This window comes from Dipteris shenzhenensis, chromosome 31, assembly GCF_047967505.1.
Source record: "Dipteris shenzhenensis isolate YYH24624 ecotype China chromosome 31, Dip_SZ_1.0, whole genome shotgun sequence".
Taxonomy (NCBI): Eukaryota; Viridiplantae; Streptophyta; class Polypodiopsida; order Gleicheniales; family Dipteridaceae; genus Dipteris; species Dipteris shenzhenensis.
In genome coordinates this window covers 3,777,107-3,921,285 of record NC_141626.1, presented here as the reverse complement: position 1 = coordinate 3,921,285, position 144,179 = coordinate 3,777,107, and the positions used below count along the sequence as shown (strand labels likewise).

The following is a 144,179-nucleotide window of genomic DNA, read 5'->3' as shown; positions in this document are numbered from 1 at the left end:
TGTGAATCATCATAGAAGATAATCATCTTGGATGATTGCCATAATATCATAGGCATTGAAAGACCGCTAAACTAATACAAGAAACGGCGCCTCTAGTGAAAATCCAATTTGGATAAGATAAACGAGCGAATTACATCACCTAAGCAAGAATATCAACCACAATATATGGGTCCGCCCATTGTCGCATCTATGTCGCAGAAGGGACCACTCAACATTTCCGCGTTGGCGCAGCGTGTTAATTCCTGGAAAAAGTTGCTGAAATCGGATGATTCTACCTGTTCATCCCCCTGAAATATGCTCATTATATCGTTGTCGTTTAAGAGATATCCATCCCAAAATGGCTGCTCGTCAATGGCGTCGATCTTAATAGTTTGCATCGCAAATCCTTTGGGCACGTGAACTCCGTCACCTTGGTCATCTTTGGTGATCATATGCCTGCCGCCGTCCAGCAGTGGTTTTGCCTCGATCGTGTGTAGCTTCTCTGAAGGTTGCGCTGAGGGTTCGCGCGCTTGGACTCCACCTTGGCCAGACTGACGTTTTCTTGACCTAGGTGGGCGGGCGTGCATGCTGATTATAGAGAGGTTGTACTCTTTCCTTTTCCTTCTGTTGTTACTTCGCTTTCCTTTCAACACAGGGTAGCTGCTAGCGTCCTCGTTCTCCTGCACAAAAGAAGAAACTGCCGCTATCGAATCATGCTGGAGTTGTTGCAGCATGGCATCACTGGCAACCTCCCTCAGAGACACAGAAGCAGAAAGTGCCGCTCTGGACTCAAGCTGCGGATATCGCTTCTTCCTCCTGCGCCGTCCATCCAGAAGAAAATAGTTGCCTCTGGGATGGAGCAGAAGGCAGGAGGGGCTCCGGCACATATAGCGAGCCTGCAGCTCGTGCTTGGACGTCCCTTTGTTATTGAAGTAGCGGAACTGAACGTAGGTGGTCATCAAGCAGTCCGGGCAGGAGGGGGAGAGCCTCTTAAAGTGAAGGTAGAGCTGTTGCTGCAAGCTCTCGGGGAGCTCGGAGAAGATAACGCCAGGTAATTTTCTGGTAAGGACAATGTTGTGCGCAAGGGCGGAATCTGCGGGTGCCATGGCCTGTTGCCAAAGGTTCGATGTGATGAAGAGATTGCAGGAATCGCAGGAATACCTTCATGAGTAAGACGTAAGATGAATATGATTGCCCTGCACGGAAACTCACCGATATAAAGCGAGCGCTTAAAAAGCCCCCCGTCTTTTATATCTCCCTCTATTCTAGTCTCTCAACCTTGTTTTTAACGTCGTTTAAACTATTGCTGCCTTTCCTAGTGGCTCTCGAAATTTAAATTCAATTAATTAGTTGCTAAGCATTATCATTTCACTCCGCCTCTCTTGTCCCGGGCTGGGGGAGAAGCTTTTCAAGAAGCTGCTAGCGGCAGAAGAATCGAGAGGCGGAAAGCTAGTAGAAAGATCTAGAAGCTGTGCATGCATTAATTTGTGGGTGGTTTCCAAACCTTACCTTAATACTTTCGTTCGACACATTAATTTGGGCGTCCAACCTTCCCTTAATACCTTTGTTCGACGTGCACGGCAACTAATTGAGTGAATTTCCCACTTTTCCACGTTGGGGGACCATTAACGTCGTTTAAACTTGCAATATAATTACATCCTTGGCGAGATTCAATAGGGCCGAAAACACGCATATATTAATTGATTAGTTGTTGTGGAGGGGGGGAGGGGGTGGTTGCATGGCATTCCATGTGGCAAAGCGCGACGTAGCGACTGGGGTGTGGTAGCATCTAGAGATTTTCGCTAGCGGCTTAAACGGGGTCTCTAGTAAATGATTGCAATCATATTTTGGTTTCACCCCGATGCGCTCGAGGATAAACAGCTCACTTCGGAGATGGAGCTCGCGGTGGAGGTGTGTGAAAGGGAGGATGAGGGTGAAGGCGATGGCCAGGCATTTTGGTGTGCTAAAAACGAAGGAAGGGGAAGACGATGCGGAAGCTAAGCCTTTAATGTCGATGATGGAGTGAAGACCAAGGATAGGTAGTGTAGGCTGTATTTCACACTGAGGTTTTGCTCTGGCGTTGACGTTTTGTTTCAGTGTTGTAGGAGGAAGGAGAGGATGGAAAGGTCCAGAAAGTCGAGTGGCAAGCCTAAGAAGACGGGCGCTCCTAAGCTTTTTGAGTTGAGTGTCACCGTGGGAATCAAAGGTGGTGATGTGGATGTGGGTATACTTTCCATTGTCGAGAAGTTTTTGCAGGAGGCTTGTTTGTCGAGATTCTATGCAGTGAAAAGGGGAGATGCAAGGTACATGCAGATGGTAATCCGTATTTCTGCTCGAAGCATGCAAGCTGTGAATAAGTTGGTTCAAAAATATCTGAGTTGGGATGTGAAGCAGCCGAAAGGTGGGTTGATTATGTGTCGGGCTCTGAAGCAGCATTATATGCATACACGGGTGCTGCTTAAAGGATTACGGGCAGCCTCACGTCAAGAGTGTGTGTAGAATGTTAGTTTAGAGAATTTACAAGCAAGGATAGAGCTCTACGTGAGGTATAGCACAGACTCGGATCAAGAACGGTGTCTGTTTAAGTAAGTGAATATTTTTCATCGCTCGTTCATGTATCGGAAATTTAAGCTACGTTGAACATTGATAATTTTGGATTGGACCTTGCAATAATGAAATCAAATACAAATGTTTTCAACATTTTCTATCAGGTTGTCGTCCGTTTTTTAATCAATCATAGCCTCACTGGAATCTTTGTTGTGAGATTGATGCTCATCCTCTCAATCATCTGTGGCTTTTGCACATCTTCAATACATGTAAATCAAGGTCTCTAGAATTAGTGTCTGAGAAACCCATGAGGAACTCAAACTACTTCACATTCCAAACTCTTGTAGAAGGGGTATTGTCCAAAAGATTTATTTCTTGATCTTCCATTTCATGCTCCACTTTCCACTTTCACATCTTCAAATACATGTTGAATTTTAGGTGCAACTTGAACCATAAACCACCATTAGTTGTCTATTTGATCGGGTTGAGCGGCCACCTAAGATATGTTTTCATGCAAGCTTTAATAAAATCCAAGGGCAAGACAAAAATGCTTACTTGTGTGTCAATAAAAAGAATGTGTCAATAAGGTCATCCTAGATTTTTTTTAAGTCAATTATAATAAACGGGCACTTGGACCCTTCCTCACTATAGCTTGAGCACCTCAATAGACAACTTTGAACCATTATTAGTACTTTGAATTTTATAAAATTCACTTGCAAAATGTCTCAAGTATTGTTCCAATATAATCCTATGAGATTTGTATCCTTCTCACTAGATCTATTGCCTTCCAAAAAGTTGGCCATGACTCCTCAATCAAATGTATTGCACTTTATAGAAATTTTTTTCTACTTCATAGTTACTAGGTCATTTGCCCACTTTGCATTGAAGGAATGGTACTGCAAAGGTAATGGATTTTCGAGGGATTTTCCTTAGCATCTACATAAAGGTTGTAAATATGATCAATATGATTATATACCTCTAAATTAGAACCCTATGCAAATTCATCCTCCCTATCCATCACAACCTTCCCTCTTTGATTGGCATCTTCAAGAGCATCTTCTAACCAATTGTCGATGGTGCATTTACTAGGCATTTTTACTAACTTTGAGTAATAATTCCTACATCTGTTGGTCCTTCGCCATTCTTTTCCAGCCTCCTCTCTTTTAGCTCTTTCTTATTCATATTGTTCAATCCATTTCTCCACAATTGTATCGACAAAAGGTGTTCACTTTGAGTTGCAAGGAGACACTTGTCACTCATTTTATTTTACTTTCCCTTCCCTTGTCTAATCTCTCATATAGCCCATGGATTAATGGTATTATCCCAAAGTCAAGGAATCTTTGACATGAGTTGTCTAAGAAATTTCGTAATGTAAAACATTGACTTTTGCACGAGCCATCCTTCTCCCAAGCTACCCTCTCGTCTAACTTTTTGTCTTACATCCCTTTAAACATTTTCATAAATCTTTTCAAGAAATACATCCATTGGCTATGCAAAGTTCCTACATATGCCTCTTTATCTGCCAAGTCCATGAGTAGATGTAGTTGGATGTCCATAATACTTGTTGGAAATGCCTTTTCAATCAAACATATGGCCTTAAATTCCCATTTCTTGAATGGATGATTTCTTGATCTCTCACCTTTATTTCTCCTATATTTATCCATCAAATAACTAAGTTTTGCAATGAGAAGTAAAATTGGGCATGCACAATAGACCCTCTGACACAACAACACAAAGCAACTATGGACGCGCTTGATAGACACGCAAAATAGCGGGTGCATCTATAAGCGTTGCTTGAATAGAGAAATTACAGATGTGTCTAATAGCATGTCTAATAGCTCGTCTATTTGCACGTGTATTAACACGTCTATTAGCACGTTTACACTGAGAAAATACGAGCCCATCTAACATTGTGTTTATCAACACGTCTATTTGCATGTGTATTAGCGCATCTATTTGCATGTCTACACTGAGAATTAGACGTGTATTTAGACACTAAATAGAGAATACAGAAAGTGAGATTTCAGTGTACACACATATACAAGAATTAAGTGAGGTGAGGAGAATGAGACAATATATAAAATAGTTTTACCAGTATCAATGATGGGCTATGGTTCAATCTCATCCTCAATGAGATCAACCCTTGCCAAACTATCTACTTTAAAATCCAAACAAGTGTTTAGATCTATAAATACATTCAACCCACTACTACTTGTGCTACTCATGTGCTCATCAAAATCAGCATCACCAATGGTAGGCTCGTCCTCATGGGTAATGGCCTCAATATCTGTATCTCCTATCTCACGATCATCCTCCTCTCTCATATCATGTTCATCATCACCTCCATGGCCATGATCATCCTCCATACGCTCCATATTAGTAAATGTACTATACATCACTTTGGAACGTGGCATAATAGGTATGACATGCCACCATCTATTATTATCCACCATTGGTTGATAGACAACCTAATTTAAACATAAATATAATCATGTTATTTTCCTTGCATTGAAGGTATCAAATATTTAAAAGCGAGTATTTTTATATGTGTGCACATATCTATTCACATTGTTGCGGTAGTACTAGTGTGTCCTTCCTACTTTGCTAAAACTTTGTCGAGTCAATAGTTACAAAGCCACTTGCATGGCGTTTGATTGTTGCATTAGGACCTCTTTCCACCAAATCCTTAAACCACTTTACATCCAAAACATACACAAAGAAGCGTTGAAAGTCAAGCTTAATAATATCTTGGATTATGCCATAATAATCATCCATGGCTCCATTCGCTCCCTCAAAGCTGGCAATGACGCCGCAATCTTGTGTGTTTCTCTTATCATCAATCCGTTGTGTTCGAAAATGCTTGCCCTCACGCCATATAGCATTGAACATAGTACACTACATCAAGAAAAAATTAATTAAATAAGCAATCTAAATTATTGACCGCTCCTAACTTATGCATAACATTCTATATACCGACCTTGCTCATGCATCCCCTAGCACATTGTGATATGTATCCCCTCATCTTTCTCTGCTTTCTCCATTTCATCAAGTAGCCAATCCACATGAATATCCTTTGGAAGTGCTCTTAGATACTGAGGGTATGGCATACAAGATCCATGGTGTATACGAAAGAGGGCCCTTTATTCTTGTCTTCTTGCCTTTGCATCCTCGTATCTTGTCACCCATCTTTTCATCACATCACTATTAAGCACGCAATAGAGGTTGATACTATTATGCAACTTTGTGTCCATTACTTTGTTGCGTCCTTTCCCTTGTGGCACAGTAGAGGTCATCCTTAGGTCTTCATCATCTCTCCATAGTCATGGGAGAGAGCTATCCACATCAACAAGAAACTCAAAAATATATACAAGTGACTCTTGTACCAACCAATCGTCAGCCATGCTACCTTCGGGTCTTGCATTTTGTCTCACAAAGCCCTTCAAGGTCTTCATGAAGTGCTCGAGGAAGAACAACCATCGTGCATGTATAGTACTGCATATAGCAATCTCATCCACCAAATGCACTATAAGATGTCGTTGGCTTATGAGAATAGAACGTGGAAATGTCTCCTCCACTAAACAAACCACCTCCACTGACATAACTCGAGCATTCTCAAGCATGGTGGAATCTATTTCCTTTGAGCTCACATACCTAAAAGATGAAAAAGTACACCATATTAGCAATATGAACACCTTGCATGGAGCATTGATACGCATCATATTTTGTATCATGTAAAGTACCTCACAAGCTCGCCCATCTTGTAAATACAATCACGTCCTTTGATGCACTACGAGAAATGCTAGTAGATAGTATGAACTGAACCCACAAGGAGGTGGTTGATTAGTTGCTTATAATTATTCACTCACAAATTTGAAAGGAAAAAGATATTATGCACATAAAATACTTACTTGGAGCATCTTGTGCCAATCATGAGATTTCAAGCCATATAATTACTCTACAACTCTTTTCTTGCTCTTTGTAAAGGCTCCCTTCAAACACCTCATGCATCCAGTGGGAGTACGAATTGTAGTAATAGCACGCGTCACCACCGCCATCTCTAGCTTTGATAACCTCCATGGTGCACGAGGTAAAAAAACACGCCCATTTGGTCTCTCTTGTGGCCAAGCTTCACGCATCCTCCTTGTGGTACGTAGATTCTCCCTTATGCCTACGGAATCTCGTGTCCCATTCAAATGCTCCCAAATGGTAGATGCCACATTCTTGAAGATATTCATGGGATCAAGCAGGTGATTGATCTTGAGGTGGGACCAATATGGTAAACGATAAAAGATGGAGTATCTAAACAAAAGCTAGTGTTAGCGAGCAATCTTTATTTCCAACCAATATAGCACACAATAGTTATAAACCCTTACCGGCTCATGCCAAGTGGTGGAGGAGTCGTGGAACCATCCCAAATTCTCATCCAATCTCCCGCAGTGTGTGATTGTGGGAGGACTTCATTCCAAGGGGCAACATATCTAGGATGATCAGGTGGGAGAAATCGATGGTGATTCTCATAGATGACCTTATTCAATGCGTCTACCCATGAGGCAACTAGCGAAGGACCACAAACAGGACATGCATGGTAACCCGATGTAGTGAGACTTGAACAATAGATACAATTAGGAGTTAAAGGTGGGTTTAGGGTGCCACATCCTTTGCCTATTCATAATTAGGAGTGCAATGCTTACCTGAACACTCGCCATAGCCTGGGAAGTCATGCATCATCCACATCAAGACTGCTTTGTAGTTGAAGTCTCGTGACAAGGGAGGCCTGCTCACATCATGCACCTCGATACCTCTCCAAAGTATCTCTAGCTCGTCAATCAAAGGCTCCAAATAAACATCAGGATTTTTGACTTTATGTTTCCCTGGAATTATAAGGGACAGCATAACATGTCCTTTCTTAATAGCCATAGAGGGTGGAATATTATAATTCACCAATATCACTGGCCATACACTGTAAGAGGTGCTTTTGAGACCAAATGGGTTCACACTGTCCATACCCAATCCAAGTCTCAAGCTCCTAGGTTCTTCCTTGAAGCTTGGCCATGTGTCTTCAATATGCTTCCACGCAAGAGAGTCTACGGGAGTTCTCCACTTGCCATCGGTTATCGATGGGAGGAATGCCATGACATGAGCTCTGCAATGGATTTGCACTTGAACATATGTTGGATGTGAGGGATTATGGGAAAATGTCATAGAACCTTATGAGGCACATTCAAAGTTTTGAGATCTGCTCTATATCTTACCTCTCCACAAGTAGGGCACCCTCTTGAATCCTTATGTAGTCCACGAAACAAAATGCAATCGTTGACGCATGCATGGATGCACTTGTAATCTAATCCTCCAAGAGAGGTCACATGTTGCCTTGCCATATCTCTTGAGGTCATTAATTTATTCTCCCTTGGAAGCATTTTACACAATAGCCTGCACGTGAAGACCATAGATGAGGAAAAGCATTCGAGTAATTGACCCACTAGCATAATTCACCATATTTGCAAACTTTAAAGCTTACTTGAGTAATGCATTCAAACTTGCATTGCTCCATCCATAGATGGTTTGCAAGTTTAGTAACTTAAGGGAGGCACGTAGAATAGAGAATGTGCACCCCTCAAACAGTGGAGCCGATGCTGCGGTAAAAAGATAGTCCTGCTCCATGTTATCATCCCTCCCTTCGGATTGATGGAAATATAAATCCTGCACCATATCATCAAACACCTCCTCCTCCACGGCTTCATGAGGTAATGGTGGAGGGCTACTATCACCATCACTCCATGCATCCGTAATGGTCCCTCCTGAAGATCCCACCTCATATTGCCGACGCTTCGCCTACTCATGGTGAGCTTAGGGCAACATATGCGGGTGTGGCACTGCATCCTGTATCAAATTAAAACGGGATCATAACTCAAACATATGAACATTCATAGGTATCTCAATCAACCTTAACTCTTTAACACTTACTATGTTTACGGTCGCATCCCATTCTCCATACTTTGAGATGTGATTGAGTGTAATCCTGCATGCATGATACATGTTTCCTCGACATCCATCACACATACATTTGCTTTTTTACTCCAACCACATTTCGTGATGGTGGATACAGAGGGATTCATACTCACTGGAGCTACTTGTTGAAGATAAAGACATCCTACAAACAAACAACCCAAAAATATTTGCTTTTCTTCAAATATTTAATTTTAAAACTCTGTGGTGCGTCTAAAGGCGCATCTAAAACCGCGTCTATCTGCTCTATGGTGCATGTCTATAGGTGCATCTAAAACCACGTCTGCTCTGTGTATTTAGATGTGGAATTACACGTGCTTATAGACGCGCTTATAGAGGCGGTTTTAGACACGACTATAGATGCGGTTTTCAAATCTACTTTTAGCGCGCTTGCTTTGCTTTTCTTCACATAAGCTTCATGCGGCTTTCTTGCTTTGTTATTAACAGATCCACAGTCTAACACTTAAGAGGAAGGCACCCACAATTACTTCCAGGCTTACACTTAAGAGAAAGGCACCCACACGTACTTCCAGGCTTACAGGAGAAGAGGGTGAACAAGGAAGAGAAGCAACTTTGAAGAAGGACAAGAAGCTTCCATACCTCTATCCAAGGTAAGTCTCTTTACGGTTGATCTTCTTTGGAAGTTGCTCTCTTTGGATTTGTCCTTTGTTGTATCCAAGAAACGAATGATTTTGGTATCAGTGTTATGCTTTTGTGTCGAGCACGTGTCCTTTTCCACTTTTTAGAATAGTCTGTCTATCGGAGCGTGTCTATAGACGTGTCTCAGAGCGCGTCTAAAACTGCATCTACAAGCATGTCTATCGACGCGTCTAGCCTGATTATAGACACAGACAACTATGTCTATACATGTGCTGTTATACACAAAAAAAGATGCACTTCTCAGACGCGTCTATCCACATGCTTCAACAGTTTTAGATGCTCCCCTTCCCTTCCCTTCCTTTCTCTTCCCTTCCCTTCCCTTCTCTTCTCTTCCCTTCCCTTTTCTCTCTCTTTTTCTCTTCTTTTTCTCTTCTTAACTCATCAGTAATCTTTTTTTTTTTTTTCTTTTTTCCAGTTCATCATGTGGCCAGGAAGCTCTTCAAGCTCACTTGATCTCCAAGAGTCTATTTTTAGGGAGTTTATATAACCTTTTAGGGCACCCTCCCAGTCCTGCGAACTTATATGGCTACATGACGGGTACTCTAAACACCCCCCAGGAGTCGGCACTACAGAATCCAAACCACCCCAATCCCACACCAGCTGAGATTACCCCAACGGAGTTAGCACAGCCTAGCCGGCTACACAGCTGAGGCTCTTTCCCCATGCTGTCTTATGCCCCTTTCCCCATTCTATCTTATGCCCCTTCCCCCATGCCGTCAGGAGGTCCTTCTGTCTCGCAGAGCCGTCGATGTACTCCTGTGTAGTCGAGACTCGATTCTCCAGCTACGAGTGGTCCACGTAGTCCTGTGCAATCTCCAGCTACGAGTGGCGAGCATACTAGCTCGACACGACACGGTAGCAGGCATAGTAGTAGGGAGAGCAATGGGGGATGCATGGCATAGTGCTTTGGGAGGGGTGATGGTGGGGACGATGATGATTCAGATGATTTAGACATGCCTCCAGGTGATGGTACGATCTTCTATGACATCACTCAAACAAGAGGCATCTTGATGGATGCACGGGGGAAGGACATCATGGCCTTCATGCGCTCTGTAATTACTAATAATTATAGAGATTGCTTTATCCACTACAAAGACCAGCCAAAGAGTTGGCTGATGAGACCCTCGTTACTGTTCGCTCTAGGTATCCTAACCCCCCTAATCGTCAGTTCACATATAAATGGGCCAAGTCAAAGATTGTTACGATACTTGGCAATAAAAGATCTTTGCTTTAAGAGGCAGGCACTAGCGGAGCTTGCCAGGCTTGAGGGAGGTCAACCACCAAGGGGCCTGCCCCACACCGCTCCACAAGCATGAGTGGAAGAAAGCAATAAAGTCAGCGAGGGAGGACCCCAGTCTACAGCACGTGGAGGCACAAAGGACCCAGATGGAGCAATATGGAAGCATGCATTTTGGAGCAGGGGGTGTTGAATCACGGGAGGCCCAATTTGTAAGTATCGATCTCAAATTCTATTGCTTATGTAGTTTATTAGGAGGTTGTTTCTTTGTACTAACCCCTCTACAAATTGTGTTGTCTTGCAGCTTCATATCGTGGGCAGATACCCTACTCCTATCGAGACAACCTACCACCACCACCATCACAAAGGAGATACATGGAAGCACTTCTATCATGACAGGTTGAATATTGAGGAGCAGTATATCTGCGCTACTGGAGCGGCCCCCGAGGTATTTGAAAGTAATTAAATAATGTCAATATTATAAGTAAAGATTTGATTTTTTATACATTGATATATGTTGTCCCTTGTTTAGAGGCCCCTGCACAAGAAGACAAGGAAGAAGACGAGGAGGTGGAGAAGGGAGTGCAGAAGGGAGCGCAGAAGGGAGCAAGGACGTGGAGAACTTAGATTAGTCGTAGAAGTAGTGCTAGCTACTCTTTTTTGTACTTAAAGCCACTGGCTTGGCTTCGTGCCTCTTGTATATACACTCCTCTTATTTTTTGTACTTGAAGCCACATGACGTGGCTTAGCTTCATGCTATATGTACATACAAGCACTTTTTGAGCTTTCAATTCTCTTGTGCAACGTTCTATCAATTAATGCCTTGTGAACTAAACGTTTTGGAGTTGTAATGTTTTATTTGGAATTTCAATTGTTGGCTATAGACGTGCTTGCAAGAGTGCTAATTAAAATGCGGTTGGCTGTAAGAATTGAATTACACAATGTGGAAATGGGATTCATGTAACTACATAGCATACACAACATACACAGCATTCTGTAAATTTAAAAAATATTATGTAGCGCGTCTATCAGTGCGTCTATAAATGCGTCTATATATGCGTCTGTTTGTTCGAGTAGCATCTATTTGCGCATCTATAAAAGCATCTATAAGACCGTTTATAAATGTGTCTATACACGCATTTAACGATGCGTATGTTTGTTTTTTAAATTTTTTAGCAGAGCATCTATTTACACACCTATATGCGCGTCTATATGCACATCTGTCTGCTATATAGACGCGTCGTTAGATGCGGGTCTCTAGACGTGCAAATAGACACGCCCGTAAGTTTTTTTTTAGTTCAATAAACGCATCTGTGCGCATCTGTGGATGCTTTGTCTTGTTGTGTGACATACCTTATAAATACTCTGAGTTTACGATGCATCTTAGTCCTATATTGCTGCAAAGAAACTAAAAGTATATACTATAATAGCAACAATGTGTCTATAAATTTGAAACAAGAGATAAAAATGTTTTGAAATCAAGTGGAAATAATGTTATCTGTATCATTTTGTGTCAATCATGTGACTTCATATCACTTAGTTTTCCATTCAAAGTAAAGGCACCCTTTAAGTTATACATGTATCCAATTGGGGTTTTCATACCCGTGATAACACTTCTCACAACAAGAAAAGGCACCTATAGACGTGCACGTAGACACATTTTCTTAATTTTTTTAAAAACTTACGGGCGTGTCTATTTGTGCATCTATTGGAAGCATCTACAGACCTGCATCCAAAGGCACGTCTATATAGCAGACAGACGTGCATATAGATGTGCCTATAGACGCACAAATAGATGCCCTACTAGAAATTTTAATAAAATAGACAGATGCATATATAGATGCGCAAATAGACACCCTACTAGAAATTTTAAAAAAACAAAGAGACGAGTACATAAACGCATTTATAGACGCGCTTATAGATGCACTACAGAATATTTTTTGTTAATAAAACCAGAATTTTGTGTGGTTGAATAGAATGTTATGTATGTTGTGTATGCTATGTAATTACAAGAATCCCATTTCCACATTGTGCAATTCAATTCTTACAGCCAACCACATTTTAATTAGCACGATTGCAAGCATGTCTATAGCTGACGATTACAATTCTGAATAAACCATTACGACTCCAAAACGTTTAGTTCACAAGGCATTAATTGATAGAACATTGCACAAGGAAATTGAAAGCCCAAAAAATAAGAGGAGTATATATTAATTCATAGCTCAAAAAGTGCTTGTATGTACATATAGCATGAAGCCAAGCCACATCCTATGGCTTCAAGTACAAAAAATAAGAGTGTATATACAAGAGAGGCATGAAGCCAAGCCAGTGGCTTCAAAGTACAAAGAAGAGTAGCTAGCACTACTTCTATGACTAATCTAAGTTCTCTGTATCCTCGCTCCCTTCTTCGCCCCCTTCTTCCTCAGCTTCTCCCTCCTGATCAGCCGCAAGGTCCTGCAAGGCCCCTTGGTGGTTGACCTCCCTCAATCCTGGCAATCTTGGCTAGTGCCTGCCTCTTAAACGAAGCTCTTTTATTGCTAATATCGTAACAATCTTTGACTTGGCCCATTTATCTGTGAACTGAACATTGGGGGGATTGGGATACCTAGAGCGAATAGCAGTGAGGGTCTCATCAGCCAACTTTTTTGGATGGTCTTTATAGTGAATAAAGCAATCTCTATAGTTGTTAGCAATTACAGAGTGCATGAAGGCCATGATGTCCTTCCCTCGTGCATCCATCAAGATGCCTCCTGTCTGAGTGATGTCATAGTAAATCATACCATCACCCTCTGGCACATCTGCATCATCTGAATCATCCCCATCCCCACCACTACCCCCCCTAAAGTAGGCTACCATGCATCCCCCATCGCTCTCCCTGCTACTATGCCTGCTGCCCTGTCATGTCAAGCTAGTACGCTGGTCACTCGTAGTTGGAGAATCAACTCTCAACTGCACAAGAGTACCCTGGCCACTGATAGCTAGAGAAGCAACTCTCGATGGCATGGGAGTACACCGACGGCTCTACGAGGTAGAAGGACCTCCTGACTACAGGTGGGGAGAAGGGGCTCGGCTCTATAGCTAGTTGGGCTATCTTGACTCTATTGGGATAATCTCAACTGGTGTGGGATTGGGGTGGTTTGAAGTCTTTACTGCCGACTCCTGGGGGGTGTTTGTAGTACCCATCATGTATGTGTATAACTTTGTAGTAGTGGGAGGGTGGTCCCAAAATGTTATATAACTCCCAAAAGATGGCATCCCGAAGATCAAGTGAGGCTGAAGATCCTAACCACATGATGAACTGAAGAAAAGAAAAGAAGAAGATTACCATCGAGCATGCCCTTGTCATGAGATGCAAAAGAAAAAATAGAGTGACTGCCTGACATTGAGCAAGCATTTATGGATTCCTGCATTCTTTGAATAAGAGTGATAGAAGTCTATATCTGCTTGCTCAATGTCAGGCTATTGAAGCTTCACATGGGAAAAGAGAGGAAAAGAGAGGAAGGAAAGAGAGGAAAAGAGAGGAGAAAAAAGAAAGGAGATAAGACAGAAAAGAGAGGAGGGACAGAGAGAAAAAGAGAGAAGGAAAGAGATGAGAAAAGAGACAAAAATAGAAAGAAAGAGAGGAGATAAGAGAGAAAAAGAGAGACGAAAAGAGAAGGAAAGAGAGGATAAAAGAGAGAAGGAAAAAGAGAGACAAGGTGAAGGAAAGAGGGGATAAAAGAGAGGAAAATAGAGAGAAGGACAGAGAGGAGAAAAGAGAGGAAAATAGAGGAAAAGAGAGGAGAAAAAAAGAGAGAAAAAGAGAGGAGATAAGCGAGGAAAATTACCACAAAAAGAGAAGGAAAGAGAGGATAAAAGAGAGAAGGAAAAAGAGAGACAAGGTGAAGGAAAGAGGGAATAAAAGAGAGGAAAATAGAGAGAAGGAAAGAGAGGAGAAAACAGAGGAAAAGAGAGGAAAAGAGAGGAGAAAAAAAGAGAGAAAAAGAGAGGAGATAAGAGAGGAAAGAGAGAAAGAAAAGAGAGGAGGGAAAGAGAGAAAAAGAGAGAAGAAAGAGATGAGAAAAGAGACGAAAAGAGAAGGAAAGAGAGGAGATAAGAGAGAGAAATAGAGGAAAAGAGAGGAGTAAAAAGAAAGGAGATAAGAGAGAAAAAGAGAGGAGAAAAGAGAAGGAAAGAGAGGAGAAAGGAGAGAAAAAGAGAACGCAATCCCTTATTTTCTCACGAATGCAATCCCTTTCTTCAATCATGCTTTCCCTTTCCATCATTCATGCAATCCCTTTCTTCAATCATGTAATCCCTTTCCATCATTCATGCAATCTCTTTCTTCATTAATGCAATCACTTATTTCCATCATTCAATATGCAATCTTTTTCTTGGAAGTGGAAGTGAAAGGGAAAGGGGAAGGGAAGGAAAAGACAAGGAAAAGAAAGGGGAAAGAGAAGGAAAACACAACAAAGACTATCAGAGCATGTCTATAGATGCGTCCAATAGTGCATCTAGAGGCGTGACTGTTTGTTTTTTCAAAAGACAGATGCGTCTATAGATGCACTATTAGATGCATCTATAGACGCGCTTCGACAAATGCCTTTTCCTAAGAAATTAAAAAGGACATGCGCCCAATCACACTAGTACAAAAAACATCCATTCGACCTGCATACGACAAAGGATGAATCCAAAGAGAGCAACTTCCAAAGAAGATCAACCGTCAAGAGACTTACCTTGGATAGAGGTATGGAAGCTTCTTGTCCTTCTTCAAAGTTGCTTCTCTTTCTTCTCTTCCTTGTTCACCCTCTGCTTCTCTTTCTTCTTCTCCTTGTTCACCCTCTTCTCTTATGTGCTTGGGGATGATCATGTAAGCCTGGAGATGAGTGTGGGTGCTTATATATAGGATGTCTTCATCTTTAACAAGTAGCTCCAGTGAGGATGAATCCCTCCGTATCCACCATCATGATATGTGGTTGGAGCAAAAATTCAAATGTATGTGTGATTGATGTCAAGGAAACATGTATCGTGCGTGCAGAATTACACTCAATCACATCTCAAAGTATGGAGAATGGGATGCGACCGTAAACATGGTAAGTGTTAAAGAGTTAAGGTTGATTGAGATACCTATGGGTGTTCATGTGTTTAAGTTATGATCCCATTTTAATTTGATACAAGATGTAGTGCCACACCCACATATGTTTCCCTATGCTAGCTCATTGTGAAGAGGCGAAGCGTCAGCGATATGAGGTGGGATCTTCAAGAGGGACCGTTACGGATGCGTGGAGTAATGGTGATAGTAGCCCTCCACCATTACCTCATGAGGCTATGGAGGAGGAGGTGTTTGATGATATGGTGTGGGATTTATATGTCCACCAATCCTCAGGTAGGGATGATAGCATGGAGCAGGACGATCTTTTACCACAGCATCGACTCCACTATTTGAGGGGTGCACATTCTCTGTTCTACGTGCCTCCCTTGAGTTACTAAACTTGCAAGCCATCTATGGATGGAGCAATGCAAGTTTGAATGCATTACTTAAGTAAGCTTTAAGGTCTATTTTGCAAACATGGTGAATTATGCTAGTGGGTCAATTACTCAAATGCTTTTTCTCATTTATGGTCTTCACGTGTAGGCTTTTGTGTAAAATGCTTCCAAGGGAGAAAAAATTACCGACCTCAAGAGATATGGCAAGGCAACATGTGACCTCTCTTGAAGGATTATATTACAAGCGCATCCATGCATGCGTCAATGATTGCATCCTGTTTCATGGACAACATAAGGATATAAGAGAGTGTCCTACTTGTGGAGAGGCAAGATATAGAGCAGATCTCAAAACTTGGGATGTGTCTCGTAAGGTTCTGCGACATTTTCCCATAATCCCTCGCATCCAACATATGTTCAAGTGCAAATCCATTGCAGAGCTCATGTCATGGCATTCCTCTTATCGATCAAGTGATGGCAAGTGGAGAACTCCCGCAGACACTCCTACATGGAAGCATATTGAAGACACATGGCCAAGTTTCAAGGAAGAACCTGAGAGCTTGAGACTTGGATTGGGTATGGACGGTGTGAAACCATTTGGTCTCAAAAGCACCTCTTATAGTGTATGGCCAGTGATATTGGTGAATGATAATCTTCCGCCCTCTATGGCGATTAAGAAAGGACATGTTATGTTATCCTTTCTAATTCCATAGAAACATAAAGTCAAAAATCCTGATGTTTATTTGGAGCCTTTGATTGATGAGCTAGAGGTACTTTGGAGAGGTATCGAGGTGCATGATGTGAGTAGGCCTCCTATTGGGATAAAGGCCAATGGCCTAGGATATACCCCTTTGTACCATACATACATAATAAGAGCTTACCTTGATCTGGGTGAGTTAGCACCCACGATTTTCGGTGTTCTCCTTTTCTTTGTTGCTCTCCAATGAGACCTCTCCATCAACTAGTATCACAGCTCACAGTGTATGGTGGTGGAAAGCATTCTTTGCCTTCGATGTACTTGGTGATCTCCCGGAGAGGCATTTGCAAATGAGGTCAGTGAGGACATTGCCACCACGGAGATTGCCAAGGATTACAAGGGACTTCCATGCATCGGTGGAGATCTCATCTACAAACCTGTGGAGTTTTCGTTCATGAGTTGCAGCTTCATCTTTGTTACGTAGTAGTTTTCTTGAAGAGTAATGCAAAGCATAGGACAGTTTCTCCTCTTCAAGAGCAGCTCGTCTTTCACTATAGAAGCTTTAGAAAAGCTCTCGGGATCCTGTTTTATCTTCCCACAAGCTTGTTGAACTGCTTCTCAACTCTCAAGGGACAAAATTGAGCTGTACACAAGGAGTTCTCAAGGTTTTCTATTGCAAACAAGATGTTCTTCAGCTTGCCTTGCTACAGGAAGAGTTTCTACAATAACTCTAGCCTAGAATGATCCAAAACCTGGCTGTAATGAGTTGTGTTCTGTGAGTTATCTATGCCACATGCTATTCTTATAGAACTGCAATCGAAAAATCTCAGGTACACATGGTTGTGGGTTTATTTCCTGCATCTGGAAGCTTGTTTGAGATTTTCTCAAACTTTGGATACTAGCTGGGCACCTGATCGACAATTCAGAGCATTGTAGCAAGCTTGGAGGAGTTATAAATGGTAGTTTTAAGCACATGCTAGCAGGCTGGAAATTTCTTCAAGCAGTTTTTTGACAGTCCAGTACAGTAAAAGTGTTCTTTTTTGACATTGGAAGCTCTAAATTGAGCTCTATTAGGCTCTAAAAATTGTTTTCTATATATTCTAGCCTTCCACAGAGCTAGAAGTTCATTTGGGAACAAGCCATAGTCGCTACATTGCCATCTACAATGGTTGGAATTGTTGTAGGAAGCCTTGCTTTGTCATTTTGGAAGGTCACTTATAGCGTGTGGAAGCACCACAAATCTTGGATTGAGGACAAGCGCATCCAACTTATCAAGGTTCACACAGATGAGAACCCTATAGATCTTCTTACAAAGAGTCTTTCCTCAGAGCGGTTTGCACGTTGCAGAGTATTGATGGGTGTCAGATGACATTAGGATGCCCATCTTCTCCCTTAAAGGCGCATTGGCCTTTAAGTGGGAGGTTGTTGGGATAAAGATCAATGGCCCATGATCTACCCCTTTGTACCATACATAGATAATAAGAGCTTACCTTGATCTGGGTGAGTTACCACCCACAATTTTTGGTGTTCTCCTTTTCTTTGTTGCTCTTCGATGATAAGACCTCCTCTCCATCACCTCCCTCATCCATAAGACTTCAACTGCAAAGCAGTTTTGATGTGGATGATGCATGACTTCCCAAGCTATGGCAAGAGTATTTAGGTAAGCATTGCAGTTTTAATCATGAGTAGGCAATCAATGTGGCACCCTAAACCCACCTTGAACTCTTAATTGCATCTATCGTTCAGGTCTCACTACATCGGGTTACCATGCATGTCCTATTTGTGGTCCTTCGCTAGTTGCCTCACGGGCAGATGCATTGAATAAGGTCATCTATGAGAATCGCCATCGATTTCTCCCACCTGATCATCCTAGATATGTCGCCCCTTGGAATGAAGTACCCCCATCGTCACTCACTACAGGAGATTGGATGAGAATTTGGGATGGATCCACAACTCCTTCACCACGGCATGAGCCGGTAAGGGTTTGTAACTATTGTGTGCTATATTGGCTGGAAATAAAGATTGCCTACTAACACCACCTTTTGTTTAGATACTCCATCTTTTATCATTTACCATATTGGTCCCACCGCAAGATCAATCACCTGCTTGATCCCATGCATATCTTCAAGAATGTGGCATCTACCATTTGGGAATATTTGAATGGGACATGAGATTACATAGGCATAAGGGAGGATCTACGCACCATAGGGAGGATGCGTGAAGCTTGGCCACAAGAGAGGCCAAATGGGCATGTCTTTTTACCTCGTGCACCGTGGAGGTTATCAAAGCTAGAGATGGTGGCGGTGAATCGAGCTATCACTATAGTTCGTACTCCCACTGGATGCATGAGGTGTTTGAAGGGGGCCTTCACAAAGAGTAAGAAAAGAGGTGTACTGCAATTATATGGCTTGAAATCTCATGATTGGCACAAGATGCTCCAATAAGTATTTTATCTGCATAAAGTCTTTTTCCTTCCAAATTTGTGAGTGAATTAGAAGCAACTAATCAACCATTCCTCATGTGTTCAATTCATACTACCTACTAGCATTTCTCGCAGTGCATCGAAGGACGTAAAGGATTGTATTTACAAGATGGGTGAGCTTGTGAGGTACTTTATAGGATACAAAATGTGAATATTGTATTTACAAGATGGGCGAGCTTGTGAGGTACTTTACGGATGCAAGGTGTTCATATTGCTAATAATGCGTTCTTTTTCCTTTCTAGGTATGTGAGCTCAAAGGAAATAGATCCCACCACGCTTGAGAATGCTCGAGTTATATTAGTGAAGGTGGTTTGTTTAGTGGAGGAGACATTTCCACTTTATATTCTCATAAGCCAACTACATCTCATAGTGCATTTGGTGGATGAGATTGCTATATGTGGTACTGTATATGCGTGATGGTAGTTCTTCCTTGAGCGCTTCATGAAGACCTTGAAGGGTTTCATGAGACAAAGTGCAAGACCTGAATGTAGCATGGCCGAGGGTTGGTTGGTACAAGAGTCACTTGTATATATTTCTAAGTTTTTTGTTGATGTGGATAGCTCTCTCCCACGACTATGGAGAGATGATGAAGACCTAAGGATGACCTCTATTGTGCCTCAAGGGAAAGGACACAACAAAGTAATTTTTTTTCGCAAAAAGTAGTGCTAGCTATATTGCTTGAAAACGAGAGTACAAGAAGACCTAAAGGCCAACTGGCTGTAATCACAAAATGGATACAGCTCGTGGTAACAAAATATAAAAAATTACAAGCCTCTCAGGGCATAATCATCTGAGTGTGGACAAACAGCCATGGTGGGGGCGAGTAATGTCACCGAAGACTCTGAGTAGAGTGCTAGAAGAAAAGCTCTTGATGGTCCCAGTCGCGAAGGAAGCACCATCTCTTCTCCTTCCCTACCCGGAAGTCCCCCTGAATCTGATCCCACTAACCCTTGAGCGTGTGAATGATCGTGCTCCAGATGTCTGCTAGGGTCTAGGTAGCAAAAGAAGCCTGATCTCCTAGGGTCTGTGCGCATCTGGAAGTCCAGATATGCCAGCCTACAATACTCCCTATGATCTCCCAAACTGGGTGCCGAGTCATCGCTCCTGCATCTGTCTCTGTCAGATGCTAGGGGAAACTTTCCATGTATGCCTAGGTGGCCTGCGTGATGAAGAAAACTGGATCTTGTCGAGAGAACTCATAAGCCAAGTGGTGTCCCACCTCGGTGTTGCACCAGCAAACGGCTCCCCAAGTGACTGGTCCTAGCTCGGGTGCAGCCCTCGCTAAGATCCCCATGACTCCCTTCCACACTGTCTGAGCATGTGAACAGCTCTAAAGACAGTGTTTCAGGGATTCCTCCTCCTGAAAACACATCTGGCAGTGCCCCTCCTGCCCCATCTGCCTTAGCCATCTCCCCACTGGTATCCCCTTATGGAGCACCATCCAAAGAAAGTAAGAGATCTTCCTCGACCGCTAGCTTGCCCAAAGAGTCTTCCAGAGTATACGAAGAAAGACTAGAGATATCTTTTGGGCATACTAGCTATGTGCCTGGGTAGGTAGCTTGCGCTAAAGAACCCCAAGAGCATGCCTACCGGTGCACGCGCTATATGAGAAGAAGGGGGTAGGGTTCTTTGAGGTCTCCAGTGGTGGCCAGCGCCACTCCCCTGGGTCCCACTCCAACTCTGTCAAGGAGCGGCCCTCCCAAATCCAGAGTCTCCAGTCCTGGTCCTGCATAACCAGGGGGTCCATATGCCATGCTTTCCCTTGCAGCCTTATGATGCGAAGGCGTCGCCAAGGAAGCTGGGGGGTCGATCACAGCCTCTCTGCTCTAGAGACGACTACCATCGGCGATGGAGAAGAAATGAATCGAGGAGTCTGAGAAAAGGCCTGTGACCACCAAAGGAATGCCGTGGGGTGTGAACTGCCCTAGCCACCTCTCATCTCCTGGGAGGAGCTGTCTAGTGATCCTGGGAATCCTCCAACCTATAGGAATGGCAGCATTAATCTTCGCTCGCCGAGCTTGGGTCCCACGTGCTATACCTACTACTACTGCCAGCTCATTTGGCCCAACTGGCTATAGATGTCCCTCCAAACCCGGAGCGAGCACACAGGCCCACGCACCCAGAGCACCCAGGGGATATGGGATCTCTCTCCAAGCTGGCGACCTATATCATCTATCACTTGGCTGTTCCAAATCAGGAGCTATCTGTCTATCTCCTCTCGGCAGCTGGAGGGGAACCTGGGAGAGGCTGTGCCACAGCTTCCTCCAGACCAAGAAGAGACTACGGAGGAAGGGGGAGCGGGGCTAATTCAGTGGGGCTGAAGTGAAAATCCACTGGATAGAAGGCTGCCAATCACCCCCTCTCTAAGGGATACATGCGCTGAGACCATGTTGAAGCAAGAGCTTCCATGTCTGCCCTCTTGGGGTTAGGCTGCGGATGACTTGAGAGTGCTCTCAACGGAAGCAAGAACGGAAGAAGGAGAGAGAGAGACAGAGAGCCACACAAGTTTGGTGGGTGCAGAACCACCCTAATCTTCTTTTTCATTCATTTATATATGTGTTTGAGTATTGTACATAACTGGGGTAAAGGCACAGTGACCTTTAACCCCCACAACCTCCCACTTAAAGGACAATGTGCCTTTAAGGGAGAACAACTAGTGAGCATACTATCCAATGCCCATCAATACACGACAATACTCAAACCGCTGACTAGGTAGACTCTTCGTCAGCATATCTGCAGGGTTATCATCTGTATGTACCTTGACAAGCTCTATGCGCTTGTCCTCAAGTACCTCCCTGATGAAATGGTACCTGACCTCAATGTGTTTGGTCTTTGCATGAAAGACCAGATTCCGTGCTAGCTGAATAGCACTCATGGAATCACTATGCAATGTCGGTACACCTGTATGAATCCCCAAATCTCCCACTAGCCGATCAAGCCATATAGCCTCCTTGCAACCCTCTGTGGCTGCAACATACTCAGCCTCTGTGGTAGACAAAGCAATGCACTTCTGTGCGTGAGACATCCACGACACTGCACCACCTGCAAAGGTGAACACATAACCAGAAGTGGATCTCCTACTATCCACATGCCCTGCATAGTCTGAATCTGTGTACCCAAGTACACGCATGTCTCCTTTACCAAAGCAAATGCACATCTCCTTGGTACCCTTCATGTACCTCATGATGCACTTAACTGCCTCCCAATGCCTCTTTCCTGGATTAGCCATATACCGGCTAACAACTCCCACTGCAAATGCAATGTCTGGTCTAGTAGCTATCATAGCATACATAAGACTCCCAACTGCTGATGCATAAGGAACCTTGGCCATCATGGCCCTTTCCTCATCTGATTTGGGACTATTTGTATGACTCAGTTTCACATATGGAGGCAATGGAGTACTCACTGCCTTCCCCCCCTCCATATTGAAACGCTGTAATACTTTTGTAACATACTCTTTTTGTGAAAGCCAAAGGAGTTTCCTACTCCGATCACGTGTGATGCACATACCAAGAATATGACCTACACGTCCCAAATCCTTCATATCAAAGGCCTCATGCAACTTGGCCTTTAATGCATCTAGCTCATAAGTATTCTTGCTAGCCAATAGCATATCATCCACATATAGTGCTAAGATTATCAGGCTATCATCCACATATAGTGCTAAGGATAATAGCATATCATCCACATATAGTGCTAAGATTATCAGGCTATTATCCTTAGACCTTTTAGTGTAGAGGCAGTGATCAATTTCACTCCTTCTGAGACCCTGGGACCGAATGAAAGCATCAAACTTCTGATACCATTCTCTAGGTGCTTGCTTAAGACCATAGAGACTCTTCTTCAGCTTGCAAACTAAATGCTCTTTGCCCTTTTCTTCAAAGCCTTTCGGCTGCACCATGTAAATTTCCTCATGCAAATCCCCATGCAAGAACGCTGTCTTGACATCCATCTGCATAAGCTCCATATCCTCTGATGCCACTAGTCCAAGCATGCATCTAAGTGTGGTCATCTTCACAACCGGAGAGAATATCTCATCAAAGTCCACACCCTTCTCTTGCTTGATCCCTTTAGCAACCAAACGGGCCTTGTACCTAGGCACATCATCACCTATGACCTTCATTTTGTAGACCCATTTACATGGCAATGCTTTCTTTCCATGTGGCAAAGAAACCAAGTCCCAAGTCTTATTCTTCATAAGTGAACTCATCTCTGATTGCATAGCATACTCCCACTTGCGTTGATCCTCACGCATCATAGCCTCTTTGTAGCAAGAAGGCTCCCCACAATCAGTAAGCATCACATAGTCTACCCCTGGAACAAACCTATCAGGTGGTCTAGACACTCTAGATGATCTTCTCAAGGGCATTTCAGCTTGCTGTCCCATTTGCATATCAGCCATATTTGGCTCATCATTTCCACCAATAGATGATCCATCATCTACCCTTGATTGTCACACCTGTGGGAGTACTTGATTGTACCATTTCTTGCATATTTGGTGCATGGACAGCTTGCTGTCTATCAACATATGCAGGAGGATTCACATCCTGGAAAGTGATTCTCCTCATTTCCACATCCCTCATGGGTGCCTTATGCATCTTCTTCTCATTGAAGACCACATCATGGCTGCGTATGATCTTCTTTGCTTCTGGATCCCAGAGACGATAGCCCATCTTTCCACTTCCATAACCCAGAAAGATGCATTTCCTAGACTTAGGATCTAGCTTCTTTCGAAGCTCCTTTGGCACATGTGCATATGCCTCACACCCAAATATACGCAAATGAGAGTAAGAGGGCTTCTTGCCACTCCATGCATCTTCAGGAATACCACCATCCGAACTCTTACTAGGTGATCTATTGATCACATGCACTGCAGTCTTCATTGCCTCAGCCCAAAAACCACCAGAAAGACTTGCATTGGAAAGCATGCATTGCAACCTTTCTTGAATGGTACGGTTCATCTTTTCTGTAACTGGATTTTGCTCTGGAGTACGAGGGGATGTAAGCTCCCTCTTAATCCCACGAGTATCACAGAAATGCTGAAAGTCATGAGAGAGATACTCTCCACCATTGTCAGTCCGTAGGCATTTAAGCGTTCTACCTGACTGATTCTCAACCAAGGCCAGCCATTTCTGAAATACCTGGGACACATCACTCTTCCGAGCTATAGCATAAGCCCACACTTTCCTAGTTGCATCATCAATGAATGTTACATAGTATTCAGCCCCGCCTAATGACCGTGTAGGCATGGGACCACATACATCTAAATGCACCAAATCAAGCATTTCAAACTCTTTCTTTTCCCTTCCTTTATGGGCTGATTTAGTCTGCTTCCCATAGAGACAATGCTCACAAAATTCAAAATCAGAGAAACTCAAATGCGGTACATAACCCAAACGGCATAAGAGTTTCATTCCATTCTGGCTCATGTGCCCCAACCTGCAATGCCACAAAGAAGTGCTTGGCTGCTTGGTTATTGCAACAACATGATCAAATACCCCTGATACATGTAAGGGATACAAAGTCCCACACTTGGCACCCCTGGCCAAAAGCATAGACCCCTTCTAAATTTTCCAACTCTGAAAGCCAAAAGTGGTGTGAAAACCAACATCATCTAGTTGACCCACTAAAATAAGACTCTTGGTCAACTTAGGCACATGTCTCACATGTTTCAAAACAAATGCAGACCCATTTGCAAAAGAAAACTTTATGTCACCTGCTCCCACTATGTCACATGCATAGTCATTTCCAAGATGCACACAACCTGTCTTTCCACTATCATAAGTGGAGAACCATTCCCTATGGGGAGTAACATGGAATGAAGCACCAGAATCCAAAATCCAATCTTGGGAATATGCATCATCTGAAGTGGTAAGCAACTCTGCAGATAAACTAGACATGAAGAGAACATCATTGTCACTATCATGTGTGACTGCATTGATCTCCTCGATCTTCACTTTTCCTTTGTCCTCCCTTGGACTCTCTTCCTTTTGATTTGCACCCCAATTTGCATTCTTTTTCTTATTCCTTTGCTCTCTTTTTAGCTTGTAGCAATCCTTTTTCATATGGCCCTTCTTGCCACAATGGTAACACTCAATGTTTTGTGCCCTGGATTTGCTATGAGACTTCCCTCTTTCTTGGGACTTCCCCCTGAACTGTGATCTGCCCCTTTGCACATTTAAGGCTGCATCTTGCTTGTTGCCATCCATAGACTTCCGTCTAATCTCCTCGGCCAACAAGCTACCCACAACATCATCAAATTTCAGTACTCCACCAGGTGCAGAGTTACTGACAGCTGTACGGAAGGTATCCCATGAGGATGGCAATGAACATAAGAGAAATATTGCCTTAGTCTCCGCATCAAAATTCATCTTCTGAGCCTGAAGCTGGCTGAAAATAATATTGAATTCATTCAAGTGAGAAGCAATGGAGACCCCTTCCTTCATTTGTAGCTCAAACAACCTCTTCATGAGGTAAACTTTATTAGAGGCAGTTTCCTTCTCATAAGTGGCACACAGTTTCTTCCACAAATCTTCAGTAGTCTGCTCATTTACTACTGTGAAATAAACTGACTCTGCAAGATGAAGTCTAATAGTAGACTTTGCTAATGCATCCAACTCATTCCAATCATCCTCAGACATATCCGCAAGCTTAGCTTCAATACCTGCCAAGGGTTTAATCTGCTTCTTTTGAATAAGCACATCCCTTATCTGTTCTTTCCACAAAGAAAAGTTTGTCCCATCAAACTTTTTAATGCTGAAAAACTCCTTTTCAGACATGGAAGAGGATGCCATGATGCAAATGAAACAAAATCCCAAATGCTAGTGCTTGCAAGAGAGAATCACACCAAATACCAGGTGCACCCAAATGTGTATGCCATAGTAGAGTGAAATATCACCAAAACTCAAAGCTCAAAGCATCAAAAGATGCATCTGACTCATGTGCATATACTATGCATCCATATGAGCAAATCTGGCCCAAAAGAAAATGCCAATAAGTGCCAAATGACTCAAGCATAAACACCGTCCACTGGCATATGCATCAATAATATCTCATCCAAGAGAGCATAGCACTATCAGTGCATCACTTGCAATGTGTCAAAGCTGTCCCTCAGCATAAAATAGCATCCATGTACAAAGCGTCCATAAAAAATAGCATCCCACAAGGCAATTTGGGCCTATTAGCGCATCCAATAAGGACCACAATGCATCTAAATGGCCTATAAATCATCCATTGCAATCCAATGCATACCACGAATGAGCACACACTGCTCAAACTGCAACCAGAGTGATCTGCATAAGGTATGCTCAAGAAATCATAGTCCCACAGTAATGACCGCTACTGAAAATAGAACCTGAGATGCCTCAAAACATGGGCGCCATTGCATAATCGGACTCGGAAAGAAAATCTGCAAATATCTCTCTTCTGCCAGAGCTCCAAAATCCCAACCGATGAGTGAGAAATGGGAGTCAACACTTATCCACTGCCATGTGGCATATATCTAAGGTTTCAAAACCTTAGAATGAAAAATGCATAACAGAGAGACGAAATCGAATACACAGAGATTTATAACTCTGAAAATCCTCCACCGAATCATGCAAGAACTGATAGGTAGGGGTTTTTGGGCGTCCGGAACGCAATGGGACAGACGGTTTTGGAAACCGTGGTCTCAATCACTGGGTCCAACACACGGACTGAAAAACGTTTTTGGAAACAGAGCTGTTTGTAAACTCCACCGGAGTGCGAATGATGAGCAACGTAGGAGTTTTAGGACCTCCTGAGTCCACCGGAACTGACAGATCTACAAATGGTTGCTCCAAACTTGAGTTCCAACACCCGGGCAAAAAACGCAGGAACTGACACAGTGAGTCAGAAATCCAATGAAATGACCCCAAATTCAAGAATGAAGGTGTTTCCAAGCTCCTGAAGTAATGTGGACACCAAAAGCAAGTAATAGTTGCCTCTACAAGTCAATACGGAGTCTCTGTCATCGAACGGAACAGGGAAAAGCTCAAAAAACGACTTTTTCTTTGAAAGCTCTTAACAGGCTCTCAAAACCACTTCACAAAGCCAAAGTGACTTTTCCAAAGGTTTCTCCAAGGTCTCTGCACACTCGGATGCAAGTAAAGTCACCCACAAACCTTCCCATAGAGCTTCTCCTTCCTCCCACAGAGCTGCTGAGCTTCCAAGCATTCACGCGCGCTCAGCTAGATCACCCGGGCTCTGATACCAGTTGAGAGTGCTCTCAACAGAAGCAAGAACGGAAGAAGGAGAGAGAGAGACAGAGAGCCACACAAGTTTGGTGGGTGCAGAACCACCCTAATCTTCTTTTTCATTCATTTATATATGTGTTTGAGTATTGTACATAACTGGGGTAAAGGCACAATGACCTTTAACCCCCACATGACTAACTTGCCAAGAATGCCTTACTCTGAAGTTCTGGATCTATGATGCCAAGACCGCCCTCTGTCTGGGTGAGAATCACCGTCTGCCAGGTGACCTGGGCTCTGGTGGTGCCAGAACCGTCTGAGCCAGACCACAGAAAGTTCCGCACCAGTTTTCTCAGCTGGGCACCAGCAAGATGCCACATACCAAGCAGTGGCTAGAAGGACCTGATTGACCACAAGGGCCGTGTCTGCCAGAGATAGCCGAGCCATGCTCCAGAAGGCTAGCTTCTGTCGTATGGAATCTAGAACTGCCGATAGGAACTGCTGAGCTAGCATGGTACCCAGCCCTACCTAGAATCCCAGGTAACGTGTCATCTGTCCTCTAGGGATCTAGTGAAACCCCAGGAAAATACCCCACTATGAGCTGGCTTCCGGATCCGTAAGAAAACCAACTGACTTATGCCAGTTGATTTTCGCCCCAGCGGCTAGGTAGAAAACCTCTAGAGATAGTCTCACTCACTCTAGTGACTTAATATCATCCTGCACATATAGGACCATGTTGTCTGCATACTTGGAGTCCAGAAGTTCTTCTTCGTCCCTGATAGGGAGGCACATCCCTCAAAGACCAGTGGTACAGGCTCGTAGGAAGTGAGTCATGGCCTCCGCAAAAAAGAGAAAGAGGTAGGGCACAAGCGGGCAGCTTTGACGTATAGAGCACCCGAGGGTGAATCTCTCCCCCATCCTACCACTGATGATAACTCGGCTGGAGGCCGATCTGTAGAGGCTAGCAATACCTCTAATCCACTCGTCTGGAAAACTGAACTGAGAAAGTGTGCCCTCCAAGAAGGACCAGTCTACCTTGTCATATGCCTTCTCAAAGTCAAGAAGGAGTATGGCTAGGTGCTAGCCACTATGCTGGGCCCACTTCGTCACCTCTAAGAACGTGAAGATGTTATCCAAAATGTTGTGATCCTGGACAAAACCAGTCTGGGTATCGTGGATCAAGTCATGTAGCAGGGGTCGGATGCGGCTACTGATCATCTTGGCAAGGATTTTATAGGCAGTCGGAAGGAGGGTGATAGGGCGCCATTGTCTGATCTCCTGATGGTCCCCCCCTTTGGGGATGAGGCAAATCAAGCCTGTCACAAGGCTCTCTGGCATCTGTCCACTGGAAAAGATATGCTGGAAGGCTGCGAGCAGGGGCTAGTGGATCTGCTCCCAAAAGGGCTTCCAAAGGATATTCATGTGGATTGGCTACTTGATGAAATGGAGAGAGCAAAGAGAGATGAGGGGATGCATATCACAATGGAAGAATGGAAGTATGCTAGGGGATTCATGAGCAAGGTCAGTATATAGAATGTTATGCATTAGTTAGGAGCTTTCAACAATTTAGATTGCTTATTTAATTGATTTTGTCTTGGTGTAGTGTACTATGTTCAATGCTATATAGTGTGAGGACAAGCATTTTCAAACACAACAGATTGATGATAAGAGAAACACACAAGATTGCAGCGTCATTGCTAGCTTTGAGGAAGCCAATGGAGCCATGGATGATTATTGTGGCATAATCCAAGATATTATTAAGCTTGACTTTTGACGCTTCTTTGTGTATGTTTTGGATGTAAAGTGGTTTAAGGATGTGGTCGAAAGAGGCCCTAATGCAACAATCAAACGCCATGCAAGTGGCTTTGTAACTATTGACTCCACAAAGTTTTGGCAAAGTAAGAAGGACACACTAGTGCTACCGCAACAATGTGAACAGGTATTGTACACACATAAAAATACTCACTTTTAAATATTTGAAACCTTCGATGCAAGGAAAATAACATGATTGTATTTGTGTTTGAATTAGGTTGTCTATCAACCAATGGTGGATAATAATAGGTGGTGGCATGTCATACCTATTACGCCATGTTCCAAAGTGATGTATAGTACATTTACTAATATGGAGTGTATGGAGGATGATCATGGCCATGGAGGTGATGATGACCGTGATACGAGAGAGGAAGATGATCATGAGATAGGAGATAGAGATATTGAGGCCATTACCCATGAGGATGAGCCTACCATTAGTGATGGTGATTTCTATGAGCACATGAGTAGCACAAGTAGTAGTGGGTTGAATGTATTTGTAGATCTCAACACTAGTTTGGATTTTAAAGTAGATAATTTGGCAAGGGTTGATCTCATTGAGGATGAGATTGAATCGTAGCCCATCATTGATATTGGCAAAACTATTTTACATATTATCTCATTCTCCTCACCTCACTTTATCTTTGTATATGTGGGTTTGCCAAAAAGCATTGATATTTTTGTTAAAATTACGTGCTTTGGTAATTATGGCAATGTTAGGAAAGCAGTGATGAACATTTATCAGCCTGCACCAAAATTTCACTTTCTATATTCTCTGTTTTGTGTCTAAATCTGCATCTAATTCACAGTGTAGACGCATTAATAGATGTGCAAATAGATGCACTATTAGATGCATCCGTATTTTTGCTATTCTAACAGTGCCTATATTTTGCACATCTATCAAGCGCATCTATAGTTGCTTTGTGTTGTTGTGTCTTCACATAGATCTCTTTTGCTTTTTGCAACACCCATGGTGCCTTTGGTAAAATCAACTTACTGGCACGGTTCTATTTTGACTGGAAGGCTCTTTTGGTTTGCATCACACTCCAAGTTCTCATGCTTTCGGGCTATCTCTATGCCCAATCATATGCTTCCATATACTTTTTATCACATTTTTCAATATATGATATGGGTCCAATAGATATGCCTACTTTATGTTGCCTCCAATAAGAAAGAGTGTAAAGTATGAAAAGACGTTGCATGCTAGGAGGTGTTTTGACTTTTGGATCATGCCAAAGTCACTCTCCTGATCTCTAAATCTCACGAGTGGAGGAATAGGATCTAGTTTTGCCTCACCAAAAGATGGATCTACTCGATATACTTGGTCCATCAAATCTACTTGTGCTTCTCATATACCTTCTTTGAAATATTTTTCGAGTATTGACCACACAAACTATCTCCACAATTAGGATATGCATGGTATTCAGACACTCTGAGATTGTATTAAAATAATAGGACACAAGAAAACAATCTTGAGAAGTGCAAGAAGAACACAATCAATGGCAATTTGATTTTGGTGAATTGAGAGGAAAAGAACTTTCATACTTGATCAATCATGCAAGTTAGGATAACCATGCATTGTCCACATTAGAATGCCTTTTAGTTGAAAATAATGCTGGCCTTAAGGCTTTGAAATGTCATAAACCTACATGCCATTCCATAAAATTTTGCAACTCATTTAACAAAGAGGCTAGATAAACATCCATTGGGTACACATCAATGACTACTGTGACATGAAGTTGGGGGTAATAAACTTCACGCACCTCTTCACTTCCTGCAGCATTCGAACTAACTACCATATACTTATCATTGAGAATAAGACATTAGAAAGAAGCTTTTATGCCAAGATACCACACCATACTTTCCTCCCTTAGATGAGAATGAAGATGGTAACATCCCAAGTGATGTTGTAGTCAAGCATAGGGAGAAGGAAAGGATCAGCAGAGGCCATAATCTCAGCGAGCCGGTCTGCACCAAAGAGAAGAGCGATACGTTGTTGAAAGAAGATCTTGCGGCTCAATATGACATGAACTGATATATATCGAGGAGTTTCAAGGGGCTGATTAGGTCGGATGGGTAGATTCCGAGGAAACATTGCACCTCCTTCATAGACACCTTTATACTTAGCTCAAAACACTCTACAAACTGTCATTAGACACAGAGGTCTATAACTTTTAGTAGAGACACGATATCAAAGAATTAAGTACACAAAGAGATGTGCCTTGAGATGGGCTTCGCGCTGATATAAGTTTCATTGAAAACAGACAGACGGTTGAAGAGATATGAACAGTTTACTGGAAGGGGGTAAAAACTATCATGAAAACAGACTGTCAAACACAGAGACTCATAACTTTTTACAGCAGTATTTGATTCAAGATTTAATTCTATACAACATGCGCCTTGAAGAGAGCTTCGCGCTGATATAAATTTCATTACAATCGGACTAACGAGTAGAAAGTTATGAGCAAAACACTAATAGGGGGTCAAACTGTCTGAAAACTACCCTCCACCCAGGCTAATTTCGCCTGAGTAGGATGCTCCCTCAGGACTCCACCTTTATCAACGACCCACCCCTCATAGATTTCGCCTAGAAGAGGGGAAGAAGTTTGCATAGTGGCTCGAGAAACAATGGACCATGTGTGCACAGTGAGCAGCCGAATAGAAAGAACTTTTAAGGCTTTGAAAGAAAGAAAAGGAAAGAGACACTCAAGAGAGAGAACCTGAAGTGACCTTCATTACAAATAGAGTGAGAATCCACCTCAACACTATAAACACAAGGGAGAAGAAGAGGTTTCATACATACAAGAGGGAGCGGAAGCTCCAAGACTACTCATAGAGAGAGAATAAACTAGAGAGAGAAGGACTCAAGAGTCTACATAAGAGAATATCTACAAGAGGAAGAGAAGGCTCATGGAAGAGGCTTGGGGAGACTAGAACTACAGCAACATAAGGCCCAATGGTGGAAGAGATTCTGATGAACAAGGGAGAGGAGGGCTCCTTTTATAGAGATTTTGTTACCCTCCTTCACCCATTTACAATTGCTGCCTGTAGATTCCTTTCCCCATCAATCACATAAGCACGTATGTCACCATCCATGTCCTTTTTGGCTACTCTTGCCATGTGTCCCATCAAAAGATGCTCAAGACTCTTAAAATATTGAGAAAGTCAAGAGTCTCCTCACATGGAGCCCATAGGGACCCTCTCTTTTCCACATGTCCACATCCTCCTTATTCCACATAGGAATTCTAGAAGGATTCCTCTTGACTTCACACTCCTCCACATGCCTTCCACATGCTTGGCATGTGGCCTCTCTTATATTATTGGAACACATGGACATGAGCCCACCTCTTTATATGACTCACTCTTCCTATTTTCTAAAAAACTCCATAATATCCCATACATAAATAACTCTCACCCCATACCAAGGTATTTATAATTCATACCTATGGTATTTACAATGAGCCATTCCACTCATCCTCTCAATCCCATACAATATCATAGAAAATAGAAATAAGTGAGAGCCGCTAGGCTATCACTTGATACTCAAACTCTTATCAAACATAGAGAAAAACAATATCAATGCCAAGTTAAAAATATCAATTTTTGGCGTCACATCTTTCCCCCCCTAGCAGATCCTCTCTAGTACAGAGAGGGTCTGCTGGCCCTCAAGGTGGTCGAGCATAGAAGAATTTAAGGCGATACTCATTGGTGCATCCGGGTATCACCATGCCATCAACATACTCAAGCTGAAAGGTTCCATTCGTGAACTTCTTTTTGACTCGATATGGTCCCTCCCATCGGCCGATAAACTTTTTGTCTAGCCGCTTGTCCAGACGGCTATCAAATCTCATTACCAAATCTCCTTCTATAATATCTTTCTTCTTGCATAATTTGGTGTCAAAACGAGCCTTGCGCCTTCTTTGAGAAGATTCCATGTTTTGTAAGGCCTGTAATCTGTATTCATCCAAGGCTTCTAGCTGTACCAAGCGTTGAGCATAGGCATCCTCCTATCCTTCTATTCTTGCAACAGCTGTGCGAAGACTATGTATCTCCAATTCAATGGGTAAAATGGCTTCTATTCCATACACTAGTTGGAATGGTGTAAACCCATTAGCTAGCTTGTGTGTGGTTCTGTAAGCCCATAAAACTTCTGCCAAGTGCCTATCTCAATGCCTTTTCTTGGTGTCAACAAGCTTTCCCATTGAATTGCACAACAATCCATTTGTTTTCTCAACCAAGCCGTTACATTGGGGATAGTATGGCGTGGACATGCTATGATTTATCTTTAGCTTATGCACCACATCTTCAATTAGTTCATTTCTAAAAGAGGTTCCTCCATCAGTGAGAATTTCCAAAGGACAACCAAAGCGTGAACAAATTTGATCAAAGAGAAATTTTGCAACTATGCTTGCCTTGCTATTGACTGTGGCCTTGGCCTCTACCCATCGAGTCGCATAATCTGTGGCCACCAATAAATAATGCTTGCCCTGAGATGAGCGAGGGAGTGGTCCCACAAAGTCCAACCCCCACCTCTCAAATAGTCCATATGCTGGAATAGGCTTCAAGGGCCCAGGAATCAACTATCGCCTTCCAAACTTTTGGCATACTTTACAACTTCGACACCATTCATATACATCCTTATGGAGGCGTGGCCAAAAGTATCCTGCATTAAGAATTCTCCTAGCTGTGCTTGCTGAAGCAAAATGACCAGAGCATTCATGACACATTTCTAGGATTCTCCTAGTCTCCATGGGATGGACCACCCGATGGAGCACCTTATCTTTTCCCAATTTATAAAGAATGTCATCAACAATAGTATAGGGACAAGCCTTCCTTACCAATCTCTGCTTCTGTTGTGGAGTTAACCCTTGAGGAAACATGCCTTCTTCCACATATTGCTGAACATCTTGCAGTTCTAGCCATCCAGTGTCTACCAAAGAAACCACCCCCTGGTCTTGTACTACAATGGCTTGAGTAGCTAACTCATCTGCCCTTTGATTTTCTTTTCTGTTTATATGAACAAACTTGCAAAAATCAAACTGACTACATAGTGCCATAGCCTTTTGATTAAGCTCCTTCAAATGAGGACTTCTTGTCTGGTAATGCCCTTGCATTTGCTTTATAATAAGCTGAGAATCTCCTCTTACTTCCAATTCTTTAACTTGACTTTGAAGACAACCCTCCAAACCAAGAATCAAAGCATTATACTCAGCTGCATTGTTAGTTGTGATACCTAGAAGCTCTTATCCTCTTGCCCATACCTCTTGACCTTCAGGATTCATCAAGACTATCCCCCTGGCTCCTTGTTGGCATGAAGGACTAAAAGCCCCATCAAAATACAAAACAAAAGTTGTTGGTGGTGGACCCTTTTCATCTTTAATGTTCTCCTTACATTCTTTTCTTCTCCTAGATCCTCCCGCCCTGTGAGCAAATCTGCCATAGTGGACCTAGTGGTATTTTTAGTGACAAAAGAGAAAGAGAACTCTTGAAGCTCTGACAACCATTTTGCAAATCTCCCCCCAGGATTAGGCTTGCGAACTAGATATGCTAATACAGACTGAGAGGTAAGGAAGAAAAATGGTCGAGGTAATAAATAGGAGCAAAACTTTCTGACGGAAAACACCAAAGAGAGAGCTTGTTGCTCCATTTCTTCATACCTTGTTTCCACATCTGTAAGCTGTCGGCTGGCATAATAGATGGGTTGCATTCTACCTGCCTCTCCTTTTTGTAGCAATACAGCACTAACTGAATGCAAAGATACACTTGGATTTACATAAAAGTCTTGAGACCAATCAGGGGGCTTCAATATTGGGCCCTTACTCATGGCCTCCTTAAGTTGCTGGAAAGACTCTTGTTGCTCCATACCCCATTGGAAAGAAACTCCTTTTCTTGTCAACAAGTTCATGGGATGCACTATCTCTGTGAAATCATCACAAAAGCGTTGATAATACTTGCTCTTTCCTAGAATTCTGCGAACACCAGTGACACTCTCAGGACTTGGCAATGCCATGATTGCTTGAACCTTGTCAGGATCCATTTGCAGGCCTTCTTGAGACACAATATGCCCCAACAAGACTACTTTTGTTTGAGCCAAATGACACTTGCTAGGATTTAGACACCCTTTTGCTTGATCAATCCTAGCTAAGGCCATCTTTAACTTCTCCATGTGATCTATGCACCGAGAATAAATGCAAAAATCATCCAAAAACACCCGTATGAACTTTCCCAAGTAAGGCTCCAGGACTTGACTCATGAACCTTTGAAATGTAGCTGGTGCATTGGTCAACCCAAAAGGCATCACTCTGTAAGCAAAAACTCCCCAAGGTGTGATAAATGATGTTTTCTTTTGATCTTCCTCCCGAATATGAATTTGAAAGTACCCAGAATACCCATCACATACAGAATACATCTCATGCCCTGCTACTTGGTCTAGTATTTCATCTTGGAATGGCAAAGGAAAATGATCCCTCTTAGTGCATGCATTCAAAGGACGAAAGTCCACATAAACTCGCCACTTATTTCCTTTCTTTGGTGTGACAACTACAGGAGATATCCATTCTGAATCATCAACAGGAAAGATGAATCCCACCTCAAGTAGTTGTGTTACCTCTTTCTTTAGTGCCTCAGCTTGGATCACCCCCAATCGTCTTAAGCGTTGCACAACTGGCTTGCTTTCTGGCTTCAACTCAATCTTGTGCTCCACAAGAGAGACTGGCCGAACCTGTGAATAGCTTGTTGCAAAGAGACATGGAAAATCATCTAGCATATCTAAGTATTGGAGCTTCTTACTACCTGATAGAGAATCACCAAGAAGCTCTTCATTGTGTTGGCGTCGTTTAATGTGCTCCACATCCTCCACATGAAGTGTCTCTACAGGATCTTCTTGCACCACCACCTTGTTCCTTCCTGACTCATCCCGATCAGCACCAAGACAAAGACCAAAGGCCACTCCTTCCACCTCACCCTCTGAGTTGGACTCCTTTGGAGCTACACCCTGTCTCTTCTTCTTCATCGGTTAAGTCAGAGCTTGAACTCTCTGATGTTGAAGACTCCTCCTTGACAACTTCCTTTTTGTGGCTTCTGATGTTGTAGCGCACCTTCTTATCATCTCCCTACAAAATCAATTCTCCAGTATCCCACTTTTGAACAGCCTTCACCTTGCGTAGCCAAGGCCTTCCCAAAATCAATGGATAGGCACGTGCATCTGGCTTGGTAGGGATCACCTGAAAAGTAGTCGGAACAGAAATTCCACATACATCCACTTCTAGATTCTTCACAACTCCCAAGGTCTTAACCCTAGTGTTGTCAGCCAATTTGATGCGATAAGGAGAGGTAGTACTAGAGTATTTTAAATCAGCATCAATCATGGTCTTCTCACTCATGACATTAATCGATGCACCTCCATCAATGTACACATTAGAAATCACTTGACCATCAATGATCACATCAACCACAGGTACATCATCAGCAACATCTATATCTACCTTTTGAACAACAGGAAGGGCACTTTTCTTCTTTTTTTTCTTTGACACTCTTGTGCTTGCTAGTTTTCTCCATTCCTTCCGTAGTTTTGGAGACAAACTAAGTAATTGACCAAAGGTGATATGAGCTTCCTTTTCTTTAAGGTCGGACAACAAGTCATAGCTTCCAATTCCTTGTCCTAAAGGAAAGTCTGACTGGCTAATTCTCCTTCTAGATGCCTTCTTTTTCTTACTATGGTGTTCCTCTTCCTGATGTTCCTCATCTACTTCTTCCTTGCTTTCTTCTTCTTCTTTTGCTTTATCACACCCCCGTTTAGCCATCATTACCTCTTTTTCCTCATCCCCTGAAGAAGCTTCTAACAAGGATACTTGTTTTTCTTCTTTCTTTCTCAATCTAGGACACTCGGGGCGATAGTGACCTTTTTTATTACATTCATAGCAAGTGACCCCACTCCTATCTCGAGGCCTATCTTCACTCTTTGGTGCTCTAGGTTGTCATGCATTAACCAAATGCAATTTCAAATCAGCAAACTCTGCCATCAATTGGGAGATATTATGATCTAACTCAGAGGACTTTGGTACCTGAGGAGTGCTCATTACCTCCACCTTAGAAGTTGAAGCTGTTGAAGACACAAAAGAGGATTCGATCTTTAGAGAAGCTTCTTTCTTGGTTGCAATGTGAAGCGCCTCCATGTATGTTGTCGGATCTTTAATCATTACTTTTGAGCGAAGACGAGGCTCCAAAGCCATAACAAATTTGCTCATCTTTAAGTGCTCCATCCCTGAGAGACTTTGAGGGGCCGATGATGCCAATGCCACAGCTCGCAAAGCTGCCCTTTCATACTTTGTCCATAAAGTTTCATATCAGATTGCCAACGCAGAGAACAACTCACCCTCTCCTTGACAGAACCGGTCCAACTGCAACATCAAAGCATTTGGCGACTCCACTGCCCCAAATCTCTGCTTCATTGCTGCCACCACTTGGTCCCAGTCCTCCTTGGTAGAGTCTGGCAAGGTCTCATGCCAACTCAAGGCTACACCTTCAAGAAAATCAGGCAAAATCTCCGCCCGATCCTTCATGGACCATCCAGAAAGCCGGCATCCTCAAACAAAATCCCGAAGATAAGACTCCGAGTCTTCCCCTTGGATCCCTCAAAACACTGGAATCTTCACCATGATGAAACACAAAAAAGAAACACCAAGATCCAAATAATATCCCAAACAAGATATGAACAAGATCCCACAGAGCCTTAGTACACCAAGACCAACTTATTATGCATAACCACTTGTTGAAACCCTCCATAATGTGATCCTCAACAAAATCTTCAAAAATAAGTGACCAACCAGCACCATGAAAACATTGTGTATACATGTATTCTAGAATCACCCTTTTCACAATAGGAAGTGCACATAAAAGCTTCAAGATCTTGTAATCTTCATCATTTGCATAGCAAAAGAAGTCAAAAGCATTAAGAATCACCAATCCACTGTTATAGTCGAAAACTACCCAAAGACTCAACTCTTCTTCACACCAAGCTGCCAGTGCATGGATCAATCCCCAATTTATCATTGTGCCTGCTGCCGGCATTGTCGATTCACCAACATATTCAACAATGCAAACATAAAGGATATGATCATGGTGACTGTGCGAATAGCTTGAGCATCACCTTCACAATCTTCACGTTCTCTTAAACGGGTTGCAATCTCTTCTAACGGAGTTCTTCTAGGCATCATCTTTATCTCATACAAACACATGCCTCTTCTAGGCATAACATGCAATCAAGTACACTCGAGACCGTTTAGTAAGGTGGGATGAATCCAATACCAAACGTACCCGGCGTCTCCACCAAAAGATGTGACATGAAGTTGGGGGAATAAACTTCACGCACCTCCACTTCCTGCAGCATTCGAACTGACTGCCAAAGATACTTATCATTGAGAATGAGACATTAGAAAGAAGCTTTTATGCCAAGATACCACACCATACTTTCCTCCCTTAGATGAGAATGAAGATGGTAACATCCCAAGTGATGTTGTAGTCAAGCATAGGGAGAAGGAAAGGATCAGCAGAGGCCATAATCTCAATGAGCCGGTCTGCACCAAAGAGAAGAGCGATACGTTGTTGAAAGAAGATCTTGTGGCTCAACATGACATGAACTGATATATATCAAGGAGTTTCAAGGGGCTGATTAGGTCGGATGGGTAGATTCCAAGGAAACATTGCACCTCCTTCATAGACACCTTTATACTTAGCTCAAAACACTCTACAAACTGTCATTAGACACAGAGAACTATAACTTTTAGTAGAGACATGATATCAAAGATTCAAGTACACAAAGAGATGCGCCTTGAGATGGGCTTTGCACTGATATAAATTTCATTGAAAACAGACAGACGGTTGAAGAGATATGGATAGTTTACTGGAAGGGGGTAAAAACTGTCATGAAAACAGACTGTCAAACACAGAGACTCATAACTTTTTGTAGCAGTATCTGATTCAAGATCTGATTCTATAGCAACATGCGCCTTGAAGAGAGCTTTGCGTTGATATAAATTTCATTACAATCAGACTAACGAGCAGAAAGTTATGAGCAAAACACTAATAGAGGGTCAAACTGTCATGAAAACTACCCTCCACCCAGGCTAATTTCGACTGAGTAGGATGCTCCCTCAAGACTCCACCTTCATCAACGATCCACCCCTCATAGATTTCGCCTAGAAGAGGAGAATAAGTTTGCATAGTGGCTCGGGAAATAAATGGACCATGTGTGCACAGTGAGCAGCCGAATAGAAAGAACTTTTAAGGCTTTGAAAGAAAGAAAAGGAAAGAGACACTCAAGAGAGAGAACCTGAAGTGACCTTCATTACAAATAGAGTGAGAATCCACCTCAACACTACAAACACAAGGGAGAAGAAGAGGTTTCATACATACAACAGGGAGCGGAAGCTCCAAGACTACTCATAGAGAGAGAATAAACTAGAGAGAGAAGGACTCAAGAGTCTACATAAGAGAATATCTACAAGAGGAAGAGAAGGCTCATGGAAGAGGCTTGGGGAGACTAGAACTACAGCAACATAAGGCCCAATGGTGGAAGAGATTCTGATGAACAAGGGAGAGGAGGGCTCCTTTTATAGAGATTTTGTTACCCTCCTTCACCCATTTACAATTGTTGCCTGTAGATTCCTTTCCCCATCAATCACATAAGCACGTATGTCACCATCCATGTCCTTTTTGGCTACTCTTGCCATGTGTCCCATCAAAAGATGCTCAAGACTCTTAAAATATTGAGAAAGTCAAGAGTCTCCTCACATGGAGCCCATAGGGACCCTCTCTTTTCCACATGTCCACATCCTCCTTATTCCACATAGGAATTCTAGAAGGATTCCTCTTGACTTCACACTCCTCCACATGCCTTCCACATGCTTGGCATGTGGCCTCTCTTATATTATTGGAACACATGGACATGAGCCCACCTCTTTATATGACTCACTCTTCCTATTTTCTAAAAAACTCCATAATATCCCATACATAAATAACTCTCACCCCATACCAAGGTATTTATAATTCATACCTATGGTATTTACAATGAGCCATTCCACTCATCCTCTCAATCCCATATAATATCATAGAAAATAAAAATAAGTGAGAGCCGCTAGGCTATCACTTGATACTCAAACTCTTATCAAACATAGAGAAAAACAATATCAATGCCAAGTTAAAAATATCAATTTTTGGCGTCACACTACCAACATCAGATGCCCCTTCTTTATGGTCACCAATAGAGGAATATTATAGACTATGACTACCACTGGCCATGTGGACCGCTGAGCATCGACCATGATGTGGACTGATGCCCAAATGGATTAAAACCATCCATAGCCAATCCAAGATGCAAATGCCGAGGCCTAGGCCCAAACTCTAGCACTTCTTTTCTAAATGTCTCTAGCCTTTCCATCCACAAGGCCCTTAATGTTCATTCTCTAGAATGGTTGCAATAATGCTAATCCATAAGTCCTACGAACAATGACCCACAACAAACTAGGTCCAAGATGCATGTATTGCAGTACCTTTCGAAATCTTATCTCATTGTGTGTCTTGCAGATATCGAGCCATATCGAGATGCACCAAATCGTGGATAAGTTGTAGAGTGCTCGTATGTTTCTCTACAAAGAATGCAATCATTGGAAGCAAAAATTTGACTTATAATCCATTTGTAATGATGCAAGTATTATCTTTGCCTCCTTTTTTGAGTCAAGAATTGTATTTCCTTTTGGAATTAGTATTTGAAATATCTTGAGACATCAATCCATTCAAAATCAAATTGGAATTACATGCAATGAAACTATGCATTAGAGTAACTTAGAACTCTTACCAAGAAAGAGGGATGAAATGCTAGTGTCAGACCATCCATAAGTTGCTTATAAATTTAGGATTAGAAGAACGGTTGCAATATGATATTGCTTGCCCCTTCATATAACATGGTGCTTGCTTCATGTCATGATCTCTCCTCTAAGTTATGGGCAAATGCATGATTAGATGTAGTTGTTTTTTGTGAAGTTCAGGAAATATATTTATGGCTAACTTGCTCGATTGATAACTTATGCATTTCTCAATGGAATTTGAAAAACTTGGTGTCTAAACTAACCTATGACATTCTGAACCTGAATTTGAGATCAAAATTTTACAAAATTGGCATCTAGAATGAGATCATTAAACTATTTCAAATGCTTAAAACCTATGAAGCATTCACCTTGGACTGTATAGTATATCCAAAAAAAAATTGAAACATCAAACAATTGTTCTACATATATATGGAAGCAATTGTTTATTTGAAAGTGCACTACTTGAGCTTCCCACAAAAGGAGGCAACCAATTGAGAACGTTTGCGATGGTCTAGCAAGTCTTCAATATTGTGGTACAATTGTGTGCATACATTTGAGGGCAAGCTCAATAACTTGGCATGAGCCGGTAAGGGTTTGTAACTATTGTGTGCTATATTGGCTGGAAATAAAGATTGCCCACTAACACCAGCTTTTGTTTAGATACTCCATCTTTTATCGTTTACCATATTGGTCCCACCTCAAGATCAATCACTTGCTTGATCCCATGCATATCTTCAAGAATGTGGCCTCTACCATTTGGGAACGTTTGAATGGGACATGAGATTCCACAGGCCTAAGGGAGGATCTACGCACCATAGGGAGGATGCATGAAGCTTGGCCACAAGAGAGGCCAAATGGGCATGTCTTTTTAGCTCGTGCACCGTGGAGGTTATCAAAGCTAGAGATGGTGGTGGTGAAGCGAGCTATCACTATAGTTCGTACTCCCACTGGATGCATGAGGTGTTTGAAGGGGGCCTTCACAAAGAGCAAGAAAAGAGGTATACTGCAATTATATGGCTTGAAATCTCATGATTGGCACAAGATGTGTTGAGATATGGTGCCATGAGCACATAGATTAAAGGACTAAGGTATGGTATAGGAAAGAATTAAAGTAGCCACCCTAAGATGTGGACTACATGATGTGGAGATGTGGATTGAGGATATCCACAAGGAGAGATGTGGATGAGAGGATCACACATGTGTTGACTATTCAAAGGGCACTCTTTATATAAGAGGCCTATCATGTATGATTGATTACACACACACACACACACATTGCAAGAGATATAGATTTGCTCTCTCCCTCTCATGTCTTATTTAGTGTGCTTTGAGCCACCTTAGTTCTTCCGCTGATCTTGTGTGCACTAGGTTTAGCATGATCCTACATTCTTTTGACATGGTATCAGAGCATAGGTTGCCCACAAGCCTAGGTAGTTTAGAGTGAGTGGCACACTCTTATCTTGATGTTAGGGAGAGTTTGTGAGATTATGTCCATGAGATAGTTTCAGTTCATGGTGGATTCTTGAGTGTTCATTAAGAGCTTTGAGATATTGAGGTTCTTTTGAGTGTTCACTCAATTGGCTGAGAGAGAGATATGAGTTCTATATTTGAGAAAGAAAGAAAGAGAGCATTGCTCTGAGGACTCGTGAGTTTTGAGGGAGAGAATCAATGGAGGGCTTAGGAGAAGTAAACGAGACTCTATGTGAGAGACTATACAAAGAGCAAAAGCAAAACTAAGGCTCTAAGGCCTTCCATCGACTTCAGCCGTTGCCATCTCTGAGCGCCCACGTTTTTCAGCAACACCAAGGCGAACGGGCTTCCATGCTACAACAGTCCTTAGCTTCAGTGCCCGCACCTCGATGGCTTTTAAGTCGGCATTCTGGGAGGTTTGCGAGTTAGAAGAGAGAGGCAACGAAATTGGGCATGGCCGCTCGAATCCGACTTAGTTTTTTGTTCGATCCTTCTGGCTGGCTTGCTTGCTGCAGGTGATGCAGAAACTATACACGAGCTACTGGCCTCAGATGATCTACAGTGAAGAAGCACGAAATAGCAGAGCTCCTGCAACAAAGCAACTCTTCAGCCCAACAATGCTCAGCTGCCATCAACGTCCAACCTCCTCCACAGCAACGAAGCAACCAGCCTGAACCGCAGGCACCTAGCACCCATTCATGGCTCCTATAGCTCACGGGCCAGCATACGGCTCCCACTCCATGAACGACAAACTCACGGGTTGCCACAGACCTCTCCAACCAATGAGCGCCTCCTCGACGAACCTCTGCCATCAAGCTTTCGACGACCATAGCGGTAGTTCCATACCTACAGCACCATCTACACAGTACACAGCCATGCTCCATCACAGATCCACAGCCAAAGGTCGTCGCCCATCAGGTACGTGACCTTCAACGAGGCTAAGAGCAATGGCAGCGACCAAGCCACGGATCCTGGTTCTGCACCGACGCCATCCTCATTACATCGTAGACGAGATCTCTGCTGAATTATCTCTTTACAAAGTCCTAAGGTCTCCACGATTGACACATGGCAAAGATAAAACTTAACCACAGCTAGGGTGGTTCAGTTAATGGGGTTAGGTTCAGTTACTTGGACCATAGTTAGGTTTGTTTGAACTCTAGGTTAATTCAATTTAGTTAAAAGTATGCCACGTGGCATAGGGCTACCTTAGCACAATAAACCTTTGCCAAGCACGATTTGTAAGCTGCATGTGAACAGCATGTGACACATCATCAAAGGCCCCTCTTCTTCACAGAATCTTTGACAAGCCGTAACTTTCAATCCAGGAAGAATTTGCACGCGCTCCAAAAAGGAAAAGTGATCGTCTTTTCGAGCTCTATGCGCCTGTCATGTCAGAATCATTGTATGCAATTAGACACTGCCAATATTGAAAGAAATGAATTGGTAAGACCTTTGCAACAAATGACAAATCAAAGCATGAATGCAAACATCGATGTAAAAAGCAAGCCGAAAGCACAAGTGTATGAGATGACCATAGCCCGAAACATGGCATCCACACATAAAGCATGAAGGCACATGGAAGAACAAAGCATCATGCATGACATCAATGGAATGTATTGAGAAACAAAAAACCTTGCCAACCTTGCCTATATTTTGTAATCAAACCTGACCACCTGAGAGTAGCTATGAAAGCACCCAGGGGAGGTATTGACATGTAAAATCCACACTTGACCACCTTAAGTAGCAATGCATGCACTAAGGGGAGGTGATGGAATGTAACTCACATCTGACCACCTTGCAGTAGCCAAAGGATCATGGCACCAAGGGGAGGTGTTGAGATATGGTGCCATGAGCACATAGATTAAAGGACTAAGGTATGGTATAGGAAAGAATTAAAGTAGCCACCCTAAGATGTGGACTACATGATGTGGAGATGTGGATTGAGGATATCCACAAGGAGAGATGTGGATGAGAGGATCACACATGTGTTGACTATTCAAAGGGCACTCTTTATATAAGAGGCCTATCATGTATGATTGATTACACACACACACACACACATTGCAAGAGATATAGATTTGCTCTCTCCCTCTCATGTCTTATTTAGTGTGCTTTGAGCCACCTTAGTTCTTCCGCTGATCTTGTGTGCACTAGGTTTAGCATGATCCTACATTCTTTTGACAAGATGCTCCAAGTAATTATTTTATGTGCATAAAATCTTTTTCCCTCCAAATTTGTGAGTGAATTAGAAGCAACTAATCAACCATTCCTCATGTGTTCAATTTGTGGGGATTAAAGGTCACTGTGCCTTTACCCCGGTTATGTACAATACTCAAACACATATATAAATGAATGAAAAAGAAGATTAGGGTGGTTCTACACCCACCAAAACTTGTGTGGCTCTCTGTTTCTCTCTCTCCCTTTTTCATTCTTGCTTTCGTTGAGAACACTCTCAACTGATATAGAGCCTGGGTGATCTAGCTGAGCGTGTGTGAATGCCTGGAAGCTCAGCAGCTCTGTGGGAGGAAGGAGAAGCTCTGTGGGAAGCTTTGTGGGTGACTTTACTTGCATCCAAATGTGCAAAGACCTTGGAGGAACCTTTGGAAAAGTCACTTTGGTGTTGCGAAGTGGTTTTGAGAGCCTATTAAGTGTTTTCAAAGAAAAAGTTGTTTTTTAAGCTTTTCCCTATTCCGTTCGACGACAGAGAGTCCGTATTGACTTGTAGAGGCAACTATTGCTTACTTTTGGTATCCACCTTACTTTAGAAGCTTGGAAACACCTTCATTCTTGAATCTAGCATCATTTCATTGGATTTCTGGCTCACTTTGTCAATTCCTACGTTTTTCTGCCCAGGTGTTATAACTCAAGTTTGGAGCAACCATTTGCAGATCTGTTAGTTTTGGTGAACTATGTTGCTCATCATTCGCACTCCAGTGGAGTTTACAAACACTTCTGTTTCCAAAAACATTTTTTAGTCCATGTGTTGGACCCCATGATTGAGACCACGGTTTCCAAAACCGTTTGTCCCATTGCATTCCAGATGCCTAAAAACCCCTACCTATTAGTTCTTGCATGATTCGGTGGAGTATTTTCAGAGTTATAGATCTCTGTGTATTGGATTTCGTCTCTCTGTTATGCATTTCTCATTCTAAGGTTTTGAAACCTTAGATTTATGCCACATGGCAGTGGGACTCCCATTTCTCACTCATCAGTTGGGATTTTGGAGTTCTAGCAGAAGAGATATATTTGCAAATTTTCAATTTGGAGTCCTATTATGCAGATCACTCTGGTTGCAGTTTGAGCTATGTGCGCTCATTCATGGTGTGCATTGGGTTGCAGTGGATGATTTATAGGCCATTTAGATGTATTGCGATCCTTATTGGATGCACTAATAGGCCCAGATTGCCTTGTGGGATGCTATTTTGCTAGATGCTTTGCACATGGATGCTATTTCATGCTAAGGGACAGCTTTGACACATTGCAAGTGATGCACTAATAGTGTTATGCTCTCTTGGATGAGATATTGTTGATGCATATGCCCATGGACAGTGTTTATGCTTGAGCCATTTGGCACTTATTGGCATTTTGGATTGCCATTGCAGTTGGCATTTTCTTTTGGGCCAGATTTGCTCATATGGATGCATAGTACATGCACATGAGTTAGCTCTATCTTTTGATGCTTTGAGCTTTAAGTTTTGGTGACATTTCACTCTATTGTGGCATACACATTTGGGTGCACCTGGTACTTGGTGTGATTCTCTCTTGCAGGCACTAGCATTTGGGATTTTGTTTCATTTGCATCATGGCATCCTCTTCCATGTCTGAAAAGGAGCTTTTCGGCATTAAAAAGTTTGATGGGACAAACTTTTCTTTGTGGAAAGAACAAATAAGGGATGTGCTTATTCAAAAGAAGTAGATTAAACCCTTGGCAAGGATTGAAGCTAAGCCTGCAAATATGTCTGAGGATGATTGGAATGAGTTGGATGCATTAGCAAATTCTTTTATTAGACTTCATCTTGTAGAGTCTGTTTATTTCACAATAGTAAATGAGCAGACTACGGAAGATTTGTGGAAGAAACTATGTGCCACTTATGAGAAGGAAACTACCTCTAATAAAGTTTACCTCATGAAGAGGTTGTTTGAGCTACAGATGAAGGAAGGTGTCTCCATTGCTTCTCACTTGAATGAATTCAATATTATTTTCAGCCAACTTCAAGCTCAGAAGATGAATTTTGATGCGGAGACTAAGGCAATATTTCTCTTATGTTCATTGCCATCCTCATGGGATACCTTCCGTATAGCTGTCAGTAACTCTGCACTTGGTGGAGTACTGAAATTTGATGATGTTGTGGGTATCTTGTTGGCCGAGGAGATTAGATGGAAGTCTATGGATGGCAACAAGCAAGATGCAGCCTAAACATGCAAAGGGGCAGGTCACAGTTCAGGGGGAAGTCCCAAGAAAGAGGGAAGTCTCGTAGCAAATCCAAGGCACAGAACATTGAGTGTTACCACTGTGGCAAGAAGGGTCATATGAAAAAGGATTGCTACAAGCTAAAAAGAGAGCAAAAGGATAAGAAAAAGAATGCAAATTGGGGTGCAAATCACAAGGAAGAGAGTCCAAGGGAGGACAAAGGAAAAGTGAAGATTAAGGAGATCAATGCAGTCACACATGATAGTGACAATGACATTCTCTTCATGTCTAATTTATCTACAGAGTTGCTTACCACTTCAGATGATGCATATTCCCAGGATTGGATTTTGGATTCTGGTGCTTCATTTCATGTTACTCCCCATAGGGAATGGTTCTCCACTTATGATAGTGGAAAGACAGGTTGTGTGCATCTTGGAAATGACTATGCATGTGACATAGTGGGAGCAGGTGACATAAAGTTTTCTTTTGCAAATGGGCCTGCATTTGTTTTGAAACATGTGAGAGACATGTGCCTAAGTTGACCAAGAGTCTTATTTTAGTGGGTCAACTAGATGATGTTGGTTTTCACACCACTTTTGGCTTTCAGAGTTGGAAAATTTAGAAGGGGTCTATGCTTTTGGCCAGGGGTGCCAAGTGTGGGACTTTGTATCCCTTACATGTATCAGGGGTATTTGATCATGTTGTTGCAATAACCGAGCAGCCAAGCACTTCTTTATGGCATTGTCAGTTGGGCCATATGAGCCAAAATGGGATGAAACTCTTATGCTGTTTGGGTTATGTACCGCATTTGAGTTTCTCTCATTTTGAATTTTGTGAGCACATTCTCTATGGGAAGCAAACTAAATCAGGAGTTTGAAAAGCTTGATTTGGTGCATTCAGACGTATGTGGTCCCATGCCTACACGGTCATTAGGTGGGGCTGAATACTACGTGACATTCATTGATGATGCAACTAGGAAAGTGTGGGCTTATGCTATAGCTCGGAAGAGTGATGTGTTCTAGGTATTTCAGAAATTGCTGGCCTTGGTTGAGAATCAGTCAGGTCGAACACTTAAATGCCTATGGACTGACAATGGTGGAGAGTATCTCTCTCATGACTTTCAGCATTTCTGTGATACACGTGGGATTAAGAGGGAGCTCACATCCCCTTGTACTCCAAATCAAAATCCAGTTGCAGAAAAGATGAACCGTACCATTCAAGAAAGGTTGCAATGCATGCTTTCCAATGCAAGTCTTTCTGGTGGTTTTTGGGCTGAGGCAATGAAGACTGCAGTGCATGTGATCAATAGATCACCTAGTAAGAGTTTGGATGGTGGTATTCCTGAAGAGGCATGGAGTGGCAAGAAGCCCTCTTACTCTCATTTGCATATATTTGGGTGTGAGGCATATGCACATGTGCCAAAAGAGCTTCGAAAGAAGCTAGATCCTAAGTCTAGGAAATGCATCTTTCTGGGTTATGGTGAAAGTGGAGAGATGGGCTATCGTCTCTGGGATCCAGAAGCAAAGAAGATCATACGCAGCCATGATGTAGTCTTCAATGAGAAGAAGATGCATAAGGCACCCATGAGGGATGTGGAAATGAGGAGAATCACTTTCTAGGATATGAATCCACCTGCATATGTTGATAGACAGCAAGCTGTCCATGCACCAAATGTGCAAGAAATGCTACCACCAAGTACTCCCACATGTATACAATCAAGGGCAGATGATGAATCATCTATTGGTGGAAATGATGAGCCAAATGTGGCTGATATGCAGGTGGGACAGCAAGCTGAAATGCCCTTGAGAAGATCATCTAGAGTGGCTAGACCACCTGATAGGTTTGTTCCAGGGGTAGACTATGTGATGCTTACTAATTGCAGGGAGCCTTCTTGCTATAGAGAGGCTATGATGCGTGAGGATCAATGCAAGTGGGAGTATGCTATGTAATCAAAGATGAGTTCACTTATGAAAAATAAGACTTGGGACTTGGTTTCTTTGCCACATGGAAAGAAAGCATTGCCATGTAAATGGGTCTACAAGATGAAGGTCACAGGTGATGATGTTCCTAGGTACAAGGCCCATTTGGTCGCTAAAGGGTTCAAGCAAGAGAAGGGTGTGGACTTTGATGAGATATTCTCTCCAGTTGTGAAGATGACCACACTTAGATGCATGCTTGGACTAATGGCAATAGAAGATATGGAGCTTATGCAGATGAATGTCAAGACAGCTTTCTTGCATGGGGATCTGCGTGAGGAAATTTACATGGTGCAACCGGAAGGATTTGAAGAAAAGGACAAAGAGCATTTAGTTTGCAAGCTGAAGAAGAGTCTCTATGGTCTTAAGCAAGCGCCTAGGGAATGATATAAGAAGTTTGATGCTTTCATTTGGTCCCAGGTTTTAGAAGGAGTGAAATTAATCACTGTCTCTATGCTAAAATGGCTAAGGATAATAGCCTGATACTCTTGGCACTATATGCGGATGATATGCTATTAGCTAGCAAGAATACTTATGAGCTAGATGCATTAAAGGCTAAGTTGCATGAGGCCTTTGATATGAAGGATTTGGGACTTGCAGGTCATATTCTTGGTATGTGCATCACGCGTGATCGGAGTAGGAAACTCTTTGGCTTTCACAGAAGGAGTATGTTACAAAAGTATTGCAGCATTTCAATATGGAGGGGCGAAAGGCAGTGAGTACTCCATTGCCTCCATATGTGAAACTGAGTCATATAGATAGTTCCAAATTAGATGAGGAGAGGGCCACGATGGCCAAGGTTCCTTATGCATCAGCGGTTGGGAGTCTTATGTATGCTATGATAGCTACTAGACCAGACATTGCATTTGCAGTGGGAGTTGTTAGTCGGTATATGGCTAATCCAGGAAAGAGGCATTGGGAGGTAGTTAAGTGCATCATGAGGTACATGAAGGGTACCAAGGAGATGTGCATCTACTTTGGTAGAGGAGACATGCGTGTACTTGGGTACACAGATTCAGACTATGCAGGGCATGTGGATAGTAGGAGATCCACTTCTGGTTATGTGTTCACCTTTGCAGGTGGTGCAGTGTCATGGATGTCTCGTGCATGTTTCCATATACTTTTTATCACATTTTTCAATATATGATATAAGTCCAATAGATATGCCTACTTTAAGTTGCCTCCAGAGAAAGACTGTAAAGTATGAAAAGACGTTGCATGCTAGGAGGTGTTTTGACTTTTGGATCATGCCAAAGTCACTCTCCCAATCTCTAAATCTCATGAGTGGAGGAATAGGAACTAGTTTTGCCTCACCAAAAGATGGATCTACTCGATATACTTGGTCCATCAAAACTACTTGTGCCTTCTCATATACCTTCTTTGAAATATTTTTCGAGTATCGACTACACAAACTATCTCCACAATTAGGATATGCATGGTATTCAGACACTCTGAGATTGTATTAAAATAATAGGACACAGGAAAACAATCTTGAGAAGTGCAAGAAGAACACAATCAATGGCAATTTGATTTTGGTGAATTGAGAGGAAAAGAACTTTCATACTTGAGCAATCATGCAAGTTAGGATAACCATGCATTGTCCACATTATATTTCCTTTTAGTTGAAAATAATGTTGGCCTTAAGGCTTTGAAATGTCATAAACCTACATGCCATTCCATAAAATTTTGCAACTCATCTAACAAAGAGGCTAGATAAACATCCATTAGGTGCAGATCAATGACTACCAACATCAGATGCCCCTTCTTTATGGTCACCAATAGAGGAATATTATAGACTATGACTACCACTGGCCATGTGGACCACTGAGCATGGACCATGATGTGGACTGATGCCCAAATGGATTAACACCATCCATAGCCAATCCAAGATGCAAATGTCGAGGCTTAAACCCAAACTCTAGCACTTCTTTTTAAATGTCTCCAGCCTTTCCATCCACAAGGCCCTTAATGTCCCTTCTCTAGAATCGTTGCAATAATGCTAATCCATAAGTCCTACCAACAATGACCCACAACAAACTAGGTCTAAGATGCATGTATAGTAGTACCTTTCAAAATCTTATCTCATTATGTGTCTTGCCTATATCGAGCCATATCGAGATGCACCAAATCGTGGATAAGTTGTAGAGTGCTCGTATGTTTCTCTACAAAGAATGCAATCATTAGAAGCAAAAAATTGACTTATAATCCATTTGTAATGATGCAAGTATTATCTTTGCCTCCTTTTTTGAGTCAAGAATTGTATTTCCTTTTGGAATTAGTATTTGAAATATCTTGAGACATCAATCCATTCAAAATCAAATTGGAATTACATGCAATGAAACTATGCATTAGAGTAACTTAGAACTCTTACCAAGAAAGAGGGATGAAATGCTAGTGTCAGACCATCCATAAGTTGCTTATAAATTTAGGATTGGAAGAATGGTTGCAATATGATATTTGCTTGCCCCTTCATATAACATGGTGCTTGCTTCATGTCATGATCTCTCCTCTAAGTTATGGGCAAATGCATGATTCGATGTAGTTGTTTTTTGTGAAGTTTAGGAAATATATTTATGGCTAACTTGCTTGATTGATAACTTATGCATTTCTCAATGGAATTTGATAAACTTGGTGTCTAAACTAACCTATGACATTCTGAACCTGAATTTGAGATCAAAATTTTACAAAATTGGCATCTAGAATGAGATCATTAAACTATTTCAAATGCTATAAAACCTATGAAGCATTCACCTTGAACTGTATAGTATATCCAAAAAAAATTTTAAACATCAAACAATTGTTCTACATATATATGGAAGCAATTGTTTATTTGAAAGTGCACTACTTGAGCTTCCCACAAAAGGAGGCAACCAATTGAGAATGTGATGATCTAGCAGGTCTTCAATATTGTGGTACAATTGTGTGCATACATTTGAGGGCAAGCTCAATAACTTTTTCTCATTTTGTTGGAAAGACAAACTCTTTGAAAACTTTTACAAACTTTGACATCTGGTCAAATTTGTAGCTTACTTCACCCATAAATAAATACACTATAAAAGCTAAATTCATACATATGAATTCTCTTTGAATAACTCCCACAATATTTATCATTTTGCATTGGTTATTTTTAGAGTCAAGCATGTCAAAGATGGCTCCATTCCTTAATCCATAGCATCAAACCCGCTAGTGAGCCATTTTACCTTTTTCTTTTTTCAGCCATTTGGGGCCTCTTTGCACTCATTTAGGGGACATAGATGATCTCCACATGGTGCGATGCCATTTGTCATGGATTACAAGAGAACTAGACAAAGGCTTTGAGATGGGAAAGTTGATATACCTGATCAAGGTATGTGGAGGAGGTTGAAGGCCATGGAAACAATGATACAATATCTAAACAGCAACAATGGAAGACACATTTACAATGAATGTGGAGGGAGAGACAATGCCAAGAAAAATGTTTCCTTGCTTAGCAACTAGCCTTGGATGCAGTAGATGCACCCATTCGAGTAGCGCCATCAATACGAAGAACACGAGCTATGGTTTCAAAATTGGTGGGAGCATTTGAGACAACAATATCAGGTCATTTGTATTACTACAGGCTCGTGTTCTCAGATGATTTACTCTACCCCTGAGGATTCATTGAGGGTCCACTCTTCCAATGCCCTAGGAAGTGGACACCCAAGAGTTCATACTCTCTAACTTGAGCAATGGCCTTGACAATGTGAAAGGAGTGCATAGCTTAGATTAGATAGCTACAAAGAGGGTGACATTAACTATGTTATTTTCCTTTGAAACAAACATGAAATGGCTTGGGTGCACAACATTGAAGATGTTGTTCATTAGAAGGACTAATGTGATTCCTCTGTGATTCCAATGATTGGCAATCAAGTGGAAGCAATGTAACCCAATTTGAGAAACCTATGGACATCAACTTATGGTAAGAAAAGAAGAGTCTACCTAAGTGAGAAAGTCATCATCGCAGTGACATTGTTCTTGCACAATAACACAAGATTTTCTCCAAATAAGAAGGACATCTATAGGCTACACATTGGATGCAAGCACCACAAGGAGCATATCATACATATGCTTGACACAATGCAAGTCAACTTAGTCAAACTTTCGATGCTATCTTTGGCCGTCTTTGTTTCTCATAAATCATTATGATGGTTAATTTTCATTTGCATCTTATGAATTTTTAGAGAGAGAGAGAGAGAGGCAATATTCTTTTCCAAGTGCCAGTGGTTGAAATAACAACCACCATGCTGGTTCTATTTGGGGATTTATGTAAGTGTGATGCATTGAATGTGCTATATATGTAGTGTCATCTAATTGTCCCAATCCTAGCACATGAAAATAAACTCCCCTTATGTTGCTAGCTATGTATTATAACTATTCACAACAATTGTTAGTCACTTGAGATTCTATGCTTTCATAACTAGGGGCCAATGCATAATTAGATGTAGCCATTTTTTGTGAAGTTTAGGGTGATGATGGAGAGCTAATATTTGTTTGCTAGTTTCAACCACCATGTTAGGCATGTCGATTTGCGGAGAAAGATTGTCTAATTAAATCACGAGGCCTCATTTTATTGGGGAGGCTTGCAAGAGAGAGAGAGAGAGAGAGAGAGAGAGAGAGAGAGAGGGGAGCTTCTTGTCGAGGAGGAGAGAAATAGTTATAGAAGAAAAAACAGCCAATGGTTATGGTCACTATGCTCATTGTCTAGTAGTATTTTGTTGGTTAGTTTTCATTTGTATTTTATGAAATTTGGGGGGGTGGGGAGTGGTTGATATTCAACCAATGTGCTAGTTGCAACTGTTGAGCACTTTTAGTAATGTTTAGCAGCTTCACTTTTTAGCATACCCTATCACTTTTTCACACCCTATCACTTTTTCACACCATCTTCCACTTTAGATGTCACTTTTTGAGAAATCCAATAGCAATTTTTGTACCTTTATTCTACTCTCACTTTCTAGCACTTTTTGTCACTTTGTTCCACTCTATTCATCACCTTCTAAGCAATCCAATAGTATATGTTGGGCACTCAGTTGCTTTTTGTCACATTTTGAGCAGCGTAAAAGCAGTTCTTGAACACATATTAGCACTTTTTGAGCACTTCTTAGCCCTTTTTAAAGCTCTTATCTTATGAAATGAAGGGGAGGGGGAGGCACACACAAACACAAACATAGAGTAGAGAGAGAGAGAGAGAGAGAGAGAGAGAGAGAGAGAGAGAGAGAGAGAGAGAGGTGCTGGTTGAAATAATAACCACCACTATGCTAGTCAAAGACACCATGTTGGTTGAAACCATTGTGCTAGTTGCAACCTTAATCTGCATAGGTTTTCAATCTATATAGGTTTTATGAATACTCTTTATAATTTGTTGGATAAGTAGACAAAGTTGTATGTGAGATTTACGTTGTATGTGAGATTTACGTTGTATGTGAGATTTAAGGATTGGGTAGAGTAGCTTCAAACATTGCAAACCCTGGTATGTCAAGAGACTCAAAGACAGGAATGTGTGTTGTGGCAAACCGCACATATATGTTGACCTAGACCAGCAAGCTTTTCTACATACCATTTCTACATTTCGGATGAAAAAGGACATGACACATTATTTGTCTAGCATGCTTTTCTATTGCACTCAGATTGGTTTACCAAAGGCAATCCCCAAGGAAATATATTGGGTGTGGCCAGATGGTACGTTATCTCAATATATTTTTTCACCTAATTGCACTACCTGACCCATATATTCTAGGTTATAGTGATGGACACCTTCTCCCAAACACTATCCTTGGACAAGGATGCTGGGCATACATGGAAAGGTGATGATGCATCATATGTATCTATCTAAGAGACTTGTTGATCATGAACCGTGTATGCTGGCAAAAATGGATCAATCAAGGTGTCCACTCAATTTAAATCAACCCAAGGATTCTACTTTGCTGCAAGGTTTAGATCCCCCGCTAGTATAAACATATTGTGGGATTTCTTTGGAACCAGCCATGGCAAGGGGAAACATGACAAATGTGGCACCGTTATTAAGTGAGCTCTTTATCAACATCAGTTAATATGCCCTCAAGATATGTTGTAGGATGCCCGTAATGTGAAAACATGGCTTATATCTAAGCGATCAACAGGGGCACAATTGACATACAATAAACATAGCCTTAACAATAGCTTAGTGCACAGAGTGTTCCACAAGGTGTAGGTAAAGGAAGTAGAGATGAGAAAGAAATATGAATGTAACACCATTAAAGGAACATGAAATTTTCATAGCATATGGGGCTTTATAGACAACCATATTTGTCTCAAAACACAATAGCTTTTCTGCTTTTATAGCGCATGTGTACATCATGGAAAATTATGATGAGTGTGAGGACATTGCAACTATGAAACAATGGAAGCTATGACAAATTTGTTCTATACATGATGATTGTGCCAAAGGGACAGAAATTGGACCATAGTTTTGAGAGCAATTGAATGACCTCATTGATGTACTAGAAGAGGGGGATAACTTTGTAGTTAAAGCTGCATCTTAGGACAATGGGGAAGATGACCCATACTTTGTGTTGCAGTGTACCAAACCCAAACATAAGGTGATGGAATCATTTACAGATCATTGGCGGCCACCCTAAAAGAAGTTGGAAGTAGTGGCTGGAAGTATTTGGCACTAGAAGACATCCAAGAAAGGCCACATATATAGAGTCTTCGATAAGAAGCCAAAGACATTTGTCTACTCTCATCTAGTTAGAGATATAGTTTTAAATGCAAGTTGTGACTCTTGAAAAGGGTCAAAGGCTCTTGAAAATTGATTTAAGTCTACTCAAAAACACATCAGGGGGTGTATTGAAAGTGTCAACAACTAAGCTAGCCAGCTTTTAAATGATGAGAAATGACCGGACAAGGTGCTGTCAACAACTAAGCTATCTAGTTGTTAAATGGTGAGAAATGACCGGGCAAGGTGCTATCTAACCAAGGCCATTAGTTGTTGTTACAAAATTGTCATGGAAGCTTTGCCTCATGCTCATTTGTAAAAGTACCATCATACCCAAGCTATAAGGAAGAAGACCAAATATCCATCATCAAAGCAAGGCCTCAAATTTAAAGGATGGCCTAGAATTTCATTTTGAAGGGTAATTTAGAAGTTATCCTTTTACTTGAGATGTTTTTTATAATCAAGGGCAAGTCAAATCTCAGAAATCAAATTCCAAGTCCAAATAATAAGAAGGCTAGGATACAAGGCCATAAAAATGAACACAAAAAACCAAAGTGGAAATTCAATGATAATCAATCATCATATCGGTATCAATCATCTTAGTCAAACAAACATCAAGATGGTAGTTAAAATGAATGTCTCAAGTCACATGTAACCATACAAACAGCTTCCAAAAGGAGCTATTGATGAAAAACAAAGAAAAGAAACAGGTTGCCAAGTACAAGCATAAGCACCCGTTTACGGATCTCATGGCTCATCACCTATAGAGATTCCAAAATAGGAGCTAGCAACTATGATGGTGGTCTATATGCCTAGTGAATACCCCTTGTGAAAATAGTGTAGAATATGCATGTCGGCCAAGCCTACTGGTGAAAGCACTCCCGTCGACAGTCCTTTCGAGCCTGGAGTACCACGCTCCCAATATGGTGCACAAGATGAAGATGATATCCTACCAAATGGCTACTAGGGTAGCTGTCGAAGAAGTCATATGGCCTCCCATCACCGACTGCATCGAGCCACCCAGACATTCCAGTCAGTGATGCTAGAAATAGTCCCCCAAACACCATCCTCTAGGAGAGGTGGATGGAGGGTTGAGAACTGTGCTGTGAACCTCAATCCGGGAAAACTACTGCCCATGTATCATGTAGGCTGGCATGACAAGATCTATCGTAAATGTGTGGCCTTCCTCAATGAGCCAAGCCACCATCCCCCACATGAAATCCCTAATCATCTTGCACATGTTGGCAACAATCCTATGTAAGAAAACAATACAACGTCCGTGTTCAACAGATAATAGGATCTCATACGCAAGAGAGAAAAACACATAGTATGGAGAATCAAAAATTTGATTACTATAAAACTGATACAATAGATGGCGCTGCCTCCCAGCCGTGCGCTCCTGTGAAAAAAGCTTCGATGGCGAGCTAGAAACAGTAGAGGATGGAGGCTAGATGCTAAGGAATAAGGTTGTTGTAGCTAATGATGAAATGGGCTTCACAGGCTTGCTCTTATATAGCCACCAGTCATAGTCAGTTAGACCCAATTGGGTGACCGACCCAGTCCGCCTAAAACAGTCGACTGGGGGTTGGTCCCGAAATATGCCACCGACCACACGATAGAACCGGTGCATAAAATAGAGCCCCATTCGGGATCATCTGGGGCTCCAAAATGGGCCCCGCAACATGAGAGTGGGTTGCCCCGAGACATGCTCCTTCTACCCTCAGTGCGCTCAATCATGGGATGCCTTCCCGCACTTGCATGTAGCCTAGTTGGTAGTGTGCCAACTCCGTCTAGCCATCAGGCCACACATGGCCCCCATCTGGTGTCCAAACCAGGACCTACCAGATAACCGAGCTACTCAAATGCCTTCTCCTCATATGGGCGGCTTACAAGTAGAGTTAGCTGGTTCTTGAGTAGTTACACGAGAGTGGAGCATTGATATCTAACACCCCCCCTCACTGTCCACCTCAAGTGAACTCACTTTTTCAGCCCAATGCCAAGTCAATGAAGATGCCTCTCCAGTAAGTCTCTTCCAAGAGCTTTCATGAAGATGTCCGCAGCATTCTCTGTAGTTGGACAGTACACCAAGTCGACCTCTCCATCCATGATGAGCTCACGTACAAAGTGATATTAAATCTCAATGTGTTTTGTGTGAGCGTGGAACACAGGGTTCTTTGCAATCGCCATGCAACTCTGATTGTCACATGATAACTGCGTAGGCTTGTTCTGCACTGCACCCATGTCCCCTAAAATCCTCCTCAACCACACTTCCTCGCAAGAAGCAAAGCATGCTGATTTGTACTTAGCCTCGGTAGAAGAAAGAGCAACTGTAGGTTGCTTCTTGCTGACCCATGACACAGCTCTAGATCCAAGTGAGAAACAATAACCTATCACTGATCTCTTGATGGAGGAAATCGGCATTCAAGTACAACCATCAAGCTTGCATGATGGGCATGAAAATTAGCTTAATTAGAGAACGTGGACACTTATAATAAAGATGGTAAAAATCAACCATCGTGCTAGCACTACCGCATGGTCTATTGCAAGGGTTGAATGTATAGATTTCAAATGGGAATTTTATATGCTTGACCAATTTTCATGCTGGAAAAATTGGCCACCATCATGGCATTCAATAGGTTTAATTGGAGCATTACATTTCTAATCATGATGGTGGAAATTGGCCACCATAATGGCACTACCAAGTACTACTAAACACATGCATAACTTCTAACTATTCCCACTACCAAAATCAAATAGTGAGCACCAGTTTTAGTCAAGACCCTTGTAGCCTATGTTATCTCCAACTTCATGGCACTAGTTTTACTTAGGAGAATTGGTTATCTATAACTTAACCAATTCTATTATATTTGCATGAATTCTAGTTACCATGCATGTTTGATTACAACCACCGTGTGGTCTAATACAGAGATTGAATTATAAAATACCCTTAAAATTTATTGGGATTTTTTTATTTCAACCAAGAATTTTATATGCTCAACCAGTATTCATTGCTGAAGAAATTGGCCACCGAGCTAGCATTCAATAGGCTTAATTGGGAACTAATGTACACTTATAATAATGATGGTGGAAATCATCCCCACCATGCTCACACTACCACTTACTACTAGTTAGTGATCACGTGCGACTTCTAACTATTCCCACTATTAAAACCAATTAGTAAGCACTAGTTTTAATCAAGACCCTTGTAATCGATGCCCATTCTTGACCATGCATTAGCTTGGGCAAAGAAAAAGTGAGTGAGAAAACAATCCTCCACGCTAGGCTTAGAAACATCCTAAATCTCAAGAATAGGAAGAAAACACACAAGACTGGAGAGAAGAGGATCCATCCCAGTAGTAGGTGCAGACATATTTGTAGCACACCGGTAAGTGTTACCTAGCATAATGCCCGACCATGATCATCCTCAAGTTCCAAGTTATCAAGGCTTAGGGGCTATCTCATGTCAAGCACGATCATTCCCTTTTCGAGATCCATTCCACATTTTTCAAACCCCCAATTAGACACCAGATTCTTGGATTGCGACGATGCAGCAATATTCAAATAGATGAGGAGTGGGATCATAGAATGGTAAGAGAGTGAATATGAGAATGATCAAAGAAGCCTCAGAGAAAAAAAACATGGTCTCAAAGAATAGGCTTCAAACAGAGCTCCTATAGAATGATTTGTCGGGCATAAAGAAGTGCTAATCAATATGCAGTCCAATCCAAAAACCTTGGAAACTCAACTCTGTGCTTAAAGTAGAAGGTGTTGCATTACATTGGAGGAGACCCGGAATGAGTGACTGTGGCATCTGCCTCAACCTTTTTTAAGAATCCCCTCCTGTTCTTGCCTCGATTGACTCCCTTGCCTTTCCTCTTCAAATTCTATCACCAGCTTCCATGGATGTTCACTGGATGCAAAATTTCCAGGTTCTAGCCAAAGCAAATGGGACAAGCAAGCTCTATGGGTATGGCCTAAAGTTATTAGAGGGGCTTGTGTAGGGATAAGCAAGCTCTGTGGATATGGCAATGGAAGTGTGAGGAAGGGAGGAATCTATGGAAGATTTGCTTGAAGCTGTTATGAGCTTATGCACAGGGAGGCATGAAATTGTGAGGGGCTTTAGAGAAATTGTGAGGGGATTTAGACAAGCAAACTCTATGGCTATGGTGATGGGGGAATATTTTTTTGTGAGCTTTGCATGCAAGCTTTTTCATTTTTTTGAGAGTTTTTTTAAAGTTGTGAATGGAAAAGACATGAAAAGGAACACTAAAAACATACACCTTTGTGAGCTTAAAGGTATTCTTGCTATCTTTATTTGAGCCTCAAAGTAAGAATTTCATGTAGTGAAAAAAAAAAGAAATGAAATTGGGGGAACCACGAAGCTCCTTCTATCCAATTCCCTCTAAAACAACTTTCTGTAGCTCACTCAATTTTTTATATCCCTATGATAAACCCATTTTGTACACAAAATGATCAAGGAATGACTATTGGCAAAGCTCTTGCCCAAGCTCTAGGGCTCCTTTTTTTTTTGTCTTTGTTTAGGACAATCTTCCCCTTCACGTGAAGCTAATAAGGATGCCTTATTAGTATCATTTATTATGCTCTTATTGAAATTATTGATTATTAATAACTACTAAGTATATATGTTCAAACTATTGATATACAATGATGATTAGCAAAACATTATGTTCATTTTGTAGCATGATAAGTTCAAACTCTTATGAAACAAAGAAATTTCAACAAAAACTTGTTAAATATTTAGAATTTTGACACTATAACATAAGAAATGGCTTTGTTCATATCACACCGATCATATTGACTACAAACATGACCACGTTTGGGGTCATATCGACCAAGTTATGGCCAAAATAAGGCTTGTTGTCCAAGCTCCTCAAGCATGGCCATAGGCTACACTAGCGCTACCCCTCAAGTGCTAGGGGGCTTGGATAGCCAGTCTGAGTTTGGCCATAACTTGGACAATATGACTCCAAACATGGTCATGTTTGTAGTCAAAACGATCGGGGTGATATGAACAAATCCATTGTTAGAGTGTCAAAATTCTATATAATTAGAATTTTTTTGTTTAACTTTTCTATTGAACACTTACAATTGGCAGCTTTTAACTAGAATGGCCTTATTAGCATAAAGGTTAGCTTCTTGTCCATAGAGACCTCAAAGATTATCCTCATAGTTGTCTTGTGAAATGATTTAGAGAGCCCAAAGAGCTAGGTGGGGCTAGGACATCTTGTTGGCTTAAAGAATTTCATTTATCTTAAGAGACCTAAATAGTATCTTCACGATTTTCTTGTGACATGTGTTCAGGATTACATATATTATCATCAACACTTATGATTAAAGAGACATGAAAGGTCTTCAAGATTAGGATCTATTACATTATTCATGTGTGTGCCTTGGTTGTAGTGCTTGCATGGAATGCAAGATTGGAATGCTTGCCTTCAAATATGCAATGCTTTTTGTGCATGACCAAAAAGATGCTTTGAAGGCATGCTTCTATAATTAGTCATTGCATTGGTTTGAAGATCAATGATTTGAAGGTTTTTTTTAGAATGCAATTTTAAAATGATTACCTTCATATAAAAAATGCATCCTTCCAATCATTGCATTGATTTGAACATGTGCAAGCTTCTAATGAGTCAAATGCTTTCAGTAACCATTGCTTCAAAGATTAATGCATGTTTGAAATATTCTAAACATGAAACCACACAAGAATCTATCATTTGAAACCCTTACCCTCTTTTCTTGAGATCTCACACTCCTCTAAATCCATGTCCTATAACCTTGCCAACTGACCTTACTTCTCAAATGATCACAGATCAAGGGTTGTGTTATAAGTGTTGCTCAAGATATGTGACTCTTATATCATGTGAAGTCCCCCAAGAGCTATGTTATATAATGCTCTAAAAAATGACAAAAAAAATAAAGTCCCCCAAGCTCAGCCCAAGAAAAGCACGCAAAAAATAAACACTATGATGGTGAGGGAAGCGAGAGAAGCAGGCTACCGAGGCCTTCTAGAGGCCCGAGAAGTTCTTTCACCTGAAAATAGAGCTTTTGAATTTCAAAAAATTTCACAAAACTTCCCCAAACTCGATCCTTAGGTGATGTCTCTAGGAGAGCCAGTGCTACTCAGTACTTAACACCCATTTGAATTAGTCGTTGACATTTATATGAATGTAAAAGTTTTAGTGCTAGAATACCAGAAGAAGGACCTGGAGAAAAATTAGCCAATTGAAACTTGCTATCTAAACTCCCATAAGATTAGGCAGACATAATATAGCTAAGAATCTTTACATAATGCCCAAATAGCGATGCTGAAAACTTTAAGGATACAACTTTAGAGAAGATTAATCTGTTTCTGATGAAAGGATTACATGTAAAACAAATGCAAGCTTTGATTGATGTAGAATTGGACGAGGCTCGGGTGAATAGATGAGACCCTTGTCTATTCCCAACCTCCCATTTCTGCTCTACTAGAGAAAATCATGTTAGGTAGGTCCTAGCCCTCCCTCAATGTAGGGCCCTAGAAGTTTTTTCTACATTGGACTTGAGATTCACATGTGCACAAGAGTTTTGCAAGGTCTTTGCCCACTTCTCTTCCCAAAGCTTCAACCAAGAACACACCCCTTTTCACTGTCAACTTCTAGCCTGAGGCAAATCCAACATGGACAATGTAACAACTCAACTCCACTAGAAGCACTTTTGTAATCTCACATCTTGACCTAACCCCACCCTTCATTTCCACTGCATCAGCTCCCTATGCACCTTCTAGGCATCGATCAATCCTGCCATCCAATCCAAACTTGAAATTTCAGTAGGAACAGGATCACACCAATCATATCAAGACATATTCTTCGAAACCCCAATGCCTCTACCTAACCTTAATCTCAAGAAGCCATTATGTGTAGACCACCCAAGGGACCTAGCACTATTGGACAACCATTTGCACAATAGGGCCACATATTTCCTATCCACATCCAAAATCCCCATCCCCCCCACCAAACTTTGGGGCCTTAAATACAGAACAAGGAACATAATGCCACATATAGTTGTCCCTCTCCTCCACCCTCAAGAATGCTCTAAACATCTTCTCCACCTCCTACAAATTGTGTTCTCTTAAACTTCCAAATCAAAGCCAAATATGTCATCGATGCAAACAAAACATGCTCAAAATCAATGCCCTAACATTCCACCCCATGGTCACCCTAAACCATTGTCTTCATTTCAAACTGATATCCCTAAAACGATTGAACCTTTGCCTAAGATTTACCCCAAATCCCAAAGGTGCACCCAAATACTTAACATTCATCCCCTTCCCACCCATTTAACTAAAAAATCCTTCATCCATTCTAGCTTACACTCAGCATCACCCACAAAGCAAATGACTTAGTCCAATTGCCAGACACTTCACAGAACTTGTTTAAGACATGACACAAGTTACTCATACTATCCCTGCACTCAGTAGATAGTGCAATCATGTCATCATTAGCAGCAACAAATGGAGAGCACAATCTAGTCATCTGAAGGTAAGACTAGCCCTCAAATCCTTCCCTCGACAATCTCATTCTTTATTCCTTGGATCAATGGAATAATGCACAAAGTGAATAGAAGTGGAGCCAAAGGACAGTCTTGCCTCATCGACCAGCATAAATCAAATCTACCAAGAGCATCCCCATTGAGGCAAAGCACAGCTCAAGCATTCCCAAACAAAGCACACACCACTTCTTGAAAAACAAAACCAAAACCCAACTTCTCCATCACTAATAGCATAAAATCCCACCTGACTCTTCTATCATGGGCTTGTCAAATTCAAAGCCCAGTAAAATAGCCTTCTACCCAAATGAGACAGCAAAGTCTGAAACATTCAAAATATCTTCATAAATGTCTCTTCCTCTAATAAGCTAGTCTATTCCCTGCCTACAACCTTCATACAAATTTCTTTGATTTACAAGCTAAAGCTTTAGCCATAATCTTATAAAAGCTATTCAACATTGAGATAGGATGTTTGAGCTATAAAATCCACCATCTGCAATCGATTTTGATGTTTGAGTAACAACTTAACTCGCACATCACTCACATCCTCAGTCAACAGCCTCTCTCCATAAAAGGATCTACTAGAGCAACACAATCCAACTTAATAACGTCACAAAAAGCTACAAATAATTTAGCTCTCAAACCGTCAAGGCCTAAAGTAACCTATACTCATGCTTACCTCACCATCTTTTATAGTAATAATGCCAATAACTGTAGCGAATGTCAATAGGTTAGTGAGAGAATTTAAAAAAGGGTACAAATTTTAGATGGAAAAAGATCAAACAAAAAGCACACACCACTTCTTGAAAAACAAACCCAACTTCTCCATCACCAATAGCATAAAATCCCACCTAACTCTTCTATCATGGGCTTGTCAAATTCAAAGCCCAGCAAAATAGCCTTCTACCCAAATGAGACAGCAAAGTTTGAAACATTCAAAATATCTTCATAAATGTCCCTTCCTTTAAGAAGCTAGTCTATTCCCTGCCTACAACCTTCATACAAATTTCTTTAATTTACAAGCCAAATCTTTAGCCATAATCTTATAAAAGCTATTCAACATTGAGATAGGATGTTTGAGCTATAAAATCCACCATCTGTAATCGATTTTGATGTTTGAGTAACAACTTAACCCCAGCACATCACTCACATCCTCAGTCAAAAGCCTCTCTCCATAAAAGGATCTACTAGAGCAACACAATCCAACTTAATAACGTCACAAAAAGCTACAAATAATTTAGCTCTCCAACCATCAAGGCCCAAAGCAACCATACTCTGCTTACCTCACCATCTTTTATAGTAATAATGCCAATAACCATAACGAATGTCAATAGGTTATTGAGAGAAATTAAAAAAGTGTACAAATTTTAGATGGAAAAAGATCGAACAAAAAGCCCCTTAGCTTTACTCCATATTGCATCTATCTATGAGTCATTTTAGTAGATCCAATAGCCCACTAGATATTGCATTAATTTACTAGTAAACAATGTAGCTTACTTAAAGTAGGTTGTACATGCCTCATATTGATATTCAACAAATCATAAATATTGTTAGAGTCTCGAAACATGATCTCAATGCATGACTCAATAAGTTCATCATTAGCATAAGTAGAACAAGATAGCTTGATATGGTAAAAGTTGTGCAACCATTTCAAAAAAGTTAGTATCCTCTTCACGTTGCGATAGCCTTAGTACATGGTTCTTTAGATGATTGGAGATTCTTATCATGAAGATGATATGCTCTTTCAATGCTAGATTATCATAATCAATAACACATTCATACCTATTAGATTACTTAGTGCACATCATCTTTTCAATAACCTCGTTTAGTAACTCATATGAGCATATTGCAAAATGCATCATAATAGGAACCTTGTTAGTCACTTAAAAAGGTGCATGGAAAATAGAATCATATATTCAAGTGACAAGAGTAGAATTAGTGGTGCCTAGAGCAGAACTTGAGGGTGAAATTGTGGAAGTGGTCCTTGAAAATTGAAGCAATTCATGCTTGACAAGAAGAAAAGGTAGCATGGAAGGATCTTTCTTTAGCATGTGCAAAAAATTAAACCAAAGCAAAGCAATCCAAGCATCCGAGAGATGAACCTAGCATCTACAAGCAAGATTGGTAAGTTTCAAAATAATATTTAGAAAGAGTTTCACTGAATTTAGATGAGGATACGTTTGTTGGAAAATTTGTAGAGAGAAAGACACATAATTTTCTGACATATTAAATCATTTATACCACGTGGTTCAAATACTTAGATTAGGATAGGAGGGACTCAAACGTTTATATATCTAGTGGTCCAAATATAATGGATTAGAATTAGGGAATCCGAATAAAATTAGAGAGTCTTTTGAGTTACAGGAGATAATTCAATCTAGTTTTGAATTTGGAATTACCATCACAAAGAAGAATATCTTTCAATGTTGGATTATCATAATCAATAACACATTCATACCTATTAGATTACTTAGTGCAGATCATCTTTTATACAACCTCATTAGTAACTCATATGAGCATATTGCAAAATGCAAAATAATAGGAACCTTGTTAGTCACTTAAAAAGGTACTTGGAAAATAGAATCATATCTTCAAGTGACAAGACTAGAACTAGTGGTGTCTAGAGTAGAACTTGAGGGTGAATTGTGGAAGTGGTCCTTTAAAATTGAAGCAATGCATGCTTGACAAGAAGAAAAGGTAGCATGGAAGGATCTTTCTTTATTAGCATGTGCAAAAAAGAAACCCGAAGCAAATCAATCCAAGCACCCAAGAGATGAAGCTTGCATCTACAAGAAAGATTGGTAAGTTTCAAAATAACATTTAACAAAGTTTCACTAAATTTAGATGAGGATACGTTTGTTGGAAAAATTGTAGAGAGCAACATATGTAATTTTCTAAGATAGATTAAATCATTTATACTACTTGGTTCCAATACTTAGATTAGGATAGGAGGGACTCAAATGTTTATATATCTAGTGGTCCAAATATACAAGATTAGAATTGGGGAATCCGAGTAAAATAAGAGAGCCTTTTCTAGTTTTGACTTTGGAATTACCATCACAAAGAAGAATACCATACATAGAGAGTGAAGCTACAAGAAAATCCATGACCTTGATTGAGTGTGTGCCTTTTGAAATGTTGGCATATGAGACATATGCTTCCTAGAAACTTAGATCGGCATCTTTATAGCCTTTAACCTAGCGATTGATAGGTGGCGATATAATGGGTCTTGTGAGTGGGCAAAAGAAGAAAAGGCCAAGAATGAGGGAAACTTGTAAAAAGATGGCAATCTTTATAAGTGCTTTGACCTGCAATGAGATGGAGAGAGGATTACACAAAGTGATGTTGAAATTTTTTGGTGCAAGTTAGATATGACCATAGATGTTTGAAGGAAGTAGAGCAACATGTAAAAATGAGATGTTTTGTTCACCAAAAATGGTAGACAAGTCCTTGTTAGAATATTGGAATCGAGAGGAAGGTGCGAATACAAAATATAGCTTCCAAGGAGTACAAAATAGCTGAGTTAATAAATAAGGCCCATACATCTTTTGCCCAGACTACCCTTGCCCTGTTGTATATGAGTTCCCATAAAAGATGAATCTTGTGACCATGCAGGATGTTACCATCATGGAAAGATCACCATGTAGGTGAGGTCACATATTTTCGCACATTTAGTGATGCCTTCATATAGATAGGTGAAGGGATTGCCACTGGGGCACATGGGACTACATTTAAGGTTCAGATAAAAGGGATTCCATGCTTCCATGAGCCTTGGTGATTTGTGGGTAATCCTCCTCATGAAATGGATGCAAAGCTATGCAAGAATGTTCTGAGAGGAGGCAGTTACTAGTTAAGCACCCAATTGAACATATTATCCTAATAATGAAATTATAATCCAACTCTTGTATCAATTATTTGTCCTGAATATATGGTTTCTATTGTACCCTCACTAGGCACTCGTATATCTATTGAGCATATATCTATGGTTTCTTCTATGTCCTCACTAAGCACTTGTATATCAATTATGTGTTATGAATACATGGTTTATTTTATGTCCTCACTAAGGGCTCATATATCTATTGAGAAGTGAATATATGTTTTCTTTGTACATGTTTGTCATATATGTAAATTGTATAATGGTAGACATTTGAAATTTATCTTCGTACATACATGCATGTTGAACATTGGAAATGCATTGGAAGGGGTATGCAAGGAGAGATTTAAGAAAATGATGTGTTCATGGCCTGATTATATTATCAAAGTCATATTTTCTTTTTCCAAAGAGCAAATATATGTTTTTCTTATAGCCATGTAAAATTGTTTTTCTTATGGCAATGGAAAATAAAAAATTGTTATTAAAATGGCTATCTTTTTTTGGGAATTTTGTAGACTTTTATCGTTTGAGTGACTACTCTTTTTTTATGTAACCAAAGCATCCCTGAATGTGTGCAAGTATTAGTTATGAGCATATGGAGGAGAGTTCACGTAGTGGTGGAGGGTGTGAGGGGGGTGAACATGCAACAAGGGAAGTTCTTGAGGAGGAGTCTAGAGTCAGAAGGGCTCACAAGACATACAAAACTCTAAGACAAATGTGCACTTCGACTCCTATATTACTATATAGCAAGCCTTTATATTTCCAACCATCACCCTTAAACTGTGGGAGATTTTAGCACCTATCATCCCCTTTAAAAGATGTGCATTTTATCTGATTAATTTCTCGCATCTTTTTTTGTGTACATCCAATTAGGTACCCTAAAGAAGAAGCTCAATATATAATACTTTACATATGGAGTTTTTATAGATTTTGCCTTCCAATCTCTAACTTCTTGAGAGGTAATAGACATACTAAGCTCTAAATCAAGATGCCAGCATACAACCTCATAGCAATTTGTGATCTTATCCATAGAAGATAGTTGTCTATTAGGACACTTCAATATAGTTGTAGCATATCAAACACCTTGTTGCGTTGCCACTCAAACAAAGACAATTGGAAAAATACACTATTCCTCTACTTGGAAAGCATGTAATGGCATTTTATAAAAAATCATCCTTTGCAGATGAAAAGCTAGCCTAAAGAGGGACAAAATAGAGAAGGGGTATGGCAAGGAAATGATATTCTTAGCAAGTAACATATCATCTCGACCTTTTTAAATATATGGGATTTCTACTTGAAAGTTTTTACCTGCAATATTATATATATATATATATATATATATAGAGAGAGAGAGAGAGAGAGAAAGAGCATACATGCATTGTGCATGTGTGTGTGTGTGTGTGTGTTGGGGGGGGGGAAGCTTGTGTGTGATATTTTGTCATTTTAGCAATATCCTTATTTTACTCACTCTAGCAATCTCCTTTTTTATCTTGCTACCTCTAATAACATGCTGTCAAGAATTTTAACACCTATCCATACCCCAAGTACATGATATGGTTCTCACTATGGTTTTCACTATGTCTTGTGTTTTGGGTGGATGTGGGTATGTATTTACAATAATGGACCCGCGCATTGCTATGGCACAACATGTAAAATCTCTTGCTCTAGTTACACATCAAGATTCAGGCAATCAACCTAGCTCCTTGTGCTAAAATCACAACAACGCATTTGCTACTCTAAGAAACTGAGAGTTGAAGCTTCACATTCTAGAGGAATTCACGACAACTTGCAATGGATTTGGTGTTGGCAAGTGGAGCAATGAACCTAGAAGCAATGGAGTTCTTGATCCTATTGACGGTTTAATCCCATCTCATGGCCGAACACAGACCTAGTGGCATTTTAAGGCAATGCATCTATGCATAGGTTGTAAAGCTTTGAACGAGCTAGGAGAGCAAGCTTGCTACACTCAACCAATATTTTTTTGTGAGAGGTAAACATGTAGACATAATATCATGGACGAAAGGGTTGAAACCTAAGCAATATGCAAAATTTTAGCGAATTGCAGGTGCAATAAAGGGAGTGTGATTAACTACCATCAGATTTAATGCAGATCTAAGGAAGCAATTGAGAGAGGGAGCACCAAGGCATCCTTAATGCAACTCATGCAGTGCTCTGAGGGGCAACAGATCCAAACGACAAGTGTTATTACTGCTACTCTAGTCCTCTGCCTCTTTGGGGAGCCTTTAGAGGTCTATTCCAAGCTACAACGAGGTTGAAAATGGAATCTATAGGAGGGATTCATGGAAGGATAAGAGAAGATGCAAGATTGCAATAAAAGGGAAGCCATGGATGCCAGTGAGGGAGCCCGGTGGCGGGATACCTAATTCTCCCTAGAAACTTTGCTTTGATTATGCCACTTGTTTGGTTTTTGAAAACCTCTTTTTTGGAAACCTCTTTTTTGAGAGTTCTTTTAAAGGTGACACATGTAAAGAGAGCATCAGTTCTAGAGAGAGAATAGCAATTATTCTATATAGTACTGATAAGAAAAAACTGGCAAAAAGTGCATACTACTTTGCATAGCACATGCTTGCTATTAAACCTTGAGTGGTGGAACATGCAAAGTCAATTAGTACCAGAGGTATGATTTCAATAAGTGCATGCAGGACTTTTGCTATGTATCGCATTAATGAAGGGTCCTTTAATTCTAAGTATGTGAAGACAATGGCCAAGGAACATGTTGCATACAGTGGAGGTATATAATGGGTTAGCTATAAGAAGTTGTAATATTTTGCAATAAAAATTCTCCTATAGTGAGGATATCTGTATACAAACAACCACTTATTTAACAATCTTGGTTTGCCACCCCTTATGACTAGGATTGAGGATGATTTCGGGGAGGAACTTAATAGAATTGTAGATATGTTGTAATTTGAGACTTCTTTCATTTTTGACATATGGAATAACATATGCTTCATCTATGAGTATACTATATTGTTCTAATAAAGTAGGATAACATTTCAAAAAAAAATCTCGCATTTGCAACCAGCTAGACTTTTGGTTGACTATGAGCATGAGCTACTAGCGAATGAGAAAGGGAACCAAGCTATGTTTGGTTTTTAATATTTTTGAGAAAAAATACTAGCAATGTCTCCGTCCAATGCATTTCGGGCTTCTTCCATTGTTGATAGCACTAGTATGCTTGGTCTCCGTTGTCACTCGCATGTTCAACAATGCTAGTATGCTTGGTTTATGTTGTCACTCACAAGCGCATGTTTGCAGTAAATTAAAAAAATGATTTGATAGGATTTCCGAGAGATACATGAAGAGAAGTCAAATCTTTACTTGCTTCCTCAACTACTCACCAAAATATTTCTTGGTCATTTCTATATTATTACAAAAATAGTTGTATGACTATATAAATAGCATGAAAATGATATCATCATGTTCTACAAGATCAACATACTCATGTCCTAACCACCCTCTTGTGCATATTAGCACCGCTGAACATTAATATAAGTGAAACTTATATATTTTAGAAATGAAAAAATCTAAGAATTGAAATGAGACATAAAAGATATTAAAATTGTACATTAATATTGGATAAAAGAAAATGACAAATGCTCATATGCCACATGTCATAAAAAACTTGGTTATGAATATACCAGCACAAGTAAATATAAATCAAAGCCACATGTCATTACAAAATTGGTAATGAATATCTCAGTATATACCACTAAAAAAGGATATTAGCATGTTTTACAAGATCAATGGCTTGCACCAGCACAGGGATCAAGTTGCACAAAGGATAAAAATAACTAGTGGGAAGGCTCCTAGCAAGGCATACCAAATGAAAGCGATGACCACATGGTGTCATGTAGGCTTTTGTAGAGGTATAAATAGGCATGGAACAAACTGGACATTGACTACCTAATGCATCATCCACAACAATATCATCAACATGGAAACATTTTCCTCCCTCGCCAGTCAAAAGTGTAGTTGAACTTGCATTCAAAGAGCCAATTAGAAGACAGACACCCTACCTAACAATGCACTATCATGACTCTAGCTCATCAGATATCCAATGAGTAATGCATTCATGGCAAGTCTATCTTCTCAGACCTTGCTTAGCTCTTTTGCTTGTGCACGCATTTGTTCTTGTAGCCCAATCTTCGTGTGCATTGCTACTAATTGTGCACCTTCTAAATCCTTTGATAGTGTAACTCAGCATATAAAACTTTAGGAATCTAGTCTTACTCCTCTCTATCCCGCTTGGCATTTGGCCTACAGGAGGAGAAATCAATTCTCTATCCTGTCAAAAAATGCATATACAACTACTGGAAAAAGAATAGAGGAACCTCATTATGATATGGCGACCATCCATTCATCTGTCCGAAATTTGTTTCTGGCTGACATTGCAAATCCTCAGTGGTGCAAAACTAGGTCTTCCACTATCCATGCCTCTCATCATGAGCAGTAAACAAAGGCTTCACATGTGCCTTGCTCACCTCTTTGGCCACATCTTTCCACTCCAAGTCCTTTGTCTCTATCCACCTACTATTTTGCTATACACACACACACACATAATAAATTTGATTAGTAAATGTATCTCACACACAGAACACACGAACACACACACACATGAGTACTTCCCTAACTATGAATTATTCTTTTATGTACCCCCGTGACATCTTCCCTTTACACTTTCTTTTTAACCACCCCACATACCAAGCCTACTAATTATCTAATCCCTTCTTAACCCATGCACTCATTCGCTCCTTACTCCACTTGTGACTTAAACTTCACTTAAAAATCCATATGGTTGTCTATATTCCTAGGTGAAGCGCTAACAAGCCGGGGAAAACAGGCATTACCTGTCTACCCAAACGTAACTATGATGTTCTAACACCTAGTTTGTTTGGATGTTGGCAGTAAGTGGACCCCGACCTCGGACCTGGCTTGAGGATTCGACATCTTTTTTCAATATTATGTTTGTGAAACTCAATATTATTAAAAAATTCTTAATTTTGATTGAAACTTTTGCAAACTCTAGTTGCATTTTTCAACTTAGATGTCTCAAACATTTTTTCCTTATATGTTTTCCTTTTTTAACTTTTTATTCAATTGATGGAATTAATTGTATGACTCAATTATTGATGGGACTTTTTAATCTAAACACACACTTTGATTTCCCAACTAGCCTTTGGTCGGGCTAGTGCCATACAATTAATTCACATCCACCATTGGATAATTCTTTAGCTTGAATAATCCCTAGTTATGTTGTGATCCACCTTATTTTTTACTAACTCTTATATCTATTTTACAAAAGTAGTTTACGCATTTACTATTGTCATTATTAATTCATTTTCACACTTATCATACAGATCCACTTTTATTCACTTATTATCAGTAGGTGGGGAGTAAGTTCCATATGGTAGGCTTACTCTCCACCATGTGGTCTTACCCTCTGGGTTGGGGGTGGGCCACACACACACGCACAAAAAATAAATTTGATTAGTAAATGTATCTCATACACACAGAGACTTATTTCTACACACACACACACACATGCACACACACACACACACACACATGAATACTTGCCTAACTATGATTTATTTTTTTATATACCCTTGTGAAATCTTCCCTTTACACTTTCTTTTTAACCACCCCACATACGCCAAGCCCACTAATCGTCCCATACCTTCTCTAATCCCTTCTTAACCCATGCACTCATTCGCTTCTTACTCCACTTGTGACTTAAACTTCACTTAAGAATTCATATGGTTGTCTATATTCCTAGGTAAAGTGATAACAAGCCGGGAAAAACAGGCATTACCTATCTACCCAAACGTAACTATGATGTTCTAACACCTAGTTTGTTTGGATGGTGGCCGATAAGTGGACCCTGACCTTGGGACCTGGACTGCTTGAGGATTCGACATCTTTTTTCAATATTATGTTTGTCAAACTCAATATTATTAAAAAATTCTTAATTTTGATCGAAAATTTTGCAAACTCTAGTTGCATTTTTCAACTTAGATGTCTCAAACCATTTTTCCTAATATGTTTTTCTTTTTTTAACTTGTTATCAAATTGATGGAATTAATTGTATGACTCAATTATTGATGGGACTTTTTAATCTAAACACACACACACACGTGCGTGCGCACGTACACGCATGAACGCACGCACGCACGCATGCATATGAGCACACGCGTGCACGTACACATGCACGCGCACGCGCACGCGCGTACACACACACACACACACTTGCCGTGTCCCCTTGCCTAGCTTTGTGGATAGTTAGGAGATATGGGACCATGGCAAGTGCTATGACTATGCTCATGATAGTTAAAAAGGACTTATATGGGTTAATGGCTTATACTTATGGATCCATGGCCCTTAACCCCATGAAGTTGGAGTGATGAGAGATGTTGGGCCTCATAAAAAATAGATTATATATAATAGAGAGATAGAATGGCTCCTTAAAGGAAGGATATGAAGAAATAATGGTGAATACTCTTCTACCAGGTGATGAGGGAAAGTAGGATATAACTAGCTCATCACAAGGGAGCACATAATTGAAAGGAAGAGTCTAAAAGATGGACTATGCATGGATGGCAAATAGAAGGGGGATCTCGTGGATGAAAGGTGGCCTTGAGCTATTCCTTACTATTCATTAGTATTGAAAGCCCCTAAAAAAAGAGACCCTATAGCATTTATCGTTATTTTATTGGTGTTGATGTATGGAAGAGTAAACTTGTAATGGCTTTGTGGGGGAAGGGGAATTTAAATATTTATCCATTGCACTATTAGCGTATGTTGTGTAGGGATTGATAATTTTCCTTGGATCCTATATTTGCACTTTAAGACCCCTTGGATTATATACTTTGCCCAGGAAAGTATCCCCATGGACCTCTTGATATTTGAAATCCCATGAGGCCCCGTGGATTCACACCACATGTACCTAATATTTATTGCTGCACTACGATATCCGGCCCTGAGTGGTGGTACGGACAAACGACTTTGTAGACTTTTGGCGCGCAAGAAATCGTGCATTAACGGCCTGCTGGAGAGGAGTGTGCCTTCTGTATACCACCAATCGAGGAGGAATGCTGTATGATGAAGCTTTAGGAGGAGAGCTTAGAGCTCGTTCCCGCGTCGACCAAACCCAGCATTATTGCCACCGAATGCCAGACGATGCTCGTGCTGGTCATGTTCCCCCGTGTGCCCCCCGTCATTTCAGGTGCCCATATTCAGCAAATTTCAGCCGCGCAGCAGACACGATTTTCTACCACTCCAGCCGAGCGATACGACGCCGAACGGAATAAGACGAAAGGGATTGCATCATCGATGATGCAATTCCACAACTGCCAACGCTCTCCCGCCTGCCTACAACGGTCTTGGAGGGGCAACGCTGAACTTTTATACGCAGTTTGGTGAGAGGAGACCGTAACGCAGAGGCACGGAATTCTTGCATCCATCGAGCTTGGCGGGAGTTCGGATTTGTAACAGCAGGACATTCCATCGTAGGGCCCCAAACAAAATTGATCGTTTGCAGGCGGCTGGCATTTCGCTGGGCAATGCGGGGACCTGTGCCATGCCAGGCCACTGTATGCCTGCACCATGGCATATATGCCAGGTCTGTTCCCCGCGGGAACAGACTCTTAGAGATTGTGTGCTTCCCTCAAAACATATTGGATACTGTGTGAGTAGTAAAGGGAGTCGCTGAGTGTCGGAACCTTCTGGTGGGCTATCTACATGAGAAGCACTACATACGCTCGTCTAATAGCTGCGCCAGGCATGGAGCCATAGCTTGGTGTGAATCACAGCTTGCACACGACTACAAGGAATAGATGGATTCTGACAAGGTTAGGGCTAGGAGGGAGTGAGCAGCGGAATCCATAACTTTGAGAGGTGCGACGAGTTCTTAACCCTGCTTGTGGTGAAAAGCCACAATGAGTGCGCATATCCACCACCTCCTGTTGTTTTTGCTCTTAGCCCAACTCATGGAGATAAGCCACAACGAGTGCGCTTGGCCACCACTTCTTACGGAGCTAGCGCGAGAGGAGCGGGAGAGAAGCTGTGTGAGTAGCATGAGGACCAATTGTTGGCTCGGAGACGGCTTGCAGAAAGCTTACAAATGTTTAAAAAAACATGAGAGGCTCACTTACATTGATGTGCTCGCCCCATGCAATTGATGGCTCTTTTGGTAGCAGAACTATGAACTTTGTTACTAAACGGTTGTTAGTCGTTTCCATGACATCGGGGAACCACATAAAGGGCACATAAACCAGTCGTAGCGTAATATTGTCCTCGATGAAATATCGGTCTTGTTATGTAGAAGGTGACCCGTATAGAAACTCCGTAATTGTCACCCCTTGAGACGAGTTGGTTAACACACTAAGACTAGGTGGCCTTCATAGTGAAGTGATACCACCCCGTTGAGCCCATGCGTGGATGTGGATATGCTTGTTCTATCTGTAGACCTATATCTTATGGGATTGTGTTTGTTTGGAGGTCGGGGAAGGTCAGTTAGTCTCCGGGGCGGCCTGGTTGATCCCATTCTAGTGGATGGAAGTAGACGATTGAAACGGAGTGACTAGGAGGAATCTTCATGACCAATGATGCTGCAATTTTTCCCTTGAGCCATTCCGATTAGCAGATGGATTAACGTTAACTTGTGTGGGGTGATTGAAGGGTGGTTGTTTGGATGGTTCCTAACAAGCTAGTTGCGTGACTGTATAATGAGATCAAAGGGAGCACAGGGATTTGTTGTGGCATATCTCTGATAGACCTTTTTTAGAGTACATCAGTCGAGATTTGTTGATTCAACCCAATTAACCTTGAAAGCTGCTTCAAGGCTACAACAAGGTGCACTTTGCACGCAACAAAACCTTGAAGTAAGGTCTCTTATAAACATTGAAGTGAAATGGGGATTCTATGTACAAATTGTTCAACTAGACTATAAAACTAAATGAAATCTAGGAGTACAAGAATATAAATGCTTTGAAAAAGATATCTTTCCTTTGTGTGTGTGTGTGTGTGTGTGTGTGTGTGTGTGTGTGTGTGTGTGTGTGTGTGTGTGTGTGTGTGTAGTGCAAGACTAATGGCTCAAGGAGAGTTAAAAGGAAAAACTTTATCTACTATGGGCCCAACTTAAGAGTCATGGCATCGAATCCCCTAAGATTGTGGGTGACCCTGGGAAGCTAAGAACTATAAAACTTTAGCCTTGAGAAAACAAGACTACTTACTAGGCAAAGATTGATCTTATTGTGGTTACTAGATACTAGTTACTTAATAGTAACTAGTTACTAGCTAATTTATTAGTTAATTACTAACAACTAGTAAAATGTGGAGGTTATTGTTGTGGAGGAGTGGATATTATGGAGCACTGGTCATTACTAAGCTTAACGAGTGGTTGGCAAACAAATATTGACCACTAGTGACTTAACCGCATTTTTCTCAAAATCTATGGTTTTTTCGAGACAATAGGTTATATTTTGAGCATCACTTACCTTAAGGGGAACATATTAATTGTGCACATAAAAGTAATGGACTAGTATCCCATATTTATTAGATTGACAAACCTTGGGAGTATAGATGTTATGATCATGATGATATAATGACCATGAAGTATGTAGTATTTTCGGGAAATTCGACATGCTTTTATGTATTTGAATAGAAGACCCTTTGTTTTTAAATACTTTATTGGATTTTAGGAGGGAAATGGAGCACGAGGTACCATGGTGTGGAATTAATACCCATGGAATTGCTACCCAGAACATAACTCAAAAGGCTTTCTTTTACCCTCCAAGAGAGGCGAATCACACTGAGGGTAGTTGAGAAAACCATTAGCGGCATGGTAAGGCATGATCTACACGGTAGGGAATCCACCAAACCAGTAATGACGCCATGAAATTAGTAGTTGGCTTTTGGGAAACATGCACATCTGCATGGGTCGCGCAGTCTTAGACAGGTTTTTGGGATCCCAATGGGTTCTCATGCTCCCCTCTATGGTGTAGCCTATACCTCTTTTGGTTTGTACTCAACGCGGTGTTGAGAATTTTGAAACTGGACCAATGGATACATATACATACGGTTCAAAGAAATCTTTTAATTCTTTTCTTCTGGGTGGTACACATGGGGCTAGGGGTATTTCATAACTAGGTTGAGCAACAACTATAAGACCACCTGGGAGGAATATTTATTATTTGAACACGATTGAGTCCAATTAGCAGTAAGAAGAAATGAAAATTTTCAAGAACATTTCCGAGGATGAAACCAAGTTTTCAATAATAGTCTCCATGATAGGTATCAGAAAACATATCCAAGTTTGCTAGCTACTTTTCCTATTACGATATCAGTTGTGCCAAATGCATATTTGCAATATCAATGCAATGACCAACTAGATATCATTCCCCATTCTTAAGATGTCTCTGGTAATCCAAAGGATCGAGGAATGCAAGTTCTTATTATGGGTGGGTATTGGTTGAATTAGTTGATATCCACTTGAGTTGAAAAAATACACCCTCTAGGATTTGAACCTATGACATTAGGTTTTGGACAGGTCCATTCTACCGAACTGAAGTAAGGGTACCAAAAATCGTAACTTACAATAATGTCACTCCTTGGGAGTTGCCTTGTGCTCTCCCTGAAACGGATGTATTAGCTGGTTTTTTGATGTCCCATAGACATGCTCTTTGTTTTTCTTTCTTTTGTTCTCCCATAGACTTGTTTTTCTTTTTCTCTCTTTCTTTCTCTTGTATCGAGTCTCCAATGGACATAAATAATCATCATCATCATCTCTCTCTCTCATCTCTACCCAAGCTCCTTATTCTATCTTTCTTCTTTCCCCCCCAATTCTTCCCTCTCTCTCATCCATATTCGCTATCTTTTCCACCTTTTCGAATCTATACATTTTACCTGTCTTAGACTAATAAGTATTTCTCATCCTAAGAATATCAAAAAACAAATCCCATACTTTCCATAAATAACACACATACACGAACCGTGTCGAGAATATATATGCATTCAGGCATGTAAATTTTTTATCATTGATATGGAAACATATTTGTGTGCTGTGCAAAAAGTTGGGAGCGAGGATCTCAAAAATTATTATCATTTTTTATTGAAGGACAACTTTCTTTATAAAACTTTCAAGATTCAGCAACGCTAGTAAGGCCTCTTTTTTTCTTTGTCTTTTTCCTCTCCCTCATCATCTCTACCTCTTGCTGAACACTCATTGGTTTATTTGAGTGAAAAATCTCTCCAATAGCTTGAGAAGGGGGCCCTCTACCTCCCTTTTTGTCAAAAATTGAGTCTTGAATTTTTTCCTCTTTATGTGCGCTCTTTCTTTTCTTGCAATGAGTATCATCGTCCATCACACGAACCTCTTTTCCATTGAGCTCACCAACATAAGGTTCATCACCATCTACTTCATCTGAAAGCATGCAACTCCATCAGGATACCAAAATGCCCAAGAGTGCATTACACAGAAATTGTGAATAAAACACTAGTTACTTCACTGCTATATTGCTTGTCCTAGCTTTGAAGAATTTCGAGTATAGGGGTTTCATACCTAACATACATTTAAATTCAATGTCCCTAGGTATTGTGCCATCAATAATCTTGAGTGAATAAGCCATTTACTAGAAAAGTGAAGCATGGGCTAGCAACAATTGAGATGATTGCATGTAGCTCACTCACCTGCCGCTGCAGTATTGACTCTTGAAGATGCTGACATGGGATACTCGTTGTCAAATACAACAGCAACCAGCTGCTGTTTGAGGAATACCTGCAGGCATCAAACAAGTAGAATGCATTTTCAACATTGCAAAAAAATAGTATATTTTTTAACCATTAGTATGTGAGATATATGCAACTCACCCGAGTGAGAAGCTGTCTTGTTCTCACATGAAAAATCCTTAGAAACCTATCCAGACCTGCAAATCAAAACATGGTGGTGCTATTACTCATTGTTTAAAAATGAAGAGCCTCACAGACTAGGTTTGGGAAACTGCTAACTTACAGCTGAAAATTTCCCTTTCTCGACAGCATAGGAAAATGGAAGAATATCTACACATATTAACACAATGTGTGAATCCCTCTTATGGGATTTATTTCATTCAAACTTGAATGATGTCAAAAGGGCAGTAAACAATCCCAATATGAAAACTGCGCTCAGCTATATAAACTCATTACAACAAAATCCATTGACTAATCCAAGCAACCTGAAATGGTCTTATGTGCATTAGCCATAGTTTCCTAACTTTGCCACTCAGTTTCCCTTTCTTCCCACAATGTGGTCTCAGCACATTGAATTAAAATTCTAAAATTTACCGGAGCTAAAATCAAAATGTACAGCATCCGTAACCTTGGGCTTCAACTCGGCTTGTTAATTTATGCAGAATTCATACATTATAAGCATTCCTTCAACATTTGTAAGGTACGCACATCCTGCCCTTTGTGTTCATCAATTTTGTTTCCTCCAGCACCTTGACTACCTCAAGCTTCGACACTCTATGGCCTAGATTATGAAAGTAAAATAATTTCGAGGAATTCTTCTCTTTACGTTCATGAACTGCCAGATGATGGACCCTCATGGAGTCACATCGAGAGCTTGAAAGCTCATCTTTTTTTTCCAAGCAAGATCTACCTCAGGAGAAAAGGATCAGATATCCTAAAGCTGTTCTGCTCTGATCCCAGAATCATGAGCTACCTGAGCATGCTTTTTTGGCTTGCACACTTTTTAAAGCAAGGAATAGCCTCATAAAAAAAGGATGAGAAAACAGATCACATTTCTGTTGCAAAATAATCACCAATGTCGTCACCTAGTTAAAACAATGAAAGAAACCAAATCTTCCTCATTTTGCAAAGATTTCTCTCTTAAATCTCTCAACTGATGGCCACAATGATGCACAATGCACATCGTGTCTCTCCACACTCGTCATAACTTGCCACATTTCACTAGTCAATATCAGGGAAGAACATTCTCTCCACACTTCTTGGGTTCTAGCTAGTTAGTTTAGTTGCTGGGCTCAAGGCAGAAAGGCGTTGGGCATCATGGGATCTGTAGAGAGCTCATGCTATTGGTTGGGTGGAGCACGGGCCATCAGCAAAGGAGTTGATGCAGGTCGCAATCCTCAGTGGGTGAATTAGGCGGCTGATAAGGCCCTTCTCATTGCTTGCGAATTGACTCAGGAAAGGTTTCTTTGTCTTGGTGCAGGGGCACTCTAGCTCCCTTTCTGATAGTTGTATATTTGTTGAATTGTTATTGTAACAGTGTTGGCTGGTTACTTGTTAGTTTTACTGCCCTTTAATCTATTGAAGGCCGGTTTCATGGTTCTGTCACAGGGACATCACCAACTTCCTCAAGGGGGTGAGTCCGTGGTTGCTTTGATGAGGAGATATCACCATCTTTAAGGAGGTGAGCTTGTGCTTGTCTCTGGTGCAAGTATTGCTTGCTGTCATTGAATTGCAGCAAGGAGAATTCAGCAAGTATGTCACTTAGTGACGAGGATTGGGATAGGGGACAGGAGTCCTCCCAAGATGGGCAATCTTCGTTTGGGGGAGCTTCTGTTGATAGGCAGCCATATGGACCTATATCATTGAATGGACAGCCAATACCTATGCCAAATGGACAGGGTGCTCTACTGCAACAGTTTATTCATAGTCCTGGTGATGATTTGCAAGGCCAAGGCAATGGTTTTCAGCATGCAAATCAGGGACAGCAAGTCATTCCGCATCCCTTAGAGCATCCGGGATATTTTGGTGGTGGTTTAGTGTTTCAAGCAATGGCTGGCCAAGTTGGGAATGGTCAAGAAATGTTTGGAAATCACCCTATAGGTTTTCAACCTGGAATACAAGGTATGCAAGGGATTATGCTTGGGGGTATGCAGTCGGGTAAACTTTGACAGTTCAATTTAGCATCAGCAACCAACTGCTTTGCGTTAGTCATGCAAACAACTCGTTCCATACTCCCAAATGACATACTACATATGAGAGGCAAAGGCATTCCAAGGATAGTCAAGATCAATCTAACATTGTTCCCAAAGAGGGGCTATAGCATGATAGACCATTTGTTTGTATCCATCCTGCTCCAAATATAGCTGTTATTAACTAAAAGAAATCGTTTATTTGGCAACCTGCCATATGACATCTCATGAAAGGACAAACTCAGCCATAACAGGGGATGATCACAATGTGAGAAGGTGTACTCTACCCATATCCGGCAAGTGAGAGCATCATCTTGATGTGCATTTATCATGTACCAACGATCCAATCTTGCTTAATACGAAGAAAGGGCATTATGCTGAAAGGTATATCCAAGAAGCATATGCTTCAATTCCTTCCAGAGATCCACAAGGCTTAGCCGAAAGATAAATTGAGACCAATGACGACGCTCTAGAGTGAGCATGTGGGTGTTGCCAGTTGTGTTATCCCCCACCTGTGGTGCATTATTGAAATCCCCACACATAAATGCATGGTGCCTCCAGGGATACTGTTGCATTGCCTCCCAAATCGATGCTCTACAATGAGAAGATTGAGGTGCATAGACCGAGGCAAATTCAAGAATTTCACCTTGAATAAGACATTGCATAATTATCCACCTGCCCTCTTTATGATTCAATGCCACTAGAGGCTGAAGAGTATGTTTTATAAGAAAAGCAACACCAAAAAAAGAGTGCTCCCCAGCATAAAATATATCATAGCCAGCAAAATATCCTGTCCTACTTGCATACATATGCTGATTATGTTCTTGTAAAGAGACTATATCAAGCTGCAATTTATTGACATACGTCCACACAAGCTTCCATTTCCTTGTGTCACATAAACCCTGTTAGTTGAGACTCATGCATTTTATTCGTTCAAGCATATTTATAGAAATTGTGTAAGTACAGCTATGTACAGCTAAATTCTTACAAAGAACTAGATCGAGTCTGCATGTCTACCTCAAGATTTGGGCCTCTTCCTTGAGGTGACACAACAGCCTACTGAGAGGATAGAAAACCAGCAACTTCTTCTTCAGGGAAAAGAGTGCGACTTGCCCATGTGATACTGATTCCTGAATTTTCTTCAAGAGCATAACCATTGGAAGATGCAGCATTCCATGTCCGAGGAGGCAAAGGTCTCTTGGCCGAGACAAACTTCCTTGGAGTCTACCAGGTTTAAGTTCAAAGTTTTCCCCTAACTTTAGACTAAGATGTGGAGGGCGCTGAGGTGGAAGCATTGCCATTTGAGACAATCCATGCCTTTCCCTTATCTTGAGCTGCAATTGCTGGTTTATTGCCTCTATTTTTTACCATAGAAGGTCCACTACCATCCTTGTTTTGCATCAGAGAAGGCATGGCATCCGAAGGCATTTTATGCAGAACTAAAGGGCATTGTGAAGCCATGTGCCCAACTTTTTGCATTCAAAGCATGCTCCTGCAAATAAACCCCATTTGTAAGGAAGGGAGTAGGGACAGATTGGTTGGAAAGAGATAGAAGTAAGAGAGAGAATGGGGGAGGAGAAGTGAGAAGTGAGGGAAAAGGGTAGAAGGAGAAAGAAAGAAAGAAAGAAGTTTTATTAGTGTCTTCGAAAGATGGGTCTATGAGACTGAAAGAAAACCTGATACAAATCACAGTAAGGGTGGAGCTACTGAAACCAGCATCATCACCCGTGCTCAATCCTAAGTCTAATCATACATAATCAAATACATATGGATGTAACAATGAAAAGAAAAGGACTGGAGCGGAGCGGAATCCTCCGTATGTCATGTCCCCCTGGTTGGTGCATAGCCGGTGATGGGACGCTGGTGCCCGTCAAGGGGTGCCGTGCGTCTCGGTCTCCTGGACGAGGCTCGACGCAAGACCAGAGCCACCGTGACTCCCATGGGACGTATCTCGGGTCTAAACAATGACGGGAGGTCCCCCAGAGTGATCTGTGTGTCCCCTCGATGTCTCGTGTGTCGTGCTGCGATCGTCGGGTCGGGGTCTCTGTCACGTCGGCGGCTAGAGACTGGACAATCAATGTCACTCGATGGGAAGAACTCTGTGATCCTGCTCTGAGAGGTGTCTGATGATGTGGCCAAGCCCCGTCGCCTGAGTAAGTACTCTCTATGTCGGATTCCCTCGTGAATGAAGGCCGCGAGGCATCTCTGATCTGGGTAGGCGAGGAATCTGAAAAGGAGCCCGGAGCCGTCTCTGAAGAGGCAGTGGTAGCGACCTCGGATCTCGTAGTACACTGGGCACCTGAAAATAACATGCTCCTCCGACTCAACCTCCTGACAGTCGCACAATATGCATAAGCGATGCTCCCTAGGAATCCCCTCTGCTCTGCCGCTCTCTATGCGGAGGCAGTGTGATGATACCTGAAACTCTCCGATGGAGATCCGTAGTGAGTGAGGCATATGAAGCTCAGTGTACCCTGGTGGTGTGATGAATCCCTCCTCCGAAATGCGAAGACAGTAATCTCTGTAGAAACTCAGCTTCATTGGAAGCTCCCTCGGCTCCAACCAGGTCCTAAAGGTGTGTAGCTGCAGGAGATCCTCTCGAATGACCTGGTTGGTATGTGGCCCAATCGGGATGGTGGGTGGGAGTACCGGAGGGGCATCTAAACTGTACTGAAAAGGAGGTATCCTATCGATGTCAACCCTAGTCTCACAAACCATCTGTGAGTCCGTGCATACCAGCATCGCTCGTCTCCCTCTCCTGCCAACCTCATGGAGGTGTCGAGAGCCAACCATGGCAACCTCTGTCTCCCTGATGTGCAGTCCCCATATGATCTAACCCGGTGTAGATATGTGATGGTTTGAAAGGCTGCATCTAGCTAGAGTGGAGAAGCACAAAACTCGGCCTGAATGATGTGATGTGGTACAGACGGTTTCCCCTGGATCATCCGCGAGAGCATGAGGATTTGCAAGCGCTCCACCTGTGTCCACTCTATCTCTAACATGTCAGGCCCCCGAAGAGAAGAGCCTTGGTCCGAGGGTCCTGGAAGTGGGAGTGAAAGCACTATCTCTCTAGCCGAGCCAGTGAGACGTATCCCCTGCTCAGTCTGGCCTGCATCGTTGGTCTCCTCGTGAAGATCGGGCCGGAGAAGATGACCCCCAAGTAAGTGTATGAGGATACGATCTCAACTGGTGACCCACCCAAAGTAAAAGTAAATTGTTTCCGTTGCATGTTTGCTCGAGAGGTGTTAAAGATCATGACCTTGGTCTTGCCAAGGTTCACCTCCAAATCATGGGATAAACAAAAAGCCTGCAGTGCATCCAGGTGTCGCTGGAGTCCCTCGGGTGTGGATGACAAGAGTGCCATGTCATCTGCATAAAGAAGAATCCTGATGATGATCCTGGCAAGTGAGCAACCGGTCCCTCCGAACGTCCCCATGAAAGTCTCAAGCTCATCGATGTAGAGGCCAAACAGGGTCGGTGATAAGGGACAACCCCGTTTGACCCCTATGGTACTCAGGATCTCATATGTCCAACCTGCGCCTATACGAACTCGGCCCAAGACTCTCCCATACAGTGCCATGACTGCCCAGATGATCTCCTGATCAAATCCCAGTGTCTGTAGGCGTGTGATAAGACGACGAGCTCGAGGTACTGTGTCAAAGGCTTTGCGGAAATCCACAAAGCAAAGTATACCCTCTCCTTCCGTGATTTGGCCTCCTCAATGACACTCCTGAGTGTGAGTATGTGATCCATAGTTCCATGGTCTCGCCTGAAACCGGCCTGACCCTCTCCTCTGAGCCCTGTCATCTCTGCGAACAGGCTGACCGATGCATCCAATACAGCTGCATAGATCTTGGACATCACATGTCCAATCATGATAGTCCTGTAGTTACTCGGGTCCATGGGATCCCCTACCTTGTGGATGGGGGTGATGGTGTTGAGTGTCCCAAGTGCGGGGGAAGCCAAGGCAAACAACGTCATTGAATAGCTTTGCTAGGATTGGGGCTAACGTGTCGATCCCATATGCGATAAACTCAGTGCATAGCCCCTCGTGATCCTTAGCTCGGTCATTGTGCAGTTTCAATGTCGCGTCCTTGACTCCCCCTCTGGTGAACAACATGCAAGTGGTGGGACGAGGTATGTGTATGAGGTCTGGAGTGGGCTGGTGTGGGACATCATATAGATGGTGTGCATAAGTGTGCCAAACTTTCGTGTCGGTGAGGGGTGATGGGGACCTACGCTCAAGGAATCTCCGCCAAAAATCCTTAGAGTTGTTGCTGTACAAGATGTGCAGCAGCAACTCCTCATTTTGACGAAGAAAAGCCTGCTTCTTCCGACGTACGAGACGTCGGTACTTGCGTACTGTGTCTGGTGTGTTCGGGAGGTGACATCTGGTTTCAAGTCGGAGCTGTTGGCGATAAGCCTTGCACTCCGCATCGTACCAATTGTTGCAGGGTACAGAACCAAGAGGTGGTGGTCTAGTGGACCGTGTGGTGTGGGGAAAGATTTGGAGGGCAGCCTCGTGGAGTGTGCGACTAATCAGGGCAGCACGGTTCTCTATGAGTGATATGTGATCGATGTAGGTTAGGAGCGTGTTTAGGCGTCCAGAGTAGGCCGGTGAGAGGCTGTGATCAAAGTGTATGTAGTGGTAGGTGTTGTGCTTCCTATGTGGTGTGTGTGGTGTGGCTAAGCATGGGGTGGCAATAGTGAAGAATAGGTATGTGCGATCAGCTCCTGGAGGATGTGGTGCTACGGTGAAGTCGATGATACATGAAGTGAAGGTAGGGGATCCCATGATGTAATCTACTACACTAGTGCCCCCCCGTGTGGGAAGCAAGTAAAACCACCTCAGAAGGGCCATAGGTCGAGCCTGTTGTAGATGATGAGATCATGCATCCTGCCCAAATCAAGGAGTGCGTGTCCATATGGTGTAACAAGCCCGTGTCGGTCCAACGAGGTCCTAGTCATACCTGCTCCGTCTAGGTCCATGTCTGGCAGCCTGATATAGTCGTCTCGGAAGTCCAGGAGTGGTGCATGTCGTGTACTCGTCATGGCGTTGAAGTCCCCAACAAGGAGAACTTCCCCGCGGGTTGAAAGGTCTGGGATATCCTGATGTAAGGGTGCATATGGCGATGTCTCACCCTCTTCTTGTGCCACTCTGGCGAAGTGGGATGTGTCTGGCGGGAAGTAGCATATTGCTATGAAAAGGTCACGAGTGTCTGTGCATTGGATCCGGATCCACATGAATCGCGAGTGTGCGTCCTTCCTCTCAATGGAGATGGCTCCAGCGAGGGAAGACCTGTACAATATTGTGACCCCGCCTGATCCTCGGACTCCTCTTGTATCCCTTGTCTCATCCCTGAAGGCTGACTCCCATGTGTAGCCACTGACTATCGGTAGTGGACGCTCTCGGCTATGGTGTGTCTCCGTGTAAAAGACTATGTCTCGTCCTGTATAAGACTCCGAGAAGTTCCCTGGGTCTGACCATAAGGTGCCATTACAGTTCCAAATGGTGCAGTCTAGGGTCTCGAAAACCTGAGTCTCATAGGCCCCGTCTCCCTAGGGGGTACAGGTGGGAGCCCGACGGGTGCCGGTCAACAACCTACGATCTCGGACCATGGCCCATTTCCCCTTCTTGCGGGCAACATCCCGCTGTTGCAGAAGAACTCATCGCTCCTCAATCTGTAGTGGTGTCAAGTCCTCGTCCATGGACAGGGTGGGATGCTCTCGTAGAGAGACTCGACATCGGAGTGTCGCTAGACGAGCATGTGAATCTCTGAAGCGAATGACTAGGGGCTGCTCTCGGTTGAGGGTAGTAGGGGTAGCGGGGGGGGTAGTAGGGGGTACGGAGGGGTTAGCGGAGGGGGTAGCGCAGGGAGAGAGCAGGGGGTAGCGAGGGAGGGCGAGCAGGGGGTCCGTTGCGAGAGGAAGAGAAAGAAAAGGGTGAGGGGAAGAGACAGATAGAGAGAGATTGGGAGATAGAGTGAAGGCAGCACGTAGGAGGAAGGAGGTGGGAAATAGGATTATATGTCACATCAAAAAGGTGTACAATGAGGGGTGGATGGGGGCTTATATAGTCCCTCCACATTTTCCACCTATATAGCCCTTTTTCAGCCTTCATTAAAGCCATCCCTTCCCTTACAATTTCGCCCTCAAAATTTCCTGGCTCTCCCAAAAAAAGTGTACCAAAAAGCAACTACTTGATGAGATACTCTATGTAGACCTTGTTTCGAAGCACATGGCCTCTGAAACCCATGATGCGCTCCACGACATAGAGGATGTGACATTCCTCATCCATAGTTGATAGCTCAGGAAAAACTTGGACATGCTGTCCTACATGCGGCTTTAGCAAGGGAACATAGAAAACATTATGAATCTTGGAGATATTGGGTAGCTCCAACTCATATGCCACCTCTCCAACTTTGTGGATGATCTTATAGGGACCGTAATACCTATGAGGAAGCTTCGTGTTGGTGTTACCTTTCAGTGACACAACGGTTCTTATGGAGGCAAAACTGTACATAATCTCCTTCCTCAAAAGACAGATACCTCTTGCATTCATCCACATACTTCTTCTGCTTGGCTTGGGCATCCTGCATATTCTTCTTAGCCAATTGCAGAAGGTGAGAAAACTAGAGTGCCTCAAGATCTATGGAGCGCTCTAAGGCCTATGTGGAAACATGATGAAGAGAGTGCTCATGACATGTACCTCAAGTCAATTAGGTTCCAAGATAGATTAGCTTGGACTCATAAACAGAATCTTGAGTGTATGGATCCTCTAATCCACATCTCTCCTGTGGATATCCTTGATCCACATCTTCACATCTTGTAGTCCATATCCTAGGGTGGCTACTTTAATACATTCATATACCATACCTTTGCCTCTAATTATGTGCTCATGGCATCATATCTCAACACCTCCCCTTGGTGCCATGATCCATTGGCTAGTGCAAGGTGGTCACATGTGAGTTACAAGATCAAATCCTCCCCTGGGTGCTTACATGGCTATTCTCAGGTGGTCAGGTTTGATTTACAAACATATTGACTAAAGGTGGCAAGGTTTTTACTTCTCAATACAGGTTGTCGATGGTGTTCTCTTCTTTATCTGATGTAGCTTGATGCATGATGCTTTGAGCCTCAATGCTTATGTGTGGATGCCATGTTCTGTGCTATGGTCAGCTCATGCACTTGTGCTTTTGGCATGCTTTTTGTGTTCATGTGTTGCTTTTCCATTTGCAAAGGTCTTACCATGAGCTTCGTTTTGCTTCAATGGCAGTGTCTAATAGCATACAATGATTCTGACTTAACAGGCGTGTAGAGCTCGAAAAGTTGATCACTTTTCCTTTTTGGAGCATGTGCAAATTCTTCTTGGATTGAAAGTTACTGATAAAAAAGGGACCATTGATGATGTGGCACACGCTATTCACATGCTGCATGTAGGCATGTGCTTACAAAAGGACTGTTGTGCTTGGGTGGCACTGCTGATTGTGCATGCTGATGTGGCAGTTAGCTAACCCTAACCCTGGTTGTTGTAGGTTCACTTAACCATTGACCAAGGTAAGGTTTAAACTTAACCTTTAGTCTGACTAACTTAACTATGGTCTAAGCAACTGAACCTAACCACACTAACTTAACCACCCCTAACCATGCTTAATTTTTATATTTGCCACGTGTCTTTGCCTAGGGGCTGCCATGTGTCCTAAGGTCTCAGAGAGAGAGAGAGAGAGAGAGAAACTTTCTGGCTATGGCGACGACGTGCTGGAAGGTCGCAGGGAGCTCGAGGGCATAGGCTGTCGAAATCGAGGGTCAATGGATCCGGAAGCATGCCAAGAGAGTCCACAGGGAGACTTCAGCAACGGCTGCTTACCGACATTTGGTATCAGAGCCCAAGTTCTGCTTTTTTGTTGCTTCCTAGCCTGCAAGCTCCCTGCTCCCTGCTTCCGTACTTGCTCTCTGCTCCTTGCACTAAGCTCCCGTCTGTACAGCTCCAGCCCACAACTTTCTATCCATACAGTTCGTACGACTGTACGGATCTGTACTGCCTTCTCTGTACCAGCCTGCGCCGCCATCTCGTAAAAGTTCCAGTGCAGCAATCGTCCATATACTTCGACATCCATATTGATCAGTCGTACAACGCCGTACAGTTCTTACGCCATCATTCTGTACAACGATGTAGCATTCCGTACAACTTCTACGCCGTACTGTCATCCGTACTTGCACGTCGTCCGTACTGTCAGAGTACCTGTGTTTTCGTACAGGCCGCCGTACAACAGCTGGCAGCTCATTTGTACTTTAATGTAGTAATGTTTCGTACAAGTATACGGAGTCCATCCGTACAGGCTGTACCGACCGTACAACTGTACTTAGCCGTACTGATAGTTCCATACTGTTAGTTCGTACGGCTTGGAGGCGTTAGTACCTTGAGCAGTTTTCCTTTGCAGGACATTTTGAAAGGCGCTTTTGTCACGCATTTCTGCATTTGAGCCATTGTTTGGCTATAAAATTTGGGGCTTTTGCAATCACACTGCAATTTTGTAGTGAAATTTGGGGCTTTTGCAGGCAGAGTGCAATTTGTGCAACATTTGGGGCTTTCAGACCATTTTCCCTCTTTTGTATGCAATTTCCCACAAGAAATTAGGGCTTTTGCGTTTGGGTTGCAATTTTGCAGGTAAAAGGGCATTTTGGAAGTTTGCAAACAGTTTTGGACTCAGTACGAGTCAAATTGCAAACTTTTGCCACTTTTTGCAGATTTTTGGGGCATTGAGCAGAGCAGTGTGGTGCATTTTGAGCCTTTGACAGGCTGTGACAGTATTTGTCACTGGGGGCATATTATTCTTTGCAGACTTGTGCATTTTATATCCCAAGAAGGGATTTCACCTGGTCTGTCTGCTGTATTTTGTCTGAGATTATCTCGTGAAAATGGCTCAGAACAACTCAAATGAGGTGTTCGGGGTTCTCACACAGGAGGATAAGTTGGATGGCACCACTACTCCTTGTGGAGTTTCATGGTTCGCAATATCTTGGTTGGCTGGAAATCTTTGGGATTATGTCAATGGAGATGAAGCTCATGATGTGCGATTAGATATGATAATTCTAACTGTGTGATATGTTCTTACAGTCTATCTCAACTTAATGCTAGTTCTCATTCTAAACTATTGTTATTACAGCCTGATAAACTGACTGAATGCTAATCTAAGCTTGGGAACTAGATGCAAAGTCTTTATTATTACAATCTAATTTTGGCTCAATGGTTATCTAAGCCTCTGAATTAGATGGTCCCTCATGCACAGTCATTGTTATTACAGTCTGATTCTGACTGAATGCTAATCTGAACCTATGAATTAGATGGTCCCTCATGCATAGTCATTGTCACTAAAACAAGATCAATGGTTGTTTGGGATTAGTATACCTATACATGTGACTCCTTCAGCTAGAGGCAGGGGTAGAGGTACAAATACAGCACAGGTGATTGGAGCAGCCGCTCCAGGAGCTCCCACAGCAGAGCAGAAAAGATCGGACTCTAGAGATGCACAAGCTCTTTCAGTAATTTCTCTTTCTGTCAAGAGGTTCATTATACCTCATATTCGGTCATGCAAGACATCTATGGTAGCTTGGGTAATACTTGAGAGTATGTTTGCAACAAGAAACGATGCCAAGGTTTCCTTTCTGAAGCGAGAACTTTCCCATAAACATATGGAGGAGGGAGATTCCATCAATTCTCACCTCACAAAGCTTCAGGATCTCAGGGAACAATTGCTTAACATTGATGAAGTCATTCCGGATTCAGAGATGATCTCCACCACTCTGAACTCTCTTCCTGAGTCCTATCTCGGTTTCCACACCTCGCTGAATTTGTCATTGAGGGGGGGCAGCAATCCTCTCTCCTTTCACGAGTTGGTAGGACTTCTATTGCAGGAGAAACAAACACGCAGAAATATGGCAACCCGGGCTGGCGAGCATGCTATGCTCTCTAAGTTCAAGCCCAAGGGTAAAGGGGCAGCATAAGCCACATGCCAATCAGCCCACACATCAGCATAAAGCTGATTCTGGACAGCCTTCTTATAAGGCACAGGGTGATACAAACAAGCAGAAAAAGAAGGGCATCTGTCATTATTGCAAGAAGCCAGGTCATTATATTGGAGAGTGCAAGAAGCGCATAGCCAAAGAAAAGAAAAGGGACTCCGCTATGGCTGTATCAAATGCATCAGGTCCACATTGCCATGATGGAGGAGATGTTGCAGCCAACTTGGTTGAAGAGCACTATGCCTTTTTGTCATGCACTTCAGATTTTTCATTGGGTAGTTCAAATACTACAGCCACTAATCATGATGACCCATATGCTTTTTTGACTTGCAGTTACGATCCTTCAAAGGATGAATGCTCTTTTAGTGTTGATGAAACACTACATACTTGGTATTTTGATAGTGGCGCTTCAAAGCACATCACTTCCAAGAAAAATCTATTTGTAACTCTGCATTCTTCACCCACCAAGAAGAAGGTAACTTGTGCAAATAATTCTTCTTATTCAGTGTGTGGAGTGGGAGACATTATTCTCACTTCCACTGATGGCACAGATTTCAGAATTTCAGATGTACTCTATGTGCCAGGTATAAAGAAGAATTTGCTTTCAATGTCCTCACTCAATAGAGGAGGATTTCAGGTTGTTTTTTATGATGACAAGTGTGCAGTCAGAGACAAAGAAAATGAATATGCTTTGAGGTTGTCCGACACTTTGTATCGGGGTCTTTTTCAGCTTGATCTATATGAAAAAAGATCCCATCTTGCATTATCAGTTAGCACTCCCACTGCTGTGATGCAGAATGCGGAGTTATGGCATGCTAGGTATGGGCACATGAGCTATGGCAGCTTAATGACACTTCAGAGGCATGATATGGTTGATGCATTACCTCCTTTGCAGTCGCCGCCTCCTCATGCATGTGAAGGTTGCATTCTTGGCAAAATGCATAGGCTTCCCTTCAAAAAGGATGATGCAGTGAAAGCTACAAGAAAATTGCAGCTTATTCACAGTGATGTCCGCGGTCCCATGAGGACACCTGCTTTTGGGGGTTATCTCTATTTTGTTACATTCATAGATGACATAACCAACTACACTTGGGTCTATGGTCTCAGGGCAAAATCAGAAGTGTTTATGCATTTCAAAAACTTTGTGGCTATGGTTGAGAATGAGACAGGACTCAAGGTGCAGACACTTCGCACAGATCGAGGGGGGAGTATATGTCTCATGAATTTGAGACATTTCTGAAAGAAAAAGGCATTATGCATCAGCTTACAGTGAGGCTTACACCTCAACAGAATGGCAAAGTTGAGCGGAAGAATCGCACCGCCATGGAAATGGATAGATGCATGCTCACAAGTAAGAAGTTGCCTCACAGGTTTTGGCTGGAAGGCCTCATGTGTGCCAACTATATTTTAAATCGGGCTCCTACAAAGGCTTAGAAGACAATCACTCCCTATGAGGCATGGCATGGGAGAAAGCCTTTAGTGGACCACTTCAGAGTTTTTGGTTGTGTTGCATATGCCCACGTGCCTGTGGAGTTCAAACACAAGTTGTCAAATAAGGCACTAAAATGCATTTTTGTCGGATATAGTTCACAAAGCAAAGGCTATCGTCTCTACAATCCTGCTACACGCAAGTCTTTTGTTAGTAGAGATGTCATATTCTCTGAAAATTCTGCACATACAAATGCTGAATTTCAGATTCCGGCCTCTTCAAATGATGTGTTTGAGGGGATGCTTCCTATAGCATTTGGTTCCCCCGCTGAAACTCAGAATTTACAGCAACCTCCACCAGCTCCACGAGTACAACTTCAGCCCCCAACTGAATTGGTACAACCTCAGGGTGTGGATGAAGTTGTCAGGCAAGAAATTCAAGAGATAAACGCAGCCAAAACAGTCCCGCATTGGTTGCGTCAGACTCTCACGGAGAGTAGGCTTGAAGCTCCATTGCCTGGCAGAACTCGTAGTGCAGTAAGGCACATGGGGGGAGCTCATTCAGTTGAATCAGCTTATGCAAGTACTCTTCTTGATGAGGAAGAGCCTGAGACATTTGAAGAAGCAAAAGATAATGTGCATTGGATGAATGCCATGCACGATGAGTTGCAGTCCATTCATAAAAATCAGACTTGGGATGTTGTGGATTTGCCACCAGGTAAAAATGCCATAGGTACACGGTGGGTTTTTAAAGTCAAAAGAAAGCCAGATGGGTCCGTTGATTGGTACAAGGCAAGGCTGGTTGCAAAAGGATATGCTTAAAAAAAAGGCATAGATTATGAGGAGACTTTTGCTCCTACATCCAGGATGACCACCATCAGGTCAGTTATAGCCATGGCTGCAAATTTTGAATGGAATGTTCATCAGTTGGACATTAAAACAGCTTTCCTTAGTGGAAGAGGTTTATGTCAAACAACCTCCGGGCTTTGAAATTTCAGAAAATGCACTTCAGGTATGCAAGCTGAATAAAGCTTTGTATGGGCTGAAACAAGCCCCACGTGCATGGTATGCCAAAATTGATGCCTTTCTGACTAGCAAGGGGCTGCACAATAGTCCAACTGAGAGCACCCTCTACATCAAGAAGGATGGGGGGGATATTCTGGTCATCATTCTTTATGTAGATGACATGCTGCTCATCGGATCAAATGAGGAAGTAATTGCAGATTTCAAGGCCCAATTGAAAGCTACATTTGATATGTCAGACTTGGGCTTGTTACATTTCTTTTTGGGGATCCAGTTTATTCAAGAGAAACGTGGCATTGTTATGTCTCAGTCCAAGTATGTTCAAAAGCTCTTGGACAGATTCAACATGCATGATTGCAAGCCTATGTCCACTCCCATGGAGCCGGGGCTGAAGCTTACAATGCATGATGCGGGTGACTCAATTGATGTCACACTCTATAGTCAGGCTGTTGGATGCCTCATTTATCTCTGCAATACACGACTTGATATTCAGTTTTCAGTTTCTCAGGTGAGCAGGTATATGCACAGCCCAAAGACTATGCATTGGCAGGCTGTAAAACGCATCTTTCGTTACTTGCAAGGTACAAAGTCTTTTGGCTTGACGTTTCCGAAGGGGGGTGACTTGATGTTGCATGCTTACAGTGACTCAGATTGGGCTGGAGACTATGATACTAGGCAGTCCACCAGTGGGAATTATTTCTTTCTAGGACATGCTTGCATTTCTTGGTTGAGCAAGATACAATCTACACTGGCTACCTCCTCATGTGAAGCTGAGTACAGGGCAGCTTTCACAGCGACAGTTGAATGTGTTTGGCTGCGTCGTTTGTTTGTTGATCTTCATCTTTCATTGGAGGATCCTTCTCCGATTCTCACTAATAGTCAGAGTGCTATAGCAGTGGCAAAGAATCCTATGCTTCATGCTCGCACGAAGCACATTGAGGTTCACTATCACTATGTCAGAGAGAAGTTGCATGCAAGAGAGATCAGTATGATCTATGTGTCAACACATGACAATGTTGCAGACATCTTCACCAAAGCACTTCCACGTGAAAAGCTTAAGGCATTTCGCAGTGCCCTAAACTTATCTCCTTTTGGTGATTGATCATTTCCTTGTACATGACATTGGCACTGCAGGGGGGTGTTAGAATTATTATTATAATTTAGCAGTGACCAATGTAATGTAATAAGTAGGTTAGGGGCACTTTTTCCTCATTTAGAGGTTTTTCCCCCTAATCATAGTTAGTTCACTAACTACGGTTAGTAAAGGATAAGGTTTTGTCACTTAGACAAAACCTATCCCACTTCTTGTATTACTTACTTCTTCTATTGCAAGCCCTACGTTCAGCTCTCTCTTGCTCTCACACTCTCTTTTCTAACACCTCCATCATAATTCCAACAATGGGTGCACAATCTTTCCACTCTTGCATGAATCTTCAAAACCTTCAAGCACGACATCAAATACCAACTGGGCCTCAAGAGACGCATGAACAGGGTCATCCCGACCTTAGGCCTGCTTTTGTTTCTTATGCATATAGGTCTTCATAACTGCCATCTCGTACAACGGAGAAAAAACTCAAGAGGGTATGAAAGGAGAGTACCAAGGTATATAGAAGAAAATACAGCAATCAAAAGAAGCAAAAGGCAATAGAAAAGGACAGCGCTTTACAAGAGAGAAGCAAGGAGAAGAAGGGCAATAGACAAGCAAGAACCAAGGTAAACTAGCTCACTATACACACCCACGCAAGCAGCCATCCATAGCGCAGTGAGCTGGTGAAAAACGAGATGAACGACAGAGATCAAAAGCAACGAGAAGGTGCAGGAGCTCAAAGTCAGGCATGAAGAGAAAACGTGATGGCAAGAACGGCTATGCAGAGGTCGAGGGAAGAAGATGATGCCCTAGAACTGCCAAATCAAATTCGTAACAGTACGTAGGCTTCCCGTGACAGCAGACAAGCAAGTTTAAAACCCCCCACCGTTCAGCACGCAATAGACGAGCGAATTGCAGGAATCTCAAAAAAATTCGACGAAAGCAGCAAGGAAGCGATTTGTGTAGAGATTGTGATCACTAGAGGCCAGCAAAGGTTCAAAAAGGGGCAAACAAGATGAGAGGAACCTGTAAGCGAACCCTAGAAGAAGCTGTAAATCACAATAGCTGCTCAGAAGTTCCTCAGACCTCCAAACGTAGATATAACACACACACACACACATGCACACAGAGTTCCCAAAATCACACAAAAAGAGCCACAAAAGCTGCTCCCTTAGATATTCGCTGCTCCTTCGGTATCCAGAAAGAGAGAGAAGGGAGGGGGGGTGGGGCGGGGGGCGGTAGAGAGAGAGAGAGAGAGAGAGAGTTCCTATACAGAAAGAGCCCAAAATGCCTAAATGATAGAAATCCAGGCTAGCGCTAAAAATCAATATGTGGAGACAAGCTCATTCAACTGCATCAATATAAGTTGTGTAATGCTTTCTAACATCTACTTCTTATCTATAAAATATATATAGCTCAAAACAGTAGTTGGCATTAAATGAATCTCACCACATGTTGCAATAATAGGTAGCTCAGGATGCCTTACAATAGATTGAATGCTTCCAGAGCACCTACCCTTGAAGGCACCGAGGATCTTCCCTGGAAACAACACCAGAAACTTTATCTTTCCAAGAAGCAGAAACTTGAACTAAAAGTCCCAGAACCTCTCCTATTCATCTATCTACATTCATTAACTCCCAATACAAGTTGCATTAAGCAAACAATCAATAAGGGGTATAGACGAGGACCTGTACGCATATCAAAAGTGGCTAAGTCACCATTTCCAGTTCCAACAAAGACACTATAACCATCCAAATCTGCTTCCACCGCCTTGATGGGGGATTCCAAAAAAGTAACTGCTAGCATAGGTCGTCTTTGTGCACACACGTCGTATATTCTAATCTGTCCATGTAACAAAAGTGTAGAATGAATGCACATACTATCATGTTTTCAAACAAAAGAGACTCACCTTTCAATGAATGAATTTACGATCAACTGTTTAAACATCTTTACTCTTTTATTTCCGCTCACTCATATCCATTTGTTTTGCAATGGAGACAAAATTAAGCTAAAAGATTAAACCCTTGCTTGCACTGAGCTTTGATACATCCAATCACTGAGCTTTGATACATCCAATCACCTCACCTCCCTCAGCCCTGGTATTTCAACTATATGCATCTGCTAGGTGCTTCCGCTCCCTCAGCATATGCAGCTGATGGCATGGCTGCCTATGTGGCAGTTGTGCATCCCTGCAACCACAGAAGCAGGACAATCAGCAAGGTTGACATCAGCCTGTACAGTGGCTGACATCAGCAGTGCATGAGAGCTCCATCAGGTTGGCAGTACAGAATGGCAGCCTGTATAGGCCAGCCATGTGGAAGTGCTTTCTAGCACTCGGATGATATTATGGATGAGGCTGTCTTTTCAAGAGATGCCACATGACAGGTTGCCAGATAAAAGACACCTTACAATTAACAATAGTTATTTAAAGCGAGATGAATATACGCAAATGGCTTGTGATGCCATTGCACCTCTTTGGGAACAGTGCCAAATTGATGTTGATTTTCCATGGAATGCTTTTGCCTCTCAAATGTAGTTGATAATCCAAGAGTCTAGGAAGAATTACATGCACGACTTGAGGAAGGTAGTTGTTGAGGCCAAAATCAATTGTCAAAAGTTGACGGAACTTAGTCACGCCCAGGATTTAACTCAAACCAAGCTTGCATATTTATGTCGCATTAAGCATCTCTCACAAAGCAATAACCACATAAAAATTGCCACATGGAAAACCAAGGCCAGGCCAAGGGCTTTCTTTGATAAAGGTTGTTCATCTAAAGAGTTTTTCAAAAGTCTACACTACAAGAGGCAATCTGAAATTATTTGCCAAGTTTTGAAACCCGATGGTTGTTAGACTTCTTCAGGGGTGCAACTTGCCCAGGTTTGTGTGACTCACTTTGCTCAACAGTTTGCGCATCTAGACTCCCATTCATAGGAAGTATTGTTGGCATGATAGGAGCTTTTACAGCATGTCTGTCCTATTCTCTCTCCTGCACACACTATGCAGCTTGAGGCACCTTTCAAGGAAAGAGAGTTGACTGATGCTGACTGATGCATTAAAATCATGTGGCAAATGGAAGTCTCCAGGTTTGGATGGTCACACTGTAGAGTTCTTTCTTGCATACTGAGATGGCCTCAAGCATGTTTTATTGCATATGATTAATTATGCTTGGCAAAATTAGCGAATGCCAGATGCATGGAAAAAAGGGTTGGTCAAGCTGCTCCCAAAGAAGCATTTCGGTGCATCTTTTACTGATTGGAAATCTGTTACACTTATCCATGTCATTTATAAGGTGGTTGCTAAAATGGGAGTCAATCAAAGGTTTCCTGCATGATGGTCTAGATCCTACCCAATATGGCTTCATTCCTCGAAGACATCACGGACAAAGTTGTCAATGCCTATGTTAGAATAGAATATGCAAAGTACACTCGACAAGATATACTTTTGCTACAAGTAGACATTGCTGAAGCATTTGATATTGTACAATGTGTAACATGCAACGGTTAGTGATCATATAATCGCATTGAGACCTTCTTTAAACCTTCTTGCAAGGCATATTCGCGTAAGCACCACAAAGAGGAAGAGAGAGAGAGAGTTTAGGGTTAGAGACATGGGGTGAACAACCGATTGGGTCCTTGTACCCCACTAAGGGTCCCTGTACCCAGTGAGGGCCCCCTCCCCCAATATAGGGGAGAATTTTCTTTGAACTTTGAGAACTCGAAAATACAAAAAGATACTCCTAACGAGTGCACGGAATGCGACTCTGAGAATGACACCTTGAACACAGAGAGCTGACCCACAAAACCTGAGAAACAGTCCAACCACAACCAAGGCCTCAATGCTGCCCACGCTGACATCGTAGACACATCCATGAATTGTTTGCATCCCTCTCTCCTCTTTCTGCTTTTTCTCGAATAATTATCTCAGCATGCAGGGTGAGAGAGGTGAACGGGGGTAAAACTGAGGACCGAAAGAGTGGAACGAGCTGACAAACTGAGAGATGAACTGACTAAAAGCTGAGAAATGAGAGCTAAAAGGTGAGCAGAGGAAACTGTAAAATCAAATTGAAAAGAGCAGCTGAAACAGACACCAAACCTCCCTCCGTTTGCTGGTCCAAACCCTAGTGCTGCGTGTACACCCTCCTGAAGGCTGATCTATACTTCTTGTTTACTTTGTACAGGGGATCTCTGGAGAGGACAGGGATGGCTGGAAAAGAGCTGCTGAAGGCTGGGACTGAATGAGGAAACGAGGGGGAAAAGGGCCCCTTACATAGGGCGCCAAGCCAGCCATAGGCTGACTAAAACCGACCTTGTTGGCTGGTCCTTGGCCCTCAAAACAAGGCCCTTTGGGCCTATTTCAAAAGCAGTTGGGGGCTGCCTATAATATCTCCTTCAAAATCTCCTTCATTTCTGCTTGTTCATGTGTAAATACACCCATCCCCCCTCCTTGAAGGTGACATCTCCACGAAATCTATTGGCTTGGCGCATGTATGCTGCTTGCACTTTGGCGAGGTGTTCTTTACTCGTCTCCGTAATTTTTGCCACGGATTTTGTAGCCTTATTGGCTTAAAGAGACGAGGAGATCATCCTAATAAGAAGTGAGAAAAACCTTCTACTGAATGGTGCTTCATATGATGTACGATCAATGCTTGATAAATAGGTATCATTAAGGATGGCCTATACGAGTAGCTATAGAGCAGATCAAATGTCCCCTCTCCACACCTTCTGCTCCCTCAGGACTGTGGTGGAGTTTCATCACTAGGTCAATAGTCAATGATGCAACCAAATGTGTCTAAAGATGATACATAGAAGCAGTGTGAATTGAGTAGGAAAAGCCACATTGGAGGTTTAATTGGCAAGGAGAGAAAACTATTGGTCTTTGGCTTCGGTTTTTTCACTACAGGATGGCCTACCCCTGTTATCGGTTCCTATACACACTCCGAAGGTGCACTAATTGGTGCTTCAGGATCCAGATGAACTACAGAATGCGACTACAGATCCTCTTTCCATGATTCCAATACACAACTTGTCGCATTTTATCTAGATCACATTGAAAGGGGGTGTTGGTGCATCATGATATCCAAACGTAGTTGGGAGCATGGTGACACATGACAAATGGATATATAGTGGTTAATTGTACAAGGACCCTTCCATATCTACGGTATTACGTTTTTGGACACATGAAATTTTGATGCTAGAGACACGATATGTACAAATAACCTCATAGGTGTCACCTTCAAGGAGAATGGAGAAGGCTATTCTACCTTCCAACAAGCAGCAAGTATCAACTAGTACCTTCTAGAGTTAATGGTGTGCCTTTAGAAGTCACAAAAAATCATACAAAGATGATGTATAGCTAGTATTGATTCTTAGTAGATACACCAGCCTTCATGATCTTTAATTACTTGTATAATAAGTCACTTCAAAATATGTTAGACCTTCAAAATAAAACAAGCAACTCCTTTTCAACGATAATGCTCTCATTTTGACTGCACATCAAACACGAGCTTTTAGTACATCAAACACGAGCTGATCGCATACCTCTGATTGTCTCTCTCTCTACGGATGCTTGGACATATGGAGCTTGATGCTGAACTTTTCAAACAAGGCCATCTAGAGATGAGAGGTAACCTTTGAATCTCTGTCTGTGGTAATGGTCCGTGCAAACCTCCAATGGGATACCAATACTTGATGAACAAGCACGCTACATCTTCCGTGTTGGCCATCTGCTTGCAAGGAATAGGCATGCAAACTTGCTAAAGATCAACAATACTTAAATACTGAGTATTACGCATATCTACAGATGCCGAAAGGGGTCCCGCAAAATACATTGTGACGTCTTGGAAAGGACCTTCAGGGATCGGTAAGGGCATAAGCAAAGATGCTCCTTTCTTATGGGGTAGCTTGACTTTTTGACAGATTTGACATCTTTACCCATAAGTGTAAAAGTCCTTTCGCATGTTTTGCCACTAGAAGCAGCATTCTAACTTTTCCAACGTGTTGATGATGCCTCAATAGCCACATACGAGGGAGTCATGGGCATCGTGAAGAAGAGCTTGCCGCTTGTCTTTCAGCGCACATAATTTATGCTTATAGAAAAGCCGCCCACCTTGGATGAAGTAATGGACGGATGCGAGAGTCGTGGCAAATTGGTATTGAGTGCCGAACTCAGCTGAATCCACATATTGTGCCTTCATACAGTCAAGGTATTTTCCTTGGATCTCGAGCACAATGCCCTCCTGAACTCTGAATGGATGTTTTCCTAGTGAGAGCATTGGCGACAGGGTTGTTCTTTCCAGAGACATTCAATCACACCCCCAAGCTGTTGAAAAATCCGACCTCATTTGGACTTTCGATCACTCCACTGTGAGCTTGGCATTGAAGCCATTTCAAGGCTTGATGATCTATTTTTATTGTGAAAGTCTGTCCATAAAGGAACGGCTTTCAATGCCTCAATGTCTGAATAACTCCGAGTAGTTCTTTATCATAGACGAAATAATCTTTTTTGACGTCATTCAAATTTCGTCTATAGTAAGCCACGGGTCTTTCTTCTTTCAGCAACAATGCCCCAATGGCCACATTACTTGTATCTGTGATGACAAGAAACGGATCATCCCATGACACTATCTTCATAACAGGAGTTGTGGAGGCCAATCTCAATAAATCATGGAAGGCCTCTAAAGGTATGCCAATGACTAAATTCTTTTATTGTGTGTCACAACCCCTTCTAATAAATATGTTAAGGCTGTTCCTATGGTGGAGAATCTAAGCATGTGAGAGTTGTAGGCTTGGAAAAGCCAAATGAAGGACGGATCTCCTGAGCCATCGTGTGGATTGTCCAGCATGTGATGGCCTGAACATTTTCAGAAGTCCAAGCAAATGCGATGTACACTGCTGATATACTACAGATAATGTATTTCCATTAGTCCAAATTCAGTCTTTTTAGCATTGAAATAGAGCTGATTGTCGCGCAAAAGGTAAAGGACCTTTCGCACAACTTTCAAGTACTGCCATCTTCACCAAGACACTTCTGGGTCGAGAGGGCCTTGAGGGCTGTGAAAGGCTCCTACAGACTCCTGCACAACTCTCGCAAGACTACCATCGGAACGTGGTCCCCAACTATCTCGCTAGTCACAAGGCAGGCTGGAGTCATCCTCTCCGCCTGAAAGAGCTGGCTGTAGAAAACCGTGGTCAGCTCTAGAATCTCTTGTGGATCAGTGTGCATAATGCCCCACGAATCCCTTAAACGCTACAACTGCGTGCCTGCCGATCGAGGTCCAATGGTATGAAAGAACTACTTCGTCACCCTGTCCCCCTGCTGTACCCAACGGGCCCAGGTGGGGTGGTAGGAGAACTCAGCCCACCCAACCTCCGTGTCCTGGAGCTCAAGATGCGCGCTCTCATATCTGTCACTAAGTCACTCGGATCCTGGGTCCTCCTCCCTAGGTATCATCTCAGTGCACACTCACGCTCCTGAAGAGCCCTCCTCCGTCCAAGGGCGTGGGCCTACAACTCCTCACTGCTCCTTTGAATCGCATCTGCCACCCACGAAGCCCAGCCCTTGTGAGGTGCTGACTCTGAGTGCTGTCAAATCTCTGCCATAATCTGCTAAATCTCCTCATCCTGCAGGAGGTCCTCTGAAATGCGAACACCCTTTTGGGGAAGACCCTGACGAGGCTGCTCTAGGTAGAGGACTGCTGACTGGTGCCTGCTAGAATCCCTGTATTGTGGAGTGCCCCAGTCTCCAACATAGAAGCAATCCAATCTCTCAAGCAGTCCATCATGTCTCCTCTAGCCAAAGGAAAAACGGAGACTGCCAGGTATCCTGCTTAACTTGGCTCTCTCCACGAGTCTCTACCACTGATCGTGAAGATGAACTACTCCCACGTGCTCCGCTCTAAAGCTGGCATCTCGAATAAGGAAGCACCCACCTGCTTGTCCTCCCCGAGAACTCCATGTTGTTGAAGTCTCCTCCAACGATCCACGAGTCAACATCTCGCAGACACTCTACCAGCCTCCTCCAAAAGGCCGGGGCGGTGCTGTTTGCATGCTGGGGCATACACGTTTAGGATCCCGATCCTAGTATCTCCCATTCAAACTGCCCGCCGTGGGATAAGATCACCCTGATCATAAACCTCGGGGGCCATCGCCTGGGAGACCAAGATGCAAACCCCTCCGCCACTCCGTCCTACGGCAGGAGACCATACCTCTGGGCCTCTCCCGAGAAGAAGGTGATGGCACCGTCGAATGTCTAAAGCTGAGAACATGTGCTCCTATATCAAAAGGAAGTCCACTGCTCGCCCTACCACTGCCCTCTGCAACCCCTATCGAAGGATCAGGTACTAACTGCAAGGATCGGGTACTATGGCTGACTATGCGCACGGTCATGGAGCCCATGCATGGTCCAACTCATGAAGACAGCAAAACATGAAACAAGGCTGGCCTGTGAGTGGGTGCATGTTTCAGAAAAACTTTGAGGGGGGTTTGGAGGGCGAGTAGTCCATATCCGTGCGGCGGCATACCAAGGTGGGTACCGACTCTATGCCAATCTTCCGTGCCCCTTGCAACATGAAGGAGACGTCCACTCCAAACATCTCAGCACACTTCTGGAGTAGCCAGTAGTGTGCTCGATCAATCCTTGCCTCCGACTACAATCTGATATCCCCTACAGTCAAACCAAAAATCGGCTTCTCACGTGAAGCTCAATTGGAAGTTCATTTTAGCACCATGAGCGTGCCAAAGATCAAGTCCCAATGGACCCATCCACTCGTCCATCATGCGTGAGATCTGGTCCCCCAACATAGCATCAAATACCCCTCTGGTCCACTTCTCCAACTCTGTGGAGGCAAACTGGAATCACCAAACTGGATGAGTCTAGGCATCCATTATGCTGATCGAACCCCCTTTCCAGAGCTGCAAGATCATGAGGGTCACCTCCAGTGGTAGAAGGTAGGAGTCCGGGATCTCCAGGTAGATCTAGGACCCTAATCTCTAAAAGCCCTCAGGAAAGGGCACCCAGGCTCAAGGTTGGGAGCTTCTGATCGGGAGGACGAGCCCCTTTCCTCTGAATCCCCCCTTGAATAGGATGGCTGACAAGGGAGGGGGACCGGTCGTTGAGACGAGGCCCTTTGGCAGGGGAGCCAAGGCACGGCTGATAGGGGGGTGGGAGGTTGAAGAAGCTGCTATGGGGGGGAGGCGAGGGGAGGGGGGCGAGTGGTGAGGATGACCATGGCAGGACTAGCGAGGGGAGAAGGGGGGAGGGGGAGCTTGAAAGGAGGGGGAGGGCACTGCAACGAAGACATTGTCCTGGTAAGCCACAGATCTCTACTCTCTAACAAAGTGCACCCCCCTTGAGGGTCTCAAGGAGGATCAGCTCTGGGAGGGACTCTGGGCTCTCAACCACCAATCTAATCCTGGGGACCCCGTTGTCTGCTACCACTGAAGCTGCCGAATCTGACGGGGACTCCAGCACCGTCCCAAATGCTCTACCAATGGAAGGAAGGATGGCTCTGTGTTCCTTGGAAGCCCCAAGAAGCATAGCGTCACCGAGAATCGGGGAACCTAGTGTGCCGTGTCCATGTCCTCCACCGTGAAGCCATGGTACCAAGGGAAAAGGTACACCAAATGCAGGCCAAGGAGGATGGGGCTCTACTCCACAAGTGTCAAGGAAGTAGCAAGAGAGCTCAACTGAATGAGAAAGACGCCTCTTCTGTAGATGGTGACCTCTTGGATGTGGTCTCCTTCTAGTGCCAAGATAGCCTGAATCTAGTCTCTCACCAGTCTCCTTGTTGGAGTGAGGCCTACAATTCTGTCCACAACTGCCTTGTCCTGAAGTGACTAGACTGCATGCTGCGCCTGTTGCTTGTCTTCTAGAGAAAGAATAACCTTGAAGGCTGTGGGATTCGAAGGAGCCGCCATTTGAGCCGTTTTGGCAAGACAAGTGTCACCACCAAGCTTACTTTTTCCAAGGTGTAAGTCAATTAACCCGAAGCTGCACGGAAGGAAGAGGAGGATTGGAAAAAGGGGAAACAAGAAAGCTTAGAGGGGGAGGAAGAAAACGAGAGAGATGAGCCGACGGGGGGAGAAGAGGAGATTTTATGGTTTACGGGGGGGCAGAGGCGGGAAGGGAGCAGGGGGCAGCAGGTGGAGAAGCAGCGGAGGTGGAGGAGAAAGCACGAGGGTGGAGAAGAAGGCATGGGCGGGGGCGGTAGAAGGAGCACAAGGGGCGGAGGAGGAGGTGCAGGGGGCAGAAGGGGCAGGGGCGGAGGAGGAGGTGCAGAGGGGGCGCGCGGGGAACGGAGGAGAAGGTGCCGGGGGGGGGGGCGGGGGCAGAAGGAGGCACAAGAGGGTGGAGCAGCGCAACGGGGGAGGAGTCGCGGGGGGCAGGCGAGGAGCAGCAAGGGAGGCGGAGGCAGGCTGGAGGGGAGGGAGGGGAGGCTATGGCGGAGCAGCTTCGGGAGCAGGGCAGCAACCACCTTCTGTGTAAGCGAGAGCCTGCAAACTTCAGAGAATTTCTGACTATACACATTAATTGTTCCTCCATACGGAGTCCCTCCCAAGCTATGTGTACTTCATCCAAGAATTGCTTGGGAAGCAACTACCTTAGAACATCTTCTCAAATCTCTTCCACATCTTGGGGGCAGTCCCATCCACAGATTGGGCACTCTACCATGCACTAGCTGTAACTGTAGGATGCAGGCTGACCATTCGAAGCTTAGATGCTTCTTGATAATTTTCCAACCCAAAGCCCACGTCAAATTGACATATAAATTGCAGGGCCTTCTCTGTTTTCCCACATGCCCCATCATACGTGGCAAAACGGATAGACTTTAGCCCTTCTTTGAATTTTTGCCTTTAGATCTTTTCCTCTTCTAAATACCCTTTTCATATCATGGAGGATTCGCTTCCTAGGAGAGGGAGAAGAGCTACTACTGGATGAGAATGATGAATTAGAACTGGAAGATGAGGCTTCTTCCTCTTTTCTTGTCACCATGGCGAGGCTTCTTGCTCCCCTTGGGAGATTCACCAGGAGAAAAGGATGGCAAAGAACTAGAAGATCTCTTCCTACTGGACTCCTTACAGCTTGATTGGGGAAAGTGCCAGTCATGATCTCCCTCACCCTAAAGATTCTCCTGTGCTCTGATACCAATGAAACCCGACTGAAACAGGAGAGAGATTGTCGACAGAACGGAAAGCATACACACATTCCCAGTGAAATCGATCTGCCTAAATTTCTTCAATTGCTGAGGAAGAAAAGAGTTGTCCATGCATTCACACAGTACACATCACTAGGGTCCAAAACAACACGTCTGGACCCCCCCAGGTATTTCATTTCTTCCATCAAAACTGAATACACGCACACACAGCCCAAGCTGTTACGTGCATTTTCCAAAACTCATCAGAAGAGTGGGAGGCAGGGCCATGCTCCAAATTTGGCACCCCTCTTATTGTCCCATGCTTTCCAAACTTAGTATATTATTCATGCCATGAGTTGGCAGCTTCTGGGGCTTTCTAAACCTATGGTCACACGTGAAGGTGAACCCCCTCCTGGATGTTAGCGCTATCCCCTTAAAAATTGGGACAACCCCCCACTCTCAAGGACCTGTAACAACTAATTGAAAGCACACCACCATGGCACCCATTAGTCATTAGCCTTGGCATGCAAATTAAAAGAAATACTCTGACTAATCCTAGTCTATGCGGGCATACCCGCCAAGCAAACCAATCTGCAATCAAATTCTCTAGTTGACTGTAGTCAACCTGTTGAGAACGGAGTCAAGCTACTTTCATCCGGCCACATGTCATTAACCGGAATCAATTCTCTGACCGAAGTTACCGATCATGGTCAATCCTCCTTGACCGTGGTCAAGATTCTTTAACTAAGCTCAATGCAATGCTCTTTGGCAAAAGTTAAAATTATATGTTTAGTACGCATTTGGTGACACAACCAAGGCCTCAATGCTATCCAAATTGACATTGTAGACCACTGTACGTGGCTATCAAAGAGAGTAGTGCTGTCCACGGGCATGCAGTAGAACCGTGTAGCTGAGAGACTGAACAAAGATGAAATTGAGCTGAGATATGGAGCTGAGAAACTGAGAGGTGAATTGAGTGAAAGCTGAGAGATGAGAGCTGAGGAAACTGTAACATAAAACTGAAAAGAGCTGCTGAAACAGACACCAAACCTCCCTATATTTGCTGGTCCAAACCTTGCTGAAGTTCTGCGTGTACACACTCCTAGGGAGGCTGATTGCTGATATGTACTGCTGGTTTATTGCTGCTGTACAGGGTATCTCTGGAGAGGACAAGGGCTGCACAGAGGACTGGAAAGGAGCTGCTGAAGGCTGGGACTGAATGACAAAACGAGGGGGCATAGGGCCCCTTAAATAGGCCCTGTCCCAGCCAACCAGCCAGCCAAACCAACCTGGTTGGCTAGTCCTTGGCGCTCAAAACAAGGCCGTTGGGCCTATTTCAGGGGGAGCTGGGGCTGCCTATAAAAGGCCCTTCATTCCTGCTGTTCCCCACATCTTAGGCCAGCCTTTGGAGGTCCCTTTGGGGCTCCTATCCTAGGCTATGAGCTAGATCTATCTAAACCACTAGCCTACTATTCTCCAGTGAGCAAGAACTTGATCTAAGGCTTTGAGAGACTGGCCTATGTAGCTCGTGCCTGAGTCTCCTTGGACTAGGGCTCACGAAGGGGTCTTGGCATACGACAAAATCATGTGTTTAGGGATCTACTTAGCACTTGGTGATGTCGCCAGTGCGTCACATTGCACCCAAGTGAAAGGGTGCATGCGACACAATGGGACTTCATCTCGCAGACCATGCAATATTTGGGGTTTGGGAAAAAAATGCAGCATGCTCTTTATTGGTTGTAATGTGACAGTAAAGTCGACTGCATTCTATCTTGGGACATTTCTGATCAGTGGACTCTCCATCGTTCAATATGTCAAAAATGTTGTCTTAGTGCATTGTTGTATGCAATAGCCACTTATCTGATGCTTCAATATATAGATCATCTTGTGGCTACCAATGCCTTGCATGGTTTGGAGATCCATGCAAGAAAGCCCATGATTGCTCAAACTTATGCTGATGATTCCTTCTTCACTCCTTAGAATACTGAAAAAGGATCTTTCACAACTCAGGCATGGCCTATAGGCGAACTTTCAAAAATCCAAGCTTCTACCTTTGCATGCTAAAGACTAGCATCATCTTTTTGTGGCCCGAGGAAATTGTTTTGCCTAGTCAGCTTGTTCATCATCTTGGTTATCCCTTGGGGTAGCTGGTCACTCGCCAAACGGATTGGGCGCTAGAAAAGCTTATAAAGAAGTTGGAATATTGGAAGTAGGCTATTTGGCCATTGCATGTTGGACTCCATATAGCACAATAAATTTTGGTTGCCTACGTGTAGTTCTTTTTACCTTTGATGATATTTGGCAAGAAGAATATTGCACATTTCATGTCCACTCTTATGAAGTCCTTCTCGTGGTCGAGCCATGGCCGTAAGAGCATTAGGTTACTGTCACGAGGACGTGAATTTCTAAGCTTTAGGAATTTACAGTGACTACCCTAAGCCTCCAATTGATTACAACTATTCGAAGAACACTTCAATGCAATTAATTCCATGGGCCAAGGCATTGGTCAAGGAACTAGAGAGGTAAAATCCCTTTAGCTAAAAATAGGTCTAGGAGCCACGTTTGGCAAGCTGGCTTGTGGGACAAGGCAAAAAGTCAAAATATGCCTTAAGGCTTATTTCTGGACCATAGAAGAGCAGGGAGAGGCAAGTCACAGACTGGGAAAGTGCTCCACGGCTATTTTATAACATCGCCTTGCTGATTTTTGACTACCAGGGCCATCTGTGGGCTGTTGGTGAGCTGCCAGGGTTGCCAAAAGCTCAATTTCGTTTTTGTGCCAGAAGCCTCTAGAACAATTCGTTTTTGCTACATGCCTACTGTGTGTGCCTTCCCAGAGCCCCAAATCTGATTCGCAACTATCAAAATCGCACTTTTCCAACCAGTTTGGAGCTTCCACGAAAGTGCCTGTGAAGTTTAGTTGGATGATTTTGGGCTGATGCACAACAATGCTTTTCTTGTATTTGGATGCCTTTTGAAAAAGGATAAAGAAATACCAAAAGGGGAGCTAAGTTTTAGGGTCAATATGGTGTGTGGCTTCATGACAAGGGCAAAGAAATACTCTCTCATCTTAAATGGCATAGTCATAACTCTCTTGATGGAAATTCCTTGCATGCTAAGAGTTTGCATTGGTCAAAGGTGTTTGATCATCTGCCTTGCGGGAACCCAAACATCCTTACTTTAATTCCTTTAAAGGGGTTCATTTTGTGGGAGATGTGCTTCATGTTAATGGTACTCTATTATCTTTTCCTTCAGCAATCAGATGGTATGTTTTGGGGCTGCATTATCGACCCCTTTGGCATTGTCTTCCTAAAATGCTTCAATGTTCCTTACTGGTGCCAAAGCTAGAGCTCACTTACCATTCAAGCACTTGTCCATTACTTTTGGCTGATGTCACCATCGGCAGTTTGTGTAAGGTTTTGATGCCTCCACCCTGGATTTCAGATAAGGCAAATCAGATTTGGTCTATGAATCATAATGCAAAGTGCTGGTGAAAAAGATTGGCGCAGCTTTGGAGCTGCAAACTTCACCGTTGTGAACAGGTTTTTTTGTGATGGGTGATGCTGGGAGTTATACAATTTGGCCAACTCTTGGCGTGTAGACACATTGCTCCTACTGTTTGTCATACATGTCTGGCTCCCAAGGAATCCTTGCCTCACCTTTTGTGGCATTGCCCTAAGACTTCTTACATTTTCTACAGCAGTGTCTCTGGGCTCGCTTTCCTACTACTTGCTTTGGCAAGCACTTTTGGCTATTTGGGAGGCACGAGTTTGATCCTTTTTTCAACTGGGTTAATTATTAAGGACTTTGGACTCTATGGAGAGCCAGAAATCATAGAGACTTTGGGAATCCCACTTTTTCCAAGTTTCACTTCTTTCGGATGTCATTACAGCAATCATTCTATGATTGTCTATGTGAGCTCGTAAGATAGATTCTCCTGCTTACTTGTCCTACAATGACATTTCTTAATGCTGTAATTGCAGATTCCCTATTTGGAGACTGCTATTTGTAATACAAAGTTATATGGATCTCATCAACAAAAAAATAAGTGTGTGTGTCTGTATGTACGTATACATGTATGTCTGTATGTGAATTACACACAAACACACACACATATATAACAATACATAAACTCTAATACAGATGTGAGCTCTCAAACTTGCATTCTAAAACTTTTATTATCTACATGGGACCACCTCTAGCGTCTAAATATCAATGATCCTCCTCTCTCTCTCTCTCTCTCTCTCTCTCTCTCAATGATCCTCCTCTCTCTCTCTCTCTCTCTCTCTCTCTCTCTCTCTCTCAATGATCCTCCTCTCTCTCTCTCTCTCTCTCTCTCTCTCTCTCTCTCTCTCATAATAGATCTCTTTTGACTGTCAAGATTGAAACTTGAATTTTAAACAATTATCAATGGAAACCCAACATGCTACATATATATAAGATATAAAATATTTAATACGGACGGGAAAATCATCAATCTTGAGAATAAAAAGTTGAAGTCATAAAGTACAAGTAGCTTGTAAGTCATGACTCTAGAATAAAACATGATGACAAGTCAGATAAATGATAATAGGCTGCAATGTACAGTGCAAAATGTATACTTCAGATAGCTGCCACGGCCTCCTCCAAGGTCCACTCTAGAACCTTAATAGAGTCGACGTTGTGATCTAAACCGTATAATATGCCCTCCAAAGAGGAAGAGGAAGACGCATATGAATGCCTCCTAGCTCAACCCTACCTCGACTGCAATGATGATGAAGCCCTAGCAACTCCTCCTGTGCCACAACATCCTTGTCATCAACATGGATAACTACAAACTCTATGATGTCCGGCTCTATATCATGTGTAGGTGTATCCTGCACAGCTTGAACTACTCTTACCAAAGAGTCACGACTTGAGCCATCGAGCATAAAGTCGAAAGCAAAGCGCTTTGTCCCTAAGAAAGCTGTAGATGGCATCATTCTCTTGAGAGCACTAAATGATGGACATATTGAGAGGCTTCAGCTCCATTGCATCAGGGTTCATTTGCATCAGCCTCCACTAAATGCTACAGCAACTTGAAGCTCTATACTTCTCAAGAAGACGTAGGTTGGCATTGACATACACAAGCTTATTAAGCTAGTTCATGCTCAATCTGTGACAAGTCACAAAGTTTATAGGAGTCAATTTTTGAAACTGCAATGTCAAAGACCTCTAAGTTCATAATAATAATTTTGATAACTATAGACTCAAGGCTTGCAAGCAACTTACTTGCTCCTTTTCTTGGTGTATATTTCCGCAAGCATGCTCCTTATCCTCTCAGTTGGGTCTGACGTGCAATCTTGTGAGAGGATTCAGATAGCTAGCTTCTATAAGGCAGGGTTGAGATAGTCCTAAATTTCTCCCACCAAGAGAAAACAAGTTGTTGTCTCTTTCCTTGGTAATAGCTTGGAAGAAATAACCCATATCATCCAGAACTCAACAATGTCCTTGTAAATGTTGTTAACAGTTGCAAAAATCATAAATCGTGACTCATAAGTAAAAACAAACAACAAGCAACCCGTGGTGGATTGATGGATCATGGTACTTCCTTGTTTTTATTCTGTAAACTGATACACTCCATTTGCGCTACTTGTTTTGAGTGGATTGAAGCTCTAGACACCGTTACGGGAGGTACCTAGTGGGTGGATCACCCCCTTAAAATCTTGTTCCAATCCGGCTTCCCGTTAAGCGAGAACGGGGGGGTTCTCTTTTCCACACGATTTCAGGGTTTTAAGAGTCTCTTCGCACGGAGGGAGTCACCCCATTAGGACACCCCATTCCCCATCCAAAGAGCAGAATTTCCATAGGAATCCCTTGCCAAGGCCTCCAAGTTCGGGGTTTGCAAGAGACAGAGAGACTTTCCTGCTTCATCGCAGTGCAACAGGTCCATACGCCATTGCCTTCTCGATCTGTTCCATGCGGCGCTTCCTTCCCTGTGTAGCCCTCTTCACACGGCACCTCTCTTCACACGTGCCACGTCTGCCCGTCCATGAGGTTTCTATGCGTCCCAAGTCTGTTCATATGGCTCTCTTGCGTTGCCTCTTCCTACGTTGTCTTGCGGACCCCTGCCCTACACGCTTTCGCGCTCTCCCCTACTTGCTTCTTCTCTTCCTCTTCCCATCCTAGTCGTGGATTATTGCTGCTCTGATACCAAATGTGAAGAACCAGATTTCTCAAGAATGCAAATGTGTGCAATGCATGCAGAATTTGAATGGCAATTGGCCCTCCAATGGGGGAAGAGCGCCCTCGTGAGAGTACTTGTTTCTCTTTTCAACCTACATTCAAGGTGGGGGAGAAATGGTGGATGAATGCAAGGTGAATAGAGAGAATGCTACGTGAGCTTCACAATGAAGGGTGATATCCTTTCATAATTCATTAATGTCCCTTGAGATCATTCAAGCTCCATCTTCCCATTTACACCTACCCTTAGCCTATGACTATTGCATCTACCAATGCACCCTTCCCTTCCTATTGCCCCTAGGACCTAGACACGTGGGTGCACATCTTTATTAAAAAAATAAGTGTCACATGCCCAAATTTGATGCCGTCTGAAGCAGTGGCTCCAGCTCGACTAGTCCTATCTACTCACATGATCCACCACCATAACAATTCGGGTCGGTGTCCATCATAAATACAAATACATGTTACACCATTCGCGTATAATATATATAATGATGTTCTAATGTCTACTAATCACAGATTAGTGATTTCTCGTCATGACACTTGTAGCCCACAACAGCACAACAATCAGCAGAGATGACGTCAACCTGTACGGCAGCTAATGTCAGTAGCATAGGACAGCTCCAGCAGGTTGGCAGTACAGTATGGCAGCCTAGATAGGCCTGCCACCTATTCCTGCATCTCTTCCCTGCTAAATCGTCAGCCCTAGCCCTCCCTAGGGCGCCTCTCCAGTTTTGCTGACAGTTCTAACCTAATATTGTGTTTGGGTTGGAAATTTACCTAACCTTGGATACATGGACTTGGAAGCTGCTGATTGCATGTGGGTCATGCGAGATTAAATGACTTCATTAGCAGGAATCCAGATCATTGCTCATTCTACAAGATTGTTGCCCTCTGGCAAAGTTTTGTGCTCTCAGGCACTCTGTTTCATGGTTCCTACACAGTTTTCTAGGAATATTTCAGACTTACAATCCATGTTGTATCTAAGCCTTATATGCCCTGGGCTACAGACTTTTTCTAGAATGTCCTGATCAAAGAGTCGCATTCCACTTTGCATCTCATCTTCAGAAATAAAGGATAGAAATACGCCAAGGTTCATCCTTGGGGAAGGACAGGGGAACTTGTTCACACCCATTTTGGTGCAATATCCTAACTCTAAACCCTGCACTCCTGTTCATTTATGTTTTGTACAATGGGCCTATGGTGTACAGAGATTATTGTGTAGAAATTTCCTTATAGTCTAAGTCGATTGTTGTGATACCATGGGATTGACAAGCAATGCTGTTACCCTTGAGCATCTTCAGATTGGATCACTCTACCCTAGGCCATACATCTTCACCCTCTGGACAGTAATAAGGGCAGCAAGCATTGCAAGCAGAAGCTATCCTGCTGCATTGTATGCTTAAGGAATGCCTTTGATTCAGTGTCAAATACAACACTAATCCAATGCTCACAAGACTCAAGGATTCACTCAATTGCAGTGATAATTCTGTACGACCATGTCCAGGGTAGAATTCACAGACCGCTTGGCCATTGTGCAACAAGACTCAATCTCTCTCAAGCCTACCAGTGTCATTTATTGAGTGCAGAAGCATGGATGCTAACTGATATAAGAGAAAGAAACCTCACGTGCATCCACTACCTTTCGTTATATGCACATAATCTAAGCTCACAACAGAAGATTCGAATTATAATAACAATCCTGACCGTGGCCATCACCAAGTGCTCAAAGACCAACTGTAGCTGATCTTCACCAACAGGCTACATAGAATATCTGGCTGTCACCTCTAGGCTTGTTGTGATCCAGGTGATAACCCAGTTTGAGGCCTTGAGCTTCTCAATTGAAGGATGCACACATTTCAAAATAAGCTGGATAGCTCAGGAGGTGCCTGCATGTCAGCAAGACGTCAACAATTTGACTAGCCACAATCTCCTCCAGGCGAAAGCAGCAGGAACTGGGTCCTGCCTACCCTAGGTGCCTGCCGTTCAAGCAAGACATCAACAATTTGATTAGCCACAATCTCCTCCAGCTGAAAGCAGTAGGAACTTGGTCCTGCCTACCCTAAGTAAAACGTCCTTCTATTGGAAGCGTTTTGAGTGCCCATGATCTGCAATAAACCATCAGATGGATACAAGGAATTTCTACAAGGCAGACACAAGCCAAAAAAAGTTCTGATCCCACCATCATCCAATTTAAGTTGTAATTTAGGATTTGATTGTTCAGTTAGGCACAATCAAAATCACTAGCTGCAAATTTTCCTGCCCAAATTCATCGTCTTCAAAATTCCAAGGTAGGAGAAACTTCAGAACATGATTTTTGATAGGTAACGTTTGATTTAGGATATATACCTTTGTAAGACTAGAATATGTCCAATCATACAAATTCAAATTTTTTGTTGTTCTAAAGTCCAAAAATCTACGTTTCATTTAGGATTTGATTGTTCAGTTAAGCACAATCAAAATCACTAGCTGCAAATTTTCCTGTCCAAATTCATCATCTTCAAGAACTGTGCCATTCCAAGCTAGGAGAAACTTCAGAACACAATCCTTGATAGGTAACGTTTGACCTATCACAAAATACTAGGCAAGAAAAATGTGATACAATACATGCTCATTACAAAATTTACTTTGCCTTGACTTATTTCCTTCTACAAGCATAGGTTAAGAACTGCAGCATCTATAAAGCCGAGGCAAGAGAATGCCTGCAAGCTGTCCACCTGCAAATAGTATGCCCTTTTCCCTGGTAAATTATACCCTACATCAATCTACTTTCACAATGTCCATACATGTTGCATGAAGAGCATACCACTGGCTAGGAAATTAACGCATTCACCTGATGATGGCCAGTTCCCACAACTAATTTGCGATGGTCTTCCCCAAGAAACGCTGATGCTGTCACAAAGGGAGGTAGCATCAACCCCATATTGTCCTGTCGAGGCTGCAAACTTTTCCCAAATCACCAGTCATGGAAACAAGAACCAGAACCATTCAAGAGACTAACTATAATACAGACACAATCAAATACTACTATGCATTGGAGAGAATGTCATTTAAAAATTAATATTACCGCTTTTGCTTCCCAAGTCTTGCTTTTGGTCTCCACATTCCACAAATTCACATCAACTCCATCTCTAAGTAAAAATAAAGAAGCAATGTCAAACAATAACTACACTATAACTTGTAAAAAACAGCCAGTACAACAAGGAACACAATCTATTACCCTCCAAAAGCTGCATATTTTTCACTGCCATCGACCCTAATGCATAGTATGCTTCCTGCAAAACATACTTTCCAGCTTTCAGGTATCTCCATAGGTCCATTATGTACTGTATACCAAGAATCACCAAGATCTGCTTCATCCAGGAAGATTCGTTGTAAAGAAACATTGCCGTCCTCCGAGCATGTTAAAATAGATCGCTTTCTGATAAAACCAAAGTAGCCATTATCATTTCAACTTCATGAAAAGACAGTCAAAAGAGAAAAGCTCAGTATTATGTATGCCTCTTTCAAAAAGCATTAACCAGACCAGTACTATTTCCAGCAGTACGCAAAAGTTGAACTTATTACATTTAATTAGCATTCATTGATATCTTTCCACCTAAAGTAGCAAGCTGAACAAATACAGAATCCTACATAGGACTCTCTAACCTGGGGCCACAACCAACGCAATACACATCACAATCCCCATGGTTAAACTCCAGCACAGAAATCTATTTTGTAAAGCATGTAAGAAAATTCCCGCCTTGAAACGATGACTGACGAAGACACAATGCTAGTGGCGACAAAAGCGTCGATGAGCAATTCCTTTGTGCATGGCACTGGGCAGCATGAAGTAGTTGATGCAGATCTGTACCTTGGCAATAAATCTGTACGGGCAAGAGTGAACGTGTTATATGGTGCCTATATTACGAAGTGTACCCCAGATGCGTGTGTATGGATGACCAGCGTTGAGCCACGAATCTGTATGACACTTCCACTGAGGATGCAGATTTGCAACACATTTGTACGCAGGGTTGTACAAGCTACCCAGAAACGATTGACGCAGATACATTGTACGTCTGTACAAATGACTGTTGTTGCAGATGGAGTACGTACGGGGATGTATGGTGTAAGCTTGAAGAGCAATAGGAGTTGAGGCAAAGTAAGGGGAGCATGTGCCTAGAGCAATGAACGTGCTTTGATACCACTGTAAGCTCAAGGAAGCGGAAGGAGATACAAACGTGGAGCTGAACGCTGAAAGCCGTCACATCAACAACTATGAAATGAAAGTACAAAGTACAAAATAAAGGAGAACCCTAGGACAGTGTCCTAGTGGTATCACTAGTTGCCAATTTGTCTTTAGTGGGAACATAAGACAACTCAATATCACCTACTAATAACGCTCTCTGACATAGTGATAGTGAACCTCAATATGCTTTGTGCAAGCATGAAAAACAGGATTCCGTGCAACAATAAAAGCACTCTGACTATCAGTGAAGATGACGGTAGGAGCAGTTTGACATGCACAAAGATCTGCTAGAAGTAGCAACTGTACTCTCCTTCTTGCTGAACCAAGAATCACATGAAGTACCAAGAATAAAACAATTGCCATGAATGTACAGGCCAAGTGTGAGCAAATGAGTATGAATCCTCGAATACCAAGCCCGAGGTACTTGCTTCAATCCATAGAGGGCCTTTTTCAAGCGACATACCTTGCTTTTAGAACCTTCAATCTCAAAGCCAAGAGTGTCATGTGCACGGATTGGTATCTGACGTGTACTAGGTACACAGAACTAGCTCAGGTTAGCCTGGGGAGGCTTAGAGCTAGGCAGGCTTGATTCTCGGGTTGAGTGGCAAGGGTACGAACTATTTATAGGTCTTCGCTATTTTTGGCGCCGGGGCCCGAGTCTATAAAAGAGGCCCAGGGGGTTCGGTTCTCAGTGTGCAGTTGGACGCAAGTTTCGTTCCCAGGTGCCAGGTCTGTTCCTGGATTGAGTCGCGGACGCGCGCCTGCATCTTAGCGTAGCCCAAGGCCCAGTGACAGATCCAGGGCTTCACAGCGCCACCTGGTGGTATGGGACACCAGGCTGGTTTGGATTTGATTGGGAGTTCGTGCCAATAGCTCAGCTCGTGGCTCCAAGGGGACATCTTCTGATTCAGGATCACATCCCGTAGATGTCATGGTTGGGTGGTGAGCAGCCTGCTCAGATCTGATGTTGTGTGTGGTTGTTTTGCAAATCAGGGGTTTCAGGAGTGCTGGGATGTGTCAGTTGGTATCAGAGCCAACTCCTGAGGTAGGAACTTCTGATGCGAGAACTTTTGACGAGTTTTCCTTCCAGGTATGCCCTAAATTTCGAAATCTGTTGCTGCGTTTTTGTTGGCTACCTGGGATAGAAGGGGTGGAGAGATATCTGGGAAAAGGAAGAAGAAAAGGAGAGAGAAAAATCGAGATCCCTGAAGGCCTGTGAGAGAAGGCTAGAGGAAAGGGAGAGAGAGCAGAAAAGCAGGAGAGAGTGGCGAAAAAAAAAAAAGCAAGGGAGGCGTGGAAGAGGCGCCTGGGATGGTACGGAATAGGCTGGGGCAAAGAGAGGCTCGTGAGCCTGCGCAACAGGCTGTGTACAGCCTGCGCAGAAGGCTGCGTACAGCCTGCGCATAGGGCTGCGTGCAGCCTGCGCAGGGGGTGCTTATTTCGAAAAAGCACCCCTCCAAAGCTAGGGGGGCTTGGCCTTTTTTGGAAGCACAGCTTCCAAATAAGGCTGCCCTGCACCCTATATAGGTGGGGGCAGGGTACCAACCTACCCACAAGCCAGCCTAAAGCTTCGAGGCAGCACCTCGATTTCTGCGTCAGCCGACCCTGCCTGCGCCAGCGCTGCCCTGCATCGTGCAGTCAGCAGCATCCGTACCCTGCCAGCGTCAGCCTGCGACAGCCATCGTAGGCTCTGCATCAGCACCGTACGGAATTGTACGGAATACCTGCGTCAGCCCTGCATCTGCTGCTGCGAACCCTGTCTGTGCACCTGTACCTGCAGACTGTACGGACGCCGTACAGCCACGTCAGCAACTGTACGGCCTCCGTCAGCAGCCGTACAGCCACGTCAGCAGACCGTACAGCCACTTCAGCAGCGCGTGCATCCAGTTGCGGGTTCGGAGAGGTCTCGGGATTCGTGGGCTTCCGATTCGCCAGGTTCCAGCATCTCCTTCCGTCAGCATCTTTCGAGACGGTTTTCTTCTGCTCCATTCTCCTCTGTGCTTCGTTTCAGTCAGTTATTTCTCTCAGTTCGTATTCAAATCAGATTTCAGCCATGTCTGATGCTCTAAATCCCGAGTTCACCATGGGAGAGCAGGACTTGGATTACACTCCTGTGGGAGAGGAGGATCAGGGTCTCTATGACGACCTGATAACCAAGTCAGTGAATTTACAACTGCTCTTGATGGCAAATTCGAGCAGGTCAATGCTAATCAATCGGGGTTGACACAGCAACTCCAGGGGATACAAGCAACTCTCACCCTTCTGGCTAGCACTGTACAGGCACTCACGCATGTGGATGCCATGGCTTCAGTGCTAGGCCCGAATATAACTCCAGATCCTTTTCCGGGTGACCAAAAGTCAAGAACAAAGGAAGTAGTTGACACTTGGTTACACAAGTGGCAGGTACACTTCCAATTCCACCCCTATCCAGATGAGAAAAAGATCCAGCTTGCAGCAGGGTTTATGTCAGGTAAAGCCTTGCTATGGTGGAAGGAACTCCAGCCTAAGCCTGATACTTGGACAGATTTTGAGGGGATCTTCAGGAAGGAGTTCCTGAAGAAGGAGAATGACTACGATATCGTTGGCAAGCTCAAGGCCCTCGATATGTCAAAATTAAACTTGACCTTTGAAGTTTATCTTCAAAAATTTAGGGATCTGCAAACCAGGGCCACTAAAATGGATCCAGTGACCTTGTTAGGTTTCTTCAAGGATGGTTTGCCAGACTCCTACAAGTTGCAGATAAAGAACAACAAGTGCACAACGTTGCAGGAGGCCATGACTTATGCGCGTATATATGATGATACCATGGCCAACACCAAAGCAACCACAGTTACCGATACGAGTGGAAAGAACAAACGCAAGTTCTTTCAGCATACGACTGGTATTACGGAGACAAAGTCCACGGACAACGCCTCCAAGAAAAGCTTAACTCCAGCAAAGAATGCTAAAGCCCGTTTCCTTCGCACTCTGAGGCTCAAGAAAGAAGGGCGATGCTTCTATTGCGAGGAGCGGGGCCACACAAAGAATGAGTATCCTAAGCGGAAGAACCAAAAGTTGGTGCTAGGACCGAAGCTCCAGGCGGGTCCACGTACCGCAGCCAAGGGAGCAAACCAAGTCGCGATGACAGGTATTTCAGTGAATGTCATTACCTGCCCACTCTCTTGTAATTGTACTTTCAATACTTCGTTGTTTGGTTCCCATGATCTTTTCCGAGTTTATGGAGAAGTTAGGGACCAACAAGTTCACATTCTCTTTGATCCGGGCAGCTCTCACAATTTTGTTAATTACAAATTTGTGCAGAAGATGGGGCTGTCCACAATACCTAGCGACCACACCTATGAGGTGCAGCTTCCAGCTGAGAAGCAGTTTTGGGATCGCAAGGTTGAAGCGCTTCCCATCCGGATTCAGGCCTACACGGGAGCTCTCACATGTTATGTTATGCATCTGGAGCATGTAGACTTGTTGATCGGGATAGAGTGGTTTAAAACCCACAATATTCAGATCGGATGGACGGAGCATACGCTTTCTTTTGTAGATAAGGACACCCAATTTTGTATTCAGTGTGATCAAATTCACCCTTCTCAGGGGCCTATTCTATCTGCGATGCAGCTTCGGAATATATTAAACAATTCTCATTATGATGTCTATCAGTGTGTTTTGATTCCACTTTCTTCATTTGTTGTTTCGGTAATTACCAAGAATGAATTAAGTGTGTTTGAACACCGAGAATTGAGAATGTTGTTAGATAATTTTAAGGACGTATTCCCAGCTCAACTGCCGGAAGGTTTATCTCCAGAACGGGCAGTAGATCATCGCATAGACTTAGTCCCAGGGGCTCAACCTATCAGTGTACCACCTTATAGGATGAGCCAGGTAGAGGAGGATGAGTTAGCTATCCAGCTTCAGGATTACCTGAATATGGGCTATATCCGCCCAAGTAAATCACCTTGGGGTGCACCTGTCCTCTTAAGAAAGAAGAAAGATTCTTCCTGGAGAATGTGTATAGATTATAAACGATTAAATAAAGTCACAATTAAGAACCGCTATCCTTTACCTCGTTCCGATGATTTGATAGACCGTTTGGCCGGAGCGAAGTATTTCACTAAGATTGATTTGCATACGGGTTATCATCAAATCCGTATCTATGCTGACATCTTGGTATATAGTAAAACGCTTGAGGATCACATAGGACACCTCCGGGTTGTCTTAGTTGTTCTAAGACAGCATAAGCTTTATGCCAAGATGAGTAAATGTGACTTCTTTATGAAGGAGATCATTTACTTAGGACACAAGATTTCTTCTGAAGGTATTAGCATTGATCTGGATCGTATCCAGAAGGTTTTAGAATGGCCTATCCCTCAGACTGTGAAACAACTTCGTTCTTTCCTAGGATTTACGGTATTTCTTCGGAAGTCAGTGCGTGATTATTCACATATCACGGCACCCTTGACCAACATATTGAAAGGTCATGGACGCAGGTCTACCCAGCCGATCTCTTGGAATGATGCAATGAACAAGGCTTTTGAAACCTTGAAGTTTTCTATCAAGGAAGCACCAGTTCTTGCATTACCCGATCCTACCCGGCCTTATGTTTTAAAGGCCGATGCGAGTGATTATGCGATTGGGGCAGCTCTATTCCAAGAGGGCAGACCTGTAGCTTTCGAGAGTAAGAAGCTAGACGACACTTAGTATCGTTGGCCCACACTCGAGAAGGAACTTTATGCTGTAGTGTATGCTCTTAAGGTTTGGAGACACTACTTGTATGGTTCAAAGTTCCTCGTATTGACTGATCATCAGTCAATTAAGTATGTGTGTGATGGATCAGAATTGAGAGGAAGGAAAGCTAGATGGGCAGAATTAATGCAGGATTTTGATTTCGAAATACGTTATCGTAAGGGTTCGTTGAATAGTGTGGCAAATGCCTTAAGTCGAGTTAAGTTTGTAAATGCTTTGTCATTTACGGAAATATCCTCAGACCTATTTCAATCCTTGAGAGGGCTATACGCAACTGATAGTCATTTCAGTTCTTATTGGCAGAGAGTCCAGGATGGGAGCTCCATGGTTGACCAGGACTCAGGGATTGTGCCACCTATGGTACAGGCGGCGGGAGGTCAGTGGATGATTAGGAACGGCTTGCTGTTCCGGAATGAAAAGATTTGTGTGCCTGATGTTTTGGACCTTAAATCCAAGATTCGCTGGACATCCGGGTATACATAGGACTCTGTCTCTTGTGAAGCATACCTTTTATTGGCCTAAGATGCGTGCATTTATTGAGAACTATGTAGTAGGTTGCCGGGTTTGTCAGGTTACTAAGGCAGAACGCCTTAGAAGCGCGGGCTTATTACAGCCTTTACAGGTTCCAGGTAATAAATGGGAAAGTATTTCCATGGATTTTATTACTGGTTTGCCTCGAACGCGCAAGGGTCATGACTCTATTTGGGTCATAGTCGACCGTTTGACAAAAATGGCTAGGTTCTTACCTACTAGAACAACTATTTCAGCTGTTCAGTTGGCTCACGAGTTTGTGGACCACTTGTTCAAGCTGTATGGTTTGCCATCTGGCATAGTCAGTGACAGGGACTCAAAGTTTGCAAGTAACTTCTGGACACTTGTATTTGAGAAGTTGGAAACTACTCTAAGTATGAGTTCCTCGGACCATGCACAATCCGATGGCAGTACAGAAAAGATAGTAGTGATCCTAGAAATGGGAGCAAAAGTCTCCTCAAAGTCAATGCCATGCTGCTGAGCATAGCCCTTAGCAACAAGACAAGCTTGGTAACGGTCCACTGAACCATCAGCTTTCCGTTTGATTTTGTAAACCCACTTAGTTTCAATGGCATTCTTACCAAGAGGCAAATCACACAACTCCCCAATTCAGCTTGTATGGCCTTCATCCAACAATCATTCTGAAAGGCATCTTGATGACATAAGGGTTCCTCATTTCATGCTGTAGCAACCAAAGCATAAGCAACAAAACTAGCATGCTCTTTCCGGACAGCTGCTCTCTTACGGGCTGGCAAAGAAGTATCTTGTTTGCTGTCTTTTAGTGTGTCAAGGAGCCAACAGGGTACCTTTTTGGGCTCCTGAATTTCAGCTCTTTCCTAGTCAAGAGCCCTGTGCAAATGATCATGATCAATGAGAGGCATATCAAGCTGAATTTCTGGCTGCACATGTGGCTGCAAATGACCAACAGATGGAGGAGGTACAACCTCTCCCAAGTATCGGATGGAAACAAAGGCATCAAGCTGTCAAAGATGTCTAGGGCATGTGAAAATCCACACTTTTCGAAAATGCAAATGGGTGCAATGCATGCAGAATTTGAATGCCGATTGGCCCTCCAATGGGGAAGAGCGCCCTCGTGAGAGTACTTGTTTCTTTTTCGACCTACATGCAAGGTGGGAGAGAGATGACGGATGAATGCAATGTGGTAGAAAGAATGCTACGTGAGATTCACAATGAAAGGGTGATACCCTTTCATTAATGTCCCTTGAGATCACTCAAGTTCCATCTTCCCATTTACACCTACCCTTAGCCTATGACCCATGCACCTACCATTCAATGCACTCTAATGCACCCTTTCCCTTCCCTATTGCCCCTAGGACCTAGACACGTGTGTGCACATCTTTATTACTAATCATTGGCCAATGTTACATAGTTTTGGCAGTACTATTTACACCGCTTGATCGATCATAAATACAAACATATAACCGCACCATCAAATTGGCGCCTAACAATAATAAAGTTCTAATGACTATTAATTAACTAAATAATCATTTCTCTTGTCATGACACTCCCTCCTGCTTGAATGAGCAGAAGTCCTCTTCTGGATTATTGCTTGTCTCTTCCTCTTACGTGCACTTTCTCTTGTTACTTCTGCCATTGCATCGCCTCTTTGTAATCTACGAGTATCTGTGGAAAATCTGTAAAGAACTCTTCTTCCATCCATTGTGCATCACTAGCTGGCTGGTTTTTAAACTTCAGTAAATACATATATCTCTTCTTTCCACGAGTACTCTTCTCTTTATGGTACACGATCTGTTCCGGAGTAAGAACTTCAGTCCCATCTTCAAGTTCAGGTTCTTCTTGATGCTGAGTATCCAAAAGCGCAGAAGTATCGCCATGGTATCTCTTCAAATTGCTCACATGAAAGATGTTCTTCATACGCCAGTGGGCTGGTAACTTCACCTCATACGCTCTGGATCCTTCTTTTGGATATAAAGCTGCTGAAATCTGAAATGGACCATAAAACTTCGGTGCTAGCTTGACATGTTTGGTACTTCCTCTCACTGACTTGATTCTTCTTTTATCAATCTTCAATAAAACCCAATCATCCTCCTTGTAATAAACTTCTTTTCTTTTTTTATTGGCTGCCTTGGATTGTTGAACCTGGGCCTTCTTAATATGTTCTTTTACCTGCTCAATAACCTGTGACATATCCTCAGCAAACTGGTCAGCAGCAAAAATTCGCTCCCCCAAGTGTGTTATTGGAGTGGGTAAACATTGCCCATAGATGATTTCAAATGGGGCTTTCTTGGTGGAAGTATGTACAGTGTTATTATAAGCAAACTCTAACATGGGTAAGAACTCTGGCCACCTTCTAGGTTGATCATGGACATAAGCTCGAAGTAAAGTAATTATGGTTTGATTGGCATTCTCACTTTGTCCATCTCCTTGAGGATGGAAGGCTGTAGTAAATTTCAGTTTGGTTCCAAGATTCTCTAATAAAGCTGTCCAAAAGTTGCTAATGAAACGGCCATCATTATCGGATACAATGGATTTTGGTAACCCATGTAACCTGAAGATTTCCCTAATGAATAACCTTGCTGTTTCAGGAGCAGACAACTCTTTTTTACAGAGGAATAAAATGAGCTTGTTTACTCAGCCTATCTATAACAGTGAAAATCTGCTCAAACTGACCAACCTTGGGGAAACCAGACACCATTGTAATGTGTTCCCACCTTTCCGAAGGAAAAGGCAAAGGCTGCAAAAGACCAACGGTCTTACTTGTGTCAGATTTAATGCGCTGACATACGTCACATTGTTGAACAAAGGTCGAAACTTCTTTGCGAAGTTTAGGCCAATGGAAGTATCTCTCAATATTGTCAATGGTCCCTCTAATGCCTCTATGTCCAGAATATGGACTCGCATGTAACTCACTCATGACTAGATTTCGAAATGTTTTGGGTACACATATGGCACGTCCCAAAAATAAGTATCCTTCCACGATGGAATAAGCCTCTAAATCCCCGACCTCATTACACTAAATCTTCCCATAAATGTCAGCGAAGTCCTCATCTAAAGGATAAGCTTCAACCATTGCTCCTAATGATTTCTCCTTAATCACAAAAACGTGATTAACTTGGGGCCGTCTACTCAAAGCATCAGCTACTAAATTCTCCTTTCCTGGCTGATATTCGATATTTGGTTGCCCAAAGGATTGAATATATTCAGCCCATTTGATTTGCCTTGAAGAGACAATGGGTTGAGAGAACAAGTGCTTGATACTTTGATGGTCAGTCTTAATCTTGAAAGCAGAACCATATAAATAATGCTTCCATAACTTTAGAGCATGAATGACTGCCAATAACTCCTTCTCATACGTGATATATTTCAATTCATCCCCTTGAAGTTTTCTACTCTCATAAGCAATGGGATGCCTTCCTTCCATCAACATTGCCCCAATCGAGGTACCACTTGCATCCGTACATACAACAAAGAACTCTTTGTCCATGTCCAGAAGTCACTGGTGCAGTCACCAATGTTCTCTTAAGCTCCTCAAAAGCTACTTGGTGAACCTCTCCCCACTCATACAAGGAATGCTTCTTCAACAAATCTGTTAGTGGGGAAGCAAGACGTGCAAAATTCTTAATGAATCTGCGATAATAACTACACATCCCTGGGAAGGATCTCCGCTCATGTATGTTTTTGGGTATTGGCCATTCAATTATGGCCTTGACCTTTTTAGGGTCAACCCGAATTCCCTCGGCAGACACAATGTGTCCCAAATACTCTATTTCTGTCTTGAAGAACTCACTCTTCTTGGTATTTAGGAACAATCGATCCTTCCTTAGGAGCTCCATCACCTTAGCAAGGTGATCCTTATGCTCTTCCTCATTCTGGCTGAACACTAAAATGTCATCAAAAAAGACTATGACAAATTTTCCCAAGTAGGGTCGCAAAACCCTTCTCATCAGCCTACTAAAAGTGGCTGGAGCATTAGTTAAGCCAAAAGGCATGACCAAAAACTCATAATGTCCAATGAGAGTGCGAAAAGCAGTCTTATGTTCATCCCCAGCTTTCATACAAAGTTGATGATAACCAGATTTCAAATCCAATTTGCTAAAAACTTTAGCACCTTTAAGCATATCCAATAAATCATCCACTCTTGGAATCGGATACCGGTTCTTAATCGTAAGTTTATTCAAAGCACGGTAATCTATACACATACGATATGATTCATCCTTCTTCTTAACCAATAATACAGGTGCTCCAAATGGAGAACTGCTTGGTCGAATCAGGCCTTTTTGCAACAGATCTTCAATTTGTTTTTCTACCTCCTCCATTTCTATCCTGTTCATCCTATATGGGGCTCTACATGGAGGAGAAGCTCCTGGCTCTAAGTCTATGGCATGATCATCTTCTCTCTCCATAGGCAATTCGAATGAGTCATCTCTTGAAAATCGATCCTCATAAGCTCTAAGGAACTCATTTCTCTTCCGATCTTCTTTTGAGATATGAAGATCTCGTGAATCCCGTATATACACAAGATTACAATCTACCCCTCTTTTTACCAATCTTTTCGCTTGGGTAGGAGTAATCAATGGAATTGTATACACGTCCCGATCCCCTACGATCCTTATGTTTTCATCCTTATATACAAAGCAACAATGATGAGTATGAGGATGAATAGCAGGGTTAAAATCATACCGCCATGGTTTACCTAGAATCATGTCAACGTCTTGTAAAGGGGCTACTAGAAAATCCCTTCGATCTCTATATTTTTGTATACGAAAAGGAATATTTCGTACTATGGATGTGTCTTCTTCATTGTGTCCCCTAAAAGCTCCTGAGAGCGACATGTTTTTTATAGGTTCTGGTTTAAGATGGAGTAATTTTGCCAATCTATCACTTACTAAGTCATAATTACATCCATCATCTAGGAGAACCACTATTCTCTATCCATTCACGAATCCATACACCTTAAAAAGATCATGAGGCCCAAATGTATTGGCTGAATGGACAGCATTCACTATTGGCTCAATAGTCACAGTAGATTTCGAGGGTGACAAGGTAGAAGCCTCACCCTCCTGCTTGGATGCCTTGGCTTTCCCTTTTACTGAATTCCTCTTGGCAATCTTAGCCAAGAGAACGGGACACTTATGCCATACGTGCCCTGGCTTATGTTTCTTACAACCGAAACATTTTCCTTCCTTGATCAACTTCCTCTTCTCTTCGTCAGTCATAGAAGGAAATGGCACCCATCCAGGACGTGATTGGCTGTTCACATTCCTTACAAGAGCTTTACCCTTCCCTTTATTATTCTTAAACCGGTTTGGTTTCCTAAAAGTGGGTATATTATTGGTCTTAGATGATGACCCATACTCCTTATTGAAGCGTTTACGAGAATTCAATTTTCTCTCGGCTATTTCAGCCAGCTTAGTGAGGTTAAACATTTCAACCTCGTACCTTACTTTTGAGCTTAAAGCTGCTAAATACTTCTTTCTCCTATCTTCCTCACTCTTTTCGGGTAACTCTAGAGAGAGTTTCCAAAATCTGGCTGTAAAATCTGCATTACTCTCATTATCGAACTGCCTAAACCTCTCCCAACGAAAGGTTAGGTTCTCTTCATGCCTCGGTGGCATGAAAGTGGTTTTCAGTTGCTCCACAAATTTAGCCCATTCATGAATAGGCTCTTTTCCTGTTTGTGACAAGGACCACCACATTAGAGCATCCTTCTGCAGATGCAATGTGGCAAGAGCAAGCTTCTCTTGCTCGGTCTTGTCTTGATGGGCAAAGTATAGCTCAAAATGACGAATCCAATTGAGGATTTTGTCAGCCTCCCTTGCCCCATCATATTTGGGGAACTCAATTCTCTCTCGCGGTTGGAATTTGGACCTCTTAGAAGGGTTACTCAACTCTTCATCCCCGAAGTTTAAAGTCCTCTTAGTCCCTAATCTTGTCATAATGGACTGCTCAATCATATTGCTAAGCTGGAAAACCAGCTTATCAACAGGAGTCTCCTCTGTTCCTCTTGCACTTGGATTAGAATCCATGTGTATTGGGTTTTGAGTTGAAGGCGTGAACTCATCACCTTGTTCTTGGCTGGTCTCATTTCTTCTTTCATTACGAAAGGAGAACTCCCTATCAGTAGGTTCTTGAAGGAGAGACTGCTGTAAATCTATTTGTGGGTTATCATACTCAAGATGTGTATAACTCTCACCTAATCCATCCTCTTCAAGAGGGGGTGAAGGTGTTCTTTCTCTCTCTCCTTGGGGTAATGGAGGAAAAGGAATAAGTTCATTGTTATATGTCCCTTCCCCTTCCATTCTTTCCTTTTATTAATACAAGAGAGAAAATGTCTTGCTGTAATTTCAAAAAAGAAGGTTTATTTTACAGCAAACTTCAAGTGTTGTAGAGGTGGTGGTACTTATCCGACTCCCGCTTCGTTTGTGTTGAGAAGACACTTAAAATGACCTCCTTTCCCTGCTCTTTCAAGCTTTTCTTCTTATATTTCTGCTGTAAACTGGTACGCTCCGTTTGGGCTTCTCGTTTTGAGCGGATTGGAGCTCTAGATACCGTTATGGGGGGTACTTGATGGGTGGATCACTCCCTTAAAATCTTATTCCAATCCGACTTCCCGTTTGGGTAGAACGGGGATCCCTTTTTCTCATGGTTTAAGGGTAAATTCACATTTGGGGGGGGGGGGGGGGGGGCGCCAAATCCCCTCCGTGAGGACACCCCGTTCACCGTTGAAGGCCAAAATTTTTCAGAAAAATCCCTTGTCTCAGAACCTCGAGATCGGTCAATCGTGATCCTTTTCCGTCAACCTCTCTTGCGACTTCCGTCGTTCGCAACTGTCGCCCTCTTCTCATCCCGCTCGTGGATCGTCGCCGCTCTGATACCAAATGTGAAAATCCACACTTTTCGAAAATGCAAATGGGTGCAATGCATGCAGAATTTGAATGCGGATTGGCCCTCCAATGGGGAAGAGCGCCTTCGTGAGAGTACTTGTTTCTTTTTCGACCTACATGCAAGGTGGGAGAGAGATGACGGATGAATGCAATGTGGTAGAAAGAATGCTACGTGAGATTCACAATGAAAGGGTGATACCCTTTCATTAATGTCCCTTGAGATCACTCAAGTTCCATCTTCCCATTTACACCTACCCTTAGCCTATGACCCATGCACCTACCATTCAATGCACTCTGATGCACCCTTTCCCTTCCCTATTGCCCCTAGGACCTAGACACATGTGTGCACATCTTTATTACTAATCATTGGCCAATGTTACATAGTTTTGGCGGTACTATTTACACCGCTTGATCGATCATAAATACAAACATATAACCGCACCATCAAATTGGCGCCTAACAATAATAAAGTTCTAATGACTATTAATTAACTAAATAATCATTCTCTTGTCATGACAGGGCATCAACGGCCTGTTTTTGACAGTCCAGCAAACGCATAGTAAAAGATTCATCAAACACAACATCCCGACTGACAAAACACTTGCCCATGCAGGGCTGATATAGCTTATAGCCCTTGCTTTAAATTTTGCTAGCACGCACCCCGAGGCGAATCCGTACACAACATTAAATGATCTGTACACTCCCAAAATGGCCCATACAAGTGACACGTGTGAGCGTAACAGGTCCGTACAGTCTCGAAATGCTCCATACAACACTGCGCCTGCCTTAAATGTGTCCGTACAGGTGTATAGATTTCGTACAGCAAGCCGTACAGTTGTACAGATTTCGTACAACAACAAAAACCTCACACGTGTGGTCGAATTTACTGCAGCACGCTGGAAGATGCTCCAAAATGCAACTCCCTTCGCGGTGGTTGCTCCAAAGTGCAATCTTCTCGCGTCAAAAAGAGGGTTCTTGCGACAGAAGTGCTCGGAGAGACCTCGAAGACTCTTAGGTGTGTAGAAACCAGCAAGACCAGCAGAAATGAGGGCTCAGGAGGCTGCCAAACGGCTTGGAAAAGCTGTCAATGGCTGAGGGAATGGATTCCCGAGCTGCTCTGATACCACTATTGGCTATGATAAGCAATGGAAGCTCCAAAATGGAAGCAAGAAGGAGAAAAACGAGATGTTGTAATACATTGCTGCAAAACTAAGAGTGGAGGCTGAAGGGGGAGCCAACATAACAAAACCCTAGGGCTAACTGCCCTAACTGGACTAAGTGTCTTAACTGACCTAGGTGGTACAGGTACTAACTGTACCAATAGTCCTAACTGACTATAACTAGGCCTATAAGGCACATACCAAGGAATAAGTGGCATCATCGATAGCCCATAGGATGGCCTACACAAAGACTTTCTCTTAAGTATGCACCTGCCCATTTCCATTTCTGTTGAATTTTTCCACTCTGCAAGTCCATTTTGTTGTGGTGTGTATGGCACTGTGCACTGATGTATGATACCCTGGGCTGCTAAAAAATCAAAAAAAATCCAGGATAAGTACTCACTCCCTTGTCAGTGCGGACGGTCAAGAGTGTTTCCCCACTCTCATTCTTTGCTAAGGCACAAAAATGCTTTAACCTAGAGAAGACATCTGGCCTCAATTTCATAGGAAAAATCCAAGTGAATCTAGTAATAGCCTCCAAGTGATGCTGTCCGCATCGGCCAACATATTCCGTCTTTTGGAAATGGGAACTGATGCATTTTACCCAATAAGCAGGCCTCATATGCATGTTTTGTAAATGCATGCATGGGTGGGAGACCTACCACCATGTCCTTCACCAAATTGTTAAAGTTTAGATTCCCCAATCTCTCATGCCATAAATGAGTCACAAATTCAGCAATGGAATTAGCTTCAATAGCAACCTTTTTTTCAAAGATATCAAGGCGATGGGACCTGCTGTCAAGTGTCTGAATGCCTACAAGACAATTATTGTATCGGTTATCATATGCGGCAGAACGATGTCTGTCAAAAAAAACTATGGAGCCATTTGTGAAGATGGCTGAAATAGAAATCAGATTCTTTTTTATACCTAGAACATGCAAAACTTTACAAGTGTCACTCTATCATGTGGAGCATCATCCAGAACTGAAATAGAGATTTGCAAGAGGTAATCTGCTTACTAGCACCGTTGTCAAAATACCAAGCATGCATCTGCGAATTGCAGTGGTAGGTCACAACAAACGCCCACTCGTCCTGAGCCTCATGAGGGTAATCATGGACAGCAAGAGCAGGGGTGACTGCAAGACCATTTTGCTGTTTTTTCAACTCCAAATCAATCCGCTTCCAACGTTCAAAGATGGCATGGTTGAACTTCTTGCAATAATTACAGCGCTTCTTCTTCTTCTCATCACAGAAAAAGATGATGAGGTACCAAATGAAGGTTTGGGCTTGCTGTAAAATTTTCCCCCTTTGTCTATGCCTCTGTGAACAGTGGCAAAGGCCTGATCTGCGTGAGTAGAGGCTGTCTTCTTTCAGTTTTGACGACTCTACTCAAGTGCCTCTACTGGAGGAACAGGTCTAGTCTCTGATCCAGAAATTCCCCAAAAATTCTGGATATCAACAGGTGACGCACCAATTATGACCACATCGGATAGCTGGTACCATTAAGTCTGTCCTCAACAGCAAGCATTCGAAATGACTCATGGTTTGCCATTGCAAATAAAAAAATTCCAAAAATTAAGTGCCTTGCAAACAAAGCCTCAAGGCTACAATGCAATGAGCTGGCTACTCGAGTGGACTGCAAATTTGCAAATGTCAACTCAAAAAATGACAACAATGCTCACAAGTGTAAATGCCACAACGTGCTGCTCAAACATTGAGCAAAAATGCAAAAGGCTGTCCCTTAAAAAATGCCTCTTGGAATAGGTTTGTTTTTATCTCAAGTCTTGTTTTCTACCTCCGTAGTATATGCTTAACCTGGAGGACAAATTTTCTCACCTCTCAGAATGGTTTGCGTGTGTCGTCCTACAGCAGCTTGGAGTGTCAGAAGACTATAAGTTGAAGCGACTCATTCAGGTCTGATTCGAACAACAGGTTCAAAATTTTTGATCCGCTGCCTACAAGCAAGCACTGATCCCCGCACAAAATCAAGAAATGATGCTAAATGGGGAAAAACCCAAGCAGGTCCTAGCATGTGCCAAGGTCCTGCAGCCATCATCATCCCAAGCAGGCAGAGGAGGGATGAAAGGCAAGCCAAGAAGAAAGGGAAATGGAAGAAGCCAATTTACTATATCACTGAATGCAGGAAGAGATTCATGAACGAAAAGAAAGAATCAAATTTGGGTGTTGACTCCTCTGCTGCTGCTTCAAATAAAGCTAATGAATCAGTAAACTTTATGCACGATGATAGAGAGCATATGTGTCTAAATGTGAATGAAAATTAGGTCACATCGTACTTTGACAATGGAGCTTCAAGACACATCACCGCTAGGACGGACTTGTTCAGGTCTTTGAGCGCTGCTCAAGCTGGCAAACAGGTCACCTTGCTAATAATTCTGCCTATCCAGTTAAAGGTGTGGGTGAAATAACTTTTAGTGCTGCTGATGGTACAGATATTGTAGATGTGTTATTTGTTTCAGGCATAAAGAAAAATCTGTTACCTCTTTTGCAAAGCAAGGTTATGCTGTAAACTCAAAAGTCTTGGTAGAAGCAACGGAGACAAGTGTATGGTCAGCTGAGGAGGACTGCAAACCAAGATCAATACGCATTGTTTCCTCTTCATACAAGGCATCAACAGCTTGCTCCCACGTCAAATTTTTATTATTCATTAAGGTGCTGCGGAAACTATGCCACAAACTGGGAAAGGACTGGTATAATCTGTTCGACAGGGACCTTATACGCATCACCCGCACAGGCTAACTGAGTAAAAAGCTCTTTCATGGAACAGACATGAGAACGCAGGTCTTTACCTTCAGAGTACTGGAGATGTTCCAATTTGTGGAAGAGACGGAGCACTTTGATTTCAGATCGCTTTTCATACTTCTGAATTAACCAGTCCCAAATTCCAGTGCTGGTCTCACACGGTGCCTCAAGAATAATGTCTTTCTTCAAACTAAGGCCAATAGCTGCTAAGGCTTTGTCTTCCTCGACTTGCCAAGCTTTGGCCTCCTTTTCAGCTTTGGGTTTCTTGAGGATAATACATGCACAGTGAGGGATAGAGAGAGGGACTCTATGATAGCCACTTCTAGAACACTGTATTACGGCTTGTATCATTTGGACTGTGTTGAGAAGAGGGGATAGGATGCATGTATGGTTGCAACAACATCTACATCTGCCATGCATAATTCAGAGTTATGGCATGCCAGGTTTAGGCATGTGCATTATGGCAGTCTAATGCTGCTGTAATAACATGGTATGGTACAGAAAATGCCTCATGCAGAGATGCCACCAAAACACGTGTGTGAAGGGTGCATCTTGGATAAAATACACGTTGTTCCAAAGGATGGACTAGTTAGAGCTGTCGAAAAATTGCAGCTCATTCCAATGATGTGTGGTCCCATTTAATCCAGGAACATGCCCAAACTCATCCTCTAAAAACACAACATAGTGCAGTTTCAATCTCATAATAGTCACTCATAAGGTTGAAAACCATAAACTCACATAGCAAGGATTTGTTGGTGAATTGAAAGGAAAGCATGGAGTGAACACAAACTGAGAATTCTTGCTTATGGAATGAAGAAAGGTGAGGTCCTTAAGTCACCTCTTACATGATCACTGACATCACTGATGACCTCTGGGCTCCACAATCATCTCCTCAATCTGCTCCTAGATTCTCTCAATCATCCTATGTGGTGATTAGTCTTCCCACAATGTTTGCAAGGTGAAAACTTGCCCTTCTGGATTTTTATGGCATAGACTGTGTCATTGCCTCTCCGGAGTTCCATGTGCCTTTCTTCTTCTTGAAGAGCAGAAATAAGACCTTCAAGATTAGGATTAGGAAGATTTTTCAAAGTGGTAACAACATGATCATAATCTTCACGCATACTCTTGAGCAACACTGCCATTGCATCATCTGTAGTGATTGGAGAGTTGATAGAAGCAAGTTGAGTCATGAGACTCCGCATAAGATTGACATGGGCAGCCAGAGGAGTGCCACTAACCATCTTCAATTCAAAGAAAGCAATCTTAATGACAATTTTGAGATGTGAGAGCTAGCACCAAAAATAATGTCAAGCTTCTGCCAAGCTTCCGAAGGAGACTCCAAATCAGAGATGTGATGAATATAGTCATCTCCTAGGGCAAGAGCAATGATGCCATAGGCTTTCTCCTCTCTAGCAAGATCTCTTGCCGGGCGTGTCGGAGCTGAGAATTCTCCAGCATTGGAGGCTGTTGAAGAAGAAGTTGAAGCCGGTTTGACAAGCCCCCAGAGGTTTTCCCTCATCAATGCAAACTTAACCTTCATCTGCCATGTGTGAAAGCCCTTACCATTGAACTTATCCATATTCAAGATGATAGCCATGAGAGGGTCTAACCCAGAATGGGCAGTGTCTACTCTCTTACAAGGCTAGAAAGAGTTGAAGAGCTTCAAAATACAAGCATTTAGAGTAGCAAAGGCTTGCAACCAAAATCCATACTACAAATCAATGATGCTTTCACTTGCATGCTTCATAGAGGTGACTAAATGAAAGTATTCGAAGCAAATCCAGGTTAGCAACTTAAAAGAAAGTTGTAGCCACAGTTATACTGATGCTTTTCAATACTTTAAAACCTCAGAAATGCTAAAGTAGCATCTAATGTAGCATCAAACTCACAACCTTGTCAAAACTGTCCAAAACAGAGGCCTGAACTTGGAGGGCTTGTATCTCACTCTTCAAAGCAAAGAAAACAGGGCTTTCTGAAGCAAAAGAAAGCTCATATACCAGAGAAGATCCAGCACAGAGGTTGGGCAAAATGGCGCGCGATATTGCTGGCTGGAGTGTCGTCAAAATCGACTGGTTTTTGGCTCTGTTCTCCTTGAATATGCAACCATTGCTGCTCAGATTTCAACACAAGATAGCCCAAGGTATGGAGAAGCTTCCCCTGAAAGGAATTAGAGAAAGGTGGAGTAGACACAGAGAAAACGCAGAAGACAGTTTCGACGATTTTCGTGGAATGGCAACCCGCAGCGACGACCTTTCTTCAATTGCTTGCAGGTGGAAGTTCGCCCATTCGAGGGGTATCTCCAGCAGGAAGGGCTTGGAGAATGGCGGAGAAACGAGGGAGAACAAGCTTTAGCAAGATTTGGGAAGAAAGGGAAGAAATGGTGAAGATGAAGAAGAAGAAGATGGAGAAGAAGAAGATGATGTGGCACAAATGGGCTCAAGGAGGATCAAAGGGCTCTGATACCATGTTGGTGAACTGAAAGGAAAGCATGGAGTGAAAACAAACTGAGAATTCTTGCTTATGGACTGAAGAAAGGTGAGGTCCTTAAGTAGGCACCTCTTACATGATCACTGACATCACTGATGACCTCTGAGCTCCACAATCATCTCCTCAATCTACTCCTAGATTCTCTCAATCACCCTATGTGGCATCTACCACCACCTAACAGTGCTTATGGGCACCTAACTGTGCCTCTAGCACACACACATAGAAACCAAGGTGTGCCTGGGGCATACACCTTGAGATATCCCATCAGGATTTTGTTCTTAGAGTCTTTGAACTTACCCTTGCCGGGCTTGTCCCTTGCTACGAGAGCCTTTTTGTCCGATTGAGTAAACAAATTTTCCTGAGCCTCTTCTTGCAATAGTAAAGGCCCAAGCTCCTCGAAGGTGAGAGGCTTGGTCCTTTGTCTTGCAGTGACCGTAGTCACGAAACTCTTAAAGCTTTGAGGTAGCTTGTGTAAAATCAACAGTGCCAATTGACTTGAATCTACCTTCTGACCAACTACCACAAGATGCTCCCTTACCACCTTGACTTTTATCAGATGGTCATGAACATTGTCTGCCTCAGTCATGTCTAGATTGTATAGTTGATGCTGGAGCATCAGAATTCGAGATGTATTGTCAGTTTCATACAATCCTTCATGATAGCCCACGCCTCTACAGACGTCTCGGCTATCTGGATGTGCGGAAGAACAGAGTCCGCCATGGTCCCAATGATTAATGCTAGGGAGTGGGCATCTCTCTCTTCCCAATTCTCAAGCTCTTCACTATCCACTAGAATGACAATCTTCCCCTTGCTGTCCAGCAGTCCGGTTTTGCCTCCACCCCGGTTGTGAGATTCCACAACTTCCGGGCCACAAGATGGCTTCGGATTTTCATCTTCAAGATCAGGTAATTTGACCCGTCTAGCTTCCCTGACTCTCCCAAGTTCGGGATTGTGAATGAGAGGAATCTGGAGGAGAAGGAAGAGAAGGGGCTGAAGAGGCAACAGTAGAATCTTGTCCTCCATCCTTGCTGTAATAAAGGACAGTAAACTGAATTTACAGCGGAGAACTTGACCACGCAACAAACCTGAGTGTCGATTGGAGTCGCCTACTTGCTGAGGTACTCCGATCTAGAGCTGTGAACCTAGCTCTGATGCCATGTTGGAAATAGAGGATAGAATCACTCACACCTCACTCCCGATCTAGCTCATACAACACTCAAAGGGACGGAGAAAGAGATAGCCAAAACTTAGATATATTCTTCCACAATCATGGGCAGTCAAAAGCTCACTCAGTGAGCATGTACAAACAGCCCAAGGTTGCTGTCAAGTGCTGAGCCACTTCTCTCCCTCTGCGCGCTTGTATGTGTGCAAGGCAGTCTGTGCAGGTGATGGAGAATAGTGGGGGAATGGAGCCCCTTTTATAGGAGGGCAAGGAGCCCTGGTAGGTGACCGACAAGGCCAGTCTGCTGCAGCCCAATGGACCAACTTGGTCAGGGACCTTTTTAGGGCTGTAAGTGGGCCGACCAGACCTGGCTGGTCTGGCCTATAAGTAGGCCCCCTCTAGAGGCCTTTTGCTGCTGCTGGCTGGTCCTGCTCCTCATACCTTGCTGGCACAGTCTTCTATGCAGGCGCACTCCCCCACACAGCTCGGTAACCATAGCCCCTTTCCCCCTACAGTCTCCTGCCCCCTTGCCCCCTCAAAACGGGGGCTCACACGTGGGCCAGTGACTTTTCTAACATAAATGACTAACAAATCTGCACATACAAGGATGGGAGCTGAAGTCAAAGCATCCTTCATGTCTGGGAAACTCAAAACGGGGGCTCACACGTGGGGCAGTGACTTTTCTAACATAAATGACTAACAAATCTGCACATACAAGGATGGGAGCTGAAGTCAAAGCATCCTTCGTGACTTTTCTAACATAAATGACTAACAAATCTGCACATACAAGGATGGGAGCTGAAGTCAAAGCATCCTCCGTAAGGGGTGCTGCAATTTTTGCAAAGTGTTTGATGAACCTCCTATAAAAAGAGGCCAAGGAAACCCCTTGATTGAGTGGGATTCTGAGGACATGGCCATTCTCTCACATGCTTGACCTTATCGGGGTATTCCACTACTGTTAACAACATGACCAAGATATTCGACTTCATTAGCCATGAATGCACAATTAATAGCCTTGGCATAGAGTTGGTGGGTCCTCAATACTTGCTTTACATGCATTAGATGTTCCTCCTTAGACTTGTTGTATATGAGTAGATCATCAAAGAAAGCCAAGGCAGATGTATAGGGCTGTAGGATCTTATTCATAAGTGCTTGGAATGTTCGTGGGACATTAGTGAGGCAAATTGCCATCACCTTGAACTGATATAAACCAAGTTCCGTCTATCCTCCTCCTCCTCCTCTATCCTTATTTGGCTCATCCTCATCTGTCCTTATTTGATCGTAACCTGATCTTAGGCCTTACCTTTGTAAAATCCTTTGCAGCTTGTTCCCCTCAGCTCATCCAATAAATCATCAATCTAGGGATAGGAAAGTCTATTCTTTAAAGTCATTTTATTTAAATATATACCTAGATGAATCCAGGAACATTCCCAAACTCATCCTCTAAAAACACAACACAGTGCAGTTTCAATCTCATGATAGTCACTCATGAGGTTGAAAACCATAAACTCCATCACACATAGTAGGGACTAGCTACTATGACATCCCCACTGACATCATCAGCGCCCAACAGTGGGTGTAAACCATAGTATAAAAATATGCTCTCACACATACAAATCCACACACCCACACATACTTAAGCATCCATTTATACAAAGTCTTCGTACTAGGTTTCTGTCGGCACTCCGGAGGTGAAGAGCGGACTCAGCCACGACGAAGGCTAGCACTAAAGGAGAAAGCTAATAAAAAAGTAGTCCAAAACCTCTTCAATCAAGCTACAATTGCTTGTGAAGTCTAAACGATTTTTAGTCTCTCGCAAACGAGCACCTAAATCTAGCTTGTAGGACAACACACCATTTAAGATAGAAAGAATCCTCGCAATACCAGTAGGCCGCAACATGGACGAAAACTTCACAAGGTGAAATTCGCATGTCTGCTAATACAACATAACCATATACCTAGATGCATCCAGGAACATTCCCATAGATGCATCCAGGAACATTCCCAAACTCATCCTCCAAATACACAACATAGTGCAGTTTCAATCTCATGTTTGTCACTCATAAGGTTGAAAACCGTAAACTCATCACGCATAGCAAGGACTAGCTACTATGACATCCCCACTAACATCATCGGTTTTTCAATCTATAACCAATGTGATCTCTTAAAGCTCCAGTTAGTGGCCAGGTATGTAGTTTATGCAGAGAACAGTGGGTGTAGACCATAGTATAAAAATATGCTCTCACACATACAAATCCACACACCCACACATACTTGAGCATCCATTTATACAAAGTCTTCGTACTCAGTTTCTGTCGGCACTCCGGAGGTGAAGAGTAGACTCAACCAACTCCTTGTTGCTTTAGCAATGAAGGCCGTATACAAATTGCCCTCATAGTCAACCATAATTTTGTAGCTTTGGATCTATTCCAATGCCTAAGCACCATTAAATAAATATATAGAGTACTGTCCTCAAACCCCCCCCCTCGTGCAAAAAACCACTATGACTTCACATACATACTTTTAGGGTCCTTTTTTAAAAGACATCCCTTGACAAAATCTATGGGTCCATTTACTTTATGATCTCCTCTATATCTTCAAAGTTTGAAGACCCATTAACCCATGACCAAGGCACATTTGGATAATCTATCTAACCCATAAATAATTTATGTGCATAGGTGGCCCAAATAGGACTCAAACAGGGTGTAGACCAATTTCCATTAATTGCATTACATAAAATTCTTATCCAAGGAAAAGCAATATCCAAGCCCGTCTAAAGGATACTATCTTGAAAGACATCAAATCGAATGTCCTATCCAAGGCTCCTTGCACTAGGCTCTATCCAAGCTAGCACATAGCTACCATTTGCAACAAAATACATGATCTTGTGAAGCATATTTCACCTACACAGAATAAGAGAAACAAGTAATCACCATATAATAAAACGATGTGAAAAAAGATGACGAAGGCTAGCACTAAATCCATGTAATCAATGCACATCCTACAGAGCCACTCTTCTTTAACCAAGAGAACAGGGAAGCAAAAGAAGACTGACTGTGGTGATGAATTATTCTCTGTCCAAGAGCTTGTCACCACATGATTTTTGTATTAGATCCTGGTAAATCACTCTAGGGAATCTTCTGATTACCCTATGGTGTAAAATAGCCAAGTTAATATAATACAGTCCTATTATGGGTAGGATAGGGTAGAATTTGCAAAGGTATTGCATTTACTTAATGGTAGGCATAAAAGAGTCATAGACTAAGTTAGAATAATGGGGTACACCCAAGGGAAGTGATCCCAAGAGGCATGAGAGGTTCCACCCTCTCGCATCATACATGGTATGTTGTGTGAGTATTGCAAAATATGGATTGTGTAGAGAAGAGCCTAGCAAAAATACTCTCACATGGCCACCTCTTCCACCCCATTTGAAGGGCCAATCTTTCTCAAATTCTGCATCATAGCATCCTGCATTTTTGGCTGTGACAAATTGTATCAAAGCAAGGATCATCTGCCTATGTGGACCTGCCATGTGGAAGATGTTGCACATGCCGACATCAAGGTGCATCAATAGAGGCAAAAGAGACTGTAAAGGATCAAGGGGCCCCTTCTTCCTTGTCCTTCTGTTGGAGTTTGAATTGAGAAAGAGAGAGAACACGAGATGTGGATAAAACAAGACAAGTACCAGCAGTTGATGGGTTGACGTTTCTTGGATAGGAAGTTTTTTCTGCATGTTGAGTGCAACATCTCCGAATAAGGTCTCAAATTTGCAGAAAATCAACCACCGAGAGCACCAACCAAACTACAAACATAGCCTTACCCCGAGCTATCCGCTCTTAAAATATGAATACCAGCCGTCTCAGTGCTATCAATTTTTCCTGAGCTTTGAGAATTGCCAGCGGGCTCTTCGGCAGAAACAGCAGAAACATTGATTTCTGTAAACGGTGCTCCAGTGCGGGGATCGAGGATTTCTACCTGTTCGCAAATCAATTTGACAGATGCTATCAGCTACGTACATTTTGTCATTCGAATCCTAAAATGTCGAGAATCCATTTGGCATTTCTTTGGCCCACAATGCGATTAACAAACACTCACAATTCGATTCCTCCTTGCAATGGCGAGTACCTGATAGCATTAGCACAAATAAGTAGACTGCAGAACATACATCTTCTATTCGCTAGTATGAAATGACTCCAAGGAGCAGAACAGTATAACAAATAATTTTACTACCGGAAATTCTTCCGAAGACAGTGATGCGCACAATATGCTCCTTTGGGAATCAGGCTGCCCCCATCTAGCTACAACCTGAGGATGACCACTGTCTGCAGGGTTCTCCAACACTATCCAACAATCACATATTAGAATCCAGCTCGACATGTATTTTTCCAAACGCTCGTACAGAAACCCACCTTTAATGAGACCAAGTTTGTCGAAGCAGATGGTCCGAAGGGGAGGACACCCGAGAGGTGCGACTGTATGTGCGCGAGGCATCCTGGCAAATCGATTCAGCAAGCTGTTCTTCCAATAAGGTAGAAACGATGCCACCTACGGCTCGTTAGATGCCTTAAGGAAACTCATGGGATTGTAGGGGATCATTCTCGTTGGGACCTAGAGAATGAGTTGTTGGGGCCTCCTTGGAGACTTTATATGTACTCTCTCTCTCTCTCTCTCTCTCTCTCTCTCAATTTGGGCGACTATGGAAAAAATCAGAGACACATTTCACACCCCCCATGCTTTAAGATGGACTAACAAAAATATCTAGCCCTGCCTTTTGGAGTGTCATTATAAGTCCAAGTGTAAGTAGCTAGATAAATATTTCAAATAACTTGTGAAAGAAAACTATAGATGTAAATTGGAAGGAAAGAAAAAGAGAAAAAGCAAGTGAAGGTGAAGGAATATCGGGAAATGTATATGAGTAAAAGAGAGGAGAGAAAAGAGGTGAAAAGGTGTATGTGTGTGTGTGTGTGTGGTGGATGGGCCATTAAATAAAAGTGGGGACAGAGTGCTTATTTTGGCAAAAGTAATATAAATGTGGTGTCATACAAGAGACAAAGAGAGCCTCCATCTTTAGAGAGAGATACCTAACAAAAGACAAAAGCTTTAGGATATAAGACAAAAAAACATTTAGGACCTCCATAAGCAAACAAAAAACTTAAACCCCAAACACACTAGAAGCCCTTAAACTTCTACTAACCCACATTTAAGCCTCATACTAACCATAATTTGCAAGGTCAAATTGACCAAATGAACTAACTTCAAAACTATGGCCATGATTAGCAACTCACTAACCAAGTCATCCCTTGGGACCCTTGCAGGGCAAAAAATACAATGAAGAACACTGAGAAAGTGCCTTGTACCTACCAAGAGATGCACTATAGAAAACAACCTAAGGGGAGGACATAGGATCACTTGATGATCCAACCTCAAATAGGTATTCCTATCAGCCTAGAGAACGACGAGTTGTTCTTTCTTACCCACATGACTAAAAAGAAGCATGTTATGACTTATTCAGACAAGATTGTGAGGGAAACTAGCCAAGGCTATCTACAACTAAAGGTTTCTTTGGAAGGTAAGGGGAAGGGTAAGGCTGGAAGGTAAGGATTACAGTAAGAAGGGTAAGGTCCCTGAATCTGTTGAATTTCTAAACAACTCTCGCACAATGCCATCGAGCATCCATTTAGGAAGAACATGATGTGGTTCTCAAAGAATACTTTAACACTAGAGATTCCTTTCTATACTCTAGTGCGAAACGGCAAATAAAGCATGGAAAGCAGCAAATGTAGAAGGGAAAGAGGACAAAAGCAAGAGATTATATTTAATGGTCAGTACAAAGAAGAGAGACTTCCTCAGCTTTAACACTTTGAAGAGCTCAGAAAAATCCTAGAAAATTCTTCTTCGACCAAGAGTACAAATTTCTTTTTTGATCAAGAGTGTAAAATGGCAAATAAAGCATGGAAAATAGTAGACATAAGTAAGGACATCAAGGCTTAATTACAGAGACCTTCACATGGGAAGTGTTTGTTATCTCTAATAAATAAAGCAATTGATGAGGGGTCCCCAAAGGGTGAAAATGGTGAGGATATTGCCCTAGGTCAGTCACTCGATAAAAAATCATTTAAGACATACCCCTATATTTAAAATTTTACATTTTTTCATATAATTAATTTGTTCTCTTTCATATGTATACATGTTGTATATTTTGAATCTTAAAGTCCCCTCCATAAAAATGTACATACCATAATTGTATTCTTCTTAAGTCCCCCAAATTAAATAATCCCCTTCAAAGGAACAAGGAGTAAGGGCATCATCCTAGGTAAATTTCCAACACTAACATTCAATGATAAGCTATTAGGGATGCAATGGAAGGGTTCAAGAATAAGAAGAGAGCCATTTACTACTCTTTTGTGGACTTCAAAAAGGTATTTGACATAGTACTATGCAAAAAACTATGTGAAAGGCTACGGCATAATCACTATAGCTAATGGCCCCTACAACCAAAAGAAGGCAATCATAAGTAGTAATATAGAGATCAGTTGCCCTCTCTCACCGACTCTATTAAAATTATTCATTGATGAATTTTAGAGAAGAACTCCTACTCATCTATGCAAATGACGTGGTCCTATTTGCAAGGGATAAAAAAAATGTGAGCACACATAGATGCATTATGAAATTCTAAAGACACTTCAACACTTCGAAACAAAATTTATAGTATCAAAACACAAAAGGAGAAGATGGCATCTATGTGCATATTTTTCAACACTTATGCATATGCATGGTGAAAAACAATAAAATATGCATTCCAAACCATGAAAATGATATTTGATTCATATCTTAATTTGCACAGGCCTTAAATTAAGTAATCTTTGGGCCTTTACATACCCATTAGAGACAAGCACATAGGCTAAAAGACACCCATCCATATTTTTCAACACTCATGCATGATGCATGGTGGAAAATAAGGAAATATGCATTCCAAACTATGAAAATGATATCCAATGGGTATCATACTTTGTATACACCTTAACATTACTTAGTTTAAGGATTGTGAAAAGTATCATAGTTGTTGAGATAAGTACGTAGGCTAAAAGCACACTAATGCATATTTTTCAACTCATTCATGATGCATCGTGAAAAACAAGAAAATGTGCACTCCAAACCATGAAAATACTATCAGATGGGTATGACACTTTTCAAAGGCCTTAAATTAGGTAATTTTAAGGCTATGCAAAGCATCATACCCATCAAAGACAAGTACATAGGCTAAAAGCACTCCGATACATATTTTTCAACACTCATGCATGATGAATGGTGAAAAAGAAGGAAATATGCATTCCAAACCATGCATATGATATCTTATGAGTATCATACTTTCACATGCCTTATGATAACTTAGTTTAAGGCCTATGCAAAGTTTCATACCCATCGGAGATAAGTACATAGGCTAAAGCACATTGATGCATTATTTTTAACACGCATGGATAATGCGTGGTGAGAATCAAGAAAATATGTATTCGAACCATGAAAAATGCTATCTGATGGATATCATACTTTTCACAAGACTTAAACTTAATTAATTTAATTCCTATAAAAAGTATCATACCCATTGGAGACAAGTACATAGCTAAAAGCTGACTGATGCATATTTTTTAATACTCATGCATGATGCATGGTGAAAAACAAGGTTATTATAATGAAAAGAAGTAGACTTACCACAGTTGCCTCAAATGCCAACCATCCGCTTGCACCAAAGTGCGAAGTACCTACGGTGTCCAGCCGTCTCCTCGCAGCCCTCCTCTGACCCTTGAACATTTCGGGATGGTCCCTATTCTGCTTCTTGAAGAACTTCCAATCAGCTTTGTCTACCTAGCTGGGTTTAGCCATCCCCTTTGCGATGGAAGTACGCAAGGTTGATCCATGATACTTCAAGACCAAACCCATGCACTCTCGCATATAATTCTCATTGACACTTAGACTTCCAAGTATCTTGAGACATTTGCAGGATACTTCAGCCCATACCGTCGAGGGGGGTTTGTAGGATACTCTATGGGCTATCCATAGGTACTGCTCATTCCTTGGTATGTGCATTGTAGGTCTAGTTATTAGACTTTAGGTTACATGGTACAGTTAGTACATGTACCTTTTATGACACCTAGTTGTGTTGGGACACCTATCTTAGGGTTTCATCCTATTGGGTGTAGTCTTTGTACTTTTCAACACTTTTAGTTATTCTACTACAACAACACGTTTTGCTTCTTGCCTCCGTCTCCTTTGCTTCTGTTGTCCACTCCACCCAACAGTATTGGTGTACTTTTATCTTGGGTACTTGTCTTGAATGGGTATGATACTTTCCAATTACTTAGTTTAAGGCCTTTGAAAGTTGCACAAATTCATCTAGTGTGGATATAGCAACCTATGACTGTACAGAGAATATGTAACAAAAGGGACCAAGTGTAAACCTTGTCGAAAAGCTTCAAA

The 144,179-nt window shown here is 42.5% G+C and overlaps 1 protein-coding gene across 2 annotated transcripts; it reads right to left on the bottom strand.

The window, feature by feature from the left end:
• Positions 1 to 78,010: 78,010 nt before the first annotated feature.
• Positions 78,011 to 140,437, bottom strand: LOC147880916 (Transducin/WD40 repeat-like superfamily protein). 2 transcript variants are annotated; one of them, XM_087369799.1, is made up of 12 exons: positions 140,114 to 140,435; positions 139,935 to 140,044; positions 139,800 to 139,829; positions 139,525 to 139,679; positions 114,997 to 115,197; positions 114,844 to 114,907; positions 114,610 to 114,714; positions 96,135 to 96,288; positions 95,896 to 95,985; positions 78,838 to 78,893; positions 78,658 to 78,745; positions 78,014 to 78,391 (listed from the first exon to the last, which is right to left on the bottom strand). In XM_087369799.1, exons 1-12 carry the CDS (start codon positions 140,193 to 140,195, stop codon positions 78,108 to 78,110), a joined length of 1,419 nt encoding a protein of 472 aa, XP_087225925.1. In that variant the 5' UTR covers positions 140,196 to 140,435; the 3' UTR covers positions 78,014 to 78,107. The 2 variants fall into 2 exon arrangements, with proteins under 2 accessions (XP_087225927.1, XP_087225925.1); XM_087369801.1 differs by lacking the exon at positions 114,844 to 114,907 and having other exon boundaries at positions 78,011 to 78,391; positions 114,610 to 114,721; positions 140,114 to 140,437.
• Positions 140,438 to 144,179: the final 3,742 nt, after the last annotated feature.

Bases quoted from the DNA above. Each gene is read 5' to 3' on its own strand.
- LOC147880916 (XM_087369799.1), bottom strand. From the start codon at position 140,195: ATGCCTCGCGCACATACAGTCGCACCTCTCGGGTGTCCTCCCCTTCGG. The intron at 140,045-140,113 runs GTGGGTTTCTGT...ATTGTTGGATAG, and splicing joins CAAACTTGGTCTCATTAAAG to TGTTGGAGAACCCTGCAGAC. The intron at 114,715-114,843 runs GTAATATTAATT...AAAAGTTTGCAG, and splicing joins AGACTTGGGAAGCAAAAGCG to CCTCGACAGGACAATATGGG.